General features: G+C 36.4%; 5 protein-coding genes across 7 annotated transcripts; 3 read left to right on the top strand and 2 right to left on the bottom strand.

Annotated features, from left to right (window-relative positions):
* Window positions 1-2,414: 2,414 nt before the first annotated feature.
* Window positions 2,415-3,038, bottom strand: LOC142340336 (uncharacterized). The gene is made up of 2 exons (XM_075390911.1): window positions 2,879-3,038; window positions 2,415-2,779 (listed from the first exon to the last, which is right to left on the bottom strand). Exons 1-2 carry the CDS (start codon window positions 3,036-3,038, stop codon window positions 2,415-2,417), a joined length of 525 nt encoding a protein of 174 aa, XP_075247026.1.
* A 4,494-nt stretch (window positions 3,039-7,532) lies between these two features.
* LOC142339306 (uncharacterized) lies at window positions 7,533-16,733 on the bottom strand. Its single transcript, XM_075389249.1, has 6 exons — window positions 14,466-16,733; window positions 13,508-13,734; window positions 12,875-13,036; window positions 11,335-11,935; window positions 9,561-10,104; window positions 7,533-8,119 (listed from the first exon to the last, which is right to left on the bottom strand). The coding sequence occupies exons 1-6, from the start codon at window positions 14,882-14,884 to the stop codon at window positions 7,658-7,660; spliced, it is 2,415 nt and encodes an 804-aa protein (XP_075245364.1). The 5' UTR covers window positions 14,885-16,733; the 3' UTR covers window positions 7,533-7,657.
* A 16,757-nt stretch (window positions 16,734-33,490) lies between these two features.
* LOC142339307 (putative nudix hydrolase 6) lies at window positions 33,491-50,370 on the top strand. Its single transcript, XM_075389250.1, has 6 exons — window positions 33,491-34,045; window positions 41,165-41,290; window positions 41,713-41,919; window positions 42,245-42,395; window positions 48,092-48,193; window positions 49,355-50,370. Exons 1-6 carry the CDS (start codon window positions 33,714-33,716, stop codon window positions 49,580-49,582), a joined length of 1,146 nt encoding a protein of 381 aa, XP_075245365.1. The 5' UTR covers window positions 33,491-33,713; the 3' UTR covers window positions 49,583-50,370.
* A 21,120-nt stretch (window positions 50,371-71,490) lies between these two features.
* Window positions 71,491-79,060, top strand: LOC142339309 (uncharacterized). Its single transcript, XM_075389251.1, has 2 exons — window positions 71,491-72,966; window positions 78,865-79,060. The coding sequence occupies exons 1-2, from the start codon at window positions 72,248-72,250 to the stop codon at window positions 78,965-78,967; spliced, it is 822 nt and encodes a 273-aa protein (XP_075245366.1). The 5' UTR covers window positions 71,491-72,247; the 3' UTR covers window positions 78,968-79,060.
* A 13,226-nt stretch (window positions 79,061-92,286) lies between these two features.
* Window positions 92,287-117,225, top strand: LOC142339934 (shaker-related potassium channel tsha2-like). 3 transcript variants are annotated; one of them, XM_075390300.1, is made up of 12 exons: window positions 92,287-93,162; window positions 100,413-100,445; window positions 101,526-101,700; window positions 102,367-102,511; window positions 103,133-103,288; window positions 103,724-103,796; window positions 104,185-104,298; window positions 104,951-105,068; window positions 106,949-107,159; window positions 111,743-111,874; window positions 112,494-112,759; window positions 117,038-117,225. In XM_075390300.1, the coding sequence occupies exons 1-12, from the start codon at window positions 93,138-93,140 to the stop codon at window positions 117,150-117,152; spliced, it is 1,563 nt and encodes a 520-aa protein (XP_075246415.1). In that variant the 5' UTR covers window positions 92,287-93,137; the 3' UTR covers window positions 117,153-117,225. The 3 variants fall into 3 exon arrangements, with proteins under 3 accessions (XP_075246415.1, XP_075246414.1, XP_075246413.1); XM_075390299.1 differs by lacking the exon at window positions 100,413-100,445 and adding an exon at window positions 113,329-113,364; XM_075390298.1 differs by lacking the exon at window positions 100,413-100,445 and having other exon boundaries at window positions 92,288-93,162.
* The last annotated feature ends 17,817 nt before the right edge of the window (window positions 117,226-135,042 follow it).

The following is a 135,042-nucleotide window of genomic DNA, read 5'->3' on the forward strand; positions in this document are numbered from 1 at the left end:
CGTTGGTGGGATGGAAAACGAAATTGTTGCTGGAATTTTTCGAGATGGAGTTATTTATTAGGTAGTGCCACAGTACGATAGCGTTGGACTCTGACAGACCCAAATTTCGCACAGCCTTTTCTGGCTTCTTAGTATTGGGGTTCAAGCCCAGCCCAGGAAAAGCGGTGACTTTCATGAAAAATTATTTTTGCTTCACTGACTTTGATATTTTCAAGCGAACTGGCTCCAACAAGATTGAAGATCATCAATCTCTATTCGCCTAAGTCTGGGAAGGCGAGAATCAGATGATATGAACGTGATTGAGTTCAGCCCAGCGCGCATATGATATGAAATAAACAAAGAGGTGAAAAGGAAAGGAAATGTATTTAATAAGTTTATCACAACAATTAGTTGTGCGATTTATCTTCTCTTTATATTTTGATTGATCTTCGTTGCGCTCACTCCTAAGTAACGTCGTGGCTCTTTCACATTATAGTGTTCCCCATGAAAGTATAGCCCCTATTATGGTATCTTTACCAGGAATGGGGCTATAGGTTTTCTGACCACTAGACTGGGGGGGTGGGGCTATGATTGGAAAAAACCCAAGTCTGTTGGTAAAGGAAGAGTGATTGTAGCTACTAATATATGTGAGGCAAGCTTTTTCACGTAAAATATGTCTTCTTGTTTACCGGTTGCAGAAAAAAAGAATAATCATTTCATAGCTGCTATCGTTTAGTTTTGGTTTATATTAAAATTGAATTTTTCAAGAAAGTATTGAGAACCAAAGCTAAAAACAACGGTCTTTTTGATTGATAACAAATGTAAATTTTACAACTATATTAGTCCCGTAGTCTGTTTAAATGCAATTTTTGCGTGATCCACTTTTTGGGAAAAACAGGTAACGGCCGGAGGCATTAGGTTCCCTTTGAACCTTTCGTCTTAAAAGAATCTAATAATTCGATTCACGGAAACATTTTTGGAGACATAAATCCATGGTGTGAATGGCGGTTCTTAGAGGTTGACCTTTATCCACTATAATTGGAAAGACCCAAGTTTTGTGGCAGAGGAGGATGGACTCTATCTTGAAACAAGGCCACAGATCAGTGGTGAAGGCTTAATCTCAGGAGGTGGTCGGTTCTAGTTCCCCCTATTCAAATGTTTTTGCACCCATGAACACTTTGTTTAGGCTACAGTTCTTGTATAGAAATGTCCCGCCTATCGTTCGAGAGCAATTTGTCCAACGTAATTGGGTTTGTGTATTTTATTGATCATTAATTTGGACACTGCGTGTTGCAGAGTGTTACCGTTCTTTGTGTAGTTTCAAGTATTCCGTATAAAAATTTTCTTGAAAATATTTTTCACGTGATCGTTTTTTGCTTAATTTTTTGTAATATTAATGTAATTTCGGTGTGCAGAAAGCAAGATTTGACCTTTTAGATATGCATTTCTCTCTTATATTGCTACCGCTTCCTCCTCACGTTTTTGCCCCCACCCAGCGAAGATTGATGCCCTGGAAACAAACTGTCGTCTACCAAGCTAACTCCTCGCCAATCTTTTAAGAACAAATCGTTAGACGTCAATGGGGAATGAGTACTACTACTATATATGAGGCAGGTTTTTTCAAACAAAATTTGATTTCTTCATAGGTCTTCATAGGTTGAATTCTGTGAGCAGGTAGGTGGTCCTCTCTTCACAGCTCATTATGGTTGACAATATCCTATGTCTCGTTATGTTGGGTCATCTGTTGAAATTTTGAGACAATCCTCTCTAATTGCGTGTGGTCCTGTGTCATGATCGTGCCCAACCTCACTGGGATAATCCATACGGATCTCTAAGCAACGGTTTGATTTCCCGCATCAACAGATACCGGAGACTCGAGGTACTGGGAGTCCGTACTCGCTTGTCTTTTTTTCTATGAGGGTGAGTGTTTCAGTCGGTCGATGCCCCAATGTGCATCTAGTCGGCTTTTAAACAAATTCACGATTTTAGCGGCCGGAATGATTCTGGGAGGGAGTTCCAGTCCTTGACGACCCTTTGCTAAAAAGCAAATTTTCGGAAATTTAGGTGCAACTTCTCGGTTCTAAGTTTCGCAAAGTGACCTTGTGTTGATTCGTATTGACTCATCTGAAGCAGTGATGCGGATGCTCGGCAATCGGTAACGGCCGGTGGCATTAAATGTTCTTAGAACTTTTCGGCCTAATAGAACCGAATAATGCCATTGACGGAAACTGTTTTGGAAACATAAATCCATGGTGTGATGGGCGGTTCTTAGAGGCTGACCTCCAACCACTATAATTGGAAAGAATCTAGTTTTATGGTGAAGGAAGAGCGATTGTAGCTTGATAAAAGGCCATAGATCATTGGTGAAGGCTTAATCTCAGGATTTAATCGGTTCTAGTTCCACCCTAGTCAGATGTTTTGCACCCAAGAACATTTTATCTAGCTGTGGGATGCACGATTTTGAAAACCTCGATCATGTCACGGCTCAGTCCTCTGAACGACAATGTTGGTAGATTCAGCCTTCTCAGTCTGTCTTCGTATGGTTGGCTTTTTGAATTCTTCGGTAGTCTTATAGCTCGTCTTTGCATGTTCTCTACCATAGTCATGAGCTTCATCAGATGCTGACTCCATACGGACGATGCATACTCGAGATGTGGTCTCACCAATGAGCAGAAGAGCAGTTCCAGTGTTTCGTCGTCGCGAAAATGAAATGTCTTCCTGATGATCCCAGGTATTCTATTTGCTTTCATTACTTTCTCCGCCATATGCACTTCAAACATCAGGGTGCTGTCAAATGTCACTACCAAGTTTTTTTACTCTGTGACGATGTTCGTTAACGGTGCTTCAGTTAAGTTCCCCAGTGAGTTCCCCAGTGAGTACCAATTGCATTGTGCTCTACTTTTCCCAACATGCGTCAATTTCGCCCTTTCTGTGTGGAATTGTAGTTGCCACTGCTTAATCCATTCGAACGTAGCATTTAGATCCTCTTGTAGCTTCTCCTCGTCTCCAGGCGAATCAGCTCTTCCATAGAATTTTTTGTCATCTGGGAACATGAGCATTGTGCTATCAACCACTTTGGGCAAGTAATTAATGAAAACGACGAATAGCAGGGGTTATAGTGCGCTTCCCTGAGTTATCCCGCTGGTTACAGGGGGAGATCTTGACTTCGTGCCGTTGACAGTCACCTGCTGGGTGCGTTGTGTCAGGAAGTCTGTTATCCAGTCGTAATTTCGTTCTCGAATCCCGTAGTACCATACCTTGCCGAGAAGTCTTTTGTGAGGTACTTTGTCAAACGCTTTCCTGAAGTCTGTATTCAAACGCTTTCCTGAAGTGTGTTCTTGTTTACGCATTGCGGTTTTGTGGGTCTTTCACATTATAGCGCCCCCCCCCCCCAAGAAACTATAGTCCCCTATTTTGGTATCATTACCAAGAGTGGGGGCTATAGGTTTTCTGACCACTACACTGGGGGGGGGGGGGTGGGGCTATAATTGGAAAGACCCAAGTTATTTGGTAAAGGAAGAGCGATTGTAGCTTGATACAAGGCCATAGATCAGTGGTGAAATCTTAATCTCAGGAGTTGGTCAGTTCTAGCTCCACCCTAGTCAGATGTTTTTGCGCGCATGAACACTTTATCTAGGCTACAGCCCTTGTATTAAATTGCCCCGCCTATCGTTCGAGAGCAATTTGTCCAACCTAAGTGAGTTTGTGTATTTTATTGATCATTAATTTGGACACCGCGTGTTGCAGAGTGTTTTTACCGTGCTTTGTGTAGTTTCAGGTTTTCCACATTTTTACCTGATTTTTCACCTAATCGCCTGATTTTTTTTGCCTGATTTTTTGTGATATAAGCGTAACTTCACTGTGCAAAAGGCGAAATTTGAGTGGTTTGGATATGCTTTTCTTTCTTATAACGCTACCGCCGCCGCCTCACGTTCTTGCACTCGCTCAGCAAAGATTGATGCCCTGGAAACAACCCCCAGCCCCCTGCTAACCCATGCGCTTTAGTCGGTTATGTTAAAATAATTTAAGTTAGAAAATTATCTTCAGATCCTCATTGTTTGATTTCAACAAACGTCTTTGAAAGCAAACAAAAATATTTTTTGTGGATTTTACAATTTACGTTAAAACCATTGATCGTCATTATATTAGGATTTGTTTAGGATGATAAAGATTGCGCCTAATGAAGGAAAAATTAGTTCTCGAATTTTTTCGGGAAAATAATTTATTTATTATTGAACGGTAATTTTGTTTTTTTTAAAGTGATTTCTTGTTTGAACAAAGACATTAACAATCTGTAAACCGTAGAAACGATTTAGTGTGTGACATACCTAAACTTCATTTTGTTGGCAAAAGTTCGTCATTTATTGTTAAACCCAACTTGTTTACCCTATTAGACTTCACATTTATATAGTTGTTTGCTATAATGTCTAAAATTTGAAATCCTTGATATTCGAATGACCTGAAGTATATTTAAATGTTTTGATTAATATCCTCCAAATTCAATCCTTTAGAATGTTTAAAATTTCAATGAAAACAATTAATTTCCAAAAAATAAATTTCATCATAAATTCATCATTGCAAAATTTTTTTCTTAAAATCAAGACTGCAGACCTGCGCATCGACGAAAAGACCGCTAGACCTTTTCTGACTCAGAAACTAGATAGAAAGAGTATTGAGAAAATTCTAAATTATAAAGATAACATCACAGTAAATCAGATTAAAACAGAATATAGAATATTACTCGATGTTCATGGCGGAGATAAAAAGGAAGAACAAAATTTGGTTTTCAAAATGAAATTGGGGGCTCGTTTACTGTGTCATTAAGAAAGAAAGATTGAATTAAAATTTTAGAAACACATCCAAAGTTCAAATTTAGAAATATATCGAGGAAGAAAATAACACGTTGGCAATTCAACATGAATCAAAATTCAGGAATGGGTTTTGATGAAAGCGTAGGAAGAATGAAACAAAGTTGAGAATCTTAGAAAAAAACAAAACAAAGATGAGATGAAGAATTTGTTTGCTAAGAACTGACATTAATAGCATCTGAGGCTCCTTGCGGGGAATGTTTTCAAGTTTCTTTCAGCCAGATTATTAGTAAGTCTGATCGCAAAGTAGAGAAGTAACTGGATCTGCATGGCATGAATTTGTTCAAGACATGATCCGGTTCCAGAACATCCAACAGTTTGTTGTTTGTTTGATTACGCATCTCGAGGATGGAGGTTGCTTTGTGTATAATGTTCATTTTTTCTGCACTGTGATGGAATCGACCTATAAGTTCTAAATCTGCTTTGCATGCTGAACCCCAATCTGGTAATGCATAATTGGAATGCGCTCAATGTGCAAGTGACGAGTATAAGGAATTGATTGAATATGTGTGTGTTTGAGTCTGGAGATGAGATAAATACTCTGGGACATGTTTTGGCATAATGGGGTCTTTCCCATTATAGCCCCCCCCCCCAGCTTAGTGGTCAGATAACCTATAGCCCCCCCCCCCAATCATGGTAAATATACCATAATGGGGGGGGGGGCTATAATTTCATGGGGGGGGGGGGGGGCTATAATGGGAAAGACCCGCATAATGATTGTATGTTTTTGGAAGCTGAATTTACTGTGAAGAGTGACACCTAGGAGCTTCAACTCTGTAACGTGGTTTATGTTAGCATTAGGAACTTGAGAAGTCGGCTGATTTCTATGATTCAATGTTAAAACGTTTGTTTTCGATTATTTTTTTGAGAAACCATTCGATGTGCACCATTCGGTTATCTCATATGTATGTCAATTTAACCCCCAAACTCTTTCTCTAGTATTTGAAAACACCATTCAATTGATCAAATAAGGAAAGCGCGGAGCATGAAATTCTGAAATTGGATTTTTTTTAAAAATTGAAGAGATTGCTTAAACCCCACCGTCAAATAAATTTTGTCTCAATTTTTGAGTTACTATCATGAATATGGCTGGGTTGTTTTCTTACATTTTCCTTGTTTTTTGGAAAAAGTGTGATCGAATATGATACTAAAGATTTTTCTAGGCGACGTAAGAAATGTTGAACAAAGTGAATGAGAGAGTAAAATTTAAAAATTCTCAAGAAATTAGACATTTGTCTCCATACGGCTTTGAGTCGTAACAGTCCATATAGCTGGTCTTCATTGCTTCAAAAGGATGGCAGAGGTTTCCATTATAGTTATCAGATTAGTTCAAATTACTTTGCAAACCCTGATTTTATTGCTGTCTGTGGTTAGCAGAACACAATACAATAACTACGTACGGCAACCTACCCGAATTTTTATTACCGGAATGACATGCGCTCTTTGCAGCAAAATTACATGATTCTTGTATTGTATTTTTACTAAGCCTTGTTTGTTTTGACTTCGAAATTTATCGAGATACAACTGATCAATTTGCAAAGACATTTTTTTTGAAAATGTCAGTGTACATGGCCTGCAAATTTTCGTTAAGCTTACCAATGGCTGGCAGCTTCTCTTCTCTTCATGACTTTGTGTGCTAGTTTGATCCCCCTACGCGCGCTACCCATCACTCTGCGCCCCTCCCAAACTGCGTAGGACTAAATTCACGGCGCAAAAGGCAGGCAAAAATTTGTTTAACCTTCTCCCTTTCATGGCGCTACCGCGCAGCCCCACGTTTGTGCCCCCACCCAGTGAAGATAGGCATCCTAGAAATAAACTGGCCTCTATCGAACTAAACCCTTGCCATTCTTTTGGGAGCAGATCGTTGGACTGACATTTAACTCAAGTCTCTTTTTTGTCGCCCTCTATTTTCTTCATAACTTTTTGTTAGCTATTTCTTTAAATTGAAAAACAGTAGTGTTAATGTTCTTAGCCTTTTAATAATAAATTTTGGTCACATTCCTTTGCCAAGACTTGTCTGTTGATAAAAATGTAACCAACTGTTTACTCAATTTTACAGACAATTTTTATGGACAATTTTACAGTGAAACAAGAAAAAGAAGAAAATGAAAGTATTAGACGCAACTAATGTGCGGAATTCGCCTGATTTTTATCTGAATGTTTTCGATTAAGTTTCGTCATTTTAGAAAAAAAGAGACATTTCCATCTTTAGAAAATGAATATTCCAGATTTATTTCTTTGGAATTTCCAGTGACAAATGCAATGATATTTCCTCTCTGAAGTCAGTGTTCTTATACTTTATTGTTCAAACGCTGTTTTTTGATGGGATAATTAACGCAAGTCATTGAGTTCTAGGCTTTTGGAATGATAATTTTGATATCTTAAGTTTTGATTAAGAATCAGTTTTAAGAAAAGTAGTTAAATAAGTACCAATCTTTCCAAAATTTTAAAATCAAATTGGTTTGTATGAAATCTTATAAAGAATTTGAGCATAGTACAGTAACTTTGTCACAAAAAAACTGCTTCTAGATGCTTTAGGAAACTCCCCAAAATCATACCCTCTGAGATCAAATGAAATTTTCTCGACCAGGTAGAGAGATTTCGGAACATTGTGCCACGCACAAATTCGCAAGAGCCGTCCTGTTCATTAACTCTACGTAATTAGCTATCGTAGTTAAAACATCATTTGAGTTGAACATCATTATTATTATTAGAGATGAATGATTATCTAAACGTAACGAAGGAAGGAATTACAGGTATTACATAAATTAAACTTTCTGGTAGCACCCAAAATGGTTTCTTGAATATGATTATCTTTTACTTAAGAAAGCACTGCAACTATCTCGTTCTAGTTTATCAATTACAGGGATATTTCTGAACCAGTTCCAGATTTCCTCGTTTCCTTGTAATTGCAACGATCTCTTTAGTAATCGCTGTGCTAATTGGATTTGCTGTAACTGCTGATGAATTTTCCTGTGCATTGCAAAGTCTATGATATCACTATCTTTCCTGTCCATTAATTTGTGAGCTGACATGATGCCTAATATATCTTTCTTGATTACGTTCATACATGGAATGAAACCGGGTTTTTCTACGTATTCTTTTCTCTCGCGGCGTCTTCCACTCAATGTACGGACTAGCACGGTTTTGAAGGAATCGCGTCTGTGTTCTTTGCTCTTGTTTTTGTTTGTTTGTGTTTCTTCCTCTTCGAGTTCTTCTTTCCGTTGCAACTCACGAAGAATCTGATAGTTGTCTTCTATGGAAACTGTTTCCTAAACAGCGAATGTTTTGTAGTTTATTTCTTGCAGTGTGGACATTTTATTGGTTGATCAATTTTATGTCAAGGCAGAAGATCATATCAAAGTGATTGATATGCATGTTATATTAAAGAAAAGGTAATAACATTGCAGTAATCTAATGTAGATGCTGGTAATTAGTTTTATGCTGGTAATTAGTAATCTAATGTAGATGCTGGAAAATCAATTTTCAAATCTAACCATAATTGCAGAATTAGGGGTTTCAAGACAAAACTGGAGAATCAAAATAATCATTATTGTTTTGGACGCAACTTATTAATAACCGCGAAGCAATAGCTGGGTCTTCTATTGGCCTCCTGTTGGTTTGTTACAATACAGAGAATTTGAATTGTATTGGGGACCTGTCTTTTTTAAAGATCTGTTCACAATTATCATGATTTTTGAAGTCAAATTGAAGTAATGATTTGGTCACACCAAAAGAGGAAGTGAAGCGAAAGAAGTGGTTTTGCGGCGAGATTTTTTTCCTCCAATTTTTAAAGTAGAGTGAGCAAAATGTGTTTGAACAAAAATTCACTTTCTCCTTAATGGTTTTTTCACATGCGGCTTTTTGACGTTGATTTTTAGTTTTATCTGATTTTTTTCTAAATGGTTTTCATAATCCATTCTAGGTCTGTTTGTTTGTTTAGTCAATGAATATTCTTTGAACTGTGTCAGGACTTGTCATGCTATGTTCTTTATTTCGTCCTCAAGATTCCTGTCTCTCAGATTGACTTTTGCTTACTTTAAGGGTACAAAGTCAACTGAGTGCGTGTCAATTTAATTGAAGATTGTTTGAGAGCAGCTAGCAGAAGCAGTAATAAGTTATACAGATTCTTAATCAAAAATGTCAGCATTCAATAAAACGAAGAAATTTCTGTTTTGTTCTGGTTTTCTTACTATCTTTTTGATACTGCAGATCTACGGAAGCTATTACGGCTATTTTCTGACAATCTGCCATCTACGTTTGACTATTGTTCTCTACAATATAGTTTAAGTGGAATCATTTTTTCACAGTTTCCCGTTATTTTACTGGAGCTATTGCTCTTTTTCTGAAATATCTGAGCTATTTCAATTGAGCGAAGCAAGTCAAACAATTTAAAAGTCAAACTTGTCTCGTATTAGGTAGTTCTTTTTTATGAAAACAAATCGTTACGTATCCCTATTTGAAACTGAATGCTCCTGGATATCAGAATTTAATGCGTTCCTGAAAAAGCGTATCTTGAAAACGACATGCAGATATAGATTACTTCCTAGAATTATAATTTATTTGGATTTAATTTTTTTTAGTTCTGGGGAAAAAATTTTTAGGAACTATTTGAAATCTTCGAAACCAGCAATAATTTAAATAAATTAACGTGAACCGTATATTTCATGTTTTTAGGATTAGTTGTACAATTTTGACCTCAGAAGATCTTACCTTGAGACGTTCAAATTGTGACAATTGCATTTTATCGATGTAGCTCCACACTTCGGGTAGGCGACTACTGTCGTACATTGGCGAGTTTATGGAATGCACAACTATCTGAAGACACTCGTAATTCCTCAGTTCCTTCAACTCCTCCGCTACTTTCAGCCAGAACTCAATCACGTGCGCTATCTTGTGTAGCTTTTGTTTAGGGTCAAGAAGGATTGTCGAAGGAATTTTCTCCTCAAGCTCTTTGTTGAGAAGAATGATTTGCTGTAAAGATGATTTGGCGCATAGTTGATTTTGGGCGTATTGCACTATCTCGAAGGGTTGCATTGTTAAGATGAGTTTTGAGTACTGAAATGTGAGCTGCTTTGCAATGTCTTCAGGTGAAAATGGACAGGAAAATTTGCGTTGAGTGTCGTAGAAGGTTTCCCCCACACCATTCGCCCCCATCGATTGGCTGTGACTTCGTGACAAGGAAGAACTTGACGGAGTTCGGGGTAATGCGATACGACCCTTCGGTCGTCTTCCTGGCCCCACGCTTTGCGAGCCTCTGGATAACAAGAAAATATGTAAATAAACGCAAAAATTGGGTGGCTAAATTTTAAGTGGATCTGTAAAGAAAATTTTCACAGCTCATTGCGAGTCATGGCCGTATTAGTATACAATAGTGAAATAACCATACCATAAATGTATATCTTAACTTGGGGGTAACTTAAAGGCCATAAAAGTGGGTAGAAGTTAGAAACAAATCTTGACGTTGAAGAGAATTATCTGCTTCGGTTTCAAAGGTTTTCTCGAAGACTAAGCTGAAGAATGTGTTTCTAAACGTATCTCACTATCTATCTTTGTTTTATGGCTTTATAGCGTCATTTCTCTATAACACAATCTCACTTCAGAGCCTTTTATCTGGTGATATTGAAACTTTTGTACATGTAACCAATGGCTATTCAACGCACGGGAGTAGTCACTCTTTGCCGATTATGGTAAAGACGTTTTAAGAACGGAGTAGTGATTTATTATTTCGGTTCATACACTTTCAATTGTGTCGAGCTTAGCCCAGTTTGCTCTCAAAATAGTCAGGCCAAATGACAATCTAATGCAAATGCTGATTGTGCTTGGGCGGTCAATGAGTGTATGTGCTAGTTAAATTATCTAGGGAATCGATTCTATTATACTATCATCTTATCCTTACAAAGTAGGACACGTTTCCTCTTTAGATTTTCCCTAATCATATCTTGAGAGGCACCCAAGCTTCATCAAGACACCTTTCCAATTATCTTCGAGCTGAAAACAATTTCATTCATGCAGCTGAAAGGCTGAGGAATTCTCCGCTCAGTTTAAATTGTTTCTCTTTTCAGTATCCATGTATGCGCAGAGGTCACTACTTATGGAAATGATCAAAATACCTCCCCACCCCCTCCCATTGGAATTAATTGTTCAGTTGTCATTGGAATTAATTGTTTTTGTAGAGCGAAAGTAGTTGAGGAATTATTCTTCTCTCAAATTCAGCATGTATTTTTGTTTTCGATGACTTCCGATTTTGTATTTAAAAAAAACAAACAAGCAGAAACCTTGTTTTCGCGATAGAGTTTTAGTGATTGGGTGATTTAATTGTTTATGCATCCTAGTAACCATATAGTCATTTGTTATGAATAATTTCAAGCCATAGATGATTCTGAGTAAGGATACTAATATGGTGTAAAGATAGTGCTTGATGTGTGGATTCATATGTGGTTATTATGGGTTGGTTAAAAAGTTAAATAGCAAACCAAGAACTTACTTATCACCAGGCAGCTGTAGTTTATCGGGAAGCAGCTTTTTCGTACGACTGTTGTAAGTGTGAGTTATACCTGTGGTACCGTTACTCTGAGGAACGTTGGGTTCTGTGCTCTCAGATTTCGAGTGTACTGTATTGTCGTCTGGGTCATTTAAACATGTCACTTTAACAATCAGCAAACGCTTCTGTTGTTCTAATGAGGTTTTGAACTGAACCGAATTTATCAAAGCGCTCAGAGTAATCAGAGTTGATAAGACGTCCAAGGCCTCTGAATCTGTGAAATCATTGGGAAACTGATCCTTCCATTTTGATATCATGACCTTGATGTTTTCTTTGATCGTGTCATCTAAGTCTGAGTTGGGTTTTCTCCATTGGGTGGAAGGTCTGAAGTTGGAAGCGAGAAGACGCTTAGCAGAATTGAGGATCTGAGAAGCGAAGGAGACCTTGTCTGTGAACATGGAGTACTGCTCAATTAGGATATCCTTGAAGAAAGGATCGTCCAGTTTCCTGTGCGGTAATAGACACTGTTCTACCAGTTGTTCCAATGTACCACTTTTTACTAGGTAGTATTTGTCGTCTTCGTCGTTTGAACGATTGAACACGCCTAAAAGCAGTTGAGCTAAAATTTGATCAAATTTTCCATTCATCTTCCATAGAGTTTATTTCTAAACGTTGTATAATTTTGTGAGTAAACTTTGGAAGTGAACCTTATGATTTCGATTGAGATCTTGTGATTTTGTCAGCTGTGTTTTATCTTTGTTTATTGCGGCTTCAAGTAAATAATTATGCAACTGTTTCGAGTTCGTTTCTGTGCAAATACTCTTTTCTAAGCTTTGATTTTACTTTGTAAGCTATCATCTAAGCCTGTGAAGAGTTACCTTCACTTTGGTTACTTTATCTTTAAGCGAGTAACGGATTGTCAGCATGAGATAATTCAAGTTTCTAAGCTAAGTTTCATTGCACGATGCCTAAGTTCTTATTTGACCGTTTCGTGAGTCTATTATTGGAAGCCATTTCTTTGTCTTAATGAGCGAAAAGCGGCTGTTTGGTCACGTTTATGAGTCGAACTTTAACGATCGTTGTGCTTTGAATGCCACCTATTATAATGACCGCTTGAACCCCTTGATATGGCCTTGCGACTACTCTGTTTTGCAAATGTCTCTCAGATTGAGTCTGATAGCCATTTGAACGCACATGATTAGAAAGGACGTCATACATTGACCTCATACATTCATTGAGAGTAGATTGACAAGCAGACTTATTGACACAGCAGAGATGTTTATCTTGAGACGCTTGTCACATGATACTATAATGACTCGATTCTTAAATTTCCTCCATTGTCTTTTGTGCGTTATACATGCATTACCATTCGTTTTTAATTAGACCAATCTTATTGTTTATTTTGGTAGGGTTTGATAACACTTTCGAACACTCCAACCCCCACATCTGGAATTTTTTTTTATCGTTGATGAAGGTTCATTATTAGTGCATAGGTTTTAGATCTGTAAATCTCTCGAAATTCTGGCGAGGAGAAAGATCTTACTTGATTTGACCCATTTGCCGATTGCTGATCCATTGATTCCTGCTCCCAGGTTCAGACTGCCCCTCCGAAGTGAGCTTTTTCGCTGGTGGGGATTGTTGTTGTTGTTGTTTTTGCTTACTTGATCATGATTACCGCTGAACCTTCTTTTGCCGCTGGTGTCTCCTAAAGAGCCCAAATAACTTTTGTTCAACTTAGGTTGAACTAAAGGGATTTATTGTCGACTTTGTCGTGAGTCTATAATTTAGCTGATATATAGGCTGGGCGTTTTTCAAGAAAATAATTTGAAAAAGTGGTTTTCGGAACAACGTGTTCATTGTGCAATGGTCCAATTTGATGCAGTCATAGCATATTAATCGCTCTTAGCAGTTTGATTTCTACATTTGTCGGATCTAAACTATTTCTCAGTTCTTGTAAGACAAAAACTGCATCCCTCAGAGCTAAAGACAGTTACTTCGCGAAAAACTTGTATAGACAACTAGCAGGCAAACCGGTTATCAAAACCAAACTCGAACATCAACGTTATGAGATTTTTAATGTCCAATGTTTTCGAGCTTCCGAGCTCAGTGCAGCACCTGTTCTTTAGTACTCGATAAGCTGCAGTTATTTTGAGACAAATCGTATTTTGCGTATTACTTTGGGTTCCACCCTCCCTGCGCTGTCCTTTGACTCGAGGTGATGTTGAGGGCGACCGTGGAGAGCTACCTCTTCGCTGACAGGAGTAGAACTGTGCCCTGCCCACTTTGTAGGGTGATGACCCCCCGGGTGAGGAGGGAACACTGGGTTTCTCTATATTGTGTTCTTCGTACTCACACTCGACTTCTTGCTCGTCTATTTCCTCAACGCTTTCCGGAAGTGTATTTCTGAAACAGTTCACTAGTTTAGAGACCTAATTGATATTTGCATCCCTTAATGCTTCAAAACTAGCCAGCAATTATAGTAGTTCTATCTCATAATAGGTTGGAGTTGAAATCTTGTTCGCTTGTAAGTTCGCCAGATCAGACTATTTATGTATATTTATTTTCAATGGTTTGACATGGTGTCATGGTGGACTCTTTTCAGTCCATTTACCATTCAATACGTTGGAATAGAGTTGGCTTATTTACGAATTGAAACCTCTAGTTTTGTTCGTGGATGAAAAAGAAACAGCTCATGAAAATTCATACCCGAACAAAATTTGAAATGTTTGCTACTCGAATTGAAGTTAAGACTATGACTGCTTTGTTTAAGGCATGACTTTTCGGTACTCATTAAAGGTTAATAGAAACATCTTCAGGAGGAAGCACATACCTTGGCTATTTTGGGATTTTTTCTCATATTTTAATGTTAATTTCTGACAATTTTTGGATTTATTTATTGGACCAACACTTAGTAGTCTCTTAAATGTTTTTGTTTTCACAGTTCTTAACTTGGTTGGTTGTACTATTTAATTCGAGGACTTACCAAGTTGCATGTTTTCTATTGTTCTAAAATTTTGCATGCAAGTTTTGCAAAAATAGGCAGTTAAGCGACCGATTTGAATTGATGTGACGATATTTGTTTATTTACTATAAATAAATCAAGCCTGTAAGTTAAACACGTGAGTGACGCTTACCTAATTTCGTGTTCGAATTGAGACAGCTCCTCGAGTAAAACGGAATTGCGATGTCTTCCGTGGTACCCAACTAGCGAACTCCCGTGCGACGTCACAGAAGAGTTCGAGGTACTCTTAGAATGCTTTGTAGATGAATTCCTAATGCTGCCACTGTTTCCGGTTGTCGATGTACTGGCACTATTGTTAGTATTGTATGCAGAAGTTCTTCGGCTTAAGTTGTATTCACTGGCTTCTATAGAGGACCTGCGACTTGCAGTAGCATGTTTTGTGACTGTGCTGGATTCAATAACTGATTTGGACTTGTAATGATTGTTGTAATTTTCTGCCATTTCGTTATTTATAGTTGCATTTTCACTGATGAGATCCCGCATTGCTCTGTGACTTGTTTCTGTGTTGTCACCAATTGCAATGTTTGTCATTTTCAATGTTGACTTGATATGTATCTATTTACTGTTTTACTGTGTCAATAAATTGTCAATAAACTTAGTCAGCATTGATCATCAGTTAGACGTGTAAATAAGATTTATAAATAATAACCATGTGTTTATTCCGGTCGACAAAATGAGATCAACGGTGATTCAAGTCGAATTTGATGCAGCTGTACTTGAAAAGTGAGAAAAACAGTGGCCTGGTTTCTTTTTTGATAAGCTTGCTTCTATTATGACGTTTCAACTCGACATAGTTATAGCTTAATCTAACTATTTTGTAGCTACTATTATCTTAGTTGTGTGATATCTGAAAAATTAAAGTGATTGCGGTGAAGATTTAAAAAATTGTTATGAATGATAATATAATTCCGGACTATAATAGGAGGTACAAGTTTTGATTGTGCGGAAATAATGAGGTACCAATTTAATTGCTACATAGAATAACCATAAAAGGAAGTGAAACCCTCTTTTTGGGGCAAAGGAAAGCGAGAAATCCGAGCTAGGAAATTGAAAGCTATTTTTGATATGCGTGATGTAAACAATCCCGGAATTAACAGCGAGATGAACCTTTTTGGTACCAATGATAAATACTATATCACCGTGAACCTTGTGATATGGTAATGAAGTTGAAAATTTGCAAAGAGGTTGTTTTACCAGTTATTGTTAATCTCTATCAACAATCTACTTAAATGGCGCCGATTTTTCTACTTGCGACAAATAAGCTGAATAAATCGAAATGTAAACAACGAATAATTTTAAACGCAAGTAATTATTGCCTCTTACTGTCGTCGCTGCGCTCAAGCTTCAATAATTGTTGTTTAAAAATTCTGGAAATTTTTCCTCCCCAGCGCCGAGCAAGCTATAATTTGGAAACAAAGTTTTCCATTTCTCCCTACACGCAGGCTGTAATTATGCAATCCCACTTTTTGTCAAAAATGGTTTTTCTGATCGCTACGCCATTTCTGCTGAATTTTATGGATAAGTATTTTAAAATGTGCGTTTTTGCGTACCATTGATATACCACCGCCACCTAAATGCATTGGTTTTGCTTGTATTTTACGCTTGTAGTTTCAGCACATGGAAAGTGGAATTTTTTATGAATGTGTATATATTATTCCATTGTATACAGTGAACACTAATACGTGGCCTTTTTTAATATTTCAGCGCTGTAGAACAAGAATGTCTACGCCATTTGAAAGGCACGCATGAGGAAGTAAAAACAAGCAAATTTTCTCTCGACAAACAAAGATAAATGAGCAAAATAAAACGCGTCCGTTTCGCTTCCTTGTGTTTGGGAAGAAGAGCTTATTTTCTGTTTTTATGGAAATTTAAATTTTTCCGAGGCTGGATAATTTGAGGAAAAGTGCCTGCCAATTATTGGAAATGAGGCGGAACATTGAAACATTGAAAGCAGATTTCAGAGTGCTAAATTTATGCGCACAATATAATCAAAAAGCTAATTAAATGAAAACTAACTGAGAACCACAAACCCGTCACTAAAAAGGAAGATTGAGAGATTTCTGCAAACGTTTTAAGGATAACTAAGGCGGATGCATGAAACGAGGGTAGGACACCGTCAAAACAGTGATTTATATTGTGTTGTTCTCAATAATGAAACGCTTAATCTACGCTCCAGTTTGAAAAGCAAACGGTTGGTGGTAAATTTTGTTGTTTGATTTGAATTTTAATTAAGCTCTGGTTTGGCCGCTGGTCATAGCTCATATTTTTGTAGATTTATGCCTTTTTATTTAACTTTGCCTGACAGATAAGCACATACTTCGCCTCAAGTTTGATTGACCGCGGAGACATAATTAGTTCTTTCTTTGTTATTACGTCGGCCGTAAATGGCTCATTTTGTTGGTATTAATTGGATGTGAAAAAAGTTCAAAGAGCGAATTAGGCGTTGACGCTTTGAATTGGTCTGTCTGTTTTACTAGAAAGTTAGTCGGATACTTGCAAACAATTTTCTTCATTTTTTTGAAATCAAAAGAATAAATTGCTAATCATACATCTCGAGTTGTTCGAACGCGTGTTGTCCGGTCTATTCAACGCAGGCAAGTGTTCTTCTGCAAGAAGATTGCCAAATTTTCCAAAATGTAAGCTTCAAATTGGGCAATATAAGAGATTATAGATTGAATCGTTAAGAGCTTAGAAGAAAGCACTTTTTAAAGAGGGACACGAGAGTGGGTTGACTTCTCAAGTTTCGAACCATTGCATCTGAGGTTTCGTGTGGTATGTATCTCTTCAAGATTTAACAACTGGTATCTGAGGACCAAATTGATTTGGAATAAGTTTCAGCTGAAGACCTTAAATGAGATCCAAAAGAAACAGAAAACTGAATTTTAAAGTTAATTGAAATTGGAGCTTAGTGTCAATTCAATCTAACTTATTGAGATTCCGAAATGGTTTATGAAGTGGATTTAAGTGTATAATAAACTGCTGCTTTTTGAAAATTAGATTCCAATGCGCTGTGCTAGGCACAATTACTGTTAAAATGGACCAGTACTGGATTCTAACCAGCATGGCTTACGTTCAAGCCTAGTGTGGTAGCCAATAAAACGTCTGGTCTTCGACTCTCGAACTTGGGCATCTCTTATAACCACCAATTCCGTTGTTCCCTTTTTTGAAGGCATCCAAGAGCGACATAAGTAGTTTCATTTTAAAGCTCTTTGCGCCCAGAATTGCACTACAAAGTGAAATTTCATTAATCTTTCTGAAAATAGTTTCCGAATCATTAACTTTCGGCGCATGGTAGTCAATTATCAGGCATTTTTTCGCATTTTTGGAAAATTGGTGGAAACTTGGTGGGAATTTTTTGAAAACTTAAAGTTAATGATTCGAAACTATTTTCAGAAAGAAGATTAATGAAATGCTTTTTCGGGAGTATTTGTATCTCTGGAGTAATCACTAAATTTTTTTCTCTTTCCAAACATTTCAACGATGGCTTAATTGAATGATTTGAAATGTTTGATGCTATTTTTGAGACCAACGAGAGGGAATTATTTGTCAAAAATGAAAATCTTCACGAAAATGGTGGTCATGAGTGCTTGTGCGTTGAACGCAAAATTTGCTATAATTTCATTGACAGATAAGAAAAGCGCAGATAGGTGTGAGCAAAGAAATGAGAAATTATTTAAAAATGTAGAAAAATAGTCCAAAATTGTAATTTTCATTGTTTTTTTTTTACCGTGGAAACCGGTTGCGGAAGAAAACCCCACTTCAGTTTAGATAGGTGTTGCGGCTGCTCAAGAATCTCAGCGGAACCGATATATCACAGCCTGGTTCTCGAGTTTTACGCCGGCCTGGTTCTTCACTGGGTTCGATTGACTAACGATCTCGCAAAAATAATTAGTCGCTCGGACGTATTAAAGGTAAAGGACTGTAACTTTAATTTTGTTGATTGAAGTTAAGAAAATCCTAAGTGATAATCTATGTTCAATCTCGTGCTGAAGTTTGTAAGGCTTCAGCCAGTAGCTAGTATTGTTGCAAACTTCTGGTTAAGTAAGCTCAACTAACTTAGAACTCGCAAGATCTTAAGATCTAGCAAAACTTAGCAAAAGACTAAAGTTGTTAAAGAATCAAATTTTAGTCTATCTGAGAGCAAACTGCTCTTGGTAACAGTTTCTAATGGTTCTAAATACAATACGGTTTCACTAATCAAACAATTGGGTTAAAGTAAATAATCAAATATTTATCATTTATAACATCATCGCTACTTGCTTCTGATTGGTTAATCAAGAAAATGATTTAGGTCATTGTTTACATAGTAAATGTCAAATTACTGCGATATTTACTTTTATTGACATAAGCACGGATGGTTATTACGTAACTCTAAATGCCTCTATTTTACGGTATTTCACCTTTAATGATCATCCAAAGAATCATAAATAAACAACTTAAGAAATTTAACAATAAATAAAATATCGAAAAATGCCAATTTTGCACCATATAAGTGCTAATAGCCACACTTGTGGGTCTGATGCAATAACGTTCGTTGGGTCCATGGATAGCTTAGAGTTAACCCTAACCGTCTGCCATAACCTCGGGTTGCTCGGGTTTTGCCTTCCCAAAATGGGGGGGATGGACAGATTTTCGGTCCCAACTTGTAAAATTTTTCATTTTTGACCATTTTTGAGTTTTGAGAAATTCTAAGTTTTTTCGGTTTCAGAAGTTTTTTCTTGCTGTCTGATTGCTTTTGTAGCTCATTTGAAGTGGCGCCAACTTCGCCGGCCCTGTTTTCGATCTCGGAAACACCATCGTAGAATACGGGCGCTAACTTCACGACTGGCCGGTTTAGCTCTCCATGTGCCATTTTGACTCTCGCTGATCTCACAACTCCGTCGTTGCCAGTGAAGATCTCAATGATTCGTCCAAGCTTGTATTCACAGCGTTTCATAGAGTCTTCTACTAGCCATACTAACTCGCCTTCTTTCAGGTTTCGCACATGTTCTTTTGACCACTTCGATCTCTGGTTCCATTGTGGAAGATATTCACGAGTCCATCTTTTCCAGATCATGTCGGCATATGCTTGAGCCGTTTTGAATGATTTTCTCAGGTCGTGGTAGCGTTCACTGGATGGCATGAATGGTGCACTCGCATGAATGGTTGAATTTCCAAACAATCCTTTTCTGTGCTAAGTCACTCTCAATCTTAGCTTTGTCCCACTCGTTCATGAATGCTTTCAGCTCATTGGCTGCTCCAACAAAGTTTGTTCCGTTGTCACTGATGATGGTATTCGGGTAGCCACGTCTTGCAATGAATCTTGTCACCGCAGCTAGACATGACTCGGTATCCAATGACTGTGCAACTTCGATGTGTACTGCTCTCGTTGTCAGGCAAGTGAAGAGACAGCACCATCTCTTCACGGTACGTCGTAGGAACAAGACTGAGAAATTCTAAGTTTTTTCGGTTTCAGAAGTTTTTTCTTGCTGTCTGATTGCTTTTGTAGCTCATTTGAAGTGGCGCCAACTTCGCCGGCCCTGTTTTCGATCTCGGAAACACCATCGTAGAATACGGGCGCTAACTTCACGACTCGCCGGTTTAGCTCTCCATGTGCCATTTTGACTCTCGCTGATCTCACAACTCCGTCGTTGCCAGTGAAGATCTCAATGATTCGTCCAAGCTTGTATTCACAGCGTTTCATAGAGTCTTCTACTAGCCATACTAACTCGCCTTCTTTCAGGTTTCGCACATGTTCTTTTGACCACTTCGATCTCTGGTTCCATTGTGGAAGATATTCACGAGTCCATCTTTTCCAGATCATGTCGGCATATGCTTGAGCCGTTTTGAATGATTTTCTCAGGTCGTGGTAGCGTTCACTGGATGGCATGAATGGTGCACTCGCGCTCTCTCGTCCTAGCAAGAAATGATTAGGTGTGAGTGCTGTCAAATCTTCAGGGTCGTCACTTACTGCTGTCAGGGGTCTTGCGTTGAGAATCTGCTCTACAAGACACATTGTTGTACTGAGTACCTCGTCGGTGAGGCTTCTGTTGTCCAAGATTGCAATCATGACCTTCTTGCAACTTTGAACCAGTCTTTCCCAGATTCCACCAAAGTGAGGAGCTCCGGGAGGGTTGAATTTCCAAACAATCCTTTTCTGTGCTAAGTCACTCTCAATCTTAGCTTTGTCCCACTCGTTCATGAATGCTTTCAGCTCATTGGCTGCTCCAACAAAGTTTGTTCCGTTGTCACTGATGATGGTATTCGGGTAGCCACGTCTTGCAATGAATCTTGTCACCGCAGCTAGACATGACTCGGTGTCCAATGACTGTGCAACTTCGATGTGTACTGCTCTCGTTGTCAGGCAAGTGAAGAGACAGCACCATCTCTTCACGGTACGTCGTAGGAACTTGACTTCGAAGGGTCTGAAGTAGTCGACTCCGGTATGGGTGAATGGGAACACATGTTCATCAAGTCGTTCTCTGGGTAGATCCGCCATCGGTGGGTGAATTGGGTTGGCGTTTCTGTGTCTGCATTTGATACATCTTGACTTGATTTTTCTTAATGCATTTCTCAGCCCGATGATCCAGTATTCTTGTTGGAGCATGTTTCTCACGTACTCTGTGCCCTCATGTAGGTTGTCTCGATGCGCTCTCTCCAACAGAAGTTGTACAACTGGATGTTTCGCGGTTGATAATATTGGATGTTTTGCATTGTAATGAAGGTTTGAATGCTTCAGTCGACCTTTAACTCTAATTGTTCCATCTTCCTCTGTGAAGGGTGACAATTTGGCAATGTTTAATGTTTTGGAGATTTCTTTGCTGTTCGCTATAGATTTCGAAACATTCGGGAAGCTTTCGTTTTGAACAAATCGAAACAGTATTTGCTCTGCGTGATGAATTTCGTCTGCTTTGAGGATACCTTTCTGCTTTGTCCTGAACCTCATGCAGTAGGCAATGAAGTTTCTAATTCGGTTGAAGGAACTGTATCGTCTCCAGTCAAATATTTGGTCTAGTTTTGTTTCTGTTGCTACAGTACTCGTAACTTGCTCAGGTTCGAGTTCGTTCACTTGGCACCACGGCTTTGGCCACTTTTCTTCATCTGCCTGGAGCCATGCCGGCCCGTTTAGCCATACGGACTCCTTGAGGCCTTCGATGGACATTCCTCGGGTTCCGATGTCGGCAGGGTTTTCGACACCTTTGACGTGTCTCCATTGATTCATCGATGAGTTTTCCAATATTTCCGCTGCTCTGTTCGCAACGAATACTTGTTGTTTCTTGTGCGCTGCCTGTAGCCACTGTAGCACTGTTGATGAGTCGGTCCAATGATAGATTTTGTCAATATTGACATCATGTTCATTGAGTATCTGCTTTCTGAGACGAACTCCGTAGAGTGCGGCTTGAAGTTCTAATTTCGGTATTGTCATGTCTGATGGGTGCCACACGGCATTTCCCTATTACATATGTCAGTTTTAGCGTTGCTTCATTTTGCAGATATGCCACAATGCACATTGCTTCCTCTGATGCATCTGTAAAGATGTGAAGTCTCAAGTTTGTACATCCGTTTTCAAAATAAAGTCGATTTATTGACATTGTCCTTATTTCTCTCAACTCAGAGCACCAATCACTGAACAGTTTTGAGTGTTCTGCTGACAACTCTTTGTCCCATGCTTGTCACATTGCTGCCCAGATGCTTTTGAGTAGAAACCGCATTCGTATGGTGAATGGTGAACATATCCCAAGTGGGTCGAACACTGCTGAGACAAAGGATAGGACAATTCTCTGAGTTATTTTTGCTGGAACTTCTTGCTCAGTTCCACGACAGACTATGAGACTGTCTGTGTCCACATTCCAGTTGAGTCCTAGGATTGAGGATGATTGTGGTTCTGCTTCGAAAGTTTTCACAACTTTGATCTGTCTGTCTCTGGAATGTGTGACTTGACTTCTTCGTCACTTGTTATCCATTTCGTCAACTTGAATCCACCTTTGATGAGGATGTCTGACTTTCTGATAAATTTCAATCGCTTCTTGAGGTGTTCTGACTGACTTGAGGAAGTCGTCCATGTAGAAGTTTCGCTGGACAGCTTTGACAAGATTTTCGTCGTTGACTGCATTATCTTTCGCCACTTGGTGCAAGGCGTAATTTGCACAAGGCGGCGAGCTTTTCGCCCCAAAAACGTGTCGTGTGTACTCGTAGATTTCTATTCTCCGCTCTGGATCTTCTCTCCAGAGGAATCGTAAACATCGGCTGTCATCCTTTGGGACAGCTACTTGCTGTGGTCGCAAGAGTTGCTGCTTGCTTCGCTGGTAGGGGTCCACTTAAAGCTCAACCAATCTTTGATTTCACTGCCCATGGTGCAGCTTTGTCTTCTGACTTCTTGAATCTCAGATGTCTGTGCTAGATGCTTTTGAGTAGAAACCGCATTCGTATGGGGAATGGTGAACATATCCCAAGTGGGTCGAACACTGCTGAGACAAAGGATAGGACAATTCTCTGAGTTATTTTTTGCTGGAACTTCTTGCTCAGTTCCACGACAGACTATGAGACTGTCTGTGTCCACATTCCAGTTGAGTCCTAGGATTGAGGATGATTGTGGTTCTGCTTCGAAAGTTTTCACAACTTTGATCTGTCTGTCTCTGGAATGTGTGACTTGACTTCTTCGTCAATTGTTATCCATTTCGTCAACTTGAATCCACCTTTGATGAGGATGTCTGACTTTCTGATAAATTTCAATCGCTTCTTGAGGTGTTCTGACTGACTTGAGGAAGTCGTCCATGTAGAAGTTTCGCTGGACAGCTTTGACAAGATTTTCGTCGTTGACTGCATTATCTTTCGCCACTTGGTGCAAGGCGTAATTTGCACAAGGCGGCGAGCTTTTCGCCCCAAAAACGTGTCGTGTGTACTCGTAGATTATCTATTCTCCGCTCTGGATCTTCTCTCCAGAGGAATCGTAAACATCGGCTGTCATCCTTTGGGACAGCTACTTGAAGAAACATTGCTTCTATATCGGCTGATAAGGCTATTTGATGTTCTCGGAATCGAAATATGATTCCGATCAAACTCTGCAGCAGGTCTGGCCCAGGTAGAAGTTTGTCTTTTAGGGCTACACCTTGATACTTTGCTGCTGCGTTACACACTCTTCTGACTTTTTCGGGTTTGTGCGGATTTATGACGGGATGATGTGGTAAATACCATTGCAGTTTGTCTTTGGTTTCATTCAGTTCAGCTTGATCTACTTTCCGAACGTATCCAGCGTTGACATCTGTGTCGATGGTTTCTTGGTAGCGCTTTTTTAGCGTTTCGTCTTTCTGCAGGCGTCGTTCTAAGGACTTGAGTTGCCCCATTGCAGAGAAGAAGTTGTTGGGTAACTTCACTTCGTCCTCTCGCCACAGAAGTCCAACTTCGTATCTTTCACCGTTGAATCGGGTCGTTTGTTCCAACGTCTTGATTGCTCGTTGTTCTTCCTTTGAATGTCCGGTGACATCGCAGTTTGAAGCGTAGGACTCGATATCCGACCACTTACTCAACTGGTTTGCTAATTTGTCGTCGCAATTGATGTTGCTGTGGTCGCAAGAGTTGCTGCTTGCTTCGCTGGTAGGGGTCCACTTAAAGCCCAACCAATCTTTGATTTCACTGCCCATGGTGCAGCTTTGTCTTCTGACTTCTTGAATTCAAAAGGGTGATGAATGTCGTAGCAATCTTGTCCAAGAATCACTTGAACATCGTTTAGATTGTAGCTCTGATCTGGCAAGTTCCTCAGATGTGGGTAACGGTCTTTCAATTCTTGCAACTCCACAATCTGGTCACCCAATTTCAGTTTTTCGTGTACGTAGAACTGCACTGTTGTCAATGGTCGAGACTTCTCATGTGCTGAAACAGCTATCGGCACAATTTCAGTCTTTACATCCTGTGATCCATGGATCCCTGCTACTGATAGAGACGCTTTTCGGCCTTGGAGTTGGAGTTTTGACACCACTGATTTGTCCATAAAGGAGATTGAGGATCCTGAATCACACATCGCTAGTACATTTAGGCTTAAGTCTCTGTTTCTCAGCTTGATTCGTACCACAGGGAGTCCTCCTTGGGTGATGTTAGTTGCTACTGCCGTTGTAGCATCTGAGACATTCTTTGTAGTTTCCTTCTTCGGTAGTTCGCTGTGCAAAAGCCTGTTGTGCCGCCTTCCACAGCTGGGTACGCTGCAGGTCCTGCTTCTGTAATCCTTCGACATGTGACCTGGTTTCAAAAAATTGAAACAGTCTGAATTTCTGGACATGCTCTCGTCGTTCATTTACTTTCAATGATTTAAACTTTTCACACGTCCAAATCGGATGTTGTCCGTCTTTGAAGGGACATTCGAAATTCTTGGGTTTGCTTGACTCTTCAGCGTTTGAAGCAAAGGTACTCGTCTTCGGTTTATCACGGCTTTGAAATTTATTTCTGTGAAACGACGAGTTTGTCTGTGCTAACAAGTTCTCATGAATTGCAGCTTTGGAGGCAAGCCACTCCTTGAAAATAATCAGGTTACCTCTCAGTAGTCGACGATCTTGCATATACTGCAACCACTGTTCTCTCAGTTGCGGAGAAAGTTTTCTCGTTGTTGAACTAAGCCCTGCTTCTGCTTCTAGATCTGATGTGTATCCAAGTTGAGTCAAGGTGTTCACCACATTTGTAACCACATTTGCAAACTTGACGATGCTCGTAGAATTGTCATGCCGAACGGGAGGATGAGTATGTATTTTCTTGAATTGCGCGTTGACTATGAAATCTGATCTGCCGTACTTCTCACATTATATCCCAAGCGTGATAGTATGATTGCGAGCTGAATCCCATTCCCGATATTGCTGCCTTTGCTTGACCCGTGAGACTGGTCTTCAGGTATTGCATCTTTTCTGTATCACTGATTTGATTTTGATGAACAACAACATCAAAAAGACCTGACCACTCTGGCCACTCCAGAGGATCTCCTGAAAACTAAGTCAGTTTTAGTTTTGGCAAGCCACTGGCACCACTGCTTGGTACTGGTTGGTAAATGACTTGGGGAGTGGTGTGATTCATTGTGCTCCTGTTTCTGCTCTCAGCAGACATGTTTCGAGAGTTGTTAATGGGACTCTGACTCCTGTTTCTGTCTTGAACTGCTGACGTTCGCTGCTGCTGAAACGTCGTCCTTGTCAACGGCGGTGCTGGTGGGTCCGTTACTCTAATTGGTTTACGGACTTCTGGTTTCTGGAGAATGCTCGGTTCAGCCAGTTGCGTTGAAAAAAGCCTTTCGCCTGGTTGGAACAGCGGGGTAGTTTTCGGGTAGGTGCTGAAACGTTTATCAGCTCTGTCCTTGGTGACATTCGTTGGAGGGTCGATAACAACATTCGGAGATAGTGGTCGTTGAGGGACAGACTGTTGAGCCCCTGATTCTACCCAACCGGCTGTTCTTTCGTGGTTTCGTTTTGATCCAACACTTTCTATCTCATCTGCCACTGATCCAGATGCCCGTGAGCTTCCTTTGGTCAGCTCAAATTTCTTACGTCTTTCTTCTTCGTCTTCTGCTTTTCTTCTTTCGTTTTCAAGGGCTCGTTCATGCTGTCGAAAACGCAGTTCGTCTTCTTGTTGCTGCATTTTTAGACGTAACTCTTGTTCTTGTTGTTGTTGTTGTAACTCTTGCTCTTGTTGTTGTTGTAACTCTTGCTCTCGCCGCTGTTGTTGTTGTTGCTGTTGCAAACGTAACTCTTCTTGCTGGCGACGAAGTTCTATTTCTTCACGCTCTTGCTCTAACTCCAACTGGCGCTCTCGCAGTCGTTGCTCTGTTTCTTTCTTTGCTTTTAGGTGTTCGAGCTCCATTTCTTCGATCTGTCGCCTTTTTGATGATCGTGAGTTGGCGATACTGGGTTGTTTTCTGCTTCCGTGTGTAGCAGAATGCTTGGAAGAGACCTCGGCGTTCTCCTCAGTGTTTTCTATGGCTCCATTACCTGTATCAATTACAGTTTCGTCGTTTGGGTCTTTGTCACCAGTCGATGTAGTTGACACTAACGATGTTTGGTTTCCACAATCCTTGCTGAGCCTGTACTGTTTGATCAGGTCTTGATAGTAACTCCTAGCATTACTGAAATTCGTAAACCCATGGTGACAAGCTTCTGTCTTCGCTATTCGAAGAGCTTCTGCACAAATTTCATCTAGCTTTTCTAATAACCGTTCCGCCTGATCACACAGTATCTGTTTTTTGGATTCGCTTAAATTTTCTGCTTTCAATTTCTCTTCGAGTTCTAACAATTCGTTCGCGATTGGAACATAATCTCCCAATAATTTGTACTCTCTCAGTGTATCTTTCCGGTAGTCGACGACTATTGGGCGACAATCTTCAATGCCTCGGAGATCTGGTACTTTGTCAACTACCCATCGCAAGACCTTCCTCTTTTCTTCTAACATACGCTTGGTGTCATTGTCAAAGCTTTCAAAATACTTTGGTTTTAATAGTAACCTCTGCTGTTGTCAGTTGTCTTCCAAGTTGTCGTATGTCTCGGAGAAACATCGATAAGCACCTTCGGTTGTTATTGTTTTGTTTTGTGTCAGGAAGCCTTCTAGCTCGTTGAGGTATCTGGAGAAGGACTTGAGTAGATCAACTTGCTCTTTCTCTAACGTCTTGAGTTGACCACTCGCCTTCCAATCAGCTGTCTTCCAGTGTCTGTTGGGACTTTTGCTGGCCATCGTTGCTGGTTGTGTTTTGGTCCACCAGGTTGAATCGAAGATTCGTTGCTGTTCGTGTTACTGCTGTTGTTGGTGTCCGGGTCGGCGGACCAAATGTTGCGGCTGCTCAAGAATCTCAGCGGAACCGATATATCACAGCCTGGTTCTCGAGTTTTACGCCGGCCTGGTTCTTCACTGGGTTCGATTGACTAACGATCTCGCAAAAATAATTAGTCGCTCGGACGTATTAAAGGTAAAGGACTGTAACTTTAATTTTGTTGATTGAAGTTAAGAAAATCCTAAGTGATAATCTATGTTCAATCTCGTGCTGAAGTTTTTAAGGCTTCAGCCAGTAGCTAGTATTGTTGCAAACTTCTGGTTAAGTAAGCTCAACTAACTTAGAACTCGCAAGATCTTAAGATCTAGCAAAACTTAGCAAAAAGACTAAAGTTTTTAAAGAATCAAATTTTAGTCTATCTGAGAGCCAACTGCTCTTGGTAACAGTTTCGAATGGTTCTAAATACAATACGGTTTCACTAATCAAACAATTGGGTCAAAGTAAATAATCAAATATTTATCATTTATAACATCATCGCTACTTGTTTCTGATTGGTTAATCAAGAAAATGATTTAGGTCATTGTTTACATAGTAAATGTCAAATTACTGCAATATTTACTTTTATTGACATAAGCACGGATGGTTATTACGTAACTCTAAATGCCTCTATTTTACGGTATTTCACCTTTAATGATCATCCAAAGAATCATAAATAAACAACTTAAGAAATTTAACAATAAATAAAATATCGAAAAATGCCAATTTTGCACCATATAAGTGCTAATAGCCACACTTGTGGGTCTGATGCAATAACGTTCGTTGGGTCCATGGATAGCTTAGAGTTAACCCTAACCGTCTGCCATAACCTCGGGTTGCTCGGGTTTTGCCTTCCCAAAATGGGGGGGGATGGACAGATTTTCGGTCCCAACTTGTAAAATTTTTCATTTTTGACCATTTTTGAGTTTTGAGAAATTCTAAGTTTCTTCGGTTTCAAAAGTTATTTCTTGCTGTCTGATTGCTTTTGTAGCTCATTTGAAGTTGCGCCAACAATAGGAAATAAACTCCCACGGAAATAAACGCCCACTTTACCATTAAAGAGCTGCGCGTTTGGGCATGCTTCGCGGGCCATGGCCATGCCTCAGTGGCCCGTGGGACTTGATATGAAACTATCACAACCGAACACATTATCACGACCGAATTTTAATTTTAAAATGGGGGTTTATTTCCGTCGGTTTTTTCCTATCTAAAGTGGTTTTTTTTCCGTGGGGGTTTATTTCCTAGACCCCGTGGAAACAGTTTAGTTGATTTCGGCCCATAGTACAATACAATATACTTACGCACAAGACAATGGAAATTGACTCCTACAAACTTCCCTATAAACATAATTGCGATGCATGCAGAAAATTAATTTCTGCTTTTTTGGAAAAGGAATGGCAAACCACCATTAGTTGAATTTTTCCAGCTTTATAATGTTTTGGTAAACGGTGTTATCTTTGAGGAGTAGAAAAATAGGCAAAGAACAGCGTTTCTCCAATTTTGTGGGAGAATTTTAAGTGGAAAAAACTCGTTTAATTTTTAACGCAGTTATAAAGCTTTCTGTCAAGGCCAATATTAATTAATCCTCTGCGTCTTTTTTTCTTTGTATTTTTGTTTAGCTTCTGGTAAAATTGAAAAATTACTTGGAAAACTTTTTGGTTCTCAAACATTCTTTGTATGTGAACATATTTTATCACTTTAAGGAGTTTTCGAAAAAAAGTTCCCATTATGGTAATTCCTAGTAGTTTCTTAATAGTTTGATATATCAACTGTGATACATATACCATGCTAATGAAATGGTTTTTCTTCTCATCTTTTTAGTGAACAAGGTGAGCCAATAAGCTTTTTGGTTTTTTTGTATATTCCAAGAAAGATTTTTTCTTGAAAATGAATCACATTAATCCGGTGAACTTTTCAGTTCTTCATAGTCGGTGAAAAGCGAAAAAAGACTACAGGTACTAATAACGCGTAGTCAATATTATTTATGTCAAAATAATTTAATTTTGAATCTTTAGAGTACTGCTGCATTATCGTTGTAAGCTGTTGATACAAAAAATTGTTCGCGAATGCTTGCATTTTTTTGCGAGTCTACCGAATGCAGTTTTCTGATGCTTTTCATGCCGTCAGTTAATGTGGGAATTTTCTGAGGCACGCAGAATCATGCAAGATATCTTTCTTTTTCCTCAGGGCTTCATCTCTCTAGCCACTGAACGTTGAACAAAAGGACCTTCTTGTCAAGCTTATCTTATGCATAATTTAAGCTGTTCTCTCTCAGCCTTCTAACTGAATGAAACGGGTGAAGGTCGAGTAAGAGCCCATTAGTAGCGAGGGTTCAAAAGCAATTTTGTGCTAGCATTTCGATGGCAATGTCGGATAAACTCATAGAGGATGGCTTTCTTTAGATTAAATCGAAAATCTTCACCCAAAACATATAAAAGTTGCACCATACAAAAGCTCTCGAAACGCTGATTTCATCGACACTCAACACGCTTTTCGGCCACACACGCATGTAAAATTGGGTTGTAGGGCCCTCTTTGCTACTTGATGTTTGTTTCCTCGCAATTGAATGTTTAACTCCTCAATGTTTGCTTCTTCAACTCAAATTATCGTGCACTTTGTAAACAAAAACTAGATTTTATAACAGAACTCTTTTCATGCACTGTTATTTTCCAAATTACAAACATGTCATCTAAAAACGTGCGTAAAATTTTGCGGAACTTAGAGTATTGCGCTGCAAAGTTATGTTCGTGAAAACTCGAGAATGAAAAATAAATTTGAAAAAAAAAATAAATAGAATTAAATGAACAAATGAAAGCTATCCTATTTAAAATTCTTTTGATGCTTTGATTGTAATATGCTTCTTATCTTTGTACACGCTTTTGCGAACGATTGTTTGCTAGTTGGTCGTTTCTTGTTATCGGCATTAATTTTTCTGAGACTTAAAAGTACTTTAAAAGGAGTCAAAACGAAAACTTGGTTTTCTTGACATTTGTCTAATATTGGTTTCTTTATCAAAAGTTTTTGCAAGGTTGCAGAAAATCATATGGCGTTGAACTGTTTTTAGTTTCAGTGAGTTAGTAGAAAAGTGCTTTCAATGTCATTTAAGTAAATCATACTTATTTTTATCGATTAAACAATTTCGCAAAACTTATTAGTATTTTGGAATTTTTCAGTTTCTTTGTCTCAATTCAGGTGGAGTAGATTGAGGCCTTTTATGAACTCAATTTCCTTCAACAAGCGTTGATCAGTTTAGCCAAAAACATCCAGGACAATATAATGAAATAAACAAAAATTTACTATAAAGGTTTTCAACTTTTGCTTTAATTATGACTTTGTCCTGAGCTTCTTTCAACGTAAAACTTTATTGAGGGTCTTAAAGAACCTGTAATTTAAGTTTATATCGGACGTCCAGTGATCGAAGCCTTAATTTCAATGAATTCAATGAAGTTTTACTGCACAATTTTTTGGAAAGCTTAAAATTTACTTTCTACTAGATCCACTGTGCGGCGAAATGTAGGTCTTGGAATTCTTCGGAATATAGAAGATTATATATTCTATATATAATCTTAAGGTGGTATCAGTGAGAAGCTCTTCACAAATTGACTGAATCTGTTTCCAATTTCTCAATTTCATTTTCAATAGAAGAGTTTATTTTTCTCTTGATCACATTTTGTTCAATTTCATTAATATCTTAATAATTTTAGAACGTAATGATGTCGTTCAGACCGTAAAGACGTGGCCCGGAGGCAGCAACAGATCCCTACCCTCCTCACTCTGTTGCCCCCCTGGGGACCCCTCTGCGCTCACCTCACGCACCCTCAATTAAGCTAAAAAATAGTGTAACTAAACCGTAGCTAGCTACTGACAATGCCAACGGCTCGCCGGTTGTTTGAGAGCACTTTGCCCTACGTTTGTCGATTATGTTTAATCTTTTCATAAAACACAATTATCCCCATTTTCTTGTTAAATCTTCAAAATAACCTTGTCAGTTGTTTGAAGATACATATGATAAGCAGAAGTGTAATGTAACTAGAAATGGTTCTGCTAAGATTTTATGTTAGTGGAATTTTGTTTTGCCAGTTAAATTTGAAGAAACAATGTGCCACTGGGTTTTTAATAGATTTCCAATAGTGATTTTTTTTGTTTTAACTGGCCATTGCTGAGTGAATTACCTTGTAGCTACTTAGTTCAGTGTGTTTTCAGCTTCATTAACAGTTTTTTCCAATCAATGCGATCAAATCGTACCGTAAAAAGTTTTTAGGTACTAAACAAGTGTCGCAGAATCGGGTAGTCTTTTAAGTCTTGACGTAATTGAAAGAGTTTTCTAATGGACTGAATCGTTGGTTGTTTCTGGTATTGTAGTTATTTTATCTTTGAGAGACCCTCCTTTGTATTGGTCCTGCGTAAATTTTAGTGGTCTTCCAACAGGTTCCATACCCGGCTTACAAGTTTCTTGGAGTTGATTGAGAACACGTACAAAGGAAAGCTTACACCTCCTTTATCAGTATAAGTACTTCAAGTTCTTTTTGTCTTCTTGAAAAGGAAGATCTTCAAGTACTCGAAGTGTTTTTTGGTAAATATTAAAATTTAATTTTTTTTCTGTTGTCATTGGGTTACCCTGAATGAAACCTGAAAATTTAAGGGCTAAGATATTAGATGGAAATAAGAACCAAATATGGCCTCGAATTATTTAGATTTTAAAATAGTTTATATCAAGTGTTCAACAGATTTTAGGCGTTGATAACTGGTCCGTCATTTGAATGAGAATCGGTCGATATGAGCTGTTGACATGTCCGTAAAGCTATCTTATTTATATTGAAACCACTCTAAAAATGAAGGTCGAAAAAATTAGAACTTACGCTTTGTGCGCAATCACTGATTATTATCTGCTATAATGTGTTGAACTATTCAAGAATTATGGTAATAAAGAGAGCTTGGTGCTATCAGTTTCATAATAGTAATTATATATTTATTATATGGAGTGTCTCGCTGCAAATGATATCAAACGGCAAAAATTGGCTAAAAAGCGTCGCGTTGGTGTGAAATAGTTTCCCAACACCTCAATTAATTTGGAGGGTTGCAACAATAAATCGATAGTTTTTAGCCATTCTCTGAATAACAATATTCCGGTATAAAAAAGATAGACAAAGGCAGACAGTAGGTGAACGGAAATAACAATTTTCTGAATACTCGGGAACGTAATAACGTAATGACTGCTAGTTTTTACATCAGATTTTTGTGGCTTGATGGATATCTGTGACAGCAGTTATTTTAAACTTTGTGAAATATTTGCTCTGCTGCATTTATGGCTGCCGTTTTTGCATTATTGGCTACCGCTTTTGCACATTTTGCTTTTGAATTTTATGAATTCCTCTAACTTTTGCTGCTGCTATTAATAGTACTTGACGTTGATTTATTAAATGGAGAAAAATTCTTTTTTGAACTATGCGTCAATTTCAGCCCACTTGCAATGGCGCTTTTTTCATGTATTTTTTCTCACGAATTATTAATTGAATATTGCTTCTGGCGAGATATTTTAAAGACTTTAAGAGCAACTGTTACGATGTGCACTGAATTTTGCTTGGACAAGTAGCTGTCTTCACAGTAAATACTTCGAAGATCTTGAGAAGAATCTTATAAGCTTTCTTTCCAGAAGATGACGCAACAGTGGAGACAATGTTAGAATGAAAGTTCTCAAGATAAACTCAAATGTTCTGAGGTTCCTCTGAGAAGCTGCTTTGCTTTGCTATTGCGTAGGTTCTGCGAAGTTTCTGCAATCACGTTTTCTGCCTAGACTTTTTGTGGAGATCTGAAAATAGAGTGTCAAACGATTAATAAATAATTTGTGTAAAGCCATTATACCTCATTGGCAGAGGAATATTTCCTGATTCAGCGTTGTTATTGCCATTACATCCGTTTTTAGTCGTTTTAGATCCGTTTTTCATATAGAAAATTGAAAGCCAAAGACGCAAAAAGTCTATAGTGATCACAACGGTTACAAGAAGAGATCTGTCACGAACCAGTAAACTAATTCTTTGTTTTCAGAAGTTTCGTGAATTCAATTGATTTGAATTCGAATCAAATTATGATGAAAGTCTGAGCGTGTAGAATTAACTGAAATATGAACCCCACGTCCCCCCTCCCACGAATTCCATTTTCTCTTTAATTTGTCAAAGCTGTTTAAATTCGCATATTAATTTCCATGAACTCCTTTTCAACTTTTTCAAATTAAGGTCTGCAGCTCACAGATACCGATTTATTTTAGTTTGAAAATGCATGGCTTAGAGATGCAGTTTAATTTTATTTGATAGTTATTGTACGTTGAAAACTTCGTGTTGTTGCTGTGTCATGCTTTACTATATTGCTGCATTTTGCGTGTACAGTTGTGTACTTTCTGTTGTGAACAAAGGTCGTGTTAGTTTTAATTTTGCGTCATTTTTGTTAACGTTTAAAAATACTCACCAGTTGATCAAACTCGAACACGAATATTATTTGCAGATTGCTTATGACTACGTGTTGTCACAGCCATAACCTCTATTGCTTTTGATTGAATACTCTTGACCCTGGAGGTCAAATTGGTTGATTTTGTCAGGTCAAATATTGAACACGAAAATGAAATCCCTGCACCAGAATGCAAGAAAAGTGAATTATTATGTTCGCATGTTCACGAAAGAACTGTTAGACGAAATTGATTACGTCATCACGAGTTCAAATCAGTCATCGTCATCAGCTGCAGTGCCTAGGAGACTAACCAAATTTGTAGAACCCTCAGACAATCTCTCGTCCTTTGTGGACCAATTGAAATCAATTCATCTGGAGAAAGACGACGATGTATTGCATAGTCAGCTTTCACAGTTCATATCTACCGTATCGAACTCAAACTTATCTGAATCGTGGAAGTCAGAATTGAGTCGGTGTGTGCGATCCAAAGTTCCCGATGAAAAGTAAGTATAGTTTAGCTCTGCTGGGGCTCATTAAGTTATTCTTTCTACTGCTTACGGATCAGTAAAAAAATTTGCCTGGATTGTCACCGTGAGCGCTCTTGTCATTTTTCTAAAACCATTAAATAAATTTTCTATCGAGTCTCAGTTGCAGTGAAAAAATGTACCATATAGTTTTGCTATCTGAGCGTATACTTTTAACGACTGTAGTAGCACCAGAATGGTATGTCAGAACTACCAAATAATTTGTTCGAAATTTTAAGGAAAAATTCTCAAAGAAAAAAATAAATATGCAAAGCTGTCTTTTTTTTCACGTAACTTTTGAAATCCCTATTAGATAGTTAAGAGATGTCATCTTAAAACTGAAGAGTAGAGTCCCTTTAAAATTTTTGCAAAACATGACCAATTTTATGCGGGGAGAGCCATTTGCATGAAATTAGCGAACTATTGACTTAAATCTTTTTTAACAGCCGCGAAGCGATAGCTGAGGCTATTATTGGCCTTCCCATGGTTTTTACGACTCGAAGAAACGTATTGGTTTTCTTAAGGTTTTTTTTTACCGGAAGTACTGTTCGTTAGGACGCTGTTTTGACCTAAAAGCGAAAGTGAGTAAAATTGCCGTGTGAACTAATTTTTTCTGAGCGAGAGAAGTTTTTTGATCATGCGCTGCGTTAAGTAGTTTTTGACTAAATGGCACATATAGATAACCGTTTTTAGCAGTTTTTTCGTCTAAATGGCCCAGTTTTTTGCTAGTAATTTGGTTTTTGTAGAAATAAATTTTATTCGTTGCTATATTGAAATGTAATCCTCGGGGAAATTGATACCACAGTGTTTTGCAGAGCCAGAAAATGCGTTTCAAGTTCAAAGTTGACACATATTTCTTTACTTTTCAGTTAATTTTTGGCTTTTTTTCTATTAATATCCTCATTTTTGGATCTTTTGGCCGTCTTTTTGTCAAAATCAGTTAATATGGCAACTTCCCTTTGATAATTCATGTACTCAACTCCTCTCTTCCTCGATGTGATTTCGTTTCTTTAAATTGTACATATGCTATTCCGATTTCGGTAGTTTTTTTTCAAATTTTTGTAAGTTTATTTTTAATTGGTTTTCATTGCAGGAAAGTCTTTCTGTGCAACATGACGGACTTTAATTTCGTTTCAATACAATTTCAATCTTTTTTGAAAAAGAGTAAAAATTTTTTTCATAAGTGCAGTCTTAAAAGTTATTTGACCATTTTTTGCAAAATGTTTCAATGTTTCGTATGTTTGAATTCTGCTTTTTTCTTTTTTTTCTGTTTAGGAGGATGGATCTTTGTCTCGGATGACTCGTCTTTTCTGTGTCTCGATTGGTGAACAATGAAATGTATTTGTTTTTCTTGACTTTTTTAATTTGATTTTTAACTTCAAAAATCGAGAATGTCTTTTTGTTACGGTGTTCCTTACATTGTGTCAATATTCTTCACTTTCTAGGTTGTATCATTCTAGCTTCGTCCTGGCACCTACATTTATATTCGTTATATTGATTTTTTCAGTTGTTAAAAAATTGATTGATTTCAGCCTTTTCTTAGATTTTCGTAATTTCCTTGGTTTGCAATTGATTTTATTCAACATAAGGTAGTACTGAGAGTTTGCTAGACAGCCTTTTAGCCTTTTCAGAAATTTCTACTTAATATTATTTGTTGCCATTTTCTTCCGGCCTTGGTATTGTTTTCAAGCGATGTTTGCCTTTGAATATTATTCTGTTGCTTATATCTTTTCTCTGATTAATAAATTTTTGAATTAGTATGAAATCATGTTGTCTAGCATATATACAACAAGAAAGAAGTATGTGTTTTTTCCTAATTGCAGTGATTAGAAATCTAATTGGCGATGTTTTCTGATTCTCAAATTTTAGCATTCTTTTTTGAAAAATTTAACATAGTTTCTAAGATTTATCTACCGTTTGCTTTGGCGATCTTTGATTAGAATTATGAATTATTTGAGGGCAATTGAGCCCTGTCAGCTTTTTCACCCTATCAGTTTTTTGACAATCCTAATTATTTCGGGCTTTCATAACTTTACCGAACGTTTTCGATAATATAAATTTTTGCTGCATTTTGTTCCCTTGGTGACAGTGGTTTAATACAAAATGTAATTATTTCAGCTGCAAGTACGGTTTTTTGAGAGGTTTTAACGCTTCGAGTCGCTTCCGGAATTCTTCCGGCTATGTTCTTTTTTATTTCGTCAAAATTTTTGTAACAACCACAATCACTTCGAATCTGCTTTTTGTTCATTCGCGTGATTAAGTTTTTGGTCACACGTGACTTACCTCACTCTGAGAAATGACTTCCTCACTCTGGAATTGACTTTTTTTTTACTTTAATTCAAAGATATATGGGTAAATGAGTGCCTGTCACTCCAAATGAAGGGTATTCGAGGGCATCTGTTAGAAGTAGCGATAAGTCAAACAGATTCAATTAAAATTTTACATGAAAAGCTTTGAAAAGGTTTTTTTTGGTCTGTTTTTTATTATCTTTTTTAGACTACAGGTCTACGAAGCTATTGGTGCTATTTTCTGGCAATCTGCCAGCTATTTTTTTAAATTCAACTTTATCTCTTTCATGAACTAACTTTTTTGCTAATGACAACCGATTTTATTAAATGGCTTTTCAGATTCTGACACCTCTAACAAATGTTTTCACCTTTCGCATTTTTTGTTTTTTTTAATCGAACAGAACAATTATTTCCTAGTTTTGACATTTTTTCCTTCATCTCATAGAGTCTCATAGATTTTGATTGAGTCTCATGGATTTTTTAAATCAGAAGGCAGTTCCTCGAATACGTGTCCCAAATACTCAACGCTCTAATTTTTATAATGATTTTTTGAAAATAATTTTTCATTTGTTTAATGAGTGTTTATTGAAAAATTGTTGGTTTGTGGACAGTATGCTTCTCCACTGTTTGCTCTGATGTTAATTTCAATTTTTAAGCTATTTAATTAAGAATAATTTGGTCTATTTTGATTTTAGAGACATGAGCTCTCAGAAACCTTTTCTTGGTTCGTATGTTTTGTTTCGTATAACAAGTTATGATAAGTTTGTAAAAAGATTTTGATGCACGTCTAGTTGTCAGCGTACCGCGGAAGTTATAAAATGTCGGTTTTTCATTTATTAGTTAGTTTCTTTGGAATCCAAACAGCAATAAGAATTTCAGTTATTTAAATTTTTCATTTGTTATACTCTTTATTCCCGATATTTAATTGCTATCAATTGAACATTTATTTGTTTTCTGTTGGTCCTTTTTGTGCGATTTTTACTTGTGCTGTTTAACTTTGCGTTGGAGAGTTGAGAGATCAATAGAAGATTGGATCTGTATAACGAAATGAGGACTGAACATTTTCATAAAATTTGTTAATATTCCAATCTTCATATATTAGATAGAAAATTCAAGTTTTAGAAAAAACAATTAAAAGACGGTTTTGTTGCCAGTCCCCAATAAGTTTAGCCAGCAAGAAAATAGCTTTCACGCAGCATATTTTGATGTAGTACAGTGAAAAAGAGCATAAACAATAAACAAATTGTATTCATCAGTCTTAAGTTGCCTTTAGTGTTACAGTTAGTCTAAATATTTTTCAAATCAAGCATCCCGCTTCGTTTTTCGAGAGCCAGGTTTTCAAGAGAAGAGTGAAATAACTAAAAAAAAATGGATTAAAAAAAGCAGAATTTAAATTGTCTCATTCACATTTAAATGTTCGTCCTGTCGATTTTAATAGAAAGAGGTTTTGAAATCATTTTGTTTTGTTGTGTTAAACTGCCTTGTTTGAAATGTTCTTGATTCAGCAGAACAGATTTCTCCAACTGTTTTCCTCGGAATTATCAAAAAGTGGTTGTTCGTTAAGTCACTGAGTTTCGTCTAAAAAATTAGTTTTAACGCCTTAGAATAGTGCCGGCTGTAAAAGTTCAAAATGAAATTTGAGGTAGTTTGTTTGGTTGCCTAACAACCAGAAAACTGTCAACTTGTCCTCTGGGTGGTCTATTTTGCGTTGCGTATCCGGCAGTATGTCTGCTCTGTTTTTTAACTTTGATTATTTAATTTAACAAGGAGGTAATGTGCGATCGCACATAAGGTTCTGACCCCGCTCATCCACAATTTTGACATAATTGTCTACCAAATGAGGAACAGATAGGAAAAGCCAAAAATTCAAGTATTTTTCAAAAAAATTGGTATATGAACGAAGAGATAGCCTCCAAAGCAAATAACTCAGTGGAGTAAAAAATGATGCTCTAGATTGATGAGATATGCGATCTTAAGAAAGCGAGCGACGACGAACGGCAAAATCAAACAACAACTACAAGCATTAATTACATCAAAAAATTTATGTCCGTTCTAAAAAACAAAACTTAATAACAAAGTCAAAATAGCGTCAGATAAAACTGAAACTAAACAAAACAAATTTTAATTCACCAGAAAAAAATGGTTATTCACCAGTTCATAATAAGGCTTGTTGACAATTAGACAAAAAAGAACAGAATTTTTGAAGTGAGAAAATTCGCTGAATTTAAAAAAAAACAATTTCGAAGTAATGAAAACCATTAGGAATCAACTTAAATATCCCATAGGTTTACAATTGCCAATGTTTCTTTAAGAGGGAATTAAGAACTGTCGGTATTCAATTTACAAGTTACAAAAAGAACAACAAATAGACAACAAACCAAAAATCAAATTAAAACTTGCCAGAAAATGCTTTTGAAGCCGTAAAGCCATACTTTGGCTCTCAAAATATGTTTGATTGCACCTTCGTCGAACAGCGATAATGTATTATGTGACAGCTCATTAATGAAACGAGGTAACAATTACACAAAAAAGAAAAAAATGCGAAGTTATGTAATACTTGTTTTTTTTCGAAAAAAGTTTATTTCCAAAGACATGAAAGCCATTAATTACAAAATGAAAAGTTTGAATAGGTTCGTCCACTCTTCCAAAGGAAGCACTTGAGACCTGCAATTATCCAGAATATGTCTTACGTCTACAAAAAAGAACGTCAAATATGACAAAAATCAAAAGTTCGTTTACTTTTTTTTTGTGAAAAACCCGTGTGGAAGCCAGTAAAGTCATAACGGATTCTTTAAAAACATTAGGTTTTGTGACACTAATCCCTTTTGACACCTTCACCTGAAACGCATTATGTGGCCTCTCATTAATGAAACTAGGTAACAATTAGACCAAAAAAGAAAAAAGGCAAGATTATTTAATACTTGTTTTTTCGAAAAAAATTTATTTCAAAGACATGGAAGCCATTAATTACAAAATGAAAAAAATAAATAGGTTCATTTATTCTTCCTAAGGAAGCGCTTGAGACCTGCAATTATCCAGAATATGTCATACGTCTATAAAAAGAACGTCAAATATGACAAAATTCAAAAAATAATTTACTTTCAAAATTTACTATTCAAAAAACCCGTGTCAAAGCGAGTAAAGTCATAACGAATTCTTTAAAAACATTAAATTTTGGGACATCAATCCCTTTTGACACCTTCTTTTGACAAAAATAATGTCATATTTAACCCTTAATTAACGAGACCAGGAAACAAACAGACAATAAAAGGAACAAAAATGCGAATTAAAGTGTTTTTTTTTTCATTTTGGAAAACAATTGTTTTCAAGTCATGAAAGTCATCAGCTATCTACTATTGTCTGAAAATCAGCTCATCTACTCTCCCATTAAAAGCCAATCAAACCGGTTCATTGTACAGGAAATTAAATACGACAAAAAAAACAAAGTAAAAACGACAGTTATAGAGAAAATTTTAAAAATTCAATTAAATTCTTCGAGAAAGTACTGTCGAAGCAGTAAAGAACCACAATGTATGTCTTTCAGGATTTAAATATTATCAATTGTGCGTTATGTTGAACGCGAATAATGTGATATATGAACTGCCAATAAGGTAATAAGGTGATAATTTGACAAAACTAGAAAAGATGAAAAATGGGCAAATACCTATAAATTTAAAAAAATTGTGAAATCTAGTAGTATCAAAGCCAGAACAACATAAATTAGTGTAAAACCGCAATAGAGACTGATTTTGAATTCAGTAGAAAGAAGGAGCACTCTTTGATTGCTGACACTAAGCTGCAAGTTGACTAAATTAAGAGAAAAATGGAGGCGAAGTTCAATAAGCCATTTTTTATTTAAAAATCAAATATTTAAAAATTCAAAGCGACCATAAGCTTTCAAGAAATCATTTATATAAATTCATTTGGAGTTAATTAGGAAGCCAATAGGACCTATCATTACTGAGCTTTGATTTGAAATGCTCTGTTATTTAATTAATATAAAAAAGGTTGAATTTTTTATTTAAAAAACCGACTGATGACAATCCGAATTATTTTTGGATTGTAACGGTCCAAGATTGGTATAAAAATAGTCCTGCTAATGCTTATTGTCCATTATGAATATTTAATTTTTCGAAGGTCATAGATATGGATATTTTGTTGGTTAAAAAATCGAAAATAAATGCTGCGTTTTTGATAATCAGCGAATAAAGTTTGCAGAAAACGGCAATGTTTCAATTACAGAGCACTCTCAACGGAAGTTGAAGTAGAATTAGCCCCCTTTTCAGTCTACAAAGATTGTGTTGGTGTTGTTTTTGGTGTGCACTTCCTGCAAATTTAATCAGAGTGGACTAAAGAAACTTATTTCGTGCTGTTTTTGATGAAAGTCTGAATTTTATGAAATATTTATCCGGAATTTGTGACAAAAAATTTCAATAAAAATAGCCGACTATATATTTTGTCTTTAAAAATAAAATCATTAACATTTTCTTGTAAAATTTTTTTAAATTTTAGCAAAATTGGCGAAATTTTAGTCAAAAATTCCGAAAAAACCGGAATAAAATCAACGGAATTCACTCTATTTTCTCGAAAGTTTAAACCTCGATATCTCCCTGTAAAAAACGAAAATCAAAAAAATCTCTTTAATTCCATATTCTACGCTGGACAAGCTTTCTAATGATACCAGTCTCAACTCTCTGCGATGAATATATCGATCGGCCTAAATTGACTGAACAAAAAAACCCATTTGAGTATATAGTTCCCCCCCCCCCTCAAGAGGGGTCGGAACAATTATGGAAACTGTTTATTTAAGAGTTCCTTGGTCAACGAAGTATTCAGATTACCAACCAGTTCTCTTCACAGCGTGGCCTGTGTTGCACGTTAGTCTAGACCCTACGTCTCCTAAACCTCCATGGGCAGATGAAGACTTCACACTCAAGTTAGTATCCTAATTTTGTGGCAACGTCAATTGTCCATCATCAACTAGTTGAACTGAGATTTCAAGGACACCACACCGTTGAATTTTTCTGTGAATTTAATTGTTCAGCTTTGCAATTAACGATACCTTATTACGGGACAAATGGTATGATGCAACAATGAATTGTCATATGCAATTGTTTCATCAGTATCAATTAAAAAGTTTTCTCGAGATAGCGGTCTTGCAATATCAATTCGAGAAATTCGACATGTAAATTTATTCGAGTAATCCGACATTTGTCACGTAATGTGTGCGTCCTGAAATATCTGATTACAGTGAATTGCAATTTGATCTAATTGTTATCCTGTACTCTTTTTGCTTTCGAATCCGTATGTGCTTTATATCTTTAGCTATGATTAAGAATTGGCTGCTAATTTTTACAGGTCCAAAGATGAGTTGAAATCTGTCAAATTCAACAAAGACGATGAGCTGAATGGTAAGAAGATAGACCGAAAGAGCAGAGAGTGCAAATACGAAATGGACTCGAAAACTGGGCTGCCCAGGAACCCCCGCGGCAGAACAGGCATGATTGGCAGGGGACTTCTGGGCAGATTTGGGCCCAATTTAGCTGCAGATCCAATTGTATCCAGGTGAGCATGATTACAGCTCTTGCCTAAATATAAGTAACGGCTGATAATCATCTGGTACCTAGTCAAGTACAGGGAATGAATGCTTATATTTTGATTAAACCAATTTCTGGAGCTATGAGTTTTCGTTTGTAAGACAACGGGAATAAGTGGTGGGTGAAGAAATTTTTCTGTTGCAATTTGTGGATGTTCTTTGGCATAAATTATAGTAAATATTTGATTATGAAAGGGTTAATGTACCAGACAAATTTATCTGTTTCATGTGATAAGCATCTCGTACGTATTTTCATAAAAAAAAGAAAGTACGAGTGAATATTATATGGTATAGGTTCAAGAAGCTGCCGGACGGCTCTATAAAGCATATCAACAAGAAACCGGTGTTGGAATGTGTCTTCATACAGAGGAAGGATAACAACGAGTGGGCTATCCCTGGAGGAATGGTCGAACCAGGCACCGCAGTCTCACTCACCTTGGTTAAGGTTAGCCCTAATCTTATATCATCTGAGGGTGCATTATTAAATAATCGTTTGGTTTCCGAGGTGTTCATAAGTCGAATCTTCAGAGGCGTACCACTACATAATTTATGCACAACTCATTTTGTAACTACAAGTCAATGAGTGCTCTGTGCCGATTTTGTCATGATTTATACTCTTTAATAGCCGCCCTCATCTTCTCAGCCGGCTATTATTGCGCTCGTATTTTTTTTTACAATTCAAAGAATTTGAATTGTATTGGGGCGCTGTCTTTTTACGACTCGAAGAGGAGTATTGGAGAAGTCCTTTTTTTTTTTAATCAATTTTATTGGAGTGATTTTTAAAGCGGGAAATGAAACGCGTGAAAAAATTTGGAGTGGTTTTTGTGCTGAACAAAATTGAAGAGTGGAGCGAAAAGAGAGTGGTTTTTGTTCATACCGCTGTTTTTGAGAGAGCGATAAATTGATGTGTGAAAAAATTTTCTCTAAGCGAGCGAAATTTTTTTGTTCACATGCGGCTTTTTAAAACCGTTTTTTTGTTTTTTTTTGGTTTAGAGGTCTGATTATGATATTGTGTGATGCTTAGGGTTGTTTTAATAGTGATTCGCAAGTTTTTGGTCATTAATAAGATTTTGATGCCTCTTTGCTGGTTTTTCAGCTATTTTGCTGAATTTTAGGCGAATTTAAGCAATTTTTTGCGTTTTGTTTTGTTATAATGCTTTGTAATGACTTTGAATAGACGAATGTTAGTAACTGAGTTTTTAGATACCAAGTGATTACATTCTCTTAGGTTAGAAACGATTTTTTTGTTTAGAAAAATGACAATAAACTGAAAAATTTTGAATTATTTTTCTTAATTTTTTTTGCTGTTTTTCGTTTTTTTTCTAAACTTAGAAAAAATTTTCAGCCTATTCGACTTTCCTATTGTTTTCGAAGTCTTCCAGTACTAATTCACTCCAATTAACGTTTTTTGGGTCTATGTGCTCCCGTGAAATTGAAAAAAAGCTCAATTTTTTCTATGATTTTTTTTCAATTTTTTTAAATGCCCTTTGTTCTTCAATTTTTTATAGCATTTGGGGATGCCTATAGTCCAAATTAGTTTTCCTTGATGCATGTTGATGATTTTGATTTCAGTTTTGAATCATTTTGTTAAAGATAATTGAGTAACTTTTATGAAGAGTTCCGCAAATTTTTGTGTTTTTTTTTGGAATTTTTGCTGAGTTCTTCTGATTGTCTGCTTTTTGCTAGTTTTTAATGGTCTAGTTTTTGATAGGAGCTTTTCTAGAGGTTTTGTTGAAATATATTTAGTGCACTTTTCAATGACAAATATCACTAACTTTTCTTAAACACTAACTTTTTTTCTATTTTTTTCGTTCTTCGTTTTTACTCATATAAATAAACAATGATTTGGATTGGTGGACACTTGACCAGATGTAGTATTAAAAGTTTTTTGAAATAATGATTTGATTTCAGCATAATGGTATTTGATTCATTATTTGTGGCCAATTTTTTTTGTTTTTTTACAGAAAATATTTTTGTATTTGTTTTTCATTTCCTTTCTTTTACCTACGTTTATTCTACTTGAAATTTGTGTTTGGTTTTTGTCTCAAAGAGCAGTGTTTCAACGAAATTAAACTTAACCTATTTCACGGGTTTTTGCCAAAAGTTGTTTTTAAACTTGCAACTCAATGTAAAATTTTTATCACGTGCTTTATCGTCTTTTCTGGTCAGTTATTTTTTCATTGTTCTTTTTCTTTTTTTTGTTTTAAAGTGACAAGTGTTATTCAGTAGGATAAGCATTATGTTAGTTATTTTGGTCAATCAGTAGAGTAAGTTTTATGTTTGTTAGGGGCGTTCGTTTTTTCCTTCGAGTCGTTTCCGGAATTCTTCCGGCTATGTTTTTTTTTTTTTTTGATCTGTTCACACATTTTCATGATTTTTGAAGTCAAATTGGAGTAGTGATTTTGGTCACGCCGAAACAGGAAGTGGAGCGAAAAAGCGAGTGGTTTTGCGGCGTGAAATTTTTTCGATCTAAATTTAAAGTAGAGTGAGAAAACGGGGTTTGAACAAAAATTCGCTTTCTCGCTAGTGGTTTTTTGTTCACATGCGGCAATTTCACTTTGATTTTTACGGTTTTTTCGATTTTTTGGATCGGATTTTTTTCTAAATGGTTTTCCCAATCTATTCATAGTCCGTTCTTGGTCTAGTTTTCTGTTTAGTCAATGAAAATTCTTTGAATTGTACGTCAGGACTTGTCCTGCTATGTTTTTTACTTCGTCAAACTTTTTTTTCGCTTTACCATTTTGCCGCTTTTTCGACATTCTGCTTGAAATCTTTTTGACTTCTCTAGGCTAGTTTCTCTCTTCTCTCATTCTGCTAAAAGTGAATTTGAACATCAGTTGCTAAGGAAAGCAATTCAAAATGAACAGAGTCGGTATAAAAAATTGAAGTCAGAAATAGAAACGGGATAAACCCATAAAGCCCAATTTTAGATGCCCGCTATTTGAACGTCGTTCCTATAAGTCTTAGTTATCACCTCTAATGCTTATTGGTGTTGATAGTAGCCCCTGTAGCCTCTCTCTAAGAAACAGAATTATGTTCAACTACGAAATGCCATCAAAATAAATCGGACTTAAAAAATATTTTTGTACAAAAATCTTTTTTTTTTCAATATATTCTATTCGTTCAATCCCAATCATGCTTATTGGAATCAACGGCGGCTATTTTCCGGCAATCTGCCGGGTATGTTTGTGAATTTTTCTTCTCCCCATGTTGAAAAACGCATAGTCTTCTCTATTCGCGATAGTGAAACTTCATAAAAGTACCTGCAAACGTTCATTCAGATTTGACCTTTTTCGATGACGTGGTTTTTGCTATTTGAATTGGACTTGGTGTGTGAAAGCATGAATATCTGGCTCGTATTTATTTATTTTACGCTTATTAATAGCCGCACAGCGATAGCTGGGGCTATTATTGGCCTTCTCTTGGTTTTTACAACTCGAAGAGGAGTATTGATGGAGCGTCTTTTCTATCGGTAATTTTTGGAGTGCATTTGAAACAGGAAAAGAAATGCGTGAAAAAGTGTTAAGGTCAAGTTGCTCAAGAGCAGAGAGAGGAGAGATTGCTTTTTTGTTCATGCAGATTATTTGAGAGAGAGCGAGAAAAGTAGGTGTGAAAAAAATTTCTTTGAGCGAGCGGAAATTTTTGATTACGTGCGGCTTTTTGAAAGCAGTTTTTTATAGTTTTAACTCCAACTTTTTTATTCAAAAATGTTAAGGTCAATTATCTTAACTGGTAATAGTGAAGCTCTTCTGGCCATTTGAAGTGAATACTACACTTGGTGACAATTTTTACTATTTTGCCTTGTTTTTAACTTTTCCAGCAGTTTTCTATTCTTCAAATTTTAATAGCGTTTCGAGTGTTTTGTAGTTAAAATAATGTTCTTCTAGAAATTTTGGCAGTCTCTCAATTTGAATAGTATTAAATTTGAGTTGTTCTTGTTAGATGAAAATTGAGTGAATTTAAGCAAATTTTTGCCAATTTTTGTCTGTTTTTATTGTTTTTCTATTTCTTCCAATTTTTTTTGGTTATCGTTGTCGTTAAGAAAAATTATAGATTTTTTACACTGAAGTTCCACTTGAAAGCTAGACAGGGCACTTATTACTGAAATTGACTGATGACTGATCCAATAGGAAATTTAACTTAAAATTCTCCAATATTTTTGGGAGGTTGCCTTTTACCGTTTTAGAGTTTTGTTCTAACTTTTCTGTTTTTTTCCTTTATTCCCCTGCCATCAATTTTCCCTTTGCTCGATTTTTTCTTTATAAACATATTAGATTGTCTTTCAATTGATATTATGTTGTTGTGAATTATCTGTATTTCTGTTTTACCAAGTCTTCCCTGGACTTTTTTGGAGTCGGAAATTGGTGTAAATTTTATCAGATTATTTTGTCATTTTGTTTTCTCAAATAAGTTCTGCTGTTGTTGTTTCAAAATATTTAGTGTAATGAAGTAGGAGTTGCTTCAGGTCATAGGGAAGTGTCAGTTTCTTGCTCCGAGTCGTTTCCAAAATTCTCCCGGCTATATTTTGTTAAATTTTGTTAAGATTTCTATTACGACCATATGACGTCACAATCGCTTAAAAGTCTTAACTGACTCTCAAAAATTACTTCCTGACTCTGACTTTCCTTTACTTCAGTTCGAAGAGATAACGTCAAGTGAGTCCGTGTAATAGAAGCAGCAAAAACCTAAACAGATTAAAGCATTTAATAAAAAGACATCTCTTTTTGGTCTGTTTCTTTTATCTTTTTCAGACTGCAGATCTACAAAGCTATTGTGGTTATTATCTGGCGATCTGCCAGCTATGGTGTTGTGTTTTCGCTGACTTGCAAGATGGTTCATGACGTCAGAAAAGCGTCCATAATTTACCGTACATCGATATGGTAACGGCTTTTTCCAAAAGTATACGCCTTTTTCTGTTTCCGTTTGTGTTTATTTCTGAAGGTAGCCATTAGGCTGATATATGACGACTAACTCACTTCTAGAATATCGCTTTTAATAATAGCCGCGTCAGCAATTCCAAGAGGCTATTATTGCGCTCCTAATTTTTTTACTTCTTTCAACAGATTTTTGTTTCATCTTACCCTGACTTCTTGGAATGACGTTTTCATTGACTTCAGTGACTTGTACTGCTTTGCAGTTAAAATTTGTGTTCGTGACGTCATTTCTGCTTTTAGGTCAATTGCGTGACTTACCTCACTTAAAAAATTTACCTCACTTAAAAAAAAACTTCTGAACTCACTTAATGAGCTTTAAATTTTGTGAACATTTACTAATTAAAGGTCAATAGTGTGCATCTAAGTAGCGCTAAACTTATATGCCCTAATTCCTGAGTAATAGATTCTTGAGTTTTAATATCGAATGTTAATTTTGAAAAAGCTCCCTTAGGGCTTTTTCCTAGTAGAGCAAATGTGTCTCATAAAAATGACAGTCCGAATCTAACCCAAAAAGTCTGTCTATTAAAAAGCTGGTGGTCGATCTGTCAATCTTATTTCTTTAGTTGTTTCAATTCATGGTGGGCCACAAGCGTCAATCGCGGCTATTTTCCGGCAATCTGCCGGCTATGTTTTCTTTTGCGTTTCTTGCTTTCAAATTTCATACATTCAAGCTTAGATAATATGCTAAATATTTGTTCTGGTAATTTTAACAATAGAGTAAAATATTGTGTATATTTTGGTTATTTTGTCTCATTGGCTATTATGGCATTGGGTATTACACCAAACTTCCCCTACCCACCGCATTCATATTAAAAAATGAGAAAAAATTTGCCTGTATTAGAAAATTTGTCAAACTAAGAAAGGGAAATATTTTGTTGGTATATCTTTCCCCATATTTTGATATGTCTGCTGCCAAGGTTTGCGGTAGAGTATAAGATGCACGAGTCCTTAAATCTTCTCTGATATATCGCCGAAAATCATTTACTTTTCAGCGAGAGTAACAGGCTAAACTGGTAAAGAGAGCTTTAACCCCCCTCTCCTTTGTTTTGTCTACAGTTTTGGAAACTGCAGTTTTCAGATTTCTTTCGCAACAATTCGAGAGAATTGTTCCTGTCACAAATCACGCTTAACAATGTATGTCAGCTTGGTTCCTTAGACGAAGTGTAGTAATGATAGTTTTGAAATGCCGTCAATTGATGTCTTTCAGGAGTTCAGAGAGGAGGCACTCAATGTGTGTCATAATGACAAAGAGAAAGCAGAGAAGATGACCAATGAGCTGAAGAAGACGCTATTTTCGAAGGGATTCACGGTTAGTGGAATCTACATCCAAAAAAGCTGTGTTTAGCAAATATTAAATCCGGAGTCTTCACTTTATCTATCTGCGCGTTATCTTTTCGTGAATGTCTTTAGTTGGTTCTCTTAAGCGGTAGTTATTGTGACGAAACTTACCGAAAAAACCGTTTTCATTCCTTGACGAGAATTGAAATAAAAAGCAAGAACAATGATTTGTTTGAAAATCGCCAATTAGCACTGGAACAAACGGATGATTGATAAAAGAAAATAATAGGTTATGTCTGAATGCAAAGAAAACGAAAAACATGCTCTTTAATGGTCAACGTAATTTTCGCTTTGAGAAGCAATTCACTATTTAAAGTCAAATGATTGAACCTGTGAAAGATTTCAAATACCTTGGTGTGGTTATTGATAGTCATTAAGTTTTTGACAGCATGTTATCCACATTAACAAACGACTCGTCAAATTGTGGCATTTTTTTTACAGGCTAAGAAAAGTTCTAACATCCGGCCAGTTAATCCAAATTTTTGTTTTATTTGGCTGATATTACAATATGGATTTCTTATCTACGGGGCAACTTCTAAAAACATATAAAATATTGAAAAACAAACAAAGGCTTAAAATTATCTTCTACAAACGAAATTTTGATTCGCTCGGCTCCTAAAGAGAGGAACATAAACCTTACAATGTTAAGGAACTAAATAGATGAAATTTTCAAAACACTTGTTTGTGTACTTCGGGAAGAAAGTAAAATTGGAACACTGTCAAATTTGCTCACCTGCAGAGAAAAAGAAAATGTTTCAATTGGTAGATCTAAAAAAGTTTCAAGCAGCAATCGATCCAGTATGAAGAATTATTTGGATAGAATGAGAAAACTTTTAGAGGTAGTTTTAAATATCGAAAATAAGTTAGAAGGTAAAAAGTCTCAACTCTCACACAAGCAGGAGACACGTAAACTGGCGCATAACTTTTTTGAGAATTTGATAATCATTTGGTACGCGTTTTAAAAAGTTTGTCTTCGTTTCTAAACAACTTATTATTATTATCATTATTAGATCTAGCATTTGTTTAGCATGGTAGCCTTTTTATGTAAATTGTCGATTTTTTGAACCAATCTTGTAAATCGTAGTCGGCTTACTGTACATTAAAAATGTTAATGTGTTCGTTTGACTTGTAGATATACGAAGGTTATGTGGACGATCCTCGTAACACAGACAACGCGTGGATGGAGACAGTGGCTAAGAACTTCCACGACACAACCGGAATCACCTACACATTCCAGCTAGAGGGTGGAGACGACGCCTTCAATTCCAAATGGCAAGAGTGCTCATTTAGCTTGAAGCTGTACGCCAGCCACAAACATTTCATTGAGAAAACAGTGCAGAGACATAGTGCACATTGGTAATGAACCGTCTTCTGAGAACTTTTATCTCACTTCCTTAAAGCAATCTTCATATTTCGGAACTTACTTCTCCCAATTAATTGTAGTTAGCTAAAGAAGTGGGTGAAATTCCATGCAATCATTCCGGATTACAGCTTGTTTTTTAAAACGATCAATCTTTCCCTATACAGAATTCAAAGTATAGCGTCAGTTGCTGAGCAAAAATCGTGCGTGTAGCAATTGAAACTGAATCGTTTGTTGATGCAAATTATGTAATCAACTTGGTCTAAACCGTCGTTGGGATGACCAATTTATATCAATCCTAGAAAATTTGCTGAATCATGCTGCTAAATTAAGCTAGTTTGTGTAGAAATTTCAATTGGCCTCTGATTTCAATTCAGGTACAATATTTTTGAACCAAATAATTTGTTATTAATCAGATGATAGCAATACTACATGCCTATTTTATTATGAAGTTCGAACTGTGTTCGATATAGAGCGATGTATGATTTTAAGTTTAATATTGTGAAGAAATTGCATTCTGTCTTGCATTCAGAATATATTTTATATCTTTTGCAATAGCCTTTTGTATTTGATGAAAATATTTGAGGAACAGTTGCACCACTAGTTATGCGAATGATGAATTGTCTATTAAAATATGTCCAATTGTGTCAATTGTGTTTTAACAGTCTTAGCTTCAACATTCCATTGAAACCTCAACCCTATTGTTTATGATGTTAATATTAATCATAATGTGGCTGAAATTATATATTGAATAAAACTTTGTGCGAATTAAAATATTTCCTCCAGTAGCTTTTCGCAGCCCTACCTACAATGTAGGTTTTATAAGAAGCTGATTGGAATCATGGTCGGAATAAAATAGACAATACACGTATTTGCAAAAGTTTCCAATGCAGAGGCCGCGATCGGAGTGCAACAAAATGACTGTCCGAAAACCAGTGGTTTTGACCAGTCAGAGATGTTGAATTAGATTTACCCTGTCAGCTCAATTCCCAATTCTGCTGTCGGCCGAACCCCCTGTCTTCCAATATTCCCAGCATCGTTTCCCTTGCTCCAAAGCTGAAGTCGAACAAATGGTCAAGATCGGAGAGTGTAAATTGACAAAAGCTCATGATAGTGAGCTTATTAGTGTAAGAGCATTATAGTATTAGTGTATTTGAGTAAAAGAGCAATATTGGACTTCTACGACCCATAAGTTGAATGAATTAAAAACTAAAACATGGACCAATTACCCAATAATAGAAAATTTAATTGCTCTGAAACGAAGTTTGTTGCTATTATATTAGTTCTGTCGGTCTTTTATGCGATTTTTCGCTTGACCAATTTTTCGTCTGACGCTTTTGACTTTTCGTCCTCAAAAATTGGATAAACATGTAGCGCCTAGCGGCGTGCTCTTAGAGCTTTTCAGCTCAAATTGTTTTGGAGACTTATACTTACTTATGGTGTGAATGGCGGTCGAAGACACCCCCTTTGTTGACCCCTCCGCCCCCAACTGTTGCACCCCACCCACACCGCGCTGTTGCCCCGACCCCACTGCTGCCCACACCCACTCCCTCCACATATATCGCCCGGTGCACCACCCCCCCCTCCCTCCCCGTGGCTACGGACGAACAACCGCTCGCTAAAAACACGCAGTTTTATAGTAATTTTCACAATTTTTGAGCTTTTTGAAAATTTTTGTCATTTTTTGAGTTCTTTCAGCCCTAGGTGTCGAGTTACTTTATCTAGAGTTTTATAATAGCTGACATTTATTTTTCATTATTCACGTCTTTCAGACGCACGGGACAAAAAAAGTCCTTAAGGGTTTGATAATAAGTTACCGAATAATTTTTATGTACCATGGAATAGCTTCCAATTTTTTCGTACGACAAGTTTTAGCAGTTTTTTTTTATAAAACGGTTTTTAAGTTTATCCAGCTGCAAGAGCCAAGAAACCTTGTTTAGGGTTTGAAAATAGGTTTCTGTATACTTTCGAGAGCTAATGGAATGTCCTATAAGATTTTAACATTACGAGGTTAAGAATTTTTTTGACAATTTTGGCCATTTTTGTTCAATTTTTTTTAGCATTTATAGTCATTATTCAGTTGTTTTGAGCCTGGAGGGTCAGAAAAGCTCCGTTAGGGTTTGATAATAAGTTTCTGGAAATTTTTTTGGCCATGGATTAATTTTCAACTTTTATTATCACAAATTTTAGCGGTTTTTTCATTCAACTTGCGTTTTTTTTACTGTTTTTTGAAATTTTTTGTCATTTTTTAGGTTTTTCCAGCCTTAAGAGCCACATGACCTCCTCTACGGTTTGATTATAGGTTACTGCATAGCTTCTAGATGTTTTGCAATATTTATCAAGATTTTAAAGTCAGCTTTTTTCATAAATATTTGCGTTTTTTTCAAGTTTTTTTGAATCGTTTTTAATTTTACATCATATTTCCGGTACCAGGGTCTTAGGGACCTCCTCCAAGGTTTGATGATAAGCTGTCGCATAGTTTTTGGAGTCAATAGAATTGTTATCAATATTTTAATGACTCCAGCTTTAGCAGTTTTTTGATAGAATTTAATTTCTTTCAAATTATAGGAAAATTAACATGTTCCGAGTTTATGGATCTTTATGAGACAGTGAAACTATATAAAGCTTGAAATAGGAATACTGGATAGTGTCTCGAGACAATGAAATGGTTTTGAAGATTTTAGTCTCTTGAACTTTAGCAAAATTTTGTTAAAAGTTGCGATTGTTTTGAAAACTTTTGAATGTTTTTGTCCTTTTCTGAGTTTAACGATCGTTACTCGCCAACGAAGCTTGTCAAGTCTTGCAGATGAGTTACTTGACATAACTCCAGAGACAAAAATTCATTTTAAACATTTTCACTGCTATTTCTGGAAGCTTTTAAAAAAATTTTTGCAATAATTTGCAAATTTTTATCAGTTTTTTGTTTGATTTATTTACTATCAAGGCTAGAAAACTACAAGTTGCCGAGTCGAATCAAGCTAAAGCTAGCCTCACTAAACCGTGGCTAGCTACTGTGGAAGCCAACCGCTCGTCGGTCGTTTGAGGGCAATTCGCCCGACTTTAGTCGGTTATGTTCTCATTTGTGACGTAAAATTCGATGCGTTCTGTCCGACACTTGGTTGAACGTTTTGAATTTTTGGCATCTTTTTTGCGATTTGAATAGTTATTTGCACTCAAACGAAGTTTGTAGCAATTTTATTAGTCCTATCGGTCTTTTAATGCTATTTTTCGCTTGACCAATTTTTCGTCAGACCCATTTGACTTTTTTTCCTCACAAACGGGATAAACGGTGGGAGGGGGTTTTAGCTGCACGGGGCCCTTACGGCCTCAACGAGGTGCATGTGTTGTTTTCGCCACGTTACCATGTAAAAAATTTTAGGGTAATGTTAAATAAAAATTTGAAGAAAAAATTAAATGGAAATTCTTCGGAAAATCAAATTCCAGTTAATATCTGATTTTGTTGGTAAATACAAGGTTACTTTTTCTTCATTTGAAGAGATCCCTCCAGCAGATTTAGGTCAGAATATTCTGTATGTTCCAGCTAAATATAACTTAGTAAAAAAAATGCTGCAAATTTTATTGGTTGCAAGTTCTTAGTGTTTTTTTTAAATTACCTTTTTTGGGATTATTTTCAAACAGATGGAGTTTGTTTTCCGCTCTCACTAATCTTAATTATCATTATCTCGATATCATATAGCGCACGATTCGTTTGCTAATTAGGCACTATTGATTTGAGATTTCTATTGTTCCAACAGGAACAATAGAAATCTCTTCTCTTCTTTTTTTACTCATTGCAAAAAAAACTTTGTTTTGTAGCACTAAGAAGCTTTTTACGATTTTAACGAAAGAAAAACAATTTATTTGTTTGCAGGTTGGAAAAGGGGAGTTATTTTTAAAAAAGTGAAAAAAGGTGGAAATTTGGGGAACAAGGATGTTGAGTAGGCTATTAAATTTTAAAATTACTTCAATTTGATTTTTAGAAAAATTGTCTTTAAAATATTTGAATATAAATAAATTCGAAAACAACAAACATTTAATTTCCTTTCTCTTTGAAACCCTAAATTAATTTTGAAAAATATTTCACGAGTAAAGTATGGCTTCTATAACTTTTTTGAGTTAAGAAGGACAAATAAAATTTTTTTATTTTTCAAAGAAAATTTTATAGATTTTTGTTGGTAGCTACGATATGCGTCAAATCCAACTCCCATTTTTATGATAAATGTTTCGATTCAAATGTCACAGAGTTGGCCAAATATGAGGTATTTGAAACAAGAACAACAGAAAATCATTTAGCGAAGAAATGATTTTTTTCATTTTTGTATTCTGTCAGTTGTTTTTGATACTTCGGGTGACTTTAAGGGTTAAGAAATCGTTGGCCTCAGGTTGATCTAAAATTCCACTATAAATAAAAAATGAAGAAATGTGGGAATATCAATTGTGTATTTTTGCTCTAAATTAAATATAAACTAAAATCGATTAAAAAGTTTGAAAAAATAGAAAATCAGATCTTAATTTAATTTTTGCGCTCAATTGTAACTTTTCCTTGTTAAGACATTTTATCAGTCACGTTTTAACATGACAAAAAATAAGAAAAATTTTCGGTAAAGGTTATCCAACAATATAAGAACAGAAAGACAACCACTTGAGGAAGGAACGAAATAATCAAATGTTTTTATTTCTGTTGGCAGTGAAAGATAATGAATTTTTTTATTTTTTTATTTGTGGTTTTTATATGTTTACACTACAAATACAAACAGGCGAAAAAATTTCATTGAGGTAGATTTTTTTTTAAATTGTTGCATCATTCAGACCAAATCCAAGTCAACCAGTCTATTGAGGTTATTATACAACTACAATTATCCGAATTGATCATAATGGGGGGAATTTGTAACACGAAGAGGAGAAACAGGCCATTTGCGTGTAAAAGAAGAAGCAACACTGAACTCCGTTTCTTAACCTGTGCTTAATTGACTTGGAATTGGATTTTTTCCAGTTGGCCTAATCTTGAGTGAATAATAAAAATACACAACCCTCATACATGAAGTAATTAAAATGCATACAAGATCCAAAATTTAAGTGCTAAAAAATGAAAATTAAATTCGAAGTCTTCTTTGATTTATCACGTAAACTTTGAAGAAACATTTCTTTTGTTTTGTGTGATTTAATTTGTTCGAAGCTATAAATTGTCCAAATATTGGACAATTGTATTGAAAATGATTTTAAGCGGAGTTCTTGCCAAAGACAAATTGATATAAACTACAACCTAAGTTTTTGATGATTTCTTATCATTTGGTAAAGCTAATTGGGAAACGTTTTCAACTGGGTCTTTAGTCTGTCTTATTGGTAGAGTTGTCATCATTTGGACTGATTTTAAAAACAACTAAAATTTGAGAAAAAAATAAGTTGTTTTTTGCTTTTTCAACTATATTTGGAAACTGATCGGTGGTTGCACTTATTTTGCAAACTACTGCTTTTGTTTATTAAAGATGGTTTTTCTTTCTGAGTGATTGCTCATACTCAACTGTCTCAAATGAAATTGCAAGTAGCTTATTTTATATTGAAATCTTACCAAAATGATGGTTGTAAATTTCATTTCGGTTTTCATGTTCTTCAAAACTTTAATCAAGGTTGCTCCGAAAATTGACTTCAATTTCAGTTTTGCAAAACTGATTGACAGAACAACTTTTCCTCTCAGAACAAAGAAAAATTATAAATTTGAAACATATGTTGGAACATTCGGTGCTATGCACAGTCTCGCATAAGCCGTCTTGTTCAAGCTGACCAAGTATTCTGAATTGTATTTAAGCATGCTTCGAAAGCATCTGACTTCTATTCTCGAGAAATTGAATTTTCTTATTAAATCTGTTATTAAATATTTTCAGAAACAAATTATTGCGAAAAACTTTAGTCTTAATTTATTACATAGCTGATTGCTTCAAATATTTTTTTTGTTATTTTTTAAAGTTCGTCAAATTTTCAGGCTAATTGTTTTTCAACTACATATTTTATTGCCGTAGTTTATCTGAGGACTATATTGTCTCACTAAAATTTTTTTGAAATCAATTTAATTAGTTGGAGGCAAAGAACACCATGTATTTACTTTAATGTCAACTACGTTTGAGTTTTCAAGGTTTTTTAAAGCTGCTTATGTGTATTTTTATTTCGTTAAGATGTAATTTTCGTTGTTTTTTAAAAAAACACTGTAATACATTTTAGTCTGATAAATTTTTCGAACTGTTGCCATTTTTTTTTGTTTTTGAGCGTAGATTAATCAATATTTTTGAGAAGATTTGCACTTGCTAAACCCCCCCCCCCCCTCAAGGTAATTTTTACAGTTTATTTCTCTATATGACAAATAATAGTAAAAAGGGGCAATAAGCCTAATATTAAATATAAGCGTAAGCAGCTGTTTCAAAGATGAAGGCTTTTTTCACATCTGATAGTTCTGAGACTTAAAACTTTTTTCCATTTACCGTCTTCCTTTTGAAAATACTCAGGTACAATTTTTTTCAAGGCAAAACAATTTGAAACATAATTCCCGTTTCAGGCTATCTGGAATTGATTGACCAAAACGTTTTCCCAATTTTCACGATACCTATATCAATTTCGACTATTGTTTTTAGTTACACAAAACGTGTGTTAACAAGTAAATAGATTTAAAGCGAGAGATTATTAACGATTCAGATTCGAGTACTTAAATACGCATAGAAATCGTTCCAATTTACGTACAAAGCCCGGAAAAAGTGCAAATAACATAATTTCAAGTAAATCTTATCATGAGACCTATCAAATAAGACATGATTCGCCTCAATAATTTTCGGGTTTTTAGATTTATTGGTACAAAATGGTGACTGGCATTGAACTGATTCGTTATCAGACAAAATACCGGCCAAATGAGCATCAAAAATTGCCGTCTAAAAAACCACTTGTTGCTATGTACGTATTATATAGTCTGTCCCATAAAGTTGAAATAAGCGAACATTCGAAAAAGCCAAAAACGTGCAATTGAGCATCAAGGTGGTCATTTGAGTGTCCACGTTTTTTCCATTAAGCTTTCATTCATCAATTTGGTTCTACGTTTTAAAATTGAACTTTGAACTCTAACCTGTGGCTTTTGAAACGTTCGCTTATTTCAACTTTATGGGACACGCTATAGCTTATACGTTGTCTTACTGATGTTTGCTTGAAAGAAAATACGTTGATTTATATACGATAACGAATTGAAGCTTCAAAATGGTAGACTGTTTTACTTCTCAGCTACTTTTTGGAGCCGCTCCCGGTTTATTAAAAAGACGAGCAATGGCCCTATTATGAACATCAGAAAGTTTACTATCGAAAGTACACGTCACACTAAAGGCAATTCAATACGAGCATACAGCTGATTATGTACAAAATCTTATTTAGTGGTCTCTCCTTGTTTACAAGACAAAACAATTTTTATTGTTTAATTGTTGCTTCTGTCCCTCTTCGACAGTTTACCCTCAAAATGTCTGGTCAATTAGTAATTATTGCAGCAGTTGGGAGCCCGGCACATCAGAATACATACAATTGTTATAAATAAACTTAAAATCTTGCGGATTCGGGTTCCAGAGTTCTGGAAGAGATGCTAAAGCGCTCACTGGGGAGATGTACAAAGCGAGGAACAACGCAAGATCTGGGCATTTGAGCACGAAGATCACCAATATGTTTTTGGAGAACGAGCTCATATGAAATGCATTGTGTCACATATGGGTAATGTTATTCAACAACAGCAAAACTGTCAACAACATCAAAGAAAACACCGATGTGAACTGTAAGACTGACCCGAACTTTTTAAAAAATTTTCCAAGTCTTAAATTGATTTTGAGTTAAGTTAGACGGCAAACCCCAACCCCTAACGGAAACTTTGATAAATATTTAGAGATATACTGCGTTAACAAGATCTCTAACGGTATTAGCTTAAAAATATAGATAACCGGTCAGCATAACCCCCTAATTACAAATTTTAGGACAAAAACATCAATTTTGAGAACTTTGGGTCGATTGTCGAAAACTTGTAAAAAGTGATCAAGTTGGTTCGTATATCAAAAAATTACCTCTGATATAGAGAAAATGGAGAAAACATTATAAATTGTTCGATTTCAAAAATTTTTGGTCAATTTTGATGCAATTCTAAAAACTTTAGAAAATCAATACCGAATATTGATAAACCGTATTTTCAAGCTTAAAACCGTCCAGTTTACTGGATTACCGTTCCGTAATCAAGAATTTGCAAAATATTGATCAAAACTTGAAAAAACTGGACAAAAGCATAAAGTGTTTGACAAATTTCTCAAAAGTTTGATTTTTCAACCAGAAGGGTTGTCAATTGAGTGAAACTCAATACCCACAGAAAAAATTGTGAAAAAATTGACAACCTCTGGCCTCAAGAAAATATTATCAAAATCCCAGAATTTTCTCTCGTCGCTCGTTTATGTAATATTCCGTACGCGTCCTTTTTGTCCATTCACTCGACAATTGACCGTGTTCATTAACGTCGCTCTCCCAAAACTTTGCTTTTCGTTTTCTCCGTCTACTTTTCTGGATTTCGATGTAGTATGTTTTCATATATGATGAAGTATATTTTGTTTTGTGGCAGTATGTTGATTAAGCTATTATGCTGGTTGGTTATTTTGGTCTTGCTGCTTTCTAGGGTGAAACTTAAGTTTGTTCAAGAGTTTCGGCTAGTTGGTTTCTCGACTTTTCCAACTTACTAATTTACCAGCACCCCTGTTGTAGTATATTGATTTTTACCACTCTATGTTTGCGTGTAAATGTATGATTGTTAGTTGGTTTGGGTTTTGCCTTCTAGGGTGTGACTTAAGTTTATTCTGGAGTTACGGCTAGATTGTTTCTTAACTTTTCCAGCTTTCATAGACTACAAAACGCTGCATATTACTTAAATTTTGCTGTAGTTTTTTAATATTGTTGGTATGCTGATCGGTTGCTTAGGTTTGAAAATTGCTAGGGTGTAATTTAAGTTTATTCTGGTGTTACGGCTAGTAAAATTTTTGCTCTTTTCATCCTTTTAGTATACTACTGCTTTGCCGTAATTTAGTTCGTCATTTGTATATAGTAAGTCCCATAATGACTTGTGCTAGTTTGTCTCTTGCAGTAGCATTTCTCCTCCTTCCTAGGGTGTGACTTAAATTTGTTCTGGAGTTACGGCTACTTTGTTTGGTTGAGTTTGTTGCTGTGGTGTGCTAGAAAGGTACTCCCCAACCTCCCCGCTCACCGCTTAATCTTCTCCCGCCCGTTCTTTCCCGTCCTTCCATTTCGTTGCGCGCCACTCGCTCAACGCTTCCGCTCTAAACGTCAGTTTTTTCGTCGTGTCAAGAGCCCGTCGCCCAACATTTCCGTTCCGTCCGTCTCGTTTCCCGTTTCCTCGTGCGTCGCTTGTTCAGCGTTTCCGTCCCGTAAGTTGCGTTGCCCGTTTTCAACCCGCGTTTTCGCCAGTTCTGTTCCGCTTCCTGTTGCGTTGCGCGCCGTTCATCCATCTTTCCCGCCCCGTCCGTTTGTTTCCGTTTTGTCGTGCTTCGTTCACCCGGTCCTCTTTCGCCGAGTGCCTGTCCTCCTGTTTAATCTCACGTTGCTTAGAAGCACGTTAGACGCCCTCTCCTCTTTGTTACCCACTTTCGCCGAGTAATTCGTTAATCGGTTACTTCTTTCCTGCTCTTCGACATCTTGGACATCTTGATTATCAAGTCGACGTCATTTGGGTTCGGTATAACCCTCACTCTTTCACGTTTTTGGTTAGAAGTTGCTCTACATTGATAAATTAGCCATTTCAATATCATGGCCGAACAGCAAGAGAAGTTGAAAAAACTCTTTAATGCGAGATTTAATCTAAAATCTGAGTTGCGTAACATCCATAGGGACATCACAGATGCCATATATCGTCAAGACAGGAGGGTTAAAGCTGAACGCTTGCTTTGTAAAATGAAGGATGTTTTCAGTAAACTGTTGCAGAAGAATGAAGAACTATTTGACCTGGCCTGCAAAGCGGATTCACCCAGATTCAATACACACTGTCTTTGAGCAATGGTTGGATGTTGTATTTAAGAACAATGATAAATTCTTGCTTGCCGCTAGAAGCTATATTGACACAGTTGCTGACCAAGACACCGTATGTGAGGGCGTTAATCCTTAAGGGCAGTCTACAATAAGTTCGCGCCGAACAGCGTCATCGATGCCTAGCCAGTGTAAACATGACTTTCGCATGGCAAAATTAAAACGCGAGGAGGCTGAGAAACAGGAACAAGCTGCCATGCGGCTTGCTAAGCAAAAACACAAAATTGCCACGAGAAAAATGGAGCTTGAAATACAAATGGAGCAGATAGCACTTCAAGAATGAGAGGAAAACCACCGCCAGCGTGTTGCCGAAGCTATATTAGATGAGGCCGATTTAATGGGTAGTCGTTCATTGTTTAGTCACCACTCAAGTGAATTGAATTTGCTTAAAGATAAGGGATCAGATAAAAGTCGAAGACTTGTTCAGGATTGGGTAAATTCATTTCCACCGGGTAGCTGATTGACTGCTGCAAGTGAGTTAAATTTTTCTCGTCCTGGTTCAGCAATTGCTGAACCTCCTGTTCAAGATACTGCGCCCAGTAATCCTCCAGAAAACACAAGTAATGTTGCCGGTAACCTAAATAACCTTGGATTGCTTTCTCAGTACACACGGCCAGGAGTTGCAATTTCTGTTGTGCAGCAAGAAGAGTTGTATCGGGAGTACCTCAAGGCTCATCTGCAGCAATCACTCAGTGATCAAAGGGTCGAGCAGGCACATAGTGACTCAGGCAGTGGTAAGGTGAACCCAGTGAACCAAGTACCAGTGGACGTACAATATGCCGCACTCCCACCACTTCAGCCACCTATGCAACCTCCCTTGCCACCGACACCTGTTATGGCACCAACGAACTCCATTTTTGAACCTGATTTTCAAGAAACCCACTGGTAAATCAGTTCTGGGCTCCAAAAAGCTCCAGTGTGCCTGGTCAATTACATCTGTCCATCTCTCATGTTCCACAATAACAGAATCCACCTCAAAGTAACGTTCCACACCAAACACAAGTCCTTATTGTCCATTCCCCGCATAATGTCTCTCCACCTCTAAACCCACTCTTGAAACCGCCACCCGTATTCCCGCCTCAACAATTATTAATCCTCAGCCTCCCGTGATTCCTTCGCCATTCCAGCGAGCGCAATAACCTACTCACCCGTCCAAAACATTCCACAGCGAAACATTGTCCAATTGCCTCAAGCCCGCCTGGTACCGTGTCCTACGGCACCGAAACCTCCCCTGAACTGTAACCTTTATCCTAACTTGGGGAGTTTTCCTCAGAATAACCCCGCAAACGTAAACCAGGCGACAAAAAATGCAATCGTCTTCAACAACGTTTAACCGAACCTACCCCAAGCACAGCTAACCCCGCCATCAGCCATCCCATCTTGCAATTCAATGCACAACAAAACTCTAATAGCAACCACGCAGCAACCTGTAGCATCCCTGTTAACCCCATTAGTCACGCCGGCTATACATCCAACATACTGGCATACTGCTCCGATACCATTGTGCTGGTGTGGCTCATCGCATCCCACGCCTCCAGCGCCAGCATCTGAAAATGCAAGCTCGATTAAGGCATTCACTGAAGCCTTAACTAGCAAGAGGAATGACCCGCTGCCCAAATGGAAGTTTTCCCAATACAATGGGGATCCACTACAGTGGCACGAATAGTATGGTCAATTTGAAAGCGCAATTGACTCTTAGTCCCTAACTGATGATGTGAAATTGACATACCTTATGACCCTCGTAACTGGTAAAGCTAAAACAGCTATAGCTGAGTTCGCTTACGGCGGCGCAATGTACAAAGACATACTGAGGACCTTAGAAAAGAAATTTGGCCAAACACAGGCGGTCGTAAGTGCCCATTTGGACAAACTCAGCAGCTTTCCACCATTGAAGATGCACAATAGCGACAACATCGTTAACTATTCAGGGTGCATTTCAAGTTTTGTTGGGGTCTCTAAATCGCTCTCATACGGTTCAGATGTAAAGAGTGCTGCGCTTCTCAACACCGCCGTACAGAAGCTTCCACCCAATATGAAGGAGTAGTGGTCACTCTTCACGGTCAAAAAGCAATGGGTGAAACCTACTTTTCTGGACTTCAACGACTGGTTAAAGGAGAAGGCCGAAGCGCACAATTTAATAAAAAATACTGCATCTAAAGCACGGACTGAGGATACCAATAACTCAGTAACAAGATCAACAAGTGCTTCGAAGGAATTTGCTGCAAATACGCAACACAAGAGTAATCTTAAGCCGCAACAGAGTTCTCCGTCAACATCAATCTCTAGTTGCATTGCATGCAAAGGCAGCCACCGAGTGGCAGCCACCATCTACTGGTCAACAGCAACCAAGCAAAACAACCAGTTTGTTTTCCGTGACAGATGTCAAAGGCCTCCTTCAGGTCGCGGAACTGAAACTTACTAATTCTTCTGGTACTAGTACTAAAGCGTTGGTTTTATGCGATGCCGCTTGCAGTAACTCTTGGGTGTCCGATAGCCTCGCAGCTAGACTCGGTTTGCAAGGTACCGCATTAAAACTTACCGTCAAGGGTATAAACACGAAAGAAATCATCGACACAAAGGTGGTTCAATTGACCGTGACACCTCATAAAGATCAAGACTTCGAAGCATTTACTGTTCGTCCATACGTGAGGGAAACATTAGACGTAGGTTCCGACATCTTTGACGTTAAGTCCATGCAAGAAATTACCCACATCTGGCAGTCCTAGGTCCAGTAAGATCTAGCTATGGAGAAATTGATATGATACTTGGACAGGAAGTTTACCATGCCATCCCCCCGTTGCTGCAAGTGAGTTAAATTTTTCTCGTCCTGGTTCAGCAATTGCTGAACCGCCTGTTCAAGATACTGCGCCCAGTAATCCTCCAGAAAACACAAGTAATGTTGCCGGTAACCTAAATCACCTTGGATTGCTTTCTCAGTACACACGGCCAGGAGTTGCAATTTCTGTTGTGCAGCAAGAAGACTTGTATCGGGAGTACCTCAAGGCTCATCTGCAGCAATCACTCAGTAATCAAAGGGTCGAGCAGGCACATAGTGACTCAGGCAGTGGTAAGGTGAACCCAGTGAACCAAGTACCAGTGGACGTACAATATGCCGCACTCCCACCACTTCAGCCACCTATGCAACCTCCCTTGCCACCGACACCTGTTATGGCACCAACGAACTCCATTTTTGAACCTGATTTTCAAGAAACCCACTGGTAAATCAGTTCTGGGCTCCAAAAAGCTCCAGTGTGCCTGGTCAATTACATCTGTCCATCTCTCATGTTCCACAATAACAGAATCCACCTCAAAGTAACGTTCCACACCAAACACAAGTCCTTATTGTCCATTCCCCGCATAATGTCTCTCCACCTCTAAACCCACTCTTGAAACCGCCAACCGTATTCCCGCCTCAACAATTATTAATCCTCAGCCTCCCGTGATTCCTTCGCCATTCCAGCGAGCGCAATAACCTACTTACCCGTCCAAAACATTCCACAGCAAAACATTGTCCAATTGCCTCAATCCCGCCTGGTACCGTGTCCTACGGCACCGAAACCTCCCTTGAACTGTAACCTTTATCCTAACTTGGGGAGTTTTCCTCAGAATAACCCCGCAAACGTAAACCAGGCGACAAAAAATGCAACCTTCTTCAACATCGTTTAACCGAACCTACCCCAAGCACAGCTAACCCCGCCATCAGCCATCCCATCTTGCAATTCAATGCACAACAAAACTCTAATAGCAACCACGCAGCAACCTGTAGCATCCCTGTTAACCCCATTAGTCACGCCGGCTATACATCCAACATACTGGCATACTGCTCCGATACCATTGTGCTGGTGTGGCTCATCGCATCCCACGCCTCCAGCGCCAGCATCTGAAAATGCAAGCTCGATTAAGGCATTCACTGAAGCCTTAACTAGCAAGAGGAATGACCCGCTGCCCAAATGGAAGTTTTCTCAATACAATGGGGATCCACTACAGTGGCACGAATAGTATGGTCAATTTGAAAGCGCAATTGACTCTTAGTCCCTCACTGATGATGTGAAATTGACATACCTTATGACCCTCGTAACTGGTAAAGCTAAAACAGCTTTAGCTGAGTTCGCTTACGGCGGCGCAATGTACAAAGACATACTGAGGACCTTAGAAAAGAAATTTGGCCAACCACAGGCGGTCGTAAGTGCCCATTTGGACAAACTCAGCAGCTTTCCACCATTGAAGATGCACAATAGCGACAACATCGTTAACTATTCAGGGTGCATTTCAAGTTTTGTTGGGGTCTCTAAATCGCTCTCATACGGTTCAGATGTAAAGAGTGCTGCGCTTCTCAACACCGCCGTACAGAAGCTTCCACCCAATATGAAGGAGTAGTGGTCACTCTTCACGGTCAAAAAGCAATGGGTGAAACCTACTTTTCTGGACTTCAACGACTGGTTAAAGGAGAAGGCCGAAGCGCACAATTTAATAAAAAATACTGCATCTAAAGCACGGACTGAGGATACCAATAACTCAGTAACAAGATCAACAAGTGCTTCGAAGGAATTTGCTGCAAATACGCAACACAAGAGTAATCTTAAGCCGCAACAGAGTTCTCCGTCAACATCAATCTCTAGTTGCATTGCATGCAAAGGCAGCCACCGAGTGGCAGCCACCATCTACTGGTCAACAGCAACCAAGCAAAACAACCAGTTTGTTTTCCGTGACAGATGTCAAAGGCCTCCTTCAGGTCGCGGAACTGAAACTTACTAATTCTTCTGGTACTAGTACTAAAGCGTTGGTTTTATGCGATGCCGCTTGCAGTAACTCTTGGGTGTCCGATAGCCCCGCAGCTAGACTCGGTTTGCAAGGTACCGCATTAAAACTTACCGTCAAGGGTATAAACACGAAAGAAATCATCGACACAAAGGTGGTTCAATTGACCGTGACACCTCATAAAGATCAAGACTTCGAAGCATTTACTGTACGTCCCTACGTGAAGGAAACATTAGACGTAGGTTCCGACATCTTTGACGTTAAGTCCATGCAAGAAATTACCCACATCTGGCAGTCCTAGATCCAGTAAGATCTAGCTATGGAGAAATTGATATGATACTTGGACAGGAAGTTTACCATGCCATCCCCCCGTTAGAGTTTTTTTCAGCCGACAAAAAGTGCTCACCGTTCACTGTCCGCTTGCCGATAGGTTGGGTTCTAAGTGGCCCATTCCCGTCAAGTTCAAGTTTAGTCTCGACGTGTTTCAAAGCCAATATTGAACAGGATTTCAAACTGGCTTGTCAAGTTAGATCATGGTACGATATGTAATCGTACGGCGCGTACAAGCAGGTTTACCAACGATCCGCAGCGTATGTTCGCGTGCAGGAAATACTTGAAACCACAGCTTTTCATAATGGCCAAATATACGATGTCGGTATGTTACGGGCCGATGACAACATCCAGCTCCCGAATAACTACTTTTCGTCAGTGGTAGAGCTCAAGTCTCTCAGAAAGCTGCTCTCGCGAGACACAAAAATGAACGAAAATTATGATAATACTATCCGTGAAGACTTGGAAAAAGTTACTTAATTAGAGTCCCTGATGCTCACAAGGTAGAGCAGTGGTCGGATAAAGAGTGGTACATACCACATCATCCCGTAATCAACCCGAACAGACAGGGAAAAGTGCGCAGGGTATTAAATGGTGCAGCAAAGTTCCACGGTACATCATTGAATAAATCTTTGCTCACTGGCCCCGACCTGCTCTAAAATTTAATCCATGTACTACTTAGGTTCCGTCAACATCAATTCGCCGTGTCCGCAGATATCGAGGGTATGTTCCTCCAAGATTGTGTCCTTGACTGTGACCAGCCATCACTGCGTTTTTGTGGCGAGAGGACCCCACAACAAATGTTGTCGTGCATCAAAACACGCGCCATATATTCGGGGCTAAAGGCTTGCCCACATGCGCTAACTATGCATTGCAACGCACGACCCGAGACAACATAGTTCAGTACCCAGAAGCAACCAATGCCGTCCTAGAAAACTTTTACATGGACAATCACTTGTATTCGGTGGAGTCGCCTGAGGGGGCTCTCAAAAGATCGAGGGAGTTGGTGCATCTTCTCCATCTAGGTGGGTTCAAGCTTACTAAGTTTGTATCAATGAACCAAATCTGGCTGACCAAATTGATGGGTCACCTCAGTCCACCGGACCAAAAGTAATTGCCTCATCTATGGAGAAATCTTCGCACGTGCTTGGGTTGATATGGGATCACAACAATGATACTCTAGTTGTGAGTCGGGGTACCTCCAGCACAGTAACTAAGTCTTTAACACAACGCTTGGTAATGAGCCGAGTGTCTAAGGTATTCGATCCCATCGGCCTAGTGGCACCTTTTACTGTTGGTGCCCAATTGTTAATGAAGGACATCTGGCGTGTCAGCGGGCAGCACTGGGACGAAGAATTACCAAAAGACACTGTTGAATGGTTCCTCGAATGAAGTAATGAACTACCCAAGCTTGCCGAAATTGCTATACCTAGGAGCTACTTTTCGGGAGACTTTGAACACCTGGAACTACACATACTTGGTGATCGTTCTCAAGAGGTCTACAGCACTGTTGCATTTCTCCGAGCTCAAGTAAACACTTCTAGTGGGCCAAAAACAGAGCCTGCATTTGTCCTGGGCTCGCGTTGCAACTATGAAGGTGATGACAATTCCAAAGCTGGAAATGCAGGCAGCGCTAATGGCCGCTCGATTGAAACAAGATATCTGTCGAGCTCTCACAGTGAAAGTCAACAGGGTTTTCATGAGGACCGAAAGCACTACTGTCTTGCAATGGCTTAACTCTGCAACCAACCACCCAATATTTATTGCAAACCGTGTTTGCGAGATCTTAGAAAACACTAGCATTGACGAATGGAACCATGTTGCCTCAAGTGATAACCCTGCAGAAGCCGGTACTCGTGGTATGTCCGCTGAGGTTTTGCAGTCAAGTAGCTTGGTGAGGGGCCCAGACTTCTTAGGAACCAAACAATTCCCGTGGGAACCTAGCACTGAAGTGAAGTACCTAATCATACTCGGTATATTAACCAAAGAAACCAGTGACACTAACACATCATTGACCACATCCGCAACTAGGTCAACGAATGAACCACACCCGCCACTAATCCCCTTCGATAAGTTTAGTTCTTATCAAAAAAAGCTTCGAATAACAGCATACATACTCCGACTGTTACCCTCACATAAATGCTACCGCAATACCGACGGTAGCATAATAGATCCCAGCGAGCTCGACAAAGCCGCGCGTCAATTTCAGTATCTCGTTCAAGGAGAATCTTTTCCTTCCGAAAGGAAAGATCTCCTGGAAAACAAATCTGTTAAAGGGAGTAGGCGTATTTTACCGTTTTTCCCCCTTCGTCGGAACTAAAGGTCCAATCCGTTCGGCTGGCCGCATCAAACCGCTGGTCGAGATTGATTATGATGTAAAACATTCTATCATTCTCGACGCACGACATGGATTTGTAAAAGTGTTCCTTAGGCACACCCACTTTAAGTATCATCATCAGGTTATTGACTACCTGAGGGTTCAAGTACAAGAACGCTATACCATCCTCAAATAACGATCCTCACTGCGTTCATTTAAATCCAACTGCGTCACGTGCAGAATGTTCCGAGCTGCCACTATCCAACCAATCATGGCTGACCTCCCGGTAGAAAGACTCGCATACCAGTCTGCTCCCTTCACAAAAACCGGGGTTGACTACGTTGGCCCGTTTTACGTTACTGTACGTAGGACTACCGAGAAGAGGTGGGGTTTCCTCTTCACATGCCTAACTACTCGTGCCGTTCATGTTGAAATTTTTCCGTCCACGGACGCCAGTTCGTGCGTAATGGGAGTGGAGTGGTTCGTCTCCCGTCGGGGTACACCTGCCATTATTTGGTCAGACAATTGCACTAACTTTGTTGGCGCGGAAAAGGAACTAAGCGAGAATATCGAGAAGTGGAACACCATCAACACCGCCGTTGAACTTGCCCACAAAAACATTAAGTGGTGGTTCAATCCGTCCAGTGCGCCACACCAAGTTGGCTTCTGGGAGAGGCTGGTACGTAGTTTTAAGCGAACACTTTACACCATCCTCGGTACTCGTCATCTCACGGACGAAGTTTTGAACACTACTTTTTGTCTCGTCAAACACGCACCTAACTTACGCCCGTTAACGCCCGTAAGCGCCGACCCGTCCAACCTAAGAGCAATAACACCTAATCATTTCCTAATCGGTAACCAATCGACAGCAATTCCGTCAATCGTTGGCGTCGAAGAATTCGATCATCGAAAACGGTATGCCCGCGCACAGTCGTGTGCTAACACTATTTGGGCACGTTGGATCAAAAAGAGTACGTACCGGCGCTGAACCGACGTTCCCAATGGCAGACGCCTACCGAGTAACACCTGGAGACCGGTGACTTAGTCTGGGTAGTTGAAGAGACCAACCCAAGAGGTTACTACCCCACTGCTCGGATTACTGAACTCCGTTACGGTTAAGACAGCGTCGCACCCTCTGACGTATTGCGCACGTTCTCCTGATTGCTCGTTTGCCCGCTTGTAAAATTGGTACTCATCGTCCCAACATCTTCTGGGCCAGAGGATGTTAACAAGTAAAAAGATTTAAAGCAAGAGAATATTACTCAATCAGATTCGAGTATTTAAATACGCATAGAAATTGTTCCAATTTACGTAAAAAGCTCGGAAAAAGTGCAAACAACATAACTTAAAGTAAATCTAGTCATGAGACCTATCAAATAAGACATGACTTGGCTCAATAATTTTCGGTTTTTTAGATTTATTGGTACAAAATGGTGACTGGCATTGAACTGATCCGTTATCAGACAAATACCGGTCAAATGAGCATCAAAAATTGCCGTCTAAAAAACACTTTGTTGCTATATACATGTTATTTCTTCTACGTTGTCTTATTGATGATTTCTTGAATGAAAAATCGTTGATTTATATACGATAACGAATTGAAACTTCAAACCGGTAGACTTTTTACTTCTCAGCTACAACGTGGAAATGTTTATTTTTATCCTGGAAAGGTCTCAAATTTTCTCTCGGTGTAATCAGAGATAAGCGTGAACAATTTCTACAACTTTGACCATGTAATTAGCTTAAAACACTATTGCTAGATCCTTATTTGGAGTTCTGCGAGGCTCAATGCAAAATTTGCTTTCAGATATATGAAATTTGCTTTCGAATTATGATCTGCAATTGTTTATATTGTGAAAATTAATGAGCAATGGCGTGGAAGTGAGTGACGGGAAGATTGTTGCAAGTTTTCGCGCTAGCCCCAAAATCACGCTTTATGAATAGTGAGAGCACTTATATCCATTTTTAAAGTTAGTAAGCTTTCAATGAGCTTATGGCACTCGTTTCAACACACGCTGACAACTCTAATCTTAAAATACGGGTCGTCAAAAGGACCGACAAAATGCAGTTTCTATTCTGGACTATTTACACATTGGCCACGTATTGAATCTGTATATCTTTCATCGAAAAACCGAAGAACGCTTTTAGTTGCGTGCTATTATATGTCCTATTAAAACAAATCTGCTGATAAAATTTTTGCTGATCTTTTTGGATTGAGTGTTTTCCCCGAAAAAAACAGCATGCTAAAAACCTAAAAGGCTTTATGAAACAAAGTATATCCTATTCGGTTGGCTCAAAACATTTCTTTCTTTATTTACATAGCTTTTATCAGTTGTCTTTTTCGATTAGTTTGAGAAGTATGTTGTGATAAGATAATTTTGAAACAATGTCCATTTTGTCTTTGCAACAAAGCTGTCTACAAAATCATTCAGTGATGAAATCGTTTTTTTATTTAAATTGTCGTTGATTTTTGTAGGAGACAAGAAATAAATTAATTTATGCTACGCGCTGAACTGAAACACAAACACAATAATCTGATCAAAATAGAAAAAAGCAGTTCGAATCAAAATTTTCCAATGTCAATTGGAGGGCAGTATCAACTTCACGGAAGAAATTGAATGGCTGAAACAAGGCATACTTTTTAAAATTTTAATCTTTGCCTTATATTCTCAACTATGGATCAGTTTGCTAAATGTCTAGCTAGATAGGGGGGATTGGACAGAATAGATCTAAAATATGACTGCAGCTTCTTCATCCAGCTTTTTTCATTACTAAGTCAGGATCGGATCTAATCTGTTTCACCCCCTTCTTCCCTCAGCTTAGTGAGCATTGATCTTTTATGACACCAGGCGCACGTGCTACTTTCTTTAATAGTAACGTGCCATATAACAATATATAGTTTGTAACTGGGGTTCATAAAAACACTGCAGGCCGAAACAGCTTAGACTCCATATTTTTTTAAATCTTTTTGCAGCTCTGAAAACTGTGTAAAGAAACCAAGTTCCAATATACTTTCTCTCCCCCTCCTCCCCCCACTAATATTTCTGGCCTCCCAAACCCTTTCATTTCCTGATTTCCTTTCCCCCCAATTTATTTCTATTGAAGCTCTTCATATTTGTTGAAGAGCTCTTTTCATATTTGTTATGATTTAATTGAAGAAGTCAGAAGTGGTTGACATCTACTTCCAATATCATTTATAGTAAGGGATTTCCCGTTTTGACCATAACCTATGTACCAATGGCAAGAATTGTAATGTATTAATGTATGCATAGAGCTTGATTTGCTACTAAGAGGCAACTATCAGAAATACGAATATTGTTGAATAGTTGTTTTGGTATGCAAGACTTAGGCCGAAAAGCATCAACAACCTGAATGCGCAATTTGTATAGAGTGATTTCAACAAATCGCAAAACTAATTTACTTTTGTGTTGTTTTCTCAAGCTAATAGGAAAATACCATCAGTTTTCACTACGAGATTAGAAACGTACAAGCCTTTAAAAAACAGTGGTTCATTTGCATTAAAGTTTTCCGAAACAAAAAATCTGAGTCGCTTAAAACTGTCAATTTAGGTATTTTTGCTGAATAAACAAACTTCGGTAAAAAGGAGCACCGCTTGCACACAATTATTGAGGTTTTAATGATTTTGCAATGATGTGTGTGTGTCTGTGTGTGTGTTTATTTCTTCGTTTGTTTCTTTGTTGGTTTGTTTTTTTCTTTGTTGGTTTCTTTTTTTTGTTCGTTTGTTTGTTTGTTTTGTGTATGAAGGGGATATCGAAAAAATCAATTTGTTGTAATACTGGCTATTTTAAAACTAGATATCAAGGTTTGATACGATATCTTGTTATGTTACTTAAATGTGTAAAAATATTTTCTTTTTTAAGCTGGAGATGAAAAAAGCCAGCAAAACTTTTCCTTAGATTTCACAGCTCTGAACAATAGTGTACAATGTTCTGACAGCAAATTCCCTGGACACTCTCAGCCAATCAAGAAGGGCGTTGAATTTGATATTGCAGGGAAAAACAGACGGCGCGTAGACTTTTTCATACTGTCAATGACTAAAGTGGAATATTTGAAGCTTCACATTGAAGCAGTTTCAAAACCAATTAAGACTGCATACGACTATCTGGGAAATGGGAGATTTTCAATTCAAAAGATTTATCAAGTTCTTCAAAAAATACTCTCGATATATATTCTTTAGTTTTCTGCATATAACCATAACTAAATGTTGAAGAGAACAATTCATGTATAGGAATTGATAAAAATCAGTTTGAGATATTCCGGCTGAGCTATTTAATTAAAAAATTCTTCAAGCTATATTGATGGTCAATAGAGCTCTTGGAATCCAAAATTTTTAATTAAAAATCAAGTTATTTTTATTGTCTGCTGTAAATACAACCAATGTTTTTAAGCTTTCTGCTACTGTGTAGTTTATTGCTCTTTTAGTTGTACGTAGTGCTCTTTGTTGTTAGTATACGTTGAATACAACTTTCGTTCTTCATTCATTTTCTCACCGTGAAATGACAGTTTTTCGATGATAATAATATGCCGATAAAACATTGTTCCGATAGGGCTTAAAATGTTACGAAGAAGATATAACCCCCGATTTGCCGACGAGCAATCGGCAATCGAGGACTCGGATACTGACCCGAGCGATTACGAAGGTTTAACAGAATCGGATTTCCAGACAGTTGCAAGAGGTACTCGAACTATCAACCCCAAAAATCAAACCCAGAACTATCAATTTGAACATTAACAGCACGAGTTTCAGCGAAATCGTTCGTGCGGATAACAAAAAATTAAAGGACAGTTTAGAAAGCAGTAGCGAATCAGAGTTGAGTGTGTCAAGCGATGAGGATATTTTCGCTGATAGACAAAAAGAAGATAAATTAGTTTTCAGAAATGCAAAAATACCCGACATAACGCAACGCAAGCTGAAAAAACGGTTTAAAGATGTTTCACAGCAAGGGAAGCCGTCAAAACAGTCTGAAGTGCCGAAACTTAATTTTCGAGCCAATCCGCACAGCAATCGCGAAAATGACCATTTAGAAATCAATCATGAGCAGCAATTTTTTCAGAACCCTAACTCCGTTATTTGGGTCCCGTATGTTCCTTCAGACGAATATGACCAAACGCAAGTTTTTGATGCCTCAGACCCAGGTGAATTTTCCAACATGATGGAGATGTTTCAGTCTGTATTATCGGAAGGCCGAGTTCTAACGCGTGAACAAATAGAATCATTCGCTTCGTTTGGTGGTAATCCACATCGAATAGAGCGACCGTATCCGGGAGACAATCGAAATAGTTTTAACCCTAAACGAACTCAATCACTGAACACCAAAGTTGATAGGCCTCATGTAACAAGAAGAACTAGAGATAAAGTACGAAAATATTCACATCAGTACTCTGAAAAGGTTAGCAAGCCATCCAAACCTATTCCTGCTAAAATAAATCAAATCCCTGAAGATGAGGCATCAGTTTGCAAAAGTGGTAAGAGATCCAAGACTCCTACTATAGACGTTGCAGTGAACCTCAACCTTGGAAACGGACATCTACTTCTGAACAACCAAAAACCTCAACGAAGTCTCAGACCATTAAATGATTATCAAACTGGTATCCGAGACAGCTTGGACTTGTACAAAAGCACTGAAGAAACTCAAAAAGATGAATTTGGTCTAAGTGATTACGACAAAATTAGCCAGGTTCAGATACCAACGAAACCAAAAGCATTAAGAAAAATTAAACGAGTGGGTTCAAACCCACCTATGCTGACCGGACCCCCGAAGGAGTTGCCTAGAAGTTTGGGTCCTGATTGGGTGGAGGTGGAAAAGAAAGCCCAGTCTCTGAACAGGAGGAGTTTGTACTCCCAATTTGTGTCGGTCAAAAATTCGAGGTTTGTTTTACTCATGTACTACATTACCCTCTCTAGTTCAGAGGTCGACTTATGAAAAGACCACAGTGGACCGAAATTGGGCATGAAAAACCGTCATTGCACATTATTAAACATGCGTTTTTGCGTAGAATGTAGTCAACAAAGTTTTTGTTTTCGTTTGGATTGCAGCACGCAAGAAAATTTTGCCACAGAACCTTATAAGGTTTTTCAAAAAACACTACTGCTATCATACAATGCATGAAACATTTGACCTAAAAATTTGTCGACAATTTTTCTTAAATTAGCAGATGCGCGAGCAAAAAACTACTCTGTCGTGTGACAATTTATCGACAAATCTGGTCTTATGGCCCCCTATCTGTACAAAAATTAAAACTTACAACCAATTATCCATTTCGGTTTGCTTTTTGCAATGCCGCAAGGCTCAGTTATGCAAAAGCTTCTGCATCTGCTTTTCTGAGTAAAAGTAATTACGTCGCCAATCCTACAACTTCAACAAAGTCCGCGTTGGCGAAAACGAGTGACGAGATTTTGTGACCCATTCTTGCGTGGAAGAAAAATGGTTAAATTGTGGACAACAGTGACAATAAAATTGCGGACAATCCTTACAAAATTCCGTCGCTGATCTCGGAAAAGGTTTTTATGACATCAATGTCCGCAATTTGTGAGCAGAGGTATCCTCACCACTGCACTTTAACCTTTAATTTATATTCAAAACTTTCATGGATTAATATTATAACAACCCCTAAGTTCATTTTGATAGCAAGTACTAATTATATTGCACTTTTTGTCCTTGAATCAGTTTCAGAAACCTTGTCGGGTTAAACGAATAATTATCCATCCCTCACTTTAATTTCAACCCACTTTAAGTTATGTTTTGAACCCTTAATTTATGTTCAAAACTTTGACGGATTAAAATTGTAATTACCCTCACTGCATTTCGATAAGAATAACCAAATAAATCCTACCTTTTCTCCTTTATTCAGTCTTAGAAAGCTTGCGCGGAAAGTAGTTACCTTAGCGCGGATGTCGGTGACGGAAATTTGCGGACAATAGTGGTAAAAATTTATCCGCTTTTCTCGTGTGTCTTCAAATTCCACCATCGCGGACATCATTGGCAAAAATCCCAATTTTGAATAAACTCGCCATTGTTTACCTCTCACTGTCACTGTTGTCTGCGAAAGCCTATAACGCCTAATCCTAAAGTATGGGTGAGCCGACAATGCTGACATCAGCAAGAACTTTGCTTGCTTAAAATTTAAGATTGGCGCCGTAATGGTATTGATGTTTTCCTCTCTATCAGACCAGTTGAAAAAAAACTGAAAAGACCATGGTCGATCAATAATGGGTTGTAAAAGACGTTGATCGATCGATATCTAAGTTTTGTCAAGAATACTTAGTGTCTCGACTATATAATTAACATTATCTTACCCGTTTGTGACCTCGAAGCACGGTATGAACCCCCAATATATATATATATATATATATATTTATATATTTATATATATATATATATATATATATATAGAGAGAGAGAGAGAGACAGAGAGAGTGCACGTGTCATTACAATGTAAGTCATTGTGTAAACACGTGGTATCTGCTCTTGCGGTGAGAAAATAAGCATCCAATAAGCCGGGGAAACAAATGGACAGTATTCCATTTTCCCCCCAATTCGACTTTAGTTGTCGTTTTATAAACCAGTATTTTCACAGCTTCATAAGAAACATGCTTGATGGGAGCTTGCCAAAGCAAATGACATCCATATATGTATTAGCTTGTAGGGTCTTTAAAAATCGGAAATTCTTGTCAAATTGTCAAAAAAAATTATTTTTATATTTACGACACAAAAATTTAAGCAACACTGATAAATCGATTGCATGGACTATTTATTGAATTAGCTCCTGTAAAACAGTACCTCTGCATTTTGTTATCAATTGCTTTCAGCTCCCACATGATCATTCTTAGTTGATGAAGGTCATGCTCAACGCTCGAATTTGAAAACATAGTATTGCATGAATTCTGTTAAATACCCGAGTCAGATTCGGTCGTTAATCTAGCAATATCCGGCGATAATTTTGCAAAACTCTTGCAAGATTATTAATTATTTTGCAATATTTTTTGCTAAGATGTCGCAAGATTGACATCCGTATTATGAGAATTTTGCAAGATTAACATCCCATTCTTGTTGGATTTAAGTTATGTTTTGAACCCTTAATTTATGTTCAAAACTTTGACGGATTAAAATTGTAATTACCCTCACTGCATTTCGATAAGAATAACCAAATAAATCCTACCTTTTCTCCTTTATTCAGTCTTAGAAAGCTTGCGCGGAAAGTAGTTACCTTAGCGCGGATGTCGGTGACGGAAATTTGCGGACAATAGTGGTAAAAATTTATCCGCTTTTCTCGTGTGTCTTCAAATTCCACCATCGCGGACATCATTGGCAAAAATCCCAATTTTGAATAAACTCGCCATTGTTTACCTCTCACTGTCACTGTTGTCTGCGAAAGCCTATAACGCCTAATCCTAAAGTATGGGTGAGCCGACAATGCTGACATCAGCAAGAACTTTGCTTGCTTAAAATTTAAGATTGGCGCCGTAATGGTATTGATGTTTTCCTCTCTATCAGACCAGTTGAAAAAAAACTGAAAAGACCATGGTCGATCAATAATGGGTTGTAAAAGACGTTGATCGATCGATATCTAAGTTTTGTCAAGAATACTTAGTGTCTCGACTATATAATTAACATTATCTTACCCGTTTGTGACCTCGAAGCACGGTATGAACCCCCAATATATATATATATATATATATATATATATATATTTATATATTTATATATATATATATATATATATTTTTATATATATATATATATATATAATATATATATATATATATATATATATATATATATATATATATATATATATAGAGAGAGAGAGAGAGAGAGAGACAGAGAGAGTGCACGTGTCATTACAATGTAAGTCATTGTGTAAACACGTGGTATCTGCTCTTGCGGTGAGAAAATAAGCATCCAATAAGCCGGGGAAACAAATGGACAGTATTCCATTTTCCCCCCAATTCGACTTTAGTTGTCGTTTTATAAACCAGTATTTTCACAGCTTCATAAGAAACATGCTTGATGGGAGCTTGCCAAAGCAAATGACATCCATATATGTATTAGCTTGTAGGGTCTTTAAAAATCGGAAATTCTTGTCAAATTGTCAAAAAAAATTATTTATATATTTACGACACAAAAATTTAAGCAACACTGATAAATCGATTGCATGGACTATTTATTGAATTAGCTCCTGTAAAACAGTACCTCTGCATTTTGTTATCAATTGCTTTCAGCTCCCACATGATCATTCTTAGTTGATGAAGGTCATGCTCAACGCTCGAATTTGAAAACATAGTATTGCATGAATTCTGTTAAATACCCGAGTCAGATTCGGTCGTTAATCTAGCAATATCCGGCAATAATTTTGCAAAACTCTTGCAAGATTATTAATTATTTTGCAATATTTTTTGCTAAGATGTTGCAAGATTGACATCCGTATTATGAGAATTTTGCAAGATTAACATCCCATTCTTGTAGGATTTTATAATGTTTCCATGTTTCATAAACTAAAAGCAACCGAAGAAGTGAAAAAAAGGAAAAGAGCCTCAAAAAGCCGGAAAAACCCAAAGAGGCCAAATGAAAAGCAAATGACGCTATGAGTACTTTCTAACACTTTCTGTTAGAAATCTAAGAGACATAACTTTGTTATCAAACAAAAGAATTAAAATTTTATAAATATCACAAAACAACATTTATAGATTTTTGAGTGTTCGTTTTGAGCAACAGAAATATTAATCATCTATTCTTAGCTGAAATAAAGCAATTTTTTTTCTGAATATTTTTGGCAGTCTATCTTTTAAAATAGACGCAAATACAACCGCCAATGAGAACAGTAAGAGTAGAGCTTGACCAGAACAAACTTCGGAGAATTGTGCAAGGTAAACATTGCCCTACAAGATCTTTCAAGAAAAGCATCTTCTTAAACGATCTTGCAAAATTAACACCGTCTTGCAAGATCTAACATTTTCCTACAAGATCTTGCAATATTAACGTCCTCTAGCAGATTTCAGCAAGATTTCTGCAATATTGGCACCCGTTCTCGACCAGGGTGCTCATTGCATTATAATGTCTTGTATGAGCTTTGATGCAGATCATGTAAACTTTCTTCCCAAAAAACTTCTTAGAAATAAATTTTTTCTGAAATAGTAATCGTGGTTCCTGCGTAATCGCAGCGGAACAGCATTAGGCCACAGCGGCCTGTTCTCAGCTATCATTTTTTATTGTTAGTACAATAAATTTTTATAAAACTTTTGCTTCACTGCAAAGTCATTGCATTAATGCCAGTAAATTTGTTTCACTGCCGCAAATGAACATGGCGCCAACTATCAGTTATTTATTTAATTATTCATCCATATATGAGTCTAAGGCTGTTTTTAGGGACTTTATCATTTTTCAACGAAAAAAAAGCATCAGCAAAAGGAGAAAATAATTTAATGCCACATAGCTGTAAATGACGCCTTTCAAAGTTTTTAATCTAGAGACATAAGCAAACTAACATCACAAAAAGACCCGTGAATATCGTAACTTACCCCAATTTTGTACATTTTGTAATGACTATCCTTGTTCATTCATTATTTTGAGCCCCGACTATCAATTGAATGCAAAATCGAATTAACTATATTTCCAAAGTGAGAATGCTGCTCAAGCAATATAGTTTTTTAGGGCCAGCAATATAATTTTTGTTCTCTTCTGTAGCTGTAGTATTTTGGTGTATGATTACTGAATACGAATAAGATTTCCATTTAATAAAATTTGAATAAATATATTAAGTTTACGACCACCTTGTTATACTTAGAAAACAAGAGCACATCTCTTAAACTTCGTTCTTCGGATGGTTTTTTAAGCTCCTGCTGCAAAAACAACAGTTGTAAAATTTATCGGTGGAACAATTTGCTAGTGCCCGTTGAAAACAACTGAAATTGAAACAGATGGGAAGTTCTGCTTCGGAGTTAGACTATCTTGCCACTCTTTTGTCGCCACTGTTGAAGAGTAGTGAGAACCAGTGACAGAATAAATAGTCTAATCAGCTACACGGTGGTGTAAGATAAGCAACTGGGGTGGGTAATTGCAACAATAAAAACATGAGCACATGGTTTTTGTCAACCACTCAACGTTTTTATACAGATTAAAAACTCGGGTTTTTGACAAATTCTTGATAGTCATAAGAGCCGTGTGTTAACGTTCATTAAGACGGTCTTCAAGATCCTTGAATTCAGATTTTAAAATCTGGCTTGTTTTGTGTTTCAACAAATGTTACCCAACTCTGCTAAAGCACTTCAAATTTGTGACGTACATTTCGAACCACTGCACAATTCTCGGCCCTGGTATTTTTTCTTATTGACTTCAATCTGTGTCGCGAGACTTACAGACCCAAAATTCTGGAGAGATAACGCGTCGTTAAAATTTTCAAGCAAGATCATATGGGTTAAAAATTCTCAAATTTATCTGGGCACCATAGACATATTGAAATGGCTAATTGCCCAGATCTTTCAAAATTCGTGCGAGCATAGGTTATCTGCTCAGATCTTATAGACGTTCAAGTTATAGTGGCTATCTGTTAAGAGGCAAGATTGCAACTATTATCTGCCTGGTATCTTACAAGATCGGCGACTATCTAGCATAAATCTTACAAGAACAACAGGGGAACACTATAACATTGACGGCTGTCTCCTAAGCTCTTGAAAGACTCACTTGCATGATGATGCATAGTCTCCCAGGAGTCTTCCAACAGTCTTAGCAGGTGATCATCTCAATTTTACTTGCTAGACTGCTTTTAGGTTACCAGCAATCAACCGCGCTCCCGAGAAGAGACATCACTTAAGCAAGAGAGAAATTGCGGAGGAGTACGCGAAGGGAGCCTCCGTCTATGTTCAAAGATAAACTTTTAAATTAACGAACACTTTGTTGATCATATATGGTTGCCATAATTTGTACTCTTGTTTGCACATTTCGTTCACTTTAATTTGTGGTTAATTGAAGCAGAAGAATTGATCAAGTTTGTCACCTTTAAAAAGATTATTTTTCTGAGAGTAGATAGAAGGCACCCCCAGTTCAAAAGTTGTCGATCTTGAACGTCGGGAAGTTGAACCTCAGTCGAGATTTTAACCGCAGGAAATCGTCTGCTGTTTAGTTAGACAAAAAGGGAACCGTTTTTTCTATGCTATCATTGGTGTTTAGATATAAACTTAGAAAATATTGCTATGATCGGTGAGAAACAACAAAAAAATAAAAAACAATGCTGTAGTTTTTTTCTGAGGATCATATCAAAACAACTATTAAACATCAGCATGAACCCTCAGAGTTTCTTAGAATTTGTGAAAATTCAATAAAATCGACAAATAAAAAAATTTACAAATTTCTAAAGGAAATCTTGGGGTCCCCCCAATTTCTAAAGGACACCTTGGGGCAAATGCAGGGTTCGGAGCAAAGAGGTAGTAACCACTCTCGGCCATTAATAGACCCAGCGAACACAATTGCATCACCTCCAATTGCTCATGACTGGCGCAAAAAAATCAATTTTTAAATGTTTTATCTATTTTTTAGCAGAAATCATAAGGTAGAAATGAGGTACGCCAAATTTTTCGCAAACGATTCCGATAGAGTATAGTAACAACAGTAATGTCCCAAAAGGGCCGGCATGGTTTCAAAAAAAGGTAGAGAGCTGGCCACACTCGTCGCGCAAAGAGCACGACGTTCAATCAGAGCAAGCTACCACTCATATGGCAACAGAAACTCAAAGGGGTCGCCTATTTGACTGGAAATGATACAGCAGCCCTCTAAACGAATAAGGAAAGTTTTTGCATGCTGCTTGAGGACCAAGCAGAAGGGTCCTATAAAAACAAAAGACATTAATGAGGCCGAACAAGTTTTGTTTATTGTTTTTCAAACGGGAAGCTTGCCAAACGTTTTAAAATTCATAGCCAGCTGCAAGTCTGCACTCCTCTAGATCTTTTCTGTAGCACAAGCCTCCACAACACAAGCCGGAGTGAAAAAAGAATTAGGTTGCAACATATCCATTTGATTATCTAAGCTATTAAAGAATTTTCATGGGCTCACTATAGTGCCCACAGCCACAAGAGAGATTGCTATTTTTCCGTGCAGTCTCAGGAGAAACTGAGGTTCTTTTTATACGACGATCTTTTTTAAATCATTCAATAAGAAAACAGACGAATGCTTGTGTTTCGCAAATACACTCATGTCGAAGAGTTTCCAATGCTATTGCAGGCTTTTCAATAAAACTTTGAAATAGCATTTTTCTATGTTGTTAAGTGGGCGCTTGATTTAAAACACAAAATCGAGGACGGAAAACTACACAAAACTTTGAAGACCTAAACCACATTTCGATAACTCTATTAAAGTTCTGATGATTGTCTTATTTCAAAATTTGGTCTTTTCATGAATAGGAACAAGGCAAAGTCTCAAGATAACAATCTGGAAGAGAACTTAAGTCAAATCATTCAGAATAGGACGAAACGTTCTACCAGACCTCTATTTGCAGTTAAATCGCCCTTATTATGAATACGTTCGGTTGCATATTATATTACTTCTTAAGCTATTAAGACTACTCGCAAACTACACTTCGGACAACCAACACTTAACTAGTTGATTCAGTAGGTTCTAATATATAACTAAAAAAAAGATTCTTCTGAATTTCGTATTTTTCCACCGAGTTATCGAGGTTTAGAATTTACGCAATTTTTCGCCAACTTTACAAAAAAAATTCATACATAATTGTAAAAAGCATTGTTCATTTTATCTCTACAAACAGAAGAGTGTTTTTGAACTGTTTGATTCGATTTTTGGCCAAAATTGGAGCTAAATTTTACACAAATTATCCTATTTTTGATCAAAAGTAGAACAAAATAAGCATTTTAGTCCACTTTATTTAAGTTTGCCGAATTAACACACCTAAAAACTCCCGACACAATCTTAGTTAACTCCAGAGACGTTTTATTTGTGCATTCTATTAGAGTGTTCTTGAATTAAAGTGTTGCCGGTTTTTTGCTAATTCATCTCGATGAATATGCAAAATGAATTATTTATTTTTGATTTAAAGACTTTTCAAGTCTAATTAAACATACTCATAATATTCGAAAGAATTGCGTGGTCCTAATGAACGAACAGCAATAACAAGGCTAGCTTTTCTATGGAAACCCAAGAAATTCGGATTGTAATCAGTTGATGTTTCTTTTTTTTAAAACATTTTCGCATTTTTTTTGGAAGTTAGTTACAGAAAATAACAATTCATACCAAAGGGCAATAATGGCAGGTTCAATTGATTTCTTATGAACTTTCAGGGAACGCTATCTAGCATTTAGTTGAAAGCTTATGGTTGTTTTGACTTTTGGTAATACTATTTTTCGAAATAATTAAAGGATTATTGGGCTCCGCCACTGTTTTTCTCTTTTTTTCCGGCTAACAGTAGATGATCAATAAAAACAGGTCGCATCTTCTTTCTATTGCACTTAAGATTAATTTTTTTGTGATCTTACGTTTTAAGTAATGGTTTTTTTTGCTTGAACACTGCCAATATTCACAAGAAAATTCTGATTTTCGGACATTTTCCTGTGTTCTACATTCTTTTTCTTGTCTTATCACATTTTTGACAAGCCAAATATCACATTATTTGCGTTAAGGAAGGAGTTTAATCGAACGCAACTGTTTTCTATTTAATAGATATAGGTTTTGACTGCTTCGACGCTGTCTTCTAGCAGAATTTGATAGAATTTTTTTGTTTTTCTTCATTTGTTGTTCTTTTTGTAGTCGTAAGATGAGTTATGGATAGTTGCACGTATTAGCGTATTCCTTCTGATCAGCAAATGACTCTACTGCTTGATTTTAATAGACAGCTTTTTTGACAGTATTTTATTTTAAAGTTTTCATGACATTAAAATCAAAACTTTTTTTAAATATTAAAAAGTACTTTTTATATTTGCACTTTTTAAAAATTTTTTGGTCTTGCTGCATAGTCTCATTAATAACAGGTTGCATGTGAAAATATCAGTGTTCAAAAAAAGCCCAATTGACAATATTAAATGTTTTTAGTGCATTGCTCACTGCTTTAAGAGCTCCGCTCCCGGTTTTTTGTAATTTATTAATTTAATTTTGATTTTTGTCTATTATTATCGTTATTTTTTACTCGTATAAAATTTTCTGGTTAATTGCAGGTCATAAAGGTTTGACATAGATGAAAAAAGGAAAGTAATTGCTGATTTCATTGGATAGCTAAAATTTGTCACGACTTTGGAATCAAATGTTTCAAAATAAATGTGGAGTTAATTTTCATATTTGAACTTTGTTGTTCTGTTTGGTGTATTTTTCAATCTAATCTCATTAATTACAAGTCGAGTATGAAATTTTTTCGAAAAAAGAAACAATTTAACATATCTATGTTTTTAGAGCGTTTCTTATTGTTCTTACGGATTCAATGCAAGATTTCCGAAAAAATTCAACTTCTTTCAAAATATCGTTCTTATTGTAAACGTTAGACAAATTCTGAGTAGTGACAGGTCTAAATTGTTTTCGGGACAAAAATGAATCTTTCTATATTATCAGCTGATAGCTAATGTAATGTGTGCGTAGATTTTGTTTTTCTCTTCTTAGTTTGTCGCTTTTTTGCAGACATACGACATATTCTGGATAATGACAAATCTAAATGCCTTCATATTGAGGTATGAATGAGTGCAATTTAATTTATTTTTTCAATTGATATCAAATGTTTTTATTATTTGAATTAATTTGTCTTCAAAAAAACAAACGTTTTTATAACTTTGCCGGGTTTGATCATTTTGTCTACTTGTTACTGAGTCTTATCATGGAGTGGTCCCATTTTGTGTCTATTGAAGTGTTTAGTTTAGATTTTATTTGACGCTATTTTAACTTTGTTACTATGTGTTTTATAATAAAAAAATAGTAAATGTTTGTTAATGCTATTTGATTTTTTTGGCAAGTCTCATCGGCCCCATAATGGGGCAATAATCCTCTTTTCAAGTGTTTTGAGTTGGAAGCAATTTTTTTATTCATAGACCAAATATTTTCAATCAATATGCGAGATTTTTTGAAAGTTTTTTTTATCTCTTCCTCATTTGGCAGGGAATTAAAACAAAATTGTGGATAAGCGGGGTCAGAATATTATTTGCGAACGCACATTACTGAGCCTAATTGTTTTCATATATAAGTTTAAATGTATTCTTATTCTTCATAGGGTTGTGGACTGAAAGTTTATGATAAAGCAGGGTTTTTTGGCATTTGATGGAATTCTATAACAAAAAAATCGATCACAAAAATTTTTATAAGTTGAGAATTCATATTTGTGGTTACATCCCAATTTTTGGAAGCCGTTGTGGTAGGACCAGCAGTTTGCATGTGAACTAGGGTACTGCCATAATTCTTGGAAGCAAAATGTTGCTGTGATCGATTTCCGTAGACTGAAGTTGTTAGCGCTCAAAATGAAAAAATATATTTTTAGTGAATATTGGAATCGCTGAAACAGAGCTTTTTAGAAACAAAAGGTTAAAGTATGTATTGTAGTTGAAGTAAAGCCAGTAACGAGATTCACTATTTGTTGAAAAGTTTTTTCCAAACATAACCAATTATTCCAAATATGATAGTGAAAAGCACAAAAGCCAAGATGAAGTTAGTTTTCACAGTGCGAATTGAACTGTGGCTACAGTGAACAACATTCTCTAAGTACAGAAAAACATTTAAGACTTAGACGGGTTATGTTTTTAAACTTACCAACCAAAGAATATAAACTTCGCAACCAAAAGCAGATAATGAGGCTGAAATATTTGAGTCATAATTAAGATTGCTCTCTGCACGAATAATTGAACTCATAAAAACAGCCGCTTAAACGATTATTGAAAACCACATTTTTCTTTACATTAGCTTGACTGATCCAGCGACGCTATCTAAGAAATTGTATTCGGATTTTCGGCAGTCTATTTGGTTGCGTTGGTTCAGCTGTTTGTTTTTATTTTTGAATATCAGCTGTATCAAAGTTGCTTGAGCATAAGCGGGTTTCCTGAATTTTGTATTGTAGATGTTTTCTGTTACCGTTTGAATTGTTGTATATGGTCGTTGGACTTCAGTAAGATGTTTGACCTTCAACAACGTTGAAAGCAAGGGGCAAATTACGGTAATTTGATTGTTAGGAAGACAGCTAAACATCACACAAAAGCTTAGTAACTAAACCAAACACAGTAACTATTATTAGCACGCGACTAACATGCATGAAGGGAACCTCAAACTTGAACAAACTCAATGTCAGCAAATCTTCAATGCTACGTAATCTTGATATTACGAAATCGCATCTTTTATTCCAACAAATTGAGCTCAAATGGAGTACGAGATACCCAGTTTGGTATGCAAAATCAATGAAATTTGAGATGTTCACACGAATTCAAAGCGTGTGTGGCACGGTATAAGGTATCTTGAAACCGTAATTCATTGCAGTAAGAGAGTCTTACAACATGGTTATCACTAACCAATCAACAATTCGGAATTGACATGTACAACAGTGTAAATAGCTTGCAAACTATCAAGATCAGTTGCACGTTAATGATTAGATTTGCAATTTCGGTCATGTTAAATTGACGTACAGTGCACATTGAAGCACAACTTATTGAACGGTAAATAACTTGTTATCTTGTCTTGTTTTTGTAAATCATATTCCTGATCGCACAGTTTAACTGAAGTTTAACTTGTGAAAAGAGAATTAACTTCGTGCAAAGCATGAAGTCAATTTCTTTTACTGGCTTTAACAAAGCCTAGGCGAGTTTCACGTTAATGTTATTGAGAACAATTGAGAACTTGAATTGAATTTCAAAAGTGAAGGTTCAAAATTTCATTTGGAAAAACAGGGTCTAAGACTGTTTCACGTTTGTCAAAGATGCAGGTTTGAAGCCTTGCAGAACCATAGCCAATTTATAGATTTACAAATTTCGTGATTGTCATTTCCACGATTTGGATTATTTTCTGAGACATTAACAAAAAAATAATTGTTTTTGTTTGCATTATTTTGGTATTCTGAGCGAAACAAATTTGTTGAACAGCAAAGCTGAGCAATCAGATAGTTGCATTCATTGAACATTAAAATTTGCAACGGTAATATACTGTATAAAGAATAATACAGCTCACAAATGTTAACTGCGAAAACATAATATCCGGACAGATTTGAAACCGTTGAAACGAATTAGGCGGTGTAAAGCTTTCCTCGCATTAGATTGGAGAGCAGCCGTTACTTTTAGTCCGCCTAACCCAACAGTGGAAGGCAAACTGCTATCCAGTCTGGTGAAGAGAAAATCAAAGGCACTAACAAACTAAATTCAATGGAATCAACATCAAAAAGCCAGTGATGTAACAGAAAAGTTCAATTCAAATAAGAAGTTAAAGTGCGAACCCTGCTTAGAGGAAATAAGCAAGGAAAGGCGAACAGCAACCAGGCATTTCAAGCCTTATCAACAGATTGTGTACAGTACCCGTACAGTTTTAGCCAGTACAAGTGCCATACGACAGGAAGCTTCAAATTGTAGTGGAAGAAGTTAACACTAAACTAAGGCTTGTTACAAATTAATTGAAGATTCAGATCGACCCAACAAACTAAGGGTCCTCCATTGACAGATTTTTCATTTCATAGATGAAGGAATACCCAAACAACTGCAGCGTTAAAACAGGCTTGTCGCTTGCGCAGAAGATATTGTTGAAGAGCATCTGAAAGAATCAAGTGAGCGCAGGGCGAATTTGGACTATCACTGGCTTGCATATATAAGCAAAGGCATGCAACCAACAACGAATGCACAGCAAAGCAATGCAACTCAAGCCATGAACGGAGGAATGATTAACAACAACTATTCAACGGACAGCCTAGTTGCTCAAACAGAACAAAATGGAGCAACAGAAAGCGGCAAAGATATGAAGAATGTTTCGAAATTATATTCAGCAAAGCCAAAGCGGAGGCGTGAAGAACGGATGAAAAAGTTTGATTACAACTTCCAAACTAAGTTGCGGATAGAACAATCGGCTTCTGAAAGGAAATATCATGAGCTGTACATACAAATGAAGGAGTTCGAAACCGGGCATGAACTAAGAAGAAAGAAGCAATTGGAAATGAAGATGTTTGTTCTCAATAGAGTGCATCAGACAAATCACACTTCAATTGAACCCCAAAGTAGAGAGATATCTCGGATTGGGCCGATAGAATTGACAGCCTTCTAACACCAGATCAATCAACAGCTTGCTTCGAATTCTCACGATTTCTCACGATTTCTCACGATATCCAAATTTCTCACGATTTCTCACGATATCCAAATTCACGCGATCGTTCATCAAGCACTGAAGACCAGGACGTTTCCCCAGTGGTTTTCCGCCACGATATGACGGAGATTTTTCAGGTAGCAGTAACCTACCAACGCTGAAGTGGAACAACTTCAACAGTAAGTCTCTTGAATTGACGGAGTGGCCCAGTATGATCATTGCTACAGTGGATCACAACCAATACCAGACTCAGAAAATAAGAGCCATCTGAAGGCTCTTTTGATTAGCATATCAGCCATTTCTGGAATAGGCTATTCGAAAAAAAGTTCTGTTCATCTGCATGGAGCATTCTGGAGAGGAAATTTGGAAGAGCCCATGTGATCAACGATGCAGAGCTGGAGAGCCTCTGCAACGAGAGTCAAGTGAAACCTCACGACCCATCAGGTCTTATCAATTTCCCAGTTATCGTTTCTATTTTTGTGAACCTGCTCAAAACAAAGTGAAAGAGGCCAAACAAAATTGTGATCTCCAATGCAGCTCGACACTGTGTATGCCAGCAGATAAAATAACTCAAGTTCCCAAAGAGAAGTGGTGGTTCTATCTGATGATAAAGATTAACACTGGCCTGATCTGATTATGTTTGGAACATGGTTATCCAGAATGGCATTCGTGCTTGAAGGGTTATCAGCCTTCATGGAGGAGCGAGAGCAAGAGGACCGAAGAAGTACAGACAAACGGTTCTCGAAAATGTCGAATTTCAGTGCTAGTTCCAACTTGCAGGAGGCGAAGCCAATGCAAAGTGACCACTGTCCACCAGCTGATAACACTAATAAAATTTGGAACTGTCCATTGTTCAGAAACATGAGTGTGAATGTTTGGTACGCAGCAGTGAGGAAGCAACGCTTATGTTACGGATGTCTAGGCAAAGGACATGCAATCAAAGATTGTAAAGTCAATGCGTGCGGTATCAATAGATGTACCAAGCAACACAACCAATTGCTACACTCAAAAAACAAATTGATGAGGGGAATCACGCAGAGTGGCGACAAAAAAATAAACACATGTGCTTTCCCCGATAGTGAATCGACAGTTTTATTCATCGATGAACGTGCAAGAGAAGTTACAAGCCAGAGACACCCATGTTAAGCTCAGCATAGCTGGGATACACTAAAGATCTCAAAATAAAGAAACTACATTCAAAGGTGCATTCGATCGAAGTGTTTTCAAACCACCAAATTTTTTGGGAAACACAAACTACGAGTACCGCAAGCTGAAGAAAAATTATTTGAGTGTTCTACCGAACAAAAACTTCAACGTGACGGAAATTGGCAGCATCCTAGATCAGAATGCTTATGAGCTACAAAGCCCATGCCCGTTGGAGTACAAGATGGGAACATGAAGTGAACTTCTCGTCGTTCTAACTGGCCTAGGATGGTCAGTGGACTAATGAAGGGCAAACAATTCTCACAAAGTTCTCACAATTCTAAGCTCTTTAAATATCAATCAAATCATAGCCAACTCCAAAAATATAGTCTGGAACAGCTGAAAATTGATGAGCACTGTCAAAAATTAGACTATATTACTTGTTGACGACATTGAGAACAAAAATTGGGAAGAAAAAAATATATTTGATGGAAACTCATTAAAACTGTTCGTTATGAGCTCAAATTAGTAAACAGAAGAGTTTTTCCAGCCATAGAAACTATTAAGAGCTCTGATTGACTGATTGACATGAATATGTCTTGCGAAAACCGAAAAAGGGACAATTAGAGGCAGAGACAAAAAAAACCTCTAACAAAGAGTTGGGAAAGAATGGTTCCGTAGCCGTTATAAATATGTATGCTCATTGAAAACTTTGAAACAGTCCTTTATTTCAATACCAATGAGTGTCGGCTTTATTGTTATAATTTTGAAAAGAGAACAAATAACAAAATCTTTTATTGTCAAATATGCAAAAATCACAAAATGTTTATGAAATTTCGTAGAAAGAAAACCATTCAACCATTCGTTAACTATATAACCACTATAATTAATTTTTATTTACTTGAAATGAGTTTTGCCTTGTATATATTGAGACTAAGCTGCTCGTGGACAAAAAATTTTTAAAAAAGGCAATCTTCAAAACTTCACCGACATTCTTTTAAAATAAATATACTCAAAGTCATAAGAGGCATTAGGTAAAGGCATTAAAAAGCTTTGCACTGGGTCACCTATAGCCATTAAGGAACACAATCGAATCTACGATTAATGAGACGAAGTCAGACGGCTGCAAAAACCTGAAAAGTTGAGGCAGATAAATAATAAGAGTTTATGAAAACACATTGTCAAAGCCATAAAAACTATGAGCTTTTCTCTGATGACATAAAATAATTTCACTTGGCCATTTTATTGTTTAATGCTTTTATTATGAATTGGGTCTGGATTTATTAGAATCATTCTCGTCAGTAATCAAAATAAAAAGCAAAACTGCAAAAACATTTTGGAAAAAAAGACGGCACTCCATTATGATCTGAATGTATATAAATTGTATTGTATAAACACAGTCGTAAATTATTGCGCATGCAAGAAAGAAAATTATAATTCCATATGTTTGCAAAATAGATCAATTGGCAAACGAAAAATGCGTAATTTATTTTTTCGAATAAACCAAAAACAAATTATGCATTTTGCGTAATTATCGAGTTTATTTCTCAAAAATTTGGCAAAGTTTTAATTGCATTAGATTCCTATGGGAAGTGAATGTACAGCCAGTCTTTATCGGTGTTTCCAGAGATCGTGACAGCAGATTATAAGTCTTCTTCCGGCATACTTCTACTATATAAAATAGTGGGATTTAAAGCATAGTTGGAGCATTTTTTGATTTAAATTGCCTGTATTAATAAAAAAATTCGGATGAAACCAATCGGAAAACCTCATCTATCTTTAGAAGTAAAACCTATTACATTGTCGTTAAAAATTTTAACCAAAATTTGGCAAAATTTGTAAAAGTAAATTTTGTCAGAAATACGCAAAATGTGAATAATACCAACGGTTTTTTGTCTGCTGTTCACAACATTTAAACCTTAATACCTCCTTGTATTAAACAAAACTAAAAAAATATATTCCATATTCGACGCTGGACGGGGTTTTTAGTGATACCAGTCTCTCTTCTCTACGATGAATATATCGATCGACTGAACAAAAAAACCCATTAGAGTATATAGTCCCCCCCCCACAAGTTGGTCGGAACAATAAAGTTCACGGTACAAAAATGTCTATACTTTTTGTTTTTTGGCTCTGCATACCTTTTTGAAAAATTCTTGCTAGCTTGACATTCAGTTCAAATATCGTGAAGCAACAATTGCATATTAGTTTATCGATTATGAATTGATCTAACAGCCGTGTTGTGCCCATTACAATCGATCTAATGAAGAGCTGACGGGGAACGAGTTATTCGGCACTTAGACCGTGACCAATTGTATAATTCCAGTTGCATTTCTGTGTCACAAAATCAACCGATTAATTAGATCAAAGACGTGCAGAAAACTTTGAAAAAAGTGTCTATTATTGGCTGTTTGCACGCTTCGTCTGCAGATAGTGTATTTCAACCTTGAAATTGAGAGCTCCTCAGATGCGCAGATTAATCGAGCATGAATTTCTCTCGCTTTGGTCTGTAGCACTTGTAAATTTAAACTCAACCACGGCAGATGTTCATCCATTTTTTCTATACTCAATCAGGATAAATTTAACTTAACTTCATTCATAACTGTAAAATTGGATGCATTATACGTGCAGTCCACTTTTTTTCCATATTTGTCGGTGCTGAGATAGAAAAAGCGAAACACAGGCTGATTTTATTTACATTCAGAAAAGGTGCGTCAATTATTTATGATTCCATTTATGCGCCTACCCCCCTGTAGCCCCCCATTATATCTGCGCCACACTATATTTCATCATTGCAAATACAGCACATATATATCGCAATCATTTCTTGCCGGTTGTGTTCTACTGAACCATTAGTTTTTCAGCTAATCTCAGGTGACGTGTGTTGCTTAAATAAACAAAAAGGTTGATTTTAGCTCAACTTTGACGATATTGGATTTTATGGTTTTTATATTTTCTGTCTGATTTATCTCTTGGCTTTTTGCCTGGGGTTTGTTTGCCAGCTTATACCCTTACCTAGTTAGTTAATCTAACCACGTGCTAGTTGAGTGAGATTGCTAGGAGGCAAACGGCGACGGAGATAGCAAAGGGGTAAAAAGACGAATGAGTAAGGAGGGTATAGTCAAAAATTAGAATGAAAAAGTATGAAAAATGAAATGAGCTCAATAGGGGAAGCTGAAAAAATGTAGTTAGCACAAATTGTCTTTGACCGTAGCGTGTATTGATGAACCACTCTTTACATTTCCTCTAACTATCCTAACAAGTGTCAACTTGGGAAAAGAACAAGGAAAATAGGAAAATTGAACATGGAAAAAGAAAATTATAAATTAGCTTGACACAAAATATCACACTTTTCTAACTGATGTTTATTATTCCAAAATCAAACCTCTATTGGTAAATGTAAAACATGAACACACTAGGCACTTTTTTACACTAAAACGGTATATTTTCAATCTATCTCGTTATATGTAAAAGCATTTAAGTAATATATATAAAAAAGCAAACTGTTGTCAATTTCCACATGTGAAATAAGAATGAAACTAACGCGTGAAAAATCATAATGCACAAATATAAAAAACGTTATCATACAAACACATTTCCGTTTGGTTTTTGTATGGATGAAAATATATCTGTGCTAATAAATTGCATAAGTTCCCGGAATGTCTGTGGATAATTTTAGTTCAACATTTCGACTCGCCGACGCTTTATATTATATAGCTATATATTGAAAAAGAGCGCGGAATCATTGAGTTACTACTACGCGTTTTTACTGTGCTATATTTTGACACATAAATTATTTACACAAACTACGAAAAAATACGGAACATTAAAAAAGTACTGAAAGTAAAATCCAACAGAAATCAGAAAGCATTTCTTACAGAAATGCTTTCTAGTTCAAATTTTCCTGTTTTATTTTTGTCAACATTGCGGATTTATTGGTATAAAATAAATAAATCTGTCAAAAAGCTGCCATTAAGTTTTTAAATGTCAATATTTTTAAAAATATAATAAAGGGTTTTCTAATCAATTTAACCTGTGCAAGTTTTTTGTTTTTGGCTGTGTTTTTAAATACTTCTTTTAAGTAACCTATAGCCTAATGTCAAACGAAACTTTATGTTTTTTTTTCTCAAATGCTATTTATCAAAAACTTCCAAACCAAACTTTTTATGTAAACAAAATTTGAATAGTGGAGGAAATTGTGATCAAATGGTCTATTTTAACCATGTATGATTATTCTAAATAAAAAAAATTTTAGGAAAAGTGTTCACGAGAAAAATAAAATTGTAGAGATGAAAGTCAAGCATTGTGTTTTTGTAGCTTTAAGCATATTTTTTGACAAATCAATTGCATTATCATTTTACCCATTGTCTTTGAAAATTTATCCCATTGACCTATTCTGGGCTATTACCAATGACATTACAGGAAAAATTTACCCCAGGGTCTATTAACTCAACTTTTACTCTAATATATTGGCACATTTCATGACAAAATTGACGTGAAATAATTTTGAAACAATTTTTTAGGGTAAAGGTTAGTTGGCAAAGTAACTTTCTGGCTTCATATTGTCATGGTAGCCAGAAAATCATTCGGAAACCCTAGAAATAGGAATACAAAGTATTGATGATGCCAAGAAAAGTGAGGGGAGGAAGAGGGGTTGTGGTGAATTAGTTGAGGTATAAAAATGGGATAGAGCGTATAGATTGCTAAATGTCAAATGATTAGTTAGCCCAAAAATCCTCATGGGAATGTGACATAACTAAGTTAGGTTGGGAAAGCTTTAAATAACCAGATTACAACAAATAAATCAAATGGTAAACGAAAAACATGAATGGAAAAATTGGGTAATTTCATCCAGTTTTCTTTTCCACTTTTTTCTACCCCGCATTAATATTTCACGCTTTGAGGGAGCGGGGATATCGATATTTCACAGAGGAAAACAAATTGTTTACATTGTGAACGAGCACTTATTTAGCAGTGTTTTCTTTTTGTGACAGGAAAGCTCTTTGTATGATATAGAAACAGGTATAAAATTCTGAGCTGCGATAGGGATCTTTTGGCGATAGATAAAATTTAAATTGGGATTTTCTTTGATTTTTGTTGATTCACTGTTAGAATTGATTAGCTAACAGGTTGTATTTGTTTGCTGTTATCATTTATAAACAGTTGGCCCTTGTTGATCCCAGTTAGCACTACAGCGGTATGTCTATTGACTACTTTTTAATAATCTTCTCTTGGGTTAAATAGATTTATAACTTGCACATTTTGAAGTGTGTTATCAATAGGAGACTTTTTATTTTGACTGTTCTGTATGTTTAGTGTCCTCCAGTTTACGATCGTTGATCTATGGTTTATGGAAAGTGTTTATTGGAAACAAAAGCAATTAAACTCCAATATTACCCAATGCCAGCTTTGTTACCATACGCACGTTATGCAGCTTTCACTCCTCGTCTAAATATTTTGCAGCCAATTTTTATGCTTCACTAATCGCGCGAGGCTTTTGAACCGAAGAGCCAAATTTGATCGTCATTCCAGATTATAATGCCAAAATTACGTCTTCTATAAAGAGTGTCTCAAATTAGAGTTTATGTGAGTTTCTTCCCACGACAGCGGTTATTAATTCAGACTCTGTCACTTTTATGTTATAGCTTCACATATGTTCGCCTACTCCTCCGCCATTGGTGAGTATTAACTGCACAGAAATTGACCCACTTTTTCACCTTTCACCAATTCGTCAACCCAATTTTCCAATAATCAAATCACTAATTGTATGCTTGTACAGATTTAGAAGATGTAGCTTTAAGGATGAAAAATTTTAAAGCTGATATCTTTCGCTGTTTTTGTTAAGAGTGGCGCTAAGTAAAACCGAATTTCTCCTGCTTCATGTGAAATTCGGACCGTGCACTTTGGAATTAACATTTCGCTTTCTTCTAGCAACCCAGATGCCTTATGTGTTTCGCCCCATACGACTGCTGGTTTTCGTTGCCATTGAAATTCCCAAAAAATTGTTTTTGATCCAATGGGCTGAAAGTTTTAGGTCAAAAACGTGTTTCAAGTATGAAAATTTCAACAGAAGTAAATTAATCGAAAATTTCGATCAATTTTAATAATCTTGGAGAAGGAGTCAATAAGAAGAGATTTGTGCCAGATACGTGGATTGAGCCAGACTTCTGTTCAGACTGCATTAATGACTTTGATTATTTTTAAACAATCAAAATTTTCTTTTCTTGTGTTACAATTTGAAAATGGCCGAGAATTACATGCGCTCTGTACTTGATCCACGACATTGAGCAGTATGTTGCTGTAGGGCTGTTTTTTTGGTATGATATAACATCATAATATTTACATAAAATTTAATTCTTTTAATTACAAACACACACACAGACACACAGCAACACTCATTTTGTTTCTCTCACACACACTCATACACACATACCCACACCCAGAAACACACAGACACAAACACGCACACGCACACGCACGCACGCATGCACTTACACAACACATATAAACAGACAGACACACAAACAAACATTTTAAATATTTTAAGCAGGAGGAATATAAATTTTCGTTAATTTTAAATTTTCGTTAATTTTAAGCAGGAGGAATATCAAAATCAAACCATTAGTTGAACTGATCAACTTTTGCAGCTGACAAAATCTGTAAAAACAGATGTTCTATTGCTGTATAAAACTAAGACCGTATTGTTTTGTTTTTTTTCTTTTCTTTGTACGTGGGTTGGCTTTACTCCTTTGCCCCAGCTGCCTATCAAAAAGCGCAACTGATTATATGTGATACTAATCTCAATAATGACATGTGACAACTTCATCATTTTTAATTAAAAGTCACTCTTCATGGCGGTTCAACATTTTAAGTGATATTCCTTTCTCTTTATAACTATGGGTTTTCATAAATATTTTGCATTTATCGGATACTTCTGCTTTTGTGAAATTATTTTTCTGTCATTTTATCATTTTTTATTAATAATAATAATAATAATAATAATAATAATAATAATAATAATAATAATAATGATAATAATAATAGATCGAATTGGCGTTGAAGTCAACAGTAATTGGATGTAATTAAATATTTTAGTGAAAAGCCTGTTGTTTCAACAGCTTTCGTACCACTTCTTGGCAATATTTAGTTTTTTTGCTTGTATTGTTGCCTCGTTTTGTCGTCATGTTACATATTCTTGATAATTATAAGTCTTAACAGCTTCCTTTGAAGGTGAATTACTGTGAACTTCTTTGGTGTAATTTTAATTTGGATATATTTTGATATCGTAATTTAGTTTTTTCCTAACTAACGAACATCGGGCTGTGATTGCAACAAAAGTTATTATGTTTTTGTTAGTTGCCTTTTTTGTCTTGTCTCGCATCTTAAAAAATGGCAGCGTTCCTGGCCCCTCTAATGCGGCACAATATAACTCATTTAGTATATATGATTTAATAGAATTTTCGGTACGTAAACGCCAAATAGTTTGGGACAATGTCTAAAGATTTATATATCCTCCCAATTTAACAGGCATTTGAGTAAAACACTTGGATCAGCTCGATTGCAAAATATATGCGATAAGACATTATCGAGCCTTGTTCTCTAAATTGTATTGTAAAAGGGTTGGTATACCATTAACTGCCTTCGTTGAAGACTTTACAGCTTTGCTGATTCAATATTTTTATTAAGTTTAATATTGTTTTATGTCTAATTTCATTTTTCCCGCAAAGTCTAAGCTCAACAGCGTTTTTTTTTGTTCAATCAATTGTGGCCGATTGAAATTTATATCGTAGAAAGGTGTGATTGGTATCATTAGTAAAACAAAGTTTGAAGCATAATGATTACCAGACTAACTTCAAGGTGGATTCAGAAAAAGTTATTTGAACGGATTTGAGGTTCTTGAAAGCAAATGCTTGTTCAAGGGGGCAATTTTACTTCTGTTTTCAGTCTTTATTCTATTGAGTGATAAAAGCATGATTCAAATGACACAACCTCATTTTTTTAAATAAAGTCACTCTTTGTGGCGGTTCAAAGTTTTAAATAATATTCTCTTCTCCTTATAAAGTTAGGACCATTTTGTTTTGCTTTTTTTCTTTTTGTGTACGTGGGTTGGCTTTATTCCTTTGCCCTAGCTGCCTATCAGATTGCGCAACTGTTTATATTTGATTCTAATCTCAATAATGAAATGTTACAACCTCATTTTTTTAAATTAAAAGTCACTCTTCATTGCGGTTCAACATTTTAAGTAATATTCTTTTCTCTTTATATCTATGGGATTTCATAAATGTTTTGCAGTTTTTGGATACTTCTGCTTTTGTGAATTTAATTTTCTGTCACTTTATCATTTCATCATAATAATAACAGATCACATTGGCGTTGAAGAAAACAGTACTTGGATATATTTAAAGCTTTTAGTGAAGAGCTTATTGTTTCAACAGCTTTCGCACCACTTCTCGGCAATATTTAGGTTTTTGTGCTCGTACTGTTCCCTCTTTTTGTCGTTATGTTACTTTTTCTCGAAAATTATAAGTCCTAAAAGCTTCCTATGAAGGTGAATTACTGTAAACTTCTTTAGTGTAGTTTTAAATTGGATTTATTTTGATTTCGTATTTTGGTCTTTTTTCTTATTAACGAACAAGGGGCTGTGATTGCAACTTTGTTATTTTGTTTTTGTTAGTTGACTTATTTGTTTGTCTTGTCTCGCATCCTAATTAATGGCAGCGTTCCTGGCCCCTTTAATGCGGCACAATAAAACTCATTTAGTGAATTTGGTGGAATAGAATTGTCGGTACGCAAACGCCAAATGGTTTGGGACAATATGTAAAGAATTATATATCCTCCCAATTTAGTAGGCATTTGAGTAAAACACTTAGATTAGCTGGATTGAAGAATTTTATGCGATTACAAATCACCGAGACTTATTCTTTATATTGTATTATAAAAGGGTTGGTATATCAAGATCTGCCTTCGTTAAAGACCTTACAGCTTTGCTGATTAAATATTTTTATAACGTTCAATTTTGTTTTATGTCTAATTTCATTATTCCCGCAAACTATTAACTCAACTGCGTTTTTTTTCAGTCAATTGTGGCTGATTGATATTTTTTAGAGAGGTGTGATTGGTATCAGTAGTAAAACGAAGTTTGAAGCATGATGATTTTCTGAGTAACTTGAATGTGGATTCAGGAATAGTTATTTGAACTTTTTTTAGGTTTTTGAAAGCAAATGTTTGTTCACGGGGCATTTTTACTTCTGTTTTCAGTCTTTATTCTATTGAGTGATATAAGTATGATTCAAATGGGCACAATAGGCCCAATTGGGTGATCCAATTAGGCTTATTTGCATTGGCATGAATTCAGTAGCATGCAGCTAATGCTTTTTCTGACTTGGACACTATTTAAATCTTTGTTAATTTTTTATTTTGCCGTTTTTTTGTTATTACCGTTAGTCTCATCACTAAATATCTTTAAAGATAGGGGTTTCATTTGTTGCTTATAGGATCTTAAGACACCAAATTATTGATTTGAGTTCTTTGCTTTGGATGTTTTAATCTTTGACTCTATTTATTCTCAAAATACATTGATGACGTTTTTGGTTTTACGAGTTTTTGCTGTACTTTTGGTACTCTCTCTGAGGAGATGTATCAAATTTTGTTGACAGTAAATATTTCAATCGCTTCTATTGTTTCAGATCAAAATTTAAGCGTTAGATGTTTTTCAGACTAATTGTTTTTCAGAAATATTAGCGAAATCTTAGTTTTGCAAGTTTTCAAGGTTCGATTTCTTGCCTAATCACTAAATTTCATCAAATGTAATTTGTTGAGCTTTTCTAGTGTTTGTTGCTGTACTGTCTCTTTATCTCATAAAAGACAGCTCTCTTGCAATGGCAGCCAATGGTGACAAAAAGTCAGTCGCTGCAGTGCATAGTGGCAATTTTTATGACATTCCAAATTTTTTTCGAAAAAGGAAAATGGATTTTTTTTCGTTTTGCATGTTTTTTTTCTCTTGTGGTCTTATTGCTTAGTCTCAAGGGCAACTATTTTTATTAGCTCTCTCGCAGGGTGTTTTAACTTTCTAAGAATCACTAAAAATGAATTTTCTCAAATATTTTTGTTTGTTCAGTAATTCTTAAGAAATTAAATCTTGGGTGAAAATTTTTTTCCTTGATCATAGAATTGTTGTTCATATTTGCGCATATAAGACCACGCGCTTTTCAGACTGTCTTAATTTGTTGGTGATGTTGGTCATGTAAAAGAAAATCATTTGCTTTTAGTAAATCAGGTGTCCTGCTAAGTTGTTTTGTTGGTCCTCTAACTCTCTTTCTTCGGTGTTACAATTGTTCAGATATATCATTTTTTTGAATGAATTTTTTCTCGCTAACGGTGTTTGTACGTGTACCTTAAATTCCAGCTCTCTCTAGCAAAAACTCTTAGGTTATTCGCTCGATTAAATAGTGAATATACATGGCTTATCTCACTCAAAGTATAATTTGAAAATAGGTGTAGCAAAGGTCACTAAAGAAAGGCATCTGCAATAGGAGGTCACAAAAATTTTTTTATTTACTGCTATATTTTTCTTGCATAGTTTGATTCAGTGGCGACAAAAATTTTTTAACGAGAGCTGTTTTTGATTTTATTTTCTTCATACGGAACGCGAAAATGTTTTGCAGCTATTGTGGCAATGTGCTGGCTATGCTTTTCAATTCATAGACGAAAAGGTGTTGCTGAAGTGTTTAATTCAAAACTTTGGCTAGAAACCGGGCTAAACTTTTTTTTAAAAAAAAGTAAGCTTTTTTTTCAACAAAAATCACTCCACGGGGTTTTGTTTTACTTCAAATCCTAGTAGAGTTTTCTGGATTTCAAAACTTGCCTTTTTTTCTAATTTAACTCTGTTTTTATTCAAAACTCATCCATTATTTTTGATTTGATGACTTTTTGTTAAAATAAATTTTTCCCAAACAATTGGAACAATTAAAAATTAAAAAAAACGGGATGCAAAATTAACAAGAGTTTTAGGCTTATTGTGGGTTTTAGAACTAGAAGTCAATTGAATTGTTTACGGCACTGTAATTAACAAAAGTTTCCTTTTTTGTTTCTTTTGAAATAGTTACACGAAAGTAACCTTAACGAAAAGAATTTGAATTGTTGCTCAATTATCGACAAATCTTTTTTTGGGTGAATTAGGCCCAAAGAACAATTGTTTTTAACTTTCAAAACTCATATTTTCTATGGCTTCAAAACTGTTTTGCATAAAATAGTTTTTGAAAGTCTGAGTGCGTCATTTATTGTTGTTTTCTAACTAGATGGCTTAGTGTCACTGATGATAGGTTCCCTCGACATCTTATGAAGCTTCAATTTGGCCTACTTTGGTGTTTTTGTCTGAAAATGTTTTCGATTGTTTTTTCTTGTTTCTGTTTTAAGAAGTATATTTTGGCTTCGAATTTTCACGTTTTTTTTGGTTTTTCGACGATTACCTGTTTTCCAGATTAAATTTTTGTCATGTCAAATAATAATAATCATGATAAATTGCATCGCAACAATGACGTTGAAATGAAGCGTAATTGAACTGATCTAATGTTTCTCTGATTAGATTTTGGTTTCAACTGCATTGACAAAGTTTCCTAGCAAACCAAACTTGAATTGTTTTCATATCTTCATTTTCGCCAATAGCTGTTGTTTTTGTTGTAATATGAAAAAATCCGGATAAGCACAGGTCTCAATGGCCTCCTAAGCAGTTGTAACTGAACCTATATATTAATGATTTCAGCTGATAGCTAATTGCTCTCATGTTTTGAAACCATTGCTTATTAGATTTAATTTCTTAAAGCTTTATCATTTTTAGTATTTCGTTACGTGCTACGTACTCTCATTATAGAAAGCTCCAATATCTGTTTTAGTGGAATACACATTAATTTGTTTTTATTAGGTTTATAGGATGCTACTTTGACTGTGTTAAGTGTTTTTTAAACGGACTTTCAGCTTTGATTGTAATTAATGTTTGTTTTTGTTATTTGGTTTTGTTGTTTACCTTGTCTCGTTATTGGCGTATATCGCCGGACTTCTTAAGCGGCGCTATTCATTTAATTTAATGGTTTGAGTTTAAAGCAATTTTTCATTTGTGCACCATTTGTTTTCGAAAAGAATGTAATTATTTGAAAGTTTTCAACATTTTCCGTATTTGGAAGACAACTAAGTCAAAACTGTTGATTAGCGGTGTCGGAACTTTATGTGCAAAGACCTTTACCGAGCCGACCTGTTGCTTTTCGTTTTTAATAATTCCATCAGCAACCGTGCTCCTTCTCCCCAGCTTTTGTACCCTATTCTGCAGATAAATGCAATGTGAAGTCTTTTGAAACATAGAATCAGGACTCTGTCGGGTTAGTTTTGGGTTGATTTTGCTTGGTATGGCAGCCTTACGATCTTTTTCAAAGTCTCCGTGAATGATATATAGCTATTAATCTGGATTAGTAAGTTTTTCCTGGGTAAGATTCGCTTCTTCTATCTTGAAGACTTTTTCTCTTTTTTGTGCTGGTTTCAGAGCATTATTGCACCTACGAAATTATGACAAAAACTTCTTGTCTTCTGAAATTTTTTGTCTTGTTCATCCCTAGAAATCACTCTCTAAACTTTGCGAGCAATTATTAACTGTTCAGTAAATTATCTGCGCCAAAATCGTTTTCAATTTGTTTTGAGCTCTTTCCAATTTTCTCCTTTGACCAATTTTTAACGGTGGAAATCTCTGTTCCGTTGTAACAAAATGACCGCAAACAGATAAAAAATTCTTTATAAAGCAATAGAGCAATTCTGTTGAAAAATGCACACATGTATAGAGTAAACATGTAAAGAGTGATTTGTGCCAAATTAAATATTCATTTTCAGGTCAACTGTCCCGTCCTAATATTGACAATAATTTAATCAGATATTGTCATTTTAGGAATCAGTTCAGTCGACTCTCCTGCTGTTAGCGGTAATGATAAATTAGATTACTCGTCCACTCTTACTACTACTACTACTACTCACCTATTTAGCAAACCATAATCACCCAACATCCACCCACTCAGAATCTGTTTGTTGAACCCTCTTTCACACTGTCTGTCTCCAAAAAAAGGATCAGTGTTGTGTTGCTTTTTTGCTACCCGAATTATTAACTTGAAGTAATTATGATCAAAATAGGGAAAATATAAACAGTTCCTCTGCCAACTAACCTAATCATTTACGAGTAGCCTCCTTTAGTGTGACTGGATCATACGGAGAACCAAATTAACAGCTTCGATGACATGATAGAAATTAATATGGGCACTTTCTTTCATTTTATTGTATAAAATTTTGTCCCAATTTACAGCAGCCACTCTTAAATGTTCAAGCTTCGGCTCATGACAATTAGGCATCAACAGACATGTCATAACTAAATTCTCACGACTAACTTGAAGAACGTTATAGTGTCAAAGCGTCAAATCCAAAGCTGAGTTAAAGAGCTGAACACAAAAGAGGACAGTCCGGTAGAATTTTTTCAAAAAATTTGACAATTTGTGAGAAACGATATAAGTGATAAACTTTAACGACAAAAAATCTATTTTTCCCCTATTGGTAATTCTATTTGGTTAAATTGGGACAATTTTATCTCTCAAAAAGTTCAATTTTAAAATTTCGAAATTCGAGAACGAGTATAAGAACGAGTATGAGAACGAAATGCAAAGATTTCTTCCAATGGTAGTAAATATTAGAGACGCAAAGTGTGAGCGAATAATGCACAAAGATTTCGAGTACAGAAAAACCTGGTCACAGGTATCTTTCATCAAACAGCTACACCGTAGACTCAGGTTTTATGCTTGAGACAGCCTTAAAATGCCTGCATTTACTCTACCACCCGTCTCGGAGCCTTTCTCTTCCAAGATTTTTTGCATTTTAACCAGGAGAATCAAGAAATAGTAAATAATTTCATTGTTTGATGTTATGCGGACTTCAATTTTAGAAGTCAAGCATTCTAATCCTGTCGTGATTAAAGGAGTAATTCCTATTCAAGAAGCATAGCACCTCTAATTGTCAGGTAGGAGCAATAACTCCTCGGCTGATGCGGGTACCCTAGAATTCTCTCCATGTGTCAGAGGAGGTCAACAGTCGTACCTCGGAAGTGGGCTCTCCTTTGACCTCAGTCGGGTGAGCGAGAGGGTCAGAATTAACATGTGTGGTCAAATATTCGAGACTAGCTACCACAATATCAAGTAAGTGGGTACCGATTATGTAAAACAAACTAAAAATGTCATTCTTTTTTGAACTGAGTGGAATTAAATTAACCAGCAACAGTAAATCGGAAAATTAATCCGATAAAAAATTCCATATTATTAATTATTATTCTTCCGCCTTATAATTAATCAAATTTCAACGAATCATATCTTTCGAACCAATTACTTGGTATTATTTTAAGCGACTTGGCATCATTCGACTAGGACCGTAGGACCTTTTGATGACCTAGCAACTGGGTTTTCTGTTGCAGCTTGATCAATTGCAGTAATGCTTATTTCCTACCTTAAAACTTAGTATTTTTTCATAACGAAGATGCCGAAAAAACCAAAAATAACGAACTTTTGACTTTGGATTCGATGATACCGAAACTTTTTCAAATAGGGTTAGCCTATTTGAGAAGAGTGAAAGAAACGACGATAAATTTGAAAGAGTTTCGTTATCGTCGTTTCTTTCGGTCTTCTCAAATAGGGCTAACCCTTTTAGCTAAGAAGCAAATAACAGCAGATGAAATGGTCTTTCGATGAGTTAAAGGAAATTTTAATTTTATCTTGATACCAGATATCAGTTCATCAAAGTACTAAACCTACCAACTGCATTTCGACTATGTAATCTGATTAATCAATTTTATTGCCTTTTGACTCTAGGAAGTACCCCGACACATTGTTGGGTAACTTTGAGAAGGGGAAGAAGTACTTTGACGCGAGTAGGAATGAGTTCTACTTCGATAGAAACAGAGAAGCCTTCGACTGTATCTTCTTCTTCTACCAGAGTGGAGGGAAACTTCTCAAGGTACATCTCAACTCAACTATTAGATTAGATTAGATTAGAATTGGATTTTCGAAAACTGTATAAATGGTATATCATATTAGTGCACACCGCCGTTGAGAGACATTCAATTAGGGCGGAACATATCTCCTCAGAAGAACATTAAGAATAATATTCTCTTGAGCGTGAAAGCTATTGTTTTTTTTTGAAAATAGGCCATTTGGCTTGTGTTCATGTACAAAAGATCTACGATTCTATATAGCTGTTGTCAACTTTGAAAGGTGTAGACGTCGACCTATGAAACGAACAAGCTCGAGGGAAATGTGAGATGAAACGACCATGTTGCTTGAACTCAATAAACCATGAAAAGACTTCATCTCGACTGTTAAAGTCTTTATATGAGTCATGGTCCAGACCTGGAATTGCGGAAAGCATCAGTTTTGAGCATTTCTCTCGATCTCTTTGGTTTCTATAACAAGCCTGGTTATATAAAAGCATAATCTTTGTACATTGCCAATTTCAGTTGAATGATTAATACAGTGAATATCTCTGTTAAAACTCAATATTAAAAAAGTCTGACAATTAAACAGATATTTACAGTACACCTCACGTATTCTGTTCACTTTAATTAAATTGCTTCTTCAGCCACAGAATATGTCTCCGGAAGAGTTCCTGGATGAGCTGCGCTTCTACCAGATGGGAAGTGACGTCATTGAAAAGTACATTGAGACATACTGTCCTCACAAGAAGCCAAGAGACCCCAGAATTCAAGACAGGGAGAGGAGGATGAGACTTGCGCAGGTCAGTTTCCATTCGTTCACTATTCGGGTTAATTAGGGTCAAACATTGACTCCGGTTTTAGTAGAGGCGGGTGGTGTTCTAGCATGATTTTACTTATGTTGATGTTGCATGAATATTAAAGATAATTCAACCTGTAGATCCCGAAAGATGTTTATCTTTTAAGATATTGCAGTTTGAGGATAGCTTTTCAAAGTATTGATAATTAGTACCAATAAATAAATAGTTAGTACAGGTGTGTTTAGTGTTATTCTACGGGTCTAAATAGAAGACTAATCTCAAATCGAAGATTTTATTTGAACTTAAGGTTTTCAGTTCATTTAATCTGTCATCATAGTAATCAATATTTGAGACTATAATTTTAAAAATTAGCCTCGCGCGCTGCTTTGTGATCTAGCCAGAGATTATTTACTCATGTGTTGTTTGGATGTGTTGCAGATGGGTCTGAAGGAAAAACTGTGGGAGATATTTAACAAGCCAGACCACTCCATGGCATCCAGGGTAGTCGCAGGTACATTAGAGTCTCTTTCTGTCTCGATGAAAGATATCAACAACACCTTTCCTTCTATCTCAGTTGGAGTTAATTTTGCTTCTTCCATTGGCCCATCTATCAATTACTTTTTCATAGACTTTTTTCACTGGCCATAATTACAGCACTTACTAATCAATATTCAAAGTATCTCTAAATCAGGACACAGAATCTTTCAATACCCCGTAAAAACTGAGTTAATGTGATAAATTTTTATTGAATTCAAAATAGGTGGTTGGAATTTTGAACATATTTATTACAATCGGTGTCTTTGAAAGAAGAGTTTAACCTGATCGGGTTGGTTATTTTGTTGTAGTCCTACAGCTATGAGTAATGCGACATGTGATGAGTGTGTTTGTCTGTTATGCAGGTGTGTCCGTGTGCATGATAGTGCTGTCCATAATAGTGTTGTGTGTTGAGAGTGAGTACTACTTCACTGAGGCACCCTTTAACTCCACTGCAACTGGAAACTACAATATCACTGGTCAGTGCTAACCCATTCATGCAATAAACTTTTACCCATGAGATTAGACCTGCATCGGAGCTTCGTGTTATAGAGTTCCATTCCAGTTCCCATTTCTCATATTTTAGCAGTGAATCGTAACATCACTAATATATCATAGTATAAAACTGTTTAGTTTTGCTACTCAAGTTTGTGCATTTCAAAAACCTATGAGTTTTTTTTATATGAAAAACGACCAGAACTATATCAATAAATTTCTTTACTCTCCCAATGCGTTCTCCAAAACTATGTGCAAAGAACTTTAAAAAAACTTATGATGGACTAACAATGAAATAGTTTTAAGTGAAACATTTAAATCTGTACAGAAATTCCTTTGCAGACAAGGGATTATGTTATAAATTTTCAGATTACTCACATCCATTAATATATACATTCTTAGTCTTCCAACCCCCCAAATTTATTACCCTGCAAATTAATTTACCAGCCGGACTTTTTTTGTTCAGTCAACTTTAGTTGATTGATATCTTTTGCGAAACAAACCAGAGTGGTTTCACTGAAATGTTCTTGATAATTTGAACCAATCATTTGACAGCCTTCTTCTATATCTTTACTTTTGAAGAGAAAAAGCAATATGAAGTTCTCAAACTAAGTTTTTTCTGATTGTTTTGTGCAGTGATGTACCAGAAAGAGATCATTCCTGGGAAGAGGAAAAGGACAGAAGAGAGACTGCAGAGTCTGTTTGTGGCAGAAAGCCTCGCCATGACATGGTTCACCATAGAGTTCTTTGTAAGGTATTGCAAGTCATCAGCACGCACGAAGCTTAAGCAGCCAATGAACCTTAAACTAAGACAAAGACCTGCGAAATGTAAAAATATCCGCTGCTTTTGATTACGTTGCTTTTTACCGGATTGCGCTGAAAAACAATTTTACGAATCCAAATAATCCAAAAAGTTTCAATAAAATGTTTTGTCAGTTATCATGCTCAAGCGCAATTTGCTAAACTGCAGATTTTTTGCCGGACTATAAAATAATAGTTTATTCAATCAGTCCTTCTATCTGTTAGGGCTAAAAATTATCCAGAGAAAAGGAAAGTATCATAGGGGGTCCAAGCAGGCTCAACTACTGTGAAATTGACTTAGTACTGGATTCGAATCAGCATCTCCTCAGGCCCGCAGGCTTACACATGATGAGGTGCCTACACATGATGAGGTGCGCGACCCAAGCAAGCTCTAACTGAGACTGACTTGTGTCTCTCACATGAGGTACCAGACCTTCCAGACCAAAAATGGTTCGGATCAGACCAGCCTGATTTGCTTAACATTGTTTCAGGTCCACTTGGGTTGAGCTTTGTTGGTGCCAGACCCGTTTGGGTTGCTCACCGGGGTTACCCCGACTGACACTTTTGACTATTGAGGTAGCGGCAATCATTGGTAGACGGTATTGTTTTCAGAAAAACAGACGCTCTTTTAGGTCTATGGTTTTTGAGTTATTCAAAAAAAATATTAATCCCAATCAAAGAAAAATTTTCAGCTCAACGGTTATTCCAATACTTAATATCTAGCGTGGTCTTTGATGCTCGTTAAGAAAATTTGGAAGTACTCCTCAAAAAAAGTCCCCTGGGGGTTATTTATCTTTTCTTTTTTTTCAGAGGACCGGTCAGTTTCTCGGTTTGATCTCTTGCTTCTGAGAAGATTAAACAGACTCTGGAAGGTTTACTGATCAGACCGTACAGACTCAGTAAAGGGATCTGATCAGAAAATCCAAATCACACCACGAAAATATTTAGAATCTGGATCATGATCAGACTATCCAGACTATGAGTGGTAGTGTCTCCGACTGTAGGTTGTGCGCTGATCAGACCATGCAGACACCGAATGGGGCCCTGACCAGACTTTCCAGAATGTGGTACTCCTGTCAGACATTGCAACCCCCCTCCCGCAACCCTAGTCGGCTTGATCAGTTTTGGCTTGGGTTTTCGCGTTTCTCATACTGAATAGTGTGCATAACATGAAACGAACTTGTTTTGAGCTCTCGGACTTAAGCATCTCGTATAACCAATATTCTTGCTCTTTCTTGTTCCTCAAGGCTTCATCTTTCTAGCCTAGCATATGTTGAACAAGTATAGCGTCTTATCAAGCTTTTTTTAAGTGCAGCTTACATTAGGTTGCTCTCAACATTCTAACGCAGCGAACACTGCCGAGTTTTCGCAATTTTTTTTCAATCGTTGAAATGTACAGTCCTCTCCTCTCCCTTTTCATCCTCTCCCCTGTAGAAATTAGCTATTCGTATGAATCGCAATAATTAGATGTACATATTTCTGGAACTACAAATGACTCTCAGAGTGAAAATACTCAATCATTAGTTTGGTCTTAGGATTATATTTGATAGGATTTACATGAAAAAAAATGAGAGTTCAAAGTCTTGCAAGAATGTTCTAAGAAAGATGCAATTTCTTGAAATATTATTGCAACAAGAGTTTACACTAGACTGCTGGAAGAAAAATGGGATTTATGCATTATCTTGCTAGAACGATGCCAGATTTTTTGGAAGAGTATTGCGAATTATGCAAGATTTTGATTTCTTTGACGCCTAGTGTAAACCTCAAAATTGTTTCTCAGTTTCAGGTAACATGTTCCCAGAGGTTTACAACATTCTTCTTTTTTATGCTCAGGTTTTTCACGTGTCCGAGTAAGAGTAAGTTCCTGAGGAGTGTGCTGAACATCTTTGACTTCCTGGCTGTGCTTCCATTTTATTCTGTTTTGTTGATGGAGTACAATGTGCTCAAGAAGATCAACAGTGTCAAGGCCAGACCTCTCTCAATGCTCAGGATATCCAGACTAGTCCGAATATTCCCCATACTCAAACTAACCAGACATTCGAAGGTTAGCTCCTCTTACGGAAACGTACTTTTGGAATATGAATTTTGCCCCCCCCCCATACTCTCTCTCTCTCTCTCTCTCACACACACACACACACACACACACACACACACACACACACACACACGCATACTCAAACACAGACACACACACACGCATACACACACTCTCTCTCTCTCACACACACACACACACACACACATACATATATATATATATATATATATATATATATATATATATATATATTCGTGCCCAATATATATATATATATATATATATATATATATATATTCATGCCCTATATATATATATATAGGGCATGAATATATATATATATATATATATATATATATATATATATTCATGCCCTATATATATATATATATATATATATATATATATATATATATATATATCACATGACCGGCTATTCGAGTCCAATTCGACATCGCTTAACTTATGCACAATAAAGTGAAGTAATAATCACTTATTCAAGCCAGTTGACGGTTATTAGGAACTTATTAATCAAAATAAGATATAAAACGGACTCTAACTGCAGACGGATTGCCATATTCACGCAAATTTTTGTCAAAATTTTGGTACTGTATATTGTAGACTGTAATGTGGCCATTCGGAAGTCATTTATTTAAAAACTATAATATGTATATTTCAACGTTGCACCTGGTTAATTTAGTTTGAAACTTCTTTTTCAGTTGGCTACGGTAATACCTCAAAAGAGAGCTGGAAGTTTATTGATTATTCCTATGATTGATAATTGAACCTGATTGCCCATGTTAAATGTTTCAAAAAATGGTTTAAAAGCAGTTCTCGATCTTTGAATTTCGTTGTTGATCAATCAGCGATATCTCTTAATGCTGATTTCCTTTATTTTTTTCCTGACTCTTTATGAGAAGTACAAGAGGCAACATGTTTGTGTAGAGCAAGCTGATAGGCAAGCCTACAAATATTTGAAAAGATGCAAATAACCCAAAAAATATTAGGATGTTTTTATTTTAGTTTTGCCTGATTTTGCACTTCCAGTTAGCCGGGGTTTTGCTGCAAAAATAAAGTTAGAAAATTCGCTTAATTTTAAAAAAAAAACAATTAATTTCGATGTAATGAAAACCATTAGGAATCAACTAAAATATCCCATAGGTTTACAATTACCAATGCCTCCATAGAAACGAATTAAGAACTCTTGGTATTCAATTTTTTATGCAGTTACAAAAAGAACAACAAATAGACAACAAACTAAAAATCAATTAAAACTTGCCAGAAATTGCTTTGGAAGCCGTAAAGCCATACTTTGGCCCCCAAAAATATGTTCAATTGCACCTTCGTCGAACACCGATAATGTATTGGGTGGCCGTTCATTAGTGAAAATAAGCAACAACTAGACAAAAAAGAAAACAAGCAAGATTATGTAATTTTTGTTTCTTTCGAAAAAAATTTAATTCCAAAGACATGAAAGCCATTAATTACAAAATGAAAAAATTGAATAGGTTCGTTTATTCTTCCAAAGGAAGCCCTTGAGAACTGCAATTATCCAGAACAACTCTTACGTCTACAAAAAAACGTCAAATATGACAAAAATCAAAAATTAATTTAATTTTTTTTGTGAAAAACCCGTGTCGAAGCCAGTAAAGTCATAACGAATTCTTTAAAAACATTAGATTTTGTGACACCAATCCTTTTTGACACCTTACTTTGACAAAAATAATGTCATCTTTAACCTTTAATTAACGAGACCAGGTAACAAACAGACAATAAAAGGAACAAAATTGCGAAGTTGATATGTTTTTTTTTCATTTTGGAAAACAATCATTTTCAAAGTCATGAAAGGCATTATCTATCTTCTAATATAAGAAAATCGGCTCATCTACTCTTCCAGAAAAAGGCAATCAAATCGGTTCATTGTACAGGAAACTAAATACTAAAAGACAAAGTAAAAGCGACAGTTAAAGACAAAATTAAAAAATTCAATTGAATTCTTTGAGAAAATACTGTCGAGCGGCAAAGAACCACAATCTATATCTTAAAGGATTTGAATATTATCAACTTTGCGTTATATTGAACGCGAAAAATGTGATATATGAACTGACAATAACGTGATAATTTGACAAAACTAGAAAACATGAAAATTGGGCAAATACCTAAGAAATTAAAAAAAAATTGTGAAATCTAGTAGTATCAAAGCCAGAACACCATAACTTAAGGCGTAAAACCGCAATAAATACTAAAATTGAATTCAGCAGAAAGAAGGAGCACTCTCTGATTGCTGACACTAAGCTACAAGTTGACCAAATTAAGAGCAAAATGGAGGCAAAGTTCAATAAGCCATTTTTATTTAAAAATCAATTATTTTAAAAGTCAAAACGACCATAAACTTTCCAGCAATTATCCAGATGAACTAATTTCCAGCTAATTAGGAAGCCAATAGGACCTACCACTAGTGATCTTTGATTTGAAATGTTCTGTTATTTAACTAATATAAAAAAGATCGAAATTTTTTTATAAGACCGCCTGACGACAATCCGAATTATTTTTGGATTGTAACGGTCCAAGATTGGTACAGAACTAGTCCTGCTAATACTGATTGTCCATTAGGAATATTTAATTTTTGGAATGTCAATGATATAGATATTTTGTTAGTTAAAAAATCAAAAATAAATGCTGCGTTTTTGATAATCAACGAATAAAGTTAGCAAAAACGGCAAAGTTTTATTTACAGAGCACTCTTAACGGAAGTTGAAGTGGAATTAGCCCCCTTTTCAGTCTACAAAAATTGTGTTAGTGGTGTTTGGGTGTGCTTTTCCTGCAAATTTAATCAGAGTGGACTAAAGTAATTTATTTCATGCTGTTTTTGATGAAAAAGTCAGAACTTTGTGAAATATTTAGCCGGAATTTGTGACAAAAAAATTCAATGAAAATTGCCGACAATATATTTTGTCTTTAAACGTAAAATCAAAAACATTTTCTCGAAAAATTTTATTAAATTTTATCAAAATTGGCTAAATTTTACTCAACAATTCCGAAAAATGTGAATGAAATCAACGGAATTCACTCTATTTACTCGAAAGTTTAAACCTCGATATCTTCCTGTCAAAAACGAAAATTGAAAAAATCTTTTTAATTCCATTTTCTACGCTGGACAAGCTTTCTAATGATATTTATGACTAACTTTTTTTTGTTAATTGATCTCAACAATCCTGGCTGCTGCCAAAGTTGAGCCGGTAATTATAGGATACCAAGTTTTGTTTATCAAATTTTAGAGACCTATTAATCGCCTTATTCCCACATCGTTCGCGTTTAAAAATTAAGCAAGACCAAACGTTCTATTTTTTTTAAAAAAAAAGTTATTATTTCTCCAAGGCTGTAGAGATCCGTTTTGAAACGCTATTTCCTCTTTATTAAGGCTGTAAAACAGTTTTTGCTCAGAAAACGAATTAAACTGTCAGCCCTCTTTAATGTTACAATTGATAGCTGGCAATGGCCAGCAATGAAGTATTTTTCTGCAACCTAGAGGTATTTGGATCAAAAATGCCTTTTTCTATGTAAAGTGTTGATCCTTCATTGTTGCCAAAAATCATTGCATAAAGAAATTAATTTGATTAGTTCAAATTTTGATTTACAAGCGCACATCACAGATTATTTTTGTCCGATTAAAGAGAAAAACCTTCTCTAATTTTGTGTTGAGGTCGGGTGTCAGTATATGTAAAAAATGTGCAATAATTGTTCAGACTGTTCTTATTTTCCCTGTTTGAGAATGAAATTTAGAAAAATGAGTACTCAATGCATATGTAACGGTGACGTCTATTAGTTACCTGGCTCTGATGATTTTTTCGAGAAAATGTGGCATTCGTTGAAAACCACGTAGCGCTCGAGATGTTAAGCCAGAATTTCCAAGGAATTCCTCAGAGTAGCGTACGTTGGTAAAAGCACGTGCAAATTTTAAAATATCGAAAATTGGCAGTGCCAGAAGTTCCTATATACATAGCCAGAAGTTCACTTCCTTGAGCTTTCGGAATTTTCAAACTTGCAAATTGTGTGTTTTAATCGCGGTTAGGGGACGTTGAAGAAGTCACTTCGAAATTCCGGCTCAACATCTCTAACCACTACGGGGTTCCCAACAATCGCCAGAAGTTCTCAGTGACTTCAAGCAGTGAATCATATTACCTATACGTGAAACAACAGCCTTGCTGGTCTAAAATCTGGCGCTGTATGTAGAAAAATCTGGCGCTCTTGAAGTTGGCACTCTAGAATTTGGAATTTGGAACAAAAGCGTGCTTCAAGGAAGAACTCAAAACTTTATTTTAACTTTTCATAATAACCTAAGTCGTGTCGCCGAATGAGAGAACTCCGGTGACAAATCAAGAGTTAATCATGAGTACGAAAAAAGTACCAATTGTGAACATACAAAATTTACGATCGAGCAAACTAAAATTTGATTTATAATTGATTTTTTGCACACAAAAAATATGCAAAGTAAGCCGTTTTGACCTTCTCCGCCTAGAGGGCATTTCTGCATTGCTTGTTGAAAATGGGGGCGGTTGTCAGTAAAGATATTTTTGTTGTTTTTGTAGAATCTTCAGATATTGGGTCACACATTCAAATCCAGTCTGAATGAGTTGGGATTGTTGATCTTCTTCTTCTCAATGTCAGTGGTTCTCTTCTCAAGTGCCGTATACATTGCAGAGCAGGACTACAGACCACAGGTTTTATTCTGGCCTCAATACTATCAGATACTACGAATCCTAAATGCTCATAAGTCTATCTTGATACAATAACTACAAAACCTACGTAACCAAAATATTTCTAGAATATTCATTGCCTTCTACCGAACAGATAGTTGCCTAGTTTGAGGCCTAATTAACTTTCATAAATATAACTACTTAAATTGCCTTATTCATTGTTTTTAGTAAAATTGTGAAGAAGAATATTACTTTTCAGAATATTAGAGAACATTCCTGCTAAATTATTATAAATTTATCTCATTCTGGGTCATTCCTGTCGTGGAAACACCATCAGAGAAGTTTTCTTATTCTTAGCAAATGGACCAATACTGGATTCGAACCAGCATCTCTTATTGCACATTTCGTGAGTTAATAATTACGCGAACTGGTCTTAAGCTCTCAAACTCAGGCATCTCATATCGCCATTTTTTATTCTTGTTTGCAAGACTTCATTTGTTTAACTAAGTATACGTTGAGAAATAAGAGCTTCGTTTCAACCAATGTTAAGCTCATTTTATGAACAATTTAGATTACGTTGTTCTCTATCAAACTTTTTTTTACAAAATTGCATTGTTGCACGGGCGGGTCTGTTGCACTGTAGGAAGGAGAGTGGAATGAGTTCCGCAGTATACCAGCCGGCTTCTGGTGGGCGATCATCACCATGTCAACTGTGGGCTACGGAGACATGATTCCACAGACAGTAGCTGGAAAAATCGTTGGTTCCGCCTGCGCCCTGGTTGGAATTTTGACCCTTTCTCTACCAGTACCCATAATAGTGTCCAACTTCACTTACTATTACCAAAGTGAGGGTGCCAAATCGTCAGCTTCAGAGGCTGATTTTGGAAATATTGCTGATACAATTCAAAGGTTTGTAATTTTTCCTTATGAGAGGTCATAATTTGGGATTTCTTCTAATCGGAGGTCTCCTCTCGGCTCAATATCACTGTGAGCAATATTTTTAGAATGACACCATGGTTGAGAAGGGTCTAGGAAGTAAACCCCCACGGAAAAAAACCCACTTAACTTTAGATAGGAAATAAACCCCCACGGAAAATAACCCCCACGGAAATAAACCTCAAGATCAAACATTTTACATTTTAGGGTACCCACAAAACAGTAGCGGTAAATACAACACAGAAACACATATGATTTTATCGAAAGTTCAGAAAGAAAATTTTTTTCTGCAACCAATTTACAAATATTTATGATTAACAATTAAAAATGATTATTTTTTATTTTAATATTTGTCATTTTTTATCTTATGCCGAATTTCAACCATTTTAAGCTGAAAGAACTCTTTATAGAACTCGTAGAGCTCAAACACAGACCGCAGCTAATGGTGAAGCAGGTAGAAATATTTAGTAAATATTTCCAGCTTAATTCAGAGAGATAAATTCTCTAATAATACAGCATCATATCGCATCTTACTCTTTAAGTCCAAAACCAATGGCGAAGACTGGCCCTCGAAACAGGTACCTGGATTTGAGTGGGAAATTGTGACGACTGTTTCCTTTATGGTAATCTGCTACTGGTAAATTAATTATCCTATCCCATTTGGCAGACCCTTATCAAATCATTGTTTTGCTTTTGGTTACGGAGAACTGCTATTTTTCCCACTTCTAAAAATTAAAACTTTGTTAGATTAGCACAAAGAACCAGATAATTGCTTACATGTTTGCTAAAGGATTTCATTTATGTTGTCCTTTAATTATTCTTGGAAACTGTAATGGAAGCTTCGAATACTCTTTTTGCCTTCCAACAGAGAAAATCAACAGAGAGCTGCAGTAGCAAATCATTTGATCTGCCAAAAGTCGAGTAAATTCATGTGTCAAAATGCCATAATTGCTCATTTCTATTTGATCGCATTATCAGTTCAAAGGTTTTTAAACGACGAATTTTGCTAAGTACACAATGCCACAACTAAAAACTCTCTAAATTTGAGGTCATAGCAATCCCATAATTTTTTTAAGGAATGCCGCAATTGACTTCAAATATCAACAAGGAGGCTCGTTAATGTGCGTTCGCACATCAAGTTCCGACACGAGCTGATCGACATTTTTGGCTTAATTGTCAACTAAATGAAGGAAAAACCAAAAATAGGTGTTTGAGTTTCACACCCAAACTACTAATTGAATTACATAATGCCATGACTCATTACAGCGCTCACAAGATCTGCCAGTATAAAAGCTACGAGAAAAGAAGCAAACAAAGTGAGCAAAACTAAAATATTTACGGCAAAAACTCAATACTAAATGTAAAAGCACCTAGTAAACAACGTCAAGATGCAACCAGATAAAACCTTAACTACACAATTTTTTCAAATCTTAGCTTTACAAGGGATGGGACTTTTCCATAATGAGGTTTGGTAACAAATAAAAAGAAAAAATAATGAGGCGAAGTTCAAAACCTATCATCATTTTTTAAACCAAAAAATTTCAAACGTCTTGAAAATCATTAGCTTCTAACGAAATAATTCTCGATAAAATTACTAAAAAGTCAAAACGAAACTGATAAGACTTGTCTTCGGTTATACTAAGACGTAAAAATGGATTAAAGAAGCAGAAAAGCTCAAGAAAATACAAACAATCTGTGAAAACACAAATTATTGAAGCCATTAAAATCATTAGCTATTATCTAAATATTGATTTTTTAATTCAATTGTTATCAATACTAAATGAGCTAAAGTTATACTGAACGATTAAATAAGTTCACTTGGGCCTCAATTCAAATTAATTGGGCTCTGAATTAGACGAATGTTGTATAAAGAGAAAAAAAAAAGAGAAATATTGACAACTCACAAAACATTTATTAAAACGCATAATGTCCCACAAACAAAACATCAGTTTCGACGTAATTTGGATAGAAAGTTAAATTTTTGAATTACCAGGAGTTGGATTGGACCTCTCAATGATGAGAATAAGTTACAAGTTGACAAAGAGGACAACAAAAATACACAAAAACTATCCAAATAGCAAAAAACAAAAAAATAAAAAAAATTGAAAACAAATAATATCATAAACTATAAGACTATTCGCTATGAACTGACGTCAAAGATATCAATCATTCACTGCTCAATTAGAAACTTATGAGATCTCTCAGCATTTTGCGGCTACAAAAAATTAAAAAAAAACAACGAAATTAGCAATTTCTTAAAAAAATGAGACAAAATTGTCGAAGTCATTAACAAATGAAGAGTTCAGTATAAACGTTTCTATTTTCAGTTTATTTTTTGAAAAACAATGGAATCTTTTTTCTTTTACTGTAAGACTTCAAAACATCAATAAATACTAACAAATATTTTAAAACCACGAAATCTTTGAGAAAACCCGTTGTAAAAACGACATTAAATTCATTAGCTCTCAACGGAAGTCAATAAGTACGTTACATTATGCCTCGATGGGACACAAATGCTGTTTTTTGTTGAGCAGTCATCATAAGGATATAAGGAATAAGTCTACTGACTATGAAAACAGTAACAAATACAGGCGAAATCCAAAAATTCATTAGAAAAGTGTGAGAAGAAAGTGTCAAAACCATTTAATGCACAAGCTGTTCTATGAAAACTTTATCCATGATTCTCTTAACAGATTCATTGAGCCAATGGGAACTATAAACATGATAATATTCCAAAAGGAAAACAATTAAGAAAAAAGTATCCAAAAGTTTAAAAAAATCATATGAAAACTCGTCGCATCGAAGTCATAAAACCAAAAACTGAAGATAAAACAGCTAACCAGATTGACTTTGATTGCAGTAAAAAAAATCTGGGTCCCGTAATTACTGAGACTGACTCCGAGTTCGCAAAAATAAATTAAGATCGGCTACCGTTCAGAAGAATTTTTTTGGAAAAATTGTTTTTAAACGCCATTAGCTGTCCATTCAAAGCACTAGATAGGTTCACTTCGTGCTCATCAGGATGAATATTGAACTTTTAGTCAACGTGTCTATGGCATAGGACCTCAGATTTTTTAGTAAATTCTCAAATGGAAAATCAAAATTTCATTAAAAATTACGAACACTCAGAGTCGGAGACAAAAATGAATATGAGTGATTTCTTGAACGCTGATTTTTTGTACCTGGGGCATCATTGGACAGTAAATGAGGTTTTCCATTAACAGAACAAGGATATGAAAGGTGACTATTCTCTTAAGGACTTCAAAAAACAAAAAAAAATTGTAAAAGTTTTTCTAAAAAAACAGCTCTCAAATAGAACTAGGTTTTTTTATAGTAAATTTCCTCATGAGATCAGAACTAGTCTTTTAAATCGCCTTTCACTAGTCTATTAGGAACACCGAATTGATGCATTTTGTAGCATGAAAGGTAGTTATGAATAAAAAGTTTTATGGAAAAAATGTTAGTTCGAATAAAAATTGCGCTAAAAGTGAACAAAAGTGAACCAAATATCCCGTGTTCACATGAATCTTAAAACCTCAATAACTCCTCGAAAAAAAAGCGAAATTCAAAAAAAAATCTTTTAAATTTTGAATGAATTTGCGCTGGACGAGCTTTTCACTGATACCACTCACATTTCTCTACGATGAATATATCGATCGGCCAAAATTGTCTGAACAAGAAAAAACCCATTTGAGTATATAGTTCATCCCCTCACTCGTGGGGTTCGAACAATAACTCAGTTAAGCAAATCATTGGCTGGCTAATGATTCAGATAGCTATCTAAATATATCTCATCGTATAAGAAAGGTGAGGTTGAGGAACTAAACAAATTATAGACCCTCAACACCAGCACAATTTCTTTTGTTTCGTCCAAGGATCATACTAGGGAATAGAGTGTGGTCAGTTTAAAACTGAAATCAAGGAAACTTCAATCCGGAAAGTTGACGAAAATCAAATTAATAACGTCAAACATGAACCCCGCCTCCGACTGTTTTCCCGCCTCTGACCCAGCCTCGAACTGTTGTCTCGACCAATCGTACCCCGCCTCTAACTGTTGTCTCGACCAACTTTTCGTGCATTATAGGGTTCTATAAGAAAAGTGCGGATAAGATACTTGGGGTTCAGGTCAATGAAAAGGCTATCTTTGAGGTTTCACATCACTTTATAAAATGTAGTTGAAGCTTCCATTCAAGCATGCACTACCCTTACCAAATTCATTCAGGGTTATGTTATGTAACTTGCCCTATTCAGGTACTCAATGATGGGACCAACAGTGACACCCAGACAGAAGAAATCATCAACTGCAGTGAGTGTAAACAGCAAAGCCAACGGCTCTGTTGCTGGTGGTGGTGCCATAGCTGGTTAGCAAACCCAGCTTACCTGGTCAAAAACTCAGTGAATGTCTGGATCTTTTTCTTTTGTGCCCCCAGTACGTTATGATCCCCCAATTACATAGCACGGGCTATTACATAGTAAATCTTCCTATAAAAATATAGCACGCGCGTCTGTGGGGTGCAAATAATATGCACCCACTAAGCTAAAGGGGGAAGGGGGCACAAACGGAAAAGATCCGAATGTCCTTTAGTATGGTCTAACCTAAGTGCAGTTGTTAAAATGCGTCGCATTTGCATTGTTGTGTATGCACTAATCGCAGCTAGAAAGATTAAAATATATTTTTGATAGATTATTTACTTGCAGATTATCAGCGTTGCTTCGATCATATTTATCATAATGCAAAATTTAATGTTTACAGTTCTTATGTTTTTGTTCTAAAATGTACCACACAATCTATATACATGAGTTCTGAGATATCAAATATTTTTTCCGATTATAACTGTTTCATGTTTTCTTTCATTTGGAAAAAAAAGTTGATCTGAAACCAGTGTGTCCTGATGTTCATCAGATGACTTTTGTTGCCAATGTTATTGCAACCTTCAAGATTATGATTATTCGAATAAACCACCAAAATTGCAACAACAACTTTGACTCTTTTGTCCAGTAACTTGAAATTTAGACGTTCTCTTTTAACAATTGATTAGACTAAAGATATATTTTGAAACAAAATTATGGTGACTATCCACCTTGATAAAAAGGACATAAAACCTTCTAAATTTAATTCAATTTTTTCGAAACCAAGAGGGGTCATGAGCACACCCCAGGACTAAAACGACGTAACCCCAGAGGAAGAGTTTTAAGTTGCAGACGAGTCAACCGAAGACGAAGAGATTTTGTTTCAAGGGTTTTCAGACGTCAACCGACCAAGATGGCATGACTTTTTTTTGGTTACAGACGTCACCAAGAGATCATCGCAGGAGGTTAAAGACGTCACCTCAGATGTCCCTTCCCCGGTTAGACGTATCCAAAAAAAACTTGAATTTTTCGCGACGAAAAATCACAAACACATTAAAACTGTCTCCCAGCGAGGTTTTGTTGATGGTTCATGAAAGCAATAGCCGTGAGATACTACACGAGAGCAATTAACGAAAAAAAAACACATTGCACGAGAATAAACGATATGGCTTTTTTTGCATCACAAAAAGTCAAAAACATTTTTCTGAGTTTGTCGCAAAAAATATACATGAAAGTAAAACTAATAGTTGAATATAAAACTTCACTTTGACCTAAAATCAATTTACCTATTTTAGTTGAACTCCTGTTGTCAATTTTTTGCTCATAAAACGAAAAAGTCGCAAAATTGCTTTTTTGAGTGTCAATAATCATAAAACGTTTCTCTAACGTTTTAATGAAAAACTTTTAATGAAACCAGAGAAGCTATTGATTGGGTCACCTGAGTCTCTTATGAAACAATCTTCCTAGTTTGTTTATTGGCTTCGTATTTTAGTAAAGAGGAAACTCAATTTTGGCTTCTTTGACTTAAAAAATTCAAGAAATCTTTTTTCTAACGTTTTAGTTGAAACGTTTAACAGATCCACTAAAATCTATTGATTGAACTCGCTAGGTTTGTTAGTAAACGAGCTTCAGAGTCAGTTTATCGACTTTATTCTTATTGAAGAGGCAACTCAGTTTTGCCAAAATTGGTTCTTTGACACAAAAAAAAATAAAAAAAAAGCGTTTCCGAAAGCATTGATCAAAACCTTTATTAGATCCAATAAAATTGTATTTATTGGCTCCCTGAGTTCGATATAAAACAAGCTAAAAAGCAGTTTATCGACTTTGCTTTTTAGTAAGGAGGCAACTCAGTATTGGCAAAATTGCTCTTTCGACTTAGAAAATTCACAGAGCGTTTTTCTAACGGTTTGTTTGAAACTTTCAATAAAAACCAAAAAAAATATTATGTCAGTCCCCTCAATTTGATTAAAAAAGAAGCCTAAAAATAATTGATCGATTTTGCAAGTTTGTTAAGAGGCAACTTGAAATTTGCAAATTTGCTTCTTTGACCTAAAAAACTCAAAAACTCAAAAAACTTTTTTTCTATCGTTCATTGGAAATTTTCGGTAGACAACAAAAAAGCGGTTGAACAGTACCCTTCTGTTCTGTTTGTTTGAAAACAAACTGAAAATTTATTTCATGCGCTTGCAAAACTGCAAAGAAACAACAGTTTTTTCTAACGTCTGATTAAAAATACCAATCGAGTTTCAAAAAAAACTTATTTAATAAGCCTCCTCAGTTCATTACAACACAAGCTGAAAAAATAATTTAACCAATCGGCTAAACCATGAAGAACAGACAAGATATTTCCCGAAACGCTTCTTCAAAAAAAGCAACCTAAGGGGATGTTGTTTTCTTTGATATCAGTTGCATACTACTCGCCGCGCGCCCAGTTAATAGGGTAGTATACACTGAAAACACCTTCTAAAAAAGAAAAGATAAGAAGTCCTTTTCTTGGGTTAACAAGAAAACATAAACTCCAATAACTTCCTAAAAATTTTTCTTACTAAAACGCTCAAAATCTCTTTGAGTTGGAAAACTCAAACGCCTTTTCCTTTCTGTTCACGGTCTCAGAATTTGCCGAATGAATTTTCTTTTTCCCTTTGGCATTAGAAGTTACCAATTAAAGAGCAGTTTGTTTTTGTTGGGTCGCAGTAGTCACCAAATTAAGGATGAGCAATTCATAGGTGGCAGCAATGCCCAGAAACAGAAAGAAGCAGTTTAATGGTAGCAGTCGTCCTCATCTTCATAAGAATTGCAGAAGAAGAAATTTTTGGAGAGCTTCAAAGTAGAGCCAGCATTTCAGCAGCCAGTCTTGTTCGTTTGTTTTTAGCTCATGTTGCCTATTTGCATCGCATTTTAATTAAAACTGTGTTGCAAAAATGTCAATTTAGATTTACTTTGGTTGGTTATAGGTTTATTTGTTTTTATGACTGAACACCAAAAACAAATCGGAAGTACTTTGTGAAAAGTTTTCTGGTAACTTGATTGTGATTTAATAAGGGCTAAACTAAGGCTTGCAGAAGAATAGTTCCGAAGTCTTATATGTTGAAAAAATTGGAAGCAATTATTTGATCCTGTTTAAGAAATCAGTGGTACACACGCGCGATCGCTTACTTTATCCTTTTTTAAACAAATTATAGCTAGATTTAGCACCACAAAAAACACAATAAGGACTCCTGTTTTCGTCAAAAGCTGCGTCGCTATTTTTGTACAAAAAGAGCTGGGCTCATTGGTTCACTTAAACATAAGAGGTTTTTTAAGTTACCAAAATGTATTCTCTCCGTTAATTTTGAGCCGTTCTTTACTTTTACTTTACATAAGACAGAACAATTATGAGTTGACTATAATTTGTCTATAAAAATAACAAAAAAACAACCGGAAGTTACAATAGGCTCTGAACAAGCTCAAAATGACTGAGTTCACAATGGAAAATCAGCTTGATCTCTTACAGACATCCGTTGAGCAGAGAAAAAGCTCCCGCACTCTTTCTTTGTTAATCAACAAAATCAAGGAGATTGTTGAAGAGCTGAAGACAAACCTCGACAGCATCATGATGGAAAAAATAAGCTTTAGTAGAATAAACTCTGTCATGAAACGCCACTCGAATTTGATCTCTTGTCCAGAGAAGTTGGAACTAGAAGACAATAGTCTCGACGATGATGGTCAATTGACGCCATCATTAACTCGAACACGCGTTGACATCAGTTGCATCTCACAATCATTAAAAAGACAACTCGAGCCGCAGTGATTGACACTGGTTTCCCCAAAAATTAGTAGAAAAAAATGACAGAAAAGAACCCTGCCATCGAAAAGAACCCTGCCATCGAAATGACAGAAAAGAACCCTCAACTGCCCCTAATACCAGCAAAACCATAGTTTTTCCTTCCGCAAGGAGAAAACAAACCTAATCTCCTCAAAGTTCCTCCACAGCAACCGAAAATTTGCTCAGGATAGTGAAAAATGAACCAGTAAAAGTCTCTACGACAATTGACCAAATCAACCCACCAATGTCGCTGTTAGCAGCCCCAACACCAGCATCAACCCAAACATTCAGAGCAAATGTTCAAGACCAATTTCTTTTCAGCCTCAAACAGATTCCAAACAGTTTGCTTCAATCCAACAACCGTCCATTCTTTTAAAACAAACTGCGTTCTTATTTCCTGTCGAATCTGACAATAATCAGCGGGAATTGATTCACTCATCAATAGGAAAATTGCACCAGTTCTCCCTCTCAAAGTTTATCACAAAAGCAAAAACTCCAATGAATCAAGCATCAAGCGCTAAAGTTAGAACAGAAGGAACGTCTTTAATTCCCTTAAATAGCAAAACAGAAGGACAAACTATGCCATGCTTTCATTTGATTTTCAAAACCCACCTCAATATAACAGCTCAGCTGGCAAAAAACAGTACAAACCAAACTTCAAATGCACGCAGAGCAAATGAGCAAATGCTCCATCCTCAATTTCAATCAGAAAAAGGTAAAAATACAACGACAAGAATCTCATTTTCAAATTCACATCTTTTTTAAAACTGTAGTCATTCCTGTGCATTTTGACAATAACCAGTTTTCAACTGCTCGAAAAGTTTAAAACACCGTTTTAACAGCTTTTCCAGCCTATCAAAACTAGATTAGCCAAAGATTGGTCTCAGAAATGTCACTGCCTACGGTAGTGCAACCAAACAATTCTCAACAATATCAAAACGGACAATAACCTACTGCAGTTCCTTTCAAAGATTCATCTCAAACAGAAGAACCAAACAATGGGAATTGTTTCACCTCCAATACAAGCTTAAACAACACTGGTACCACCCTCGTTCATTCTACACATCACAGCTACTTCATTTTCCACCTATTCTTGCAAATCCACGTACAATGTACCAAACAGCCATCTTTCCTCCCATTGCCCAACAAGTTAGCCAAACAAATTTTTCGGAATAATCAAATCAGTTGCCATTTTTGTCCTGTCATGGAAGCAAACAGTTTCTGCTAAGAGGTGAAATTTAAAAAGAAAGAATCCAGGTTGAACGCAATTTCAATTTACAAATCACAAATTAGAGTTCCATTATATTTCCAGCTATAACAATTCCAAATTTTAACTCCCACTGAATTACCATAAGTGGATAAACAATTTTTTCAAACTTGTCTTACAGATACACACCGTAAAACTCGGTCGTAGGCTTGCTTACTACCCGGTTTAATTGAAAGAGCTTATGAATCACTTTGGGGACCCTAGCATTGATGTGAACGCTTTCATCAACCAATTGGAAGCCTGGCGTCCAACCAATAATTAAAACAAAAAATAATTTTGTATTTTTTGCTTCGTTTCAAAAACGGTTATGTTTGTGATTAGTTAGCCTTCAAAGCTGACTGCAAAGCCCAACATTGATGGGAAAAGGCGAATGAATAAATTGCACATAATATTCTGATAAATTGCACAGAGTATACAATCACGTCAGTTTAAAGTACAGGCCAAATAAATATTCACAAAATCATTTAATAGTTTGAACACTTCCAGGAAAACAATAATAACATTATCAGAAATAACAACAACACTGACAATAGGAATATCAGTGCTATGAATCAATTTTTTTAATAATTCCCAAAAGAATTGAAAACAAAAACCATTGCACTTAATTTACCCTACAAACCAGCATGGTCAACCACTCTTTCTGCCACAAAAGGATGCTTATCAATCAAACAAGTTCTGAGATAAATGCAAAGGATATCACACATTCGCTACATGACCCGAATATCAGAAATGTTCTCCCGTTCAAAGGTATGAAACTGTGAACAAAAGATTCATTGCTCGAACTGTTTAAACAACAAACATTATGAGCAGTCCTGTCTGTCCGCAAAACGATGCCAAACATGTGAACGATTTCACCGGACGACTTTGCACGATCCTTCAAAACAAGTTAAGGGGCCCAACGCTGTTTTCTCAACAAGTAACCCCAATTAGAAGACACAGAATTTAACCAACCACCAAACAGAGCAATCCTTTCAACAACAAATCAAAACTAAAGTACTCAAACCGCCAACAGTCAAAGAAGCCAGCAAACAAGATTCGGTCTGTCGTTTTCTGGCAAAACAACAATCACAACAACAAAACATTCAACGTGCTCATTTGGATACTTCGAATCCGACTAAAAATTTCAGTATCAACCGAAAAACGGTTCCTCCTCCTGAATGATATGAACAACTACGAATACTACTATGTTCATTTGTAAACGGAAGTAATGTGTTTAATTCCAAGGCTTTGATCGATCCCTGAAGCCAGTTTACTTTCCTGTTGGATAAAGTTAATAGCTTTTTTTGAGCTCCCCTGCGAAGCACAAGCATCAACAGCTCAGCAGTGCCTCAACACTGAACAAGAAATGCTTTTGTCAAAAATAAGTGAAACAGTGACAGTAACGCTTTTTGACAAAATCAACCACCAACTCATCATTGCAAGAGCATATAGTACGCCATGTTTCAAAATATTACCAGCTAACTCTCTTGGATCAATCAATTATGAAACATCTTCCGTGAAATTAGTTATATTTATTTCCCTGATATAGTCAACGCTGAAATATGCGCACTCCTTTGTAGCAACACGTTTGCATTCGCGTCCCCAGTTGATGTAAACCAAGGTAGCAAAAAACGTCCACTTGGCGTCAACACTAAGCTTGGTTAGACTTTCGCTGGAGAGTACAAGCTTTCCCATAGAACAATGAACTCACATAAGCTCCAGCGACAACCATTCGTTTACCATGTCTGCCGGAAAGACGTCGAAGAAAAACCATTAAAAACAATTAGGCGAATTGGTTCAAAGATTCTGGAAAACAGAATCTGAATGTACATTACCCGAACAAAATGAAGACAACTCACGAGACAAATTATCAGTGCACCCAATGGAAAAGACAGTGAAAGACCTCAAATTGGCTTTCCTTGGACACTTGTAAAGAAACCCCAGAATAACTATTTCTCAGCAGTCAGTCAACCAGAAATCTAATAAAACTACTACAGAAAGTTCCTCAATCATAAGTACACATCAAAAAGATTTGGATAAAAATTTTGTCAAGCCAGTCGAAATGCGAGCACCACCCCCAAAGTCAATATTCTACTTACCTCATCATCCAGCCAATAATCCAAACAAAAATGAGAAGTGTTGCCAACGCAGCATCGAAGTTTCGTGTTGAATCACTGAACTCAATTCTTCTACCTGGTCCCGATTTGCTGAATAACGTAGTTGGAGTTTTGTTGAGATTTAGAGAACACCCAGTTGCTGTGCTTTCAGAAATCGAAGATATGTTTATTTAAATTGTCGTCAGACAAGAAGACCAGTTTGCTCTTTGTTTTCTTTGGATGATAGATAGAAAACAACATCCGACAATTCCAGTTTACTAGATTAATATTTGGTGCAGCATGTTCACCATTTTGCGGATTTTATGTGCTTCATAAATCTGCCGAAGATAAGAAATTCAATTTCTAGCAGCCTTGAAAACCGTTAAGCAAAACTTTTATATGCATGACTGCATCCAATCTCTGCCAACAATAGCTGAAGCCAAAAAATCCATTTAACTGACTAAAGACTGCCTGAACAATGGCGGCGTCAGTTTGAGCAAAATCGTTTCAAACGCAGCAGAGGTTCTCGTTGAAATATCAGCCGATGAGAAAGACGAAACAAAAGAGATCATGAGAGTCCTCAGTCAAAAATGGAACGTAACAACTGATGATTTTGCCTTGTTCCCCCTACAACAATTTCTTAAAGATGCAGCAGTGTACACACAAAGTTATTTAGTTTAGTGTCCTCAATCTTTGATCCCCTCGAGCTGTTGTCTCCTCTGGCAATTAGGATCAAAATGATTCTGCAGAGCGGATTTGGAAACTTGGAAAAAATGTGATAAATTGATACCATTGGAACTACACAGTGCCCTCCCGAAAATTCCAAACCTCTGCTTTGCCTTGCCTGAAATTCTACTACCAAGAACTTTTCATGATTTGAGCAAAAGCACAGCCAGCCAACTCCACATTTTTGTGGATACCTCAATGGCTGCTATGGCAGCCGTTGCTTACCACTGTACTACTGATAGTCAAAGCAGTCTTCAACAAGCCTCTTTTTATATGTTAAATTGCAAAAAAGCTCCAATTAAACAAATAAGCGTGCCAAAGATGAAACTAGAGGCCGCCTTTATAGGAGTGTGACTTCCACAACTGATACAAAAAAAAGTTTTTCCCTGGTCCGACTGTCACGTAGTTTTTGACTAGACAGCCTTAAATAAGAAGCAAAAAGTTTTTGTTTCAAACAGATTGCAAAAAATTCATAAAATTTCTTCACTCAAGCAATTGCATCTTATCTCAATTTACCTCAAACCCGCCGATCACGCAATCGAGGTCTTGAGAGAATTGAAATTCTGCTCAAATGGATAGAACCACCAAAACGAGTCGACGTGGAATGAGATAAACAAACCACGAGCAGTCTCCAGACGTTTAAATCTGTAATCAATTTGAGCACATTTTCAACATGGATTAAGCTTCTTCTGAGAATTGCAACAGTGTTCAACCTAATTTACCGCACAAAAAATGCGATCGAACAGTCACCAGTACTTAGCAGAATACATTCAATCATGAAGTAGTTGTCTATTGAAATAATCTCAAGACCATTTTTTCCATACGGCCGTTAATTCCTCGCAACGCGGAATCAACGTAGATTTTAAGTGCGAAATACGTTGCTTGAATCCATTGTTGGATGAGAACGGAGTGCTGGAATCCGGTGGTCGATTGCAGTATGCACCAACACATCTCGATTTGGATAAACGTCCAATCATTGTGCACGCCAACGACAGAGTTGTTCGTTTGTAATTGGAACAAGCCCCCCAAAAATGTATTCACAAGTCCACAGAACCGACAAAAGACTTCATTCAACAACGTTACGATGTGATTGGCGTTCGCAAAGCATTAGCAAGCATGCGATTTCATTGTTTCTTATGTTGACGCTTTAACACGAAAAACGTTTAACCAATTATGGCACCATTACCCAATTTTCGCTTTCCATCAGCAGAAGCACAGTTTCCCTTAGCAAATTCTGGCGGGGATTTCGCTTGAGCCTTCTATGCCGAAGATTTCAAGGGCGTTTTAGAAAAACACTATGGTCTGATATTCACATGCATGGTGACGCGTGCAGTTCACTCAGAAACGTGTCCAGACCTAAACACGATACATTCCTCAATGCCTTTAGAGGATTTTGCAATCGTCGATGCCAACACCAATTTTTTATAGCGACAACAAAAAAACATTCTTTGGCATTCCGAAGGAATGAAGAAAACTGTTGAAGCCTGGGACAATGACAGAATGGGAGAGTTTGATACAGAGCGCCAAAAGAACGGTGTCGACCCTCCTCATTCTAGAATCAAGAAGACTGTACTTTGGCAGTTTTTTCAACATCCTTGGGGAAACAAAATCATTTCTCAATTCCAGACCGCTGACCAACCTTGCTGAGCAACCTGACAACGAGTAACCGTTGAGTCCAAACCACGCTTGGTGAAAGAGTATTTGCCAACCCTTAGCAGACGGTCAAAATGGTCAAACAGCGACGATCAACCGCTCACAGTAGACAACATCGTAGGGGTTTTGAAAGACCAAACATCAAGCATTTGGCCACTGGAACAACACCGGGACGAAATGGCGAAACGCGAGTCGTAAAGGTAAAAACGGCTTACGGCACGTACGTTCGCCCCGTTTCCAGTCTCGCACGCGTGTTTTGTTCTTAGTTTTTCTTTCCTTTCTTGCTCCTGTTTTAGCCAACGTGAGTTACCTTTTTCCCCATAAGTGAAAGTACTGAAGATATTGACAAAATTTCAGCCTAAAGTTTCAGAGCCAATTTCAACGAAGATAACAACAGCTGTCAGTCAACTCATGTCTCTCAAAGCCCTTGGTGCTCCCCTTGTGCTCTTGCAGCATGCTTCCAACGTTATTGCAACCTTCAAGAATACGATGATTCGAATAAACCGCCAAAAATTGCAACAACAACTTTGACCCTTTTGTCCAGTAACTTGAAACCTAGACCTGCTTCTTTTAACAATTGATTAGACTAGAGATATAATTTAAAACAAAGTTTTAAAAATCACTTAGTTTTAAAAGACTCCAATTAATCAGGGCTCCGTTTTAATTTCTCTTCACCTAGTATCGAGAACACTAATATGTTCAAAACAAAAACAACTAACAGCAGCAAAAGCAACGTTCAAAAAATTCAAAATGTGTAAATTGATGGTAAAGACTCTGCGAATGGCAGTGAGCCGAAACCCACGTGAAGAAACCTGCTTAGGTTGATCACAAATTTTCTGATTTTACAATGCAAGTTCTTGCTTCAATTATGAGGGATTGGTTAACTTAAACTTGACTTTAGGCGAGATTCGACTTTCTGCCGTTAGCGAAAAAATTAATGCAAGGTTTCGATCTGGACTCTCCAAATAACCTCTAAAGTTTTTTCATCAAGAATTAGGAATTTTTAAATTTTTATCGATTGTTGTGTCGACTTAATTAGCACTAAAGGTCTGATTTGTCTCAAATCGCTAAGCTTAGTGTGATTTTTCTTTTTTACATGACAACGAGCTATATATTTATCATTGCAATCTGAGTGCTTGTTTTTATTTTAACTATTAGATTAGACTGTGCAGTTTGGGCAATTTTGAGGTTCATAAAGAACCACCAGTTAGGTGAACAAAATTAATTTCATATTTATCCCTTTCAGGAATTCATGTATAGGGTTCTTTTAAACGTTCATGCTTTTTAACAATTTTGAAGAAATTGTAAACTTCTGTAGGAGTTCGGGAATCGTAACTTAATATTTAAATACGCCTTTCTCCTTAAAACAATAGGTATATATTTATTATGAAGCATATAGAGAAATCAAAGGTAACAAAGACAATCAACAAAGCTTATGAAGCTAAAAAGTGGTTACATAAAAACAATGACTTCTACAATTCCGATTCCGTTTTGAAGGATTTGACTTCTTGTTATGTGCTTATACTTGATATCATGACCTCTAAAGCCTACTGTATCTCCCCCTCCAGAGTGTCGCAGACCCAAAACACTATCAAAATAGAATATCGACCAAAATTCGCAAAATACGCAAAATATGGTAGAATATCCACCAAATTTCGCAAAATACCCAGAATGTCGTAGAATATCCACCAAAATAAAACCCATACTGTCCAAATTGCCCAGTAGTTTGTCCAAATTGCCCAGTAGAATGTCCACGTCGCCCAAAAATACGATAAGCTGAAATAACCTAAAATAGCCGAATTTATCAAAAATAATGAAAAGTAAACGAAAATGGAAAGCAATTAAACATATATTACAAACAAAGTCTTTCAATGCCAAAGAATGGTTACAAATGAGTATGGAATGCCCAATTAGGCCAAGTTTTTGTCATAAAGGAGGAGAAATTATGTGCTAACATGGACGAAATTGGCCAATATCTAGGAAAATTTTGTACTTTTCCGTACGATACTCGCCTTTAACATTGCTTGTATATGTAAAATATAGCAGTTTTCATTAGTGCCAACTTGAAGAAGAGTCATGGGGGCAAAAAATAAATATATAACCAAAAAAAACAATTGGGGAGAATAACAATGTTGCAAACAATCTGCAAAAGCTGCAATTATGTCAACATAAAGGCAAAATTATTCAATTACTGCCTCAATTCTTACATTCTATACGCACATGCTTGACCGTGAGAGTGCTTTTGCACGTTGAGCAGAACCACGAGCCTTTTGGGTGTGTTTTTAAGAGTACGCAATCTAAATGAAACCATTTGATGAGGCAAATTTTGTTACAACTTTTGAGCTTTGCTCAATTATACGGCTCATTACAAAGACAATAGCGCTCTTGAAAAGTAAATTTTTTCTCACCATTGCTCTTGCTTTTGCTTTTTTGCATTATTGTTCATTTGAGGGCTCTTGTTTTGCGGCTAAAGGCAGTTTGCATGGTTTTAGTTTTGTATACTAACTGTTTGGCTCAAACCATTCACTTTTATTTGCGCTGCTTTCAACTCGTGATTGAGAAAGACTTCTTCGTGTTGACCAGAAACAAAAGCCTCTAACGATTGTTTTACCCGGTCCACACTCAGTAAGAAATGAGAACATTGAGAGAGTTCTTTCGGAGTAAAAAAAATGTCTTTAGCACTTGGTTTTGTTTTTCCTCTTATGTGATAACTAAATAGTCTAGATGACTTTGTAGACGGCGAATATACTCAAAAGACATCTTTTTTTATTGTTCGTTGACTATGGAAGATGGGATTAAAACATCAAGACCAGTGGTGGCAGATAATACACAAACTCCATTTTCGTTTGATTTAATTCGAATTCGAAAGAGAACAATAGCCAATATTTTGAGCAAACCACTTTTATCAGTTTTTTGAGCCTCTTTAAGCGTTCTATGGAATTTTTACATCTGACCGTTTGATTGAGGATGATAAGCAGTTGTTCTTAGCCGACAGAAAACAATAGTTTTTGCTAAGCATTCGAAAAGTTCACTTTCGAATTGTGAGCCTCAGTCTGGTTATGTATAAAGGCACGCCAAATCTAGAAAACCCCGAATTTAGAAAAGCATTACTTATAACATCAGCTGTAGTTGATGATACAGGTCGCGCTTCAACCCGGTTTGTCATTCTGTTGTAAACGTTACTAGATGATTATGAGGAGAATCTGGAACAGCTGAATATTGTCCCACAATATTTAGTTGTAAATGACTGATTTTTTTGTGTCTTGAACGTTTGTTTCATGGCACTGGAGACATTCTTTGCACCAATACTTGATATTTTGACCAAATTGTGGCCATGTAAATCTCGAATCATCCGTTTCGTAGCTTTTCAATCAAGGTGACATAAGTCATGGAGCTGGCTGAAAACAGGAAGGCGACAATCCGGAGGTAAAATAGGTCGTGGAACAACAGATTTATCACAGAGCAGTTTCTCATTGCCAATAGTAACCTCTTATACTCCGTTCAAATATTCATTTGTCATTTGAGTACGAAAATCTTCTGTTTGTCTTTCTGCTAATTCTGGTAAATCGAAAACGTCAATATAAACGCCGGATACATTTTGACATAGTTCATTAGTATCAAGTGAAGGACGAGAGAAACAATCGGCGACAATATTTTCCTACCCAGACAATTGGTGAATTTCATCTATATATTCAGCTATAATAGGAAGCTGTCTGACTTTTTGAGGACTATGGTTATTAGATGCGCTTATCCGACGAAATTTGCAAGCTATAGGCTTGTGGTCCGTGAAAACAACAGTTTTTCTGCCTTCTATGAGATAACGAAATTTAACGTTTGCAGCATAAATTGCAAGAAATTCTTTGTCAAATGAATTATAATTTCGTTGTGCTTGCGTTAGGAGTCTAGAGAAGAATTTCAGTGGTTGGTTTTCCTTTGAACTCGATAACTCATGGAGAGCTGCACCAATAGCTGTTGCTGAAGCATCAGTTGTTAGTGACAAGGTGGTATCTGTTGTTATTAGGTGAAGAGGTACTGATTAGCTCAAGCCATCTTTAAGTGCGCTAAAAGATTCTGAATGCTGAGGAAGCCAATTATAAGTGGGTTTCATGGTATTCAAAAACGAATTATCTCTTTTTCTTTTCTTATTTTGTGTTGACTGACTTGAATTAAAAAGCTGCTCTAAAGGCTCAATAATTTGTGCATATTGCGGAATGTGCTTCCTGTAAAAAAACACTACCATTATTCTTCGGAGCTCTTTGTAAATCTTGGGCTCTTCTAAACAAATCAAGCATTCAACCCTTGATGCAAAAGGTTGATTACCGAAGAAGATATTTCAAATCTTAAGAAATCAACAGTTTTTTAAAGTCATTTATATTTATTCATGATCACACGCAAGCCATATTCATTTAATGTCGTTAACAAGCGACCAAGTGTTTCAAGACGCAACTCAAAATCAGAGGATGATACCAATACGTCGTCTGAGTGCACAAACACATCTGATATGTTCTGAACAACTGCGTGAATGAATCGTTGAAATGTTTTTCCTGCATTCTTCAGACCGAATGGCATCCTGATAAATTCAAGTAAACCAAAGGTGTAGTTAGGGCTGTTTTGTTCTATGTCATCTGAGTGAATCATTTTCCGATGATATCGATGAGCTTTGACCAAGTCAAGTTTGCTGAAAAAATTTCTGCCTTTAAGTTCAACCATTTCAATTTTGTGGACGGTTTTATGTTTTGCTTCGACATCAAAATTAACGTCACCAACAACATCAAAACATTTTTCCATGATTGCTCTGAGTCTATCATTTTCAATTGAAGAAATGCCATTGTTAACAACCTGGACTGATAAATGACTGTCTTCAACTGGTGTTATTGATTGTCTCGGAGAAAGACCTGTTATATTGTCAGTTAAGATGAGGTTATCACAATTAACTGTAATTTTGAATTCATCATGGAAGTCTTAGCCAAGAGTTTTCTCTTTGACATCTGCTAGAAAAAATGTACAAGTTCTTCGCAAAGAAGGAATTGAAATTGATAGCAAAGTTCTGCCAAAAATTTTACTTGAATCTCTATTGACTGTTCTAAGTTATGTTAAAGTAGAATTTACGAAATTTGTTTTAACAAAACTTGGCATAAATATTGATGTCATTGAATCTGTGTCTGCTATGAAATCGATTGAAATGTCCTCTAATTTAGCGGCAATACGAATGCAGAAATTGCCCTCAGAGATTGCAGTACACAAACTAGGTGTTGCTAGTTTGACGGATTTGCTGGAGAGTTTGCACGAGATGTTGGCTCTATGTCTTTGGGCTTCTGTGCTGATCACTGACACCATGGTTGACATGATTTTGCTTTCTCATTAAAATAGAGATGATAGCAAAAAAATTTTGTTCTTTGACTTGCTGTGAAAGGTCTATGGTTTTTTTCAATTAATCTGTTTGACTTTGATTTGTTTACTGATTGGTTGTTTTGCGTTGAATGCTGACTGTACAATGGTCTGGTTAGCATCTGCTGTGCCGAGGCTGCAAATATGTTTGGATGACTTGTGACAACTACAGTTTTTGAGTAGCTATATATTGTATCAGCTAATTTGGCAAATCGTTCAGCAGGAAGTTCTAGGTGTGCTGAGGGTGCCGTTTTTACAGCAATTAACATTACTTGCATTAGCTTGTGCTCTATGACATCGTCATCTAACGTCAAATTTAATTCAGCATGCTTTCGTTGAATTCTCATCAAGTCCAATGAAGGTTTTTGGCCGTCCAATTAAATCATTCCCAGGGCTTCTTCAATCATTTCATGTTTTCACTTCTGGAAAATGCCGTAGAAACAATCTCTGATGTCTCTATAATTGTCTATGCCCATTGGAATATTGATTGCAACGTCTTCAGGAATTGCAGCAAGTATGTGATGAATATTTGTCTCATTATTTGTTATCCTGTAGAAAAATTGTTTATCGTGGATTTGACCTGTAGAAAAAAGTTTTCACCGAAACTCTTCCAACGTAGCCACTTGAAGCTAAATGTTGTTGAGTAAAAAAGAAATTTGGATCTATCTCTCGAGCTAGAGTTTGGGATCCTGAATGAAGGTTGTCCCCCAAAAACTGAACCTACAGAACAAGCAATGTCACCTGAACCTGTACCTATACCTGTACCCGCCATAACAATACCTGTTATTACCATACCTGAACCTGCATATACCAAACACTGACCAGTACCTACCAAACCCTGACCAGTACCTACCAAAACCAAACTTGAACCTACCGTAACCATATCGCTCAAACATGTGCCTATCGGGCTACCCTCGAACCTTCCATCACCATAAAACCAGTAATGGGAAAAATAACGGCAAAAAATTTAAGAAGTCGGGCAATGGTTAAGCTCGACTCAAATTTTTTGTAATAAAACGGTTAAATCTGATTAGCGTGCAGAAAAAAATAGTTATTTAGCTTCCGTATTAGGCGTACATTAACAGTTAAGGGTCACCATTGGGGAATCCTAACTTAATAGTTAAATACGCCTTTGCCCTTAAAACAAATGGTATATATTTTTTACTGTAGTGGAAGCATATAGAGAAATCAACCGTAATAAAGACAATCAACAAAACTTATGAAGCTAAAACGTGGTTACAAAAAATCATGACTTCTACATTTCTGATTTCATATTGAACTATTTGACTTCTTGCTGTATGAAAAAATTCTTAGAAAACCAATCACAATTTAGTAAATTCGTCTTTTGCTCATATTTGTCGAAACACTACTTGGGATGACTTGATCAAAACAGCTGAACTGACAAAAGATTCTGTGACTTTCAAGTATTGAGATATGATTCCACTCAACAAACCAAAAGAAATTTGTGTTTTCGTTCTTTTAAGCGTCACATTTATTTGGCACAATTGGTCGACTTTTCGTCTTCTCATTCCTCAAAAACAGTAAAGTTATTTAATTATGATTGGAAAGTTTTTTGTAAGTTAAAATAGTTCTAGGAATTTTCCGGCAGTTCGAGCTCAATCCCGAGCTTAAGGATCTTTGACTCTCAGCTCGTAATTGCCTTAATCGTCCCGTAACGGAGCTCTTTATAAACTATGCTTCAACAAATGTTACTTAAATGAGATTTTGAGGATGTTTCACATTAAAAAAGCTGTAAAAAACAAAACTATGCAGAAATTATAAAAAAGAGATTAATTGGGCGTAAAAAAATCACCGAGAGATGAAACAGAGCAGATCCAAAGAAGGTTGCGGCGAACAAGACTTAAGAACTAGAGTGCGTTCGTATATTAGGCACATTCATAAGATCCGACTACTTGATTGAAAGAGAACTTTGAATCCAGATGTTTTTTTCACTTAAATTAAAATATCTATAACAAAAAAATTCGTGATTGTAGGGTAGCAATTAAAAAATTGTCTGAGTATTAAAAAACACGGAATCATCTGCTTCCGGAATATAAAAACAAGCATTATCATGAAAGAAGCAACTTAAGCAAAAAAAGTAACTGTGAATAGCATATTGAATTGAATTTTCAACCATGACAAAAAAGAGATCTTTGACGCTATTAGAGTTACAGTTACGTCATCTAATTTTATGCGCAAAATCCATATTAGTAAAAAAATAAGGTGTTTCACACTCGATGAAACAAATATTTCGTTAACAATAAAATGCGGTTTAAAAAGGTTGTTTAAAAAAACATTTTCTACGTATTCTGACAGAATTTTTTCCTGCCATATCAGATCTAAACAATCCCAAAGATCCACTTTGACTGTTATTTTTGGCGGCTTATCTAAGCTGTCCGTTTCTAAACCATCTAAACGTTTTCCTGATTAATTATACCGGCGCATGAAAATTAAACACCAAGTGTTATACTTTGTGACTATAGGTTCTAACGGGTTTCGTTTAGTTTTCTGTGAGGGCCAGAGAGAGGCTCTTATGCTTCATGTTCATGGCAAAATATGGAATATCGAACAGGCGTTATATATTGCAGATCATAGATTGGTTTAAACCATCAACAAGAAAAACAAGAACGGAAAATCTGTCGAGTTTAATAGATTTTATATTTCTTGTTTTATCAACTCAGTTTCCAAAAAACAGTTAAATGGAAATCTATGCGCTATATTAATGATAGACCAATTACTGCCATGAAAAAATTTCAAACACAATATGAGCAGCGGTAACTTTAAGACAAAATCGATTTCTAAAGCTAACTATGTTAAGCAATAAATTGATTAATGCTACCAGATTGTGCGATTTGTTTGACTGAATAAATGTGATCAAATCAAAGCAATGAATGGATGCTCCGGTATTCTTTTTTGATAGTAGTTTTTCCAAAAAAAAACATATTTGAATTTAATGCATGTAAAATGAGGCTAGAAAAATAATTTGGTTTTC

Source organism: Convolutriloba macropyga, chromosome 5, assembly GCF_964194025.1.
Source record: "Convolutriloba macropyga chromosome 5, txConMacr16.3, whole genome shotgun sequence".
In the NCBI taxonomy this organism is placed as follows: Eukaryota; Metazoa; Xenacoelomorpha; order Acoela; family Convolutidae; genus Convolutriloba; species Convolutriloba macropyga.

What these genes read in the sequence shown, in the direction of transcription:
- LOC142340336 (XM_075390911.1), bottom strand. Translation starts at nt 3,038, where the DNA reads ATGCTCATGTTCCCAGATGACAAAAAATTCTATGGAAGAGCTGATTCG. An exon ending in ATTGACGCATGTTGGGAAAA is followed by an intron (nt 2,780 to 2,878) that starts GTAGAGCACAAT and finishes AAAACTTGGTAG; the next exon opens with TGACATTTGACAGCACCCTG.
- LOC142339306 (XM_075389249.1), bottom strand. Translation starts at nt 14,884, where the DNA reads ATGACAAACATTGCAATTGGTGACAACACAGAAACAAGTCACAGAGCA. An exon ending in CAATTCGAACACGAAATTAG is followed by an intron (nt 13,735 to 14,465) that starts GTAAGCGTCACT and finishes GAACTGTTTCAG; the next exon opens with AAATACACTTCCGGAAAGCG. An exon ending in CGGCAAATGGGTCAAATCAA is followed by an intron (nt 11,936 to 12,874) that starts GTAAGATCTTTC and finishes AACTGCTTTTAG; the next exon opens with GCGTGTTCAATCGTTCAAAC.
- LOC142339307 (XM_075389250.1), top strand. Translation starts at nt 33,714, where the DNA reads ATGAAATCCCTGCACCAGAATGCAAGAAAAGTGAATTATTATGTTCGC. An exon ending in TCCAAAGTTCCCGATGAAAA is followed by an intron (nt 34,046 to 41,164) that starts GTAAGTATAGTT and finishes TGTTTATTTAAG; the next exon opens with AGTTCCTTGGTCAACGAAGT. An exon ending in TATTTTCGAAGGGATTCACG is followed by an intron (nt 48,194 to 49,354) that starts GTTAGTGGAATC and finishes TTTGACTTGTAG; the next exon opens with ATATACGAAGGTTATGTGGA.
- LOC142339309 (XM_075389251.1), top strand. Translation starts at nt 72,248, where the DNA reads ATGATGGAGATGTTTCAGTCTGTATTATCGGAAGGCCGAGTTCTAACG. An exon ending in GTGTCGGTCAAAAATTCGAG is followed by an intron (nt 72,967 to 78,864) that starts GTTTGTTTTACT and finishes GACTGCTTTTAG; the next exon opens with GTTACCAGCAATCAACCGCG.
- LOC142339934 (XM_075390299.1), top strand. Translation starts at nt 93,138, where the DNA reads ATGTTCGCCTACTCCTCCGCCATTG. An exon ending in TGGAAACTACAATATCACTG is followed by an intron (nt 104,299 to 104,950) that starts GTCAGTGCTAAC and finishes TGTTTTGTGCAG; the next exon opens with TGATGTACCAGAAAGAGATC. An exon ending in AGCAGGACTACAGACCACAG is followed by an intron (nt 111,875 to 112,493) that starts GTTTTATTCTGG and finishes GTTGCACTGTAG; the next exon opens with GAAGGAGAGTGGAATGAGTT.